Here is a 144,179-nt window from a genome sequence, read left to right on the forward strand (position 1 = left end):
ACACCGATCCGCGCAAACGTTGCAAAGTATGGCTTATATGCACTAATTGTTTTCCCTGGCTTGATTATCGCAATTTATGACACAATCAAAAGGGGATCGTTTGACAATGAGTTATTCATTCATGTGTAAACTCTAGAAAAACTGTTTTGGTTAAGATCTAGTCATTTTGTCCAGAAAATTTGTCCGGTAAAACTCCTAGCGGTAAAAAATACTTTCTTTCAATCATCCTTATCATCTATCTATCTATCTATCTTTCTTCTTTGTCTTTATTTCTATTTATCTATCTATCTATCTCTCAACCTATCTATCTCTCTTTCTACCCCCATCGAGCCCCAGATGGTCTGTGGTTAAGCATGTACAATATACACGTGACAATGACCTCTGCGTGGGTGTATGGTGATTATAATAGTTCAGTACAAAAGGGATTTAACAGTTTTTTTTCTAGAATATCCGCCCTTGAAGACGTAAGTGCAATTTCTTTAAAACCCACGCCCTGAGTAACAAGGGTAAAATAGATTATACGGCATAATTGATTTCATGTTTCGTGGTCACCTTTTCCGACTTTGAGAAGGCACATATGCTTGTAGATAAGCCCCACCCCTAAACACAGGAATTACGGTTTTAAGACTTGTCCGATAAATTTGCATATAAGGATCAATGTTTTCCACAGGTTAAAAATTCATCGATTAGGTTTCTAACACGAGACCCCGGGCACCGAACCACTGGTCTACCACTGGGCCATCAAGCCTCCTGGTTCCAAACTACGTTTGAGTTTGAATTTTAGATTGGATTAAAATTGTCAACATGCCTACGATACTTTTTTTTTAAAGAATCTCATTAAATTACACCATTTAATATTTTGACATTGAACTCTTTCCATGACATTTGCCGGTGTGATAAAGCACATTTCGCTTCTTTACACTGATATTATCAGATGAACAGTGAATATGAGCTACACGATATAATTTTACTGATTAAAGTGGCATTTTCTTATCCTAAATGTGAAATGAAACAAGTCACTTTACCCGTCCACTCTGAAAAGGATTTCTTTGTGAATAAATTGGACTGAATTATAATTGTACTTGATCCTCTTAATCTGATTTAAAATCCAAACCAAAATGTACATTTTCATGATCAAAGAAAATGTTCTTAATGACTTGATGAATACCGATTTGCCATATAATTGGACATTTCAACCACACTTTTAACTTTAGGGTATTATCTAAATGCTATCATTTTAAAAATATAATTTCAGGTTGTCCTACTCGATAAAGAGGGCATGAACATTGACCCCTTGAGGAAGTGTAATACACAGAGCCTGTACAACACATTACTAATAATATTGTTGTCCTTCTTATGATTATACCTCATTCATTCACACGATTTTACTGTTTTATATTACATTTGTACAGTCAAACTTGCTTGAGTGACCACTTGTATAGAAAGACCACCTGTCTACAAAGACCACATTTTTTGTTTCACTAGAAAATGTTTTCTCATTGAAACATGTACTAAAGGAACCTGTACATAAAGACCACCTGCCTATAAAGACCACTTTTCTTGTCTCCCTTGGGTGGTCTTTATAGACAGGTTTCACTGTATAATAGTACATTTTGTTCTAGATTAGTTGATTCATCTAAAGGCGTTGTTTGGAACAGAAGTTGTAAATGAAATTACAGATGAGAACATTCATCGTCATCATCATTTCGGGTCATCACGCAACTACTTCCCAATATCTAGCAAAAGTAAGAACCACGTCGCTGGTCTCTGCCAGGTTCCTCCCAGTGTATGTGTCAGCCAGCATGTGACAGCACAGTAGATGGTCCATGTTCTGAGGGCCCTGCCTGCACTCACAGTCTACCGAATTAGTGTCGATAAAACATAAAAAGTGATCCTTCTAACAAAAACACCAATCTAATAAAAGGAGAGAAAAGAAAAAAGAAAGAGAGAGACTTGTTAAAACATATCAAAATATATTTATCCTCCAAAACTATAAAAAAAAAAAAAATTATTCAATAAGGATGTCTTTTATCGCTGTTATATCGCTACCTATACAGAAGTACGGGTGATAAATCCAGGATTATCCTATAAAAATGCAGTCTAATATTTCCACATTATACCCTTCACCTACATCTTGCCATTATGTTGTTTATGCATGCCATACACTCCATTGCTACTATGTTGCAGTCCTCTTCTTTTCTGTTTCTCCAAGCTCTCTATCCTCTTCTCATCCATGTCTATCCCTTTCTTCCTTTCTTCTATTTATATTATTATGTATTTGTGTATTCGGGCCTACCCATTACTGCTTATCGGGATTCGCACCGTCTACCTTGTAATACAAGTTCTTAAATTATTTTTACGTTCCTGCGTATACATTGTATTGTTTGAACAGATGTCAAATATGTCAAAAATTGAATGGGAGAAATACATGTTCATCGAATTGAATTGAAAGTGCGAGACATAGCTGATTTAAAGGCTAGGGTTAATCCCCTGTATCTTCAATTTCAATATACCCTGAACTATGCTGTGCTTCTTGAACGGACAGCACACAGATTAAATTTGTCAAAATGCATTACCAAAATCAACTTCAGACCTTTGACATGTAAACATGCCGTTTTATGAGGCATCTCGAGAAAATAATAAATACTTCAATTGCTTAATTCCCCTATATATTCTGTCTGAAATAAGTGCAAACTTTGTAACGACCATAATGATTATGGCTGTATTTGAGTAACCGGTCAATGATGGAATAAAACGAGTTACTATAATAAAAATGGTTTTGGAACTTGCAGAATATAAACTTTTCGATAAATCTTGTATCAAGTCAATAACTTTTAACAGGATCGTGAAGACTTTCGAGAACTCAACCATAGGCAATTATTAAGTAGGCGTGTGCGTCACCTATTGAAATGTGCGACAATTGCATTGACTTACTATGTAATCGTAACATAATTTCTATGGGGTATAACTATATTGCAATTCAACTTGAGTTTAATTTTCGAAAGTCTCTGCGACCGCGTTTTGTGTGATTTCGAACCAAAGTGCTTTGGTAAAGATGAGCTGAACTAACTCCGTCATGATATTACTTATTAGGCCTATACAAATCCTATCTAAAAATATGTCTTGTTACTGAAGTAACTAAAGACGTCTGTGAATTTTGAGGTAATTATGAATTAAGCTGATCAGGGCAGCATCACGTGCCAATATTACAAAAGGAAGAAATCCATCTAAAGGTGAGTAGGCCTGTATAAACTACACAGTAATGAACAAAGTACAAGTGATTTGAACCACGAGTAGGCCGATAAACATGGGCTTGGCTAACTTAATTCTCATTCATATGCTAAATTTCAAGTTTCAAAATGGGGCCAAGATATCCACTAAATAAGCTGTTTGTTGTTGCCAGTTCTCTAAATGGTACTTCATACAATGGTTGCAGTTTGCAACCACTGATTTCTAAACTTGTGAATCGCTTTTTGTCCGGCTTTAAGTCGGCGACAGTCACACCCGGGGTGGGGGCGGGTGGGGGGGGGGGGAGGGGCGGGGGTTGTTCATATTTGAACACCCCTACCCATTTTCAAGGATCTTTTTTTTGAGGGGGGGGGGGGGTTCTCGACAATTTTCAACAATTTTGAAAATTCGGACCCATGTTTAGGGATATTTTTGTGAAAAAGTTACCCATTACCCGTCGAACACAATATATTTGTCTTTGCAGCCAGCCGTCTCGTTTAGTGCCAGTCTATTTTCCTTCTACGCACCACAGTCCCACCCCATCCCCCCCCCCCCCCCCGCCCGTGGTGTAGCTAGGAATTTTCACTACGGGCAACAACCAGTAAACAACATAATTTCTTTTTGTTTATATACGGGGAAGGGGTGGGGGGGGGGGGATAGGTTATCAAATCTTTTTGATATTGATGGTAAATATTATTTCTAATTCCAAATTTAAAAAAAGGTACAGTTCCATTCGGCCCTCTTAATTAGCTAATACTGTCTTTGATTATATACGTTTCATCTTTTAGACACAGAATCAGCATTTGGTTTATATTTTTCTCGTTCTTGCAAATGCAAAGACTTTTTCAGTCGATTCCTTTGGTTTTATGTAAATTTAGCGATAGTCAAGTAAAAATTATTTAATGAGTAGAGGTGATAGATGTGAAAGCTTGAGAAGAGAGAGAGAGAGAGATAAAGGGAGAGAGAGAAAGAGAGAGAGAGAGATAGAGAGAGGGAGAGAGAAAAGGATGAGAGAGAGAGAGAGAGAGAGAGAAGGAGAAGGAGAAAGAAAGAGAGCTAGGTAGATGAAGAGAGAGAGATAGCGGGAGAGAGAGAGAGAGAAAGAGAGAGATGGAAAGAAAGGGAGGTAGGTAGATGAAGAGAGAGAGAGCGAGAGAGAGAAAGAGAGAGAGAGAGAGAGAGAGAGAGAGAGAGAGATGAAGTCATATTATAAATGGCGGAAAGCGGGTGGGAGATTTGGGGGATGTTTAAACGGGATAGACTAGGAAAGAAAGGAAGCATCGGGGAAAGAGGGAGGCGAAGAATATGACGAAATAATACAGAAAACGAAGAAAGAGAAATAATGAGTGGAAAGGTAAATAAAAGGAATCAACCTGCAGTTGCCAGATGATAATGGACACAATCGATTATGGTTGAATTGTAGGTCATGTGTACATTGCTTTCCAGTTTTAATGAGTTCAATGGGGAAGAAGAAGATTTAAAGTCAATATTTGAAATCATTCTTAAGATGCTTTGCGCAGTCAGCAAAGATTACAGTCCAATAACAGCGTCGCATGGTTATGATTCAGATAATCACAGTGTGGAAAAATTGTCTTGAATATTATTTTGTTATACACTAATATCGTGTTCATTCCTTTTATATTTAGTGATGTTGATTATTGTCCACTTCTCTCTCTCTCTCTCTCTCTCTCTCTCTCTCTCTCTCTCTCTCTCTCTCTCTCTCTCTCTCTCTCTCCCTCCCGCTGTTCTTATCGCCTTCCTCTTCCTCCTTTCCTCTTCCACCTTTACTCTTCATACACCATCTCATGCACACTCTCATTTTGTTTCTCTCTATCTATTCGTCAGGTTTAATCACGTTATCCCTGAAGACAAAGTATTATTGAGTGACTGTACAAAGAATAAATATATCAATTTCTCTTATCTCTCCCTGCATCGGCGTCACGTGGGAGAAGCGACTCAGTGGAGGAAAAAGCTTTGGTTGGTTGGTTGCTTTGTGGAAGTCACGTGATCCCTTCGATGTGATTAACACGTGATCCCTGAAGGATTACGTCATTCTCAAGACGTATACGAGAATGCTTGCCTCTCATCTCTCCTCGATTTGTTCCGTCTTTCCACTTTTTGGATTCTGCCTTTCTCTTGGATATTAAACGTCTTTTCAAATGTTCTGCTACTTCTTCTGTCATTCCGTCTTCATAATACTCCCTCCGTCTTTCTCTCTCTCTACCACTCACCTACCTCCTTCCTTCTCCTTCTCCCTCATTCTTCACCATTTTGTTTTTCAAATAAGTTTCAGTTTCTTCTCGTCTTCTTCTAGTCTGTTGTCTTACTATTTTTTAATTGTTATCGTCCCCTACTAACTTAAGACCTATTTTTTAAAACACCTATATTCAGTCCCAAAATCGTCATCAAACTCACTATATTTACAACTCCCTTTATTTTATAAAACACTTTTTATCGAATTGTAAAAGTAGTTGCTTGAAATGATCTTTCATGTTGGATTTTTTAAATTTATTTTGTTGCAGGGAAGTGACAAATTAAGTTCAATTAGATGAAATAAGTTTGTTTAAAATGTTGATATCATAATTCCCATCGCAACCACTTGTAACTTAATTTCCAAATACATATAGCCTAAACCAAATACATCCCTCATTAAATTACATTCCTAAAGTCCCTTCCTTTCTAACTTTATTCACAACGTGGTATCTTACTCTTCATTGTTATTGTTTTGGTTGTAATTGTGTTCATCTGGTTGTCAAAGTGGCCCCTTTCTGCTGACTCTCCCTGAATCATGTGCTTTAAATTGGCATTTGGATGAACCCTTCTTGTTTGTGTGTAATTCGATCATTTGAAGGTCTTCTGAGAACCCCACGGATCGAACTCTCCTCCAAACTCTTTTATTTCTGTCCAAACAAGCTCAAATTCAGCGTCGTCATGCGGGTTTAGCGCTTCGTTCCCGGGCCAGGAGTATCACTAATATGGACAATAATAATTTCTTAGAGAATTAAACAAGTTTTCCTCGTCATTTCTCGTTCTCAGGTTTCATATCCGTTCACTGCCGAGACTTTAATACAAGTTGTAGACGATAGGGGCTTAACTGAGAATCGTTTCGACAGTGTTTCCAATTAGGAGCTGTTTATTTGAGTGGTTGATCGGCGCGAAATGCTATTAACTGCTGAAGATTCATTTCACATTTGTAATCTATATTTTTGTGATTATTAATTTGTATAGCTTTATCTCCTCCGTGGATTTGAACTTTTATTCCTCAAACCATTCACTCTTTATCCTCAAAGATTCCCTCCTCTCCCATTACACTTTCCTTACATCGCGGTCTCTGTATCTATTACTTTAAGAAATTTCTCTCTCTTATATTTTCTCCTTTATCTTTTTCCATAAATTGACTTTCCTTTTTCATTCATCGTGAACATTCTCAACGTTATCTGTCTTCATGGGCGTATCCATGTGTGGGGGGGGGGGGGCTAAAAAAGAGAGAACAGATGAGGAGAGGGGCGTAAAAGAAGATGATAAGACCCCTTCCCACACCCTACCTCTAATCAATAGACTTCCTAAGTCGCATTTTATTAAATGGTGCCCCTCCCCCTTCCTCATGATGTCAGGGCCCCTCAATATTTGGCTGGACCCTCGCTAAGCCGCTTTTAGTCTTCTTGATTTTCAATATTTTCCACACGATAAAAGTACCTACTTTAGAAATGTCGCATTATTAAGATCTTTCTACCAAGTAACTGAAAAAGCATTCAGAATAAAATCATACGAGATCAAGTTAAAAACACATCTTTAGTCATTTAAGTTTACTCTATTTTTGGCACTTGCTCTAGATCGAACTGACCTTTTCCAATCATGCCTCATACCCCTCCCCTTCAGCTTCTGTTCCTGCTTTCAAGTACACGTATGAGTCCTTCAGCGGTTTCTCAAGCCCACCGTGTTTCCCGTTAAAAAGATTCGAATAATTTTTGCCATCGTTATTTCCCGCCCTTTATCCCTTTCCTTGTGAAGCGTAGTAAGCTATTTTTGCGAAGAATCTATCTTGAGTACTAAATGCGTTTGCTTGGGAAGAATAATTGTCCACGCTGCCGAAACTCCACTTAACCAAGACTTTTATTTAATGGTTGCCTGCAAGAAGGACATTACTGCCATTATCAATACATAACTATTAGTCTTACGACGTTTTTGCGAACAAGTGACGTTATGGTCTTTACTCCCATGAAATCACATCATTTAATTACGAGAGAGGTTTATGCCTTAGTAAGAGAATTTTTGAGAAGTGACCACTTGATTTGTTTAGTGTATATAACCGCCTTGTTTCAGTTCCATAAATAGCGTGACTAATCTCAGTGGCGAATAGAATTGGCAGATGTCTGATGGGGGTGGGGGGGGCGGGGCATTGGACCTGTACACCTTTGGAAACCTAAACATGGTATAACTTTTAAGTACATACAAACAAATGCCCACACAACTGTGTAAGTTTCTGGACCCCCTATCATTTCCTGGATCGGCCAAATCGGTCAAATCCCAAACTCTTCAATTCTTTTCGTAGAGATATTAAATTTATATCGTGGTCTCAGCGGGAGAAATCGGAGAGATGGGGGGGGGGGGGGGGGGGGTGTCAGTTCATCGAGAAGTGGAATCATTAAATATAGACATTCTGTAAAAGTATCTGCGACAAGTTGGACAGTGAGAGAGCATCTTTTAAAGCATGAAAGTGACTCACGACACGTGACCTGTTATTGGCTTTGTCACTCCACCGACATTTTTTGTCAATTTCCCGTTTTACACGTGACCTTTCGCTGACACTATTATGCGATCAGGAAAAAGAGAAAAAAAGCGCGGTTTTTTATCGCCTTTTTTTTTTAGGAATCTTTATTTATATCTCCTGATCCCACTCCGCACTTAGCATCCGACTGTGTTTCTCTGGGAATGGCTTATTTTAAAGGATATGCTCTTTTCCATACTATAGCCAAATTTTGTATCATTCTTTTTGGAATACATTTGTCCTTACTATTCGATTTAAAGTTTTGCATTGTACCTGCAAGCTAAGGTCACTCTGACGCTGATACCTTTCATATTTCTTCCAGAATTATAGGCCCCCTGTAAAGTTTTGTCTTTCAAACGTAGAAAATAACGATAGACCTTGACCGTGGCCTTAAATAATGACAGTATTTTCAAGATTGTGAATTCTTTTCCGAACGTATTCGCTCACAGGCATTTCCTTTGCAGCTGTCTCTCTGCACCCAGGTGTATGCGACTTGTTCACTAACTTGATGAAGCCGGCTGTGATGAGCTAAATTTATGGAAGTGAGGTTGTGTCACAAGTGGTGTAGCGAGGGTCCAGCTATTGAAGGGACATTGGTGAAATTTTAGAGGGAGGGGGGGGGGGGGGCTGGTTGTCGTACTAGATTGATAGAATGCGAAAACAATACTATGCAAGAGGGAGGGTTCGGGAAGGGGTTGTATCAATCTTTTTTTCTTCATGTTCCCTTCCCTTTCTGTTTCCTTTTCTGAAGTTCCCCTTTCCCACTTTCGGGGCACCATCAGATGGGGGAGGGGAGCACGTACCCCTCCGTGCAGATGGATAGAATGCGAGAGAGCAAGGCAATCGAATAATAGGTGAGGGTATGGAAGGGGTCATATCGTTTTCTTTTCATGTTCCCCCTCTCTCTTTTTAATTTTTTCAACCCCAACCCCCACCCCACTCCCTTAGTAACCACCCAATAGGGGAGGGCGTTTACTCCTCCCTGTTCCATGCAGTTACGCCACTGTCACAGTCTATAACATCCCTTTATCATCAAGTCGTTAGCGTGTCGTGTAATTTTTGACTCGTTACAAAGTTAGTTTATCATCAGCAATGATTCATAATCTAAGCCAAGGTATAACCCCCCCCCCCCCCCCCCCCCCCCCCCCCCTCCCCACCCCGGTCCTCTCGTGTTTGTTCCGATTAATGATGAATTTTATTGATGAAACCTGATAAAAAAAAACGCAAGTCACGAGTAAACAATGTTTATTTTTATTTTCATTCCATGTGCACATGTCTACTTAGGTTGATGTATGTCTTTCCAAACAAGGCCGATAATCTCGTCAAATGTTTGATGATTCTCACGATGAAATATGAACTGCACGTATTTACAAAATAATGAATAAATATTTATTTATCACGCGAGGGTCCCATCGCGATCAGAGAACTTTGCAAAGCTTTACGTCAGCTAATAATGCCACAGTCGCTACAAAATCTTTGGAAATAACCCAGCCCTGTTTTACCTTTTGAGATAACAGTAATAAATAAATAAATAGACAGATGGATAGATAATAAATACAAAAATACCTCAATGAACACAATAACAAAGAAGAACATGAATATATAAACTAATACATAAATAAATAAATACATATTTAAAATGAAAACTTGATTAAAGATTGATGAACCAACTCATTAATACAACTGGTGTAAATAAATAAATGACAAGTAAGTAAGAAATATAAAACAAAGAAATAAATATAGATATTTCGGCTACATACCTATTGATTCTACAAGATGTTTTCCTAGCTTGTGTGACGGTCCTGTTTTATAAACGAGAATAGATCAGTGTGATCTCATAGTAACATTGGAGTATGGAGACTCATAATGTTGGCCTTTTAAGGGGTATATGATTTGCACATTTATAGAAATGCATCTTTTGGATACGAACTATTTTTGAATTTGTGGCAGTCTAATCTGCCATCCCAGTCCTTTTTATAATGATGGTATAACAATCCACTTCTTTAAGGGTTAGCTGTTCTTTTTAGAGTTTTCCAGCTGTTGATTGGCTTAATATGATCATGTGATCTACAATGAATCATCTTTAATTAACGACATGTCCTTGCAGCCATGTGTTCATCGCAACAAAAAGTTCAATTTGAATTACAAGGCTTCTGGCTAGCCCGTTTTAAACCATCACATGAACGACATACACCTCATATTTATAGAGAGAAGAATGAATTCACCTACGGTATCAACCTTTCTACGTCACTTTCTCTCTCTCTCTCTGTCTCTCTCTCTGTCTATCTCTGTCTAGGTTTGTCTGTCTGTCCGTCTCTCTCTCTCCCTCTATCTATCTCCCTCTCTGTATATCTGTCTCTCTCTGTCTCGCTGTCTCTCTCTCCCTCTCTCCCTCTCTCTCTATCTCTCTCTCTCTCTGTATCTCTATCTCTCTTTCTTTACCTTTCACCTTTAACTCTCTTTATCTTATTCTCTCTTTCTCTCTTCTTCTTCCCCCTTTTCTCCGCCATATCCTCTTTCTTGGTTTTCCAGCTCATTTCTTGCCAATGACCTCATCCACCTTTCTCGGATATCACGTGTCCTTAGCCTTCAATTCACTCTCCTCCCATCGGTCATTCAGAGGGGACACAGGGGCGAGGAGAAGGGAAAGGGGAGGCGGAGCTTCTAGGAGAAACATGGATGACATCACGCTCCAAAATAACGCAACGTGAGTAGATAATGCAATGGTTTAAGGTAGGGCTCCCGAACTGTTAGCATTTCCCCCCTACATATTAAACAAAACATATATAAAATGTATTATGTCCATCTTTTGGACGCACATTTTACACAGGTACGTCGGTAGAGAGGTTACCTTTACTGGACTGTGGATCACAAGGTCCGCGGTGCGAGTCTCAGCCACGGCGCCTATATCCTTTGGCTAGATAATGATCTACGCTTGTCACTCTCAACCAATTGAGGTGTAGTAAATAGTTACCTGGTAGGAAGTAATTCGTTGAACACTTGCAGTGCCATAGACCAGCTTGGCTAAAGGCAAACATAAAGGTGACGGTAGATCTATATGCGCCTTTAGCATCTTTTTCATATGGAAAATATAACTTTGTGTTCTAAATGTAGCCATTATCATTTATGCTTGTGTTTTTTATATCATAATTTTGTTACACTTGCTTTGTGTATTTCGTCTATTGGGAGGGGGTGCCAGTCGCTTTTGCACGTATACCCGCGGTCTATATTTACATACAACTGCTTGTATGTATTTTCTACTGATCTTCTATACTCTGTTCGCTGTTGGGAGGGTTGAATAGTTCATTCTCTTCTGAACATTAAAATCTTCGACATTCATGCTCCATATCCCGATGAATCAGAACCTTACTCACTTAATAACTAGCCTGCTCACAAGCTTTACAACAAACCTTTTCTTCTTCAGTTTATTTTTCTTCTACCTCTGCATCACCCTCGGCCATACTCCAACATTTAGTGATGGGTGCTAGGATCACGTGATCAGGAGCGATTCTGGCTCCAAATATTATTGTTGGATTGATTTATACGTGTATATATTTAAGGTAGTTTATTTGCTTTCTTTGCTTTATCGTTATGTCTGTTATCGTTGTATATGAAATATATATTTACATTTGTTTGTGATTAACATCGATTTAGAAATAAGACCAAATTGAATCGAATTAAAATTGAATTTATGCGCTTGTATAAACAGCGCAATCACCAAGACGTGAGGAAAATCACCACAAGGGCAATTTTAATACCCTGTTCTATTTCCCATAAAAATCATTTTCTGATTACTTAATAATTTAATAATGTCATGTTCAAACATATCAATACAGTCACAATGGACATGGCTTTTGAAACTGCCTCAAATTGGTTTTTCGAAAGTGTTTGCGAACATGTTTAACATTTCGTAACGCTTTTCATCAATTAATGTGTTCTCCAAAAACCAACACATTCATAAAACATTAATTTGAATCATTAGCCTTATACAGGACGTGGAGTACCCAAATTGGTCAATGAGAATATTTTGTTTTATTGGATATTAAAAAATTGGAATGAAACTGCTGTTCTCGCTTGGGATAATCTTCACTCATCTGCTACAAGTTAGCTTAGAGTTCCGATTGCTCCTGACAATTCAAATCTTAACGTGGTCGAACACAAAAAAGCACGAGGTAAAATTATCCGGCTAGCTGAATCGAGACTAAAAAAGGGAAAGCTTGCCAAGCCCCTGTCTGCGGAAGTTATTGTGATATCCACGAAATTTGCTACATATGACTTCTAAATTTGGTAGCATGGAAATCGAAAAGTTAGAGAGGATGTTGTTCTCTCCCACGGGGTTCGAGAGGTGTTTTCCCCCCTGCAGGGAACATTCAGGGAACATTAATGATGAACATAATTATTATATGCTATGATATCATTAAAGATATATAACGCGATCCAGCGGCATATCCAGAAATTGGCCCCAGGGACAAAACATTTCAACTTACTGTGGTGATGATTTGTATCGTTGGCGTTATTATGAACCGACGAATCCGCCATATATTATTACTTCTACGGATTTGTCGGTTTATAATAATGCCGCCATTACACTTTCAGTGAGGGGGGGGGGAGGGGCACTGGTTTGCGTTGCAGGAGGTGGGGGGGGGGGGGGAATCGATCGCTCCAAATGACTGGTTTGAGAAAGAAAAGTAAAGCTCAAAAATGTGTTCCATGATTTACTGTGCTTCCCAACCTGCTTGCTATTAGTGAAGCTGCATTTCTCTTTCTTGGTTGGACATCTGTCAGGGGGGAGGGGGGGGGGGACAAATCCCTCACCCAATTGTCCCTCCTTTAATTACGCCAGTGACACCATCGCAATGACTTTGAGGAAATCAACTTAATGGCAATTTAATGCCATATTGTAATTGCCTATAAGAATCGTGTTCAGCTGTTCGCACATTTTAATAGTTGAAGCACAATTCTATTGAAACTGGGGTATAGTTGATTTTTCGAAACTCCTTGCGATTGTGTAAGTATTGGGTTGTTTGTGTCACATACGTTACCCAAGTAATGTAATTATAAACATTTAAACGATAAATGTCATTGATATTTGGTCTAATCTCAGCTATATTAAAGTTATTAAATATTAAACTTCATGCACTCATAATGTATACTAACATTTTGATGTGGTTGGCAATGTATATTGGACAACATTTTTTTTCTCTTTGCCTCTTAGAGGTGTTTATTCAATATTCAATATTCAAACAATAACATAATTTTGCTTACAATTTAGCAAATCAATGGAACATCAATAATACGCAAATTATTTATTCAAATATAACTAAGCAAATTCGCAGGAAATTTCATATGTTGTACTTTCAAATGTTCGTTTATTTCTATTCTGTTAGTCATTTCTCTCTTAAATAAATAAATCAAACTCAAATCTCTGTTATCATACCCATACTTATTACGAAAAATAATCATTTTATAAATCGACCAAAAAGCAATCGTCATTATCAAATCGATTTCGGTTTGCGAATTCATTTTGAGTAATAAAACAATATCTATCTCTATTTTAAGATTAAAGCGCGTAAAAGTAAGTCCTTTAAATATTCAAAGAAGGTTTCATTTGCCTTACATGAAATGAAAGCATGAAGCACATCTTCAGTCTTTTTGCATTTTAAACAAAGGTCATCGTATGAGAGACCCCACTTGAACATATTTTTACGAACTGGTAGCATATTATATAAGAGCTTGAAATTAAATTCACGTAGACGAAATTCTTTAATCCCAATCAAATTCCTATTAAAAACAGAGGACCATTTAACGTCCTTCTGCAAGACATCTTCCCAATACAAACAACATTTATTTATTTTAATTTGTTCAAAACTTATCATATTATACCACTGTTTACTACTCAAAAGACTAACAGGCTTAACTGATTTTCCAAATACAAAGTGAGGGATAGAGAAATTATGGTCTTTGAAACCCAAAGGTACCCTATGCTTATCATTTATCCCAATTTTTGGAATTGATTTTTTGTAGCTTTGTCTAGTCAAAAATCAAAAATTGTTTACCTCTTCTAGTTTTAAGGCGGATAAATAATTCATTTACTGAAACAAAAGTACCATTTTTAAAGATATCATTTAAGTATATAATACCAGTCTTCATAAAATAACATTTTCTTTTCAAAAACAATATCTTGATTATACCATAAAATATTTTCGTCGACATGTTTCTGTGTCTGACATTCAGCTGATGTGTATTTTTTTTTAGGTACCACGCATGTAATATTTCTATGTAAAAATTAGGGACATTTCTAATTTTTAAGGGATTTAAAGTATAATCAGTATAATTGCAATTCAGCAGTAGATGCAGCCCTCCCAAACAGTCAAACCAATGTTTACACATAATTTTCCAATTTCCTGTTGTATTATCTAAAAACATCCCAAGCCACTTCAGCCTAAAACTAAACACTATTGCCTTTTCACATCGATCATTCGTATTCCTCCTTCACAATAATCCTCAGTAACAATACAACGTTTTATCTTTTCAATTTTACTTTTCCAAAGAAATTTAAATATCAGGATATTAAGTTTTATCAAAAAAGTAGACGGTATTGTATCAACAATCATTAAATGTATAACTTGACTTATTGCAAGTGATTTAATAATAGTCAGTTTTCCAAACAAAGTCAGGTTTCTTTTTCTCCAGTTATCTAGCAGTTTTTGCATTTTTTCTAATTTATTTTGCCAATCTATCTTTAAAGCACACTGCAGACTAGGTGCGATATGATGTCCTATGTATTTTACTGGCTCATCTGTCCAATGTAATCCAAAACAAGATAACGACCTTAGTTGACAGGCTGTTCCAATCCAAATCAAGACAGTCTTTTCTCTATTTATTTATTTTATTCGGTCCTGCAACATCGCCAAAAACCTCTAATTCGATTAAAATATTTTCAAAAGAATTTATATCAGATACATAAAATAAGGTGTCATCTGCATATTGCAGCAATTTCAGATCAATAACTTTATCATCAATATCTAGACCTTTGATTTCCTTATTTTCTCTTACTTTATTCGCCATTAATTCTGCGGCCATTACAAACAATAAGGCCGAGAGGGGACACCCTTGGCTTTTCCTCTCAAAATACTAAAAGTTTCAGATAACCAACCATTTAGAATTACAGAACTTGCAATATTTGTGTATAAAATTGTTACCCACTTCTGGAAAACAGGCCCAAAATTAAATTTTACTCAGACACTTTTTGATAAAAGTTACATCAATTACATCAAAGGCTTTAGAAAAATCTACCATCATAAGAGCACCGTTCCTTGTCATGTATTCGATAATATCTTTAGTAAGTCTTACATTGCAAGCCGCCAGACGACCTCTTATGTAACCGGACTGGTTTTCATGAATAATTTTACCAATTACTTTTTGAAAACGTTTCGCAAGCATCGGTCGCCCTAAATGACTGGTTTGATTAAGAAAATTAAACCTCAAAAATGTGTTCCATGATTTACTGTGCTTCCCAACCTGCTGACTATAGGTGAAGCGGCATTTCTCTTTCTTGGTTGGAAATCTGACGGGAGGGGAAATCCCCACCCCAGTCCCTTATCCCTCCTTCAAATACGCTATTTTAGTGCCCCGATCGCAATGACTTTGAGGAAATCAACTTGATGACATTTTTAATGCCATATTGCAATTGCCTATAAGAATCGTGTTCGGCTGTTCGCACGTTTTAATAGGTGAAACACAATTCTATTGAAACTGGGGTATAGGTTGATTTTTCGAAACTCCTTGCGATTGTGTAAGTCTTGGATTGTTTGTGTCACATACGTTACCCAAGTAATGTAATTATAAACATTTATAAACGATAAATGTCTTTGATATTGGGTCTAATCTCAGCTATATTAAAGTTATCAACTTCATGCACTCATAATGTATACTAACATTTTGATGTGGTTGGCAATGTATATTGGACAACATAATTTGGACTTGCCTACAGGTTTACGAGAAAATGAATGAAAACTCGAGAAGGATTGTTTCTAGATAATTAATTGTATTGTTCTTACAGCCTTGCACTCACGAAATCTATCTAGGAATCTCAAAAACGTTGTAAATGAAATGCGATAATTCTTGATATTATTAGTATTGTTGCTGTTTTTATCATTGTAGGTTTTGATGATGTAGTTATTAACATTGCTGCTGCTGCTGTTGTTGTTTTTGTTTGTATCACTATTAATGTAATGGCCATTTCTATTACTACCATTATTCATCATTATTTCGTCATCATCTTCAACATTTTGTATCATAACAAATGTATGTTATTTAGGTTGATCAAATATGATAACCGGGGAAACACTGAGTACAATACATACCAATAAACAAACATGAAAAGTGTTACAAACCTTTTAACTGACACACTACTCTTGTCCCCCCCCCCCCATGACAACCAGCACAAACTAACCAACCAATCAGATCGCTAGTCTATTTTGTATAAACTCGTCGAACCAACCAATCGCAAGCGAGCTTTTATGGCTATAAAGTGTTTCGCCCCAGCGTTGAACCGAATGAACCACAATTTTCCATGTTATCACTTTATTTCCTTCATTTGCTTGCCAAAGTAGACATGTCTGATCTTCTCTCATGAATTATCATTATTATTATGTGGGTGGCGCAAAGTGCGACGTGGTTTATTGTGCCAATTCACAATTATCACGTAGAAAGAGGATCGTAATTTTGGCTTGTATAAGATTAGGTTCAGCAAACGGTCAGACGATTATGCTATTGATCGTGATCGTTAGATGTTCGTTTTGGGTATAGTCTGCTCTCTTTTAGGATTCAGCTTTAGAAAGGAGCGGATAAAGATATTTGATAGTTTGATGACAATTCGCGATAGAATTGATTCATGGCGAGTTTGAATGTTCAGGAGGGAAATCGTGCTCTCATTATAATGCAATTCTCATCACGTTTTCACGCCATCGCGTTAGCATTCTAAACATTCATGCAGTGTGAAGTCGCACTTGTCATGCTGAATTTCTTCCCGATTATTTTTTAATTTTAGAAGTTATTAATGAATTCTTTAGGAAAAAACGTAAATTGCCGACATCAAAGAAAATTAAATATTTCTTAAAACTTAATCTCTGTTTGTTCTCCTATTTGAGGCGTGACTTTTATATTATGTACCCTGCATAAACCCTCGTAATGCAAATACAAACACAAACCACCCATATGTAAAAATAAACGTATTTCTCTCGTATTTCTTGACCCTAACTATTATACCCGATTATGACGTTTCTTTTATGATGGTCTTATGAGCCAATCAACCAGATATTCCTGTATTTGCTTGATCTCAATTCATTTTATATTTATTTGTTTGCAATTAAATAGGTCTTTCGCCCATTTTCTCCAACTGACACCCGTTTATACTCATACTTATGTCTTGTTCTTTCGGTTACATGTTTTCGAAGGTTTTTAATTCCGAAAATTACATAGAACTTGTATCGTTTTTCGGAATTACGAACCGTTGGGATAATAAACTCTATATTGAAATTATGAACATACGGATAAACGAACCTTCGGAATAACGCAACGAATTTTTTTTTCGGAAAATAATTTATGATCCTCCTAGTAGTAGTATGGGAATTTGTGTTCGTAATTATGAACCTTAAAAAAGGGAACCTTAGAAGGAGAAAAAAAAGAGTGTCTCTCGTTTTTTCTAGGGTGCAACCGTTTAAGGATTCTTTTTTTTACAACCAATTTCAAATGAAAATACGGGTAACGTAGCAATTGCAAAATAATGCCAATCGCAGTCAACGGATACAGTATACTTTCTCGACGGAGTACATTATGTTTTCTCCTTTTTTAACATTAATTAATCATATTGACGAATGTTCGAATAAGTATACATCAAGGCACATCCTCTTCGCAACTCTTTTTCGTCTATAGCCATGCACTCTAATTATTAACCTACTGTAATTTCTCGATTTTCTCTCATTTGTGTCACTTTCTTGCTTCAATAAATTCTTTCAGCGGGTATTGCAATTCGATTTCTCATTTAGTTATATCATGTATCTAGAGGTGTTATGGTCTAGTGGACAGGCACGTAGCCACAGGGGGGGGGGGGGGGACACGGGAGCACGTGCCCCCAATTTTTTTCCAAGATCGGTTGAACTTTTTTTGACCCCTTTTTTCGACCTCGATCGATTACACGTACACTGTCGCTCATATAGTTGGAATATTTTAGTTTTACCCCAATTAATTTATTGCATTTTACCCCGGTTCCCGAACATAAAAAATTCCTCTGTGTGCCCATGCCTTGAGCCATAATGCTTGACCGTCCAGAGGATTTTTTTATGTTGGGGACCGGGGTAAAATGCAATAAATTATTGAAAATTTATTGCATTTTCTGTTTTTTTTAATTTCATTTATGGAAACTGCCCTCTACCCTAGCCCCCGCTGCGTACAGTCATGGTTCAGTGACAAAGCAATGGCCTCGTATCTGTGAGGCCCCAGGATCAAAACCGTGTCGATGCGCTATATTAGTGCCCTTTTGTGGAGCATTAATCCTCATTACTGTCATCATGACTTAAGGGCGTAGGTCCCCTAGTTGATAAGCATAGTAGCATACGCATGTTTTAGCAGTCACGCAAAACACACATTGGCAAATTATTATTCAATAAAATCTGAGAATGTATACTATTATCTAGATCTATTATTTTTAAATTATTTATTAAAATAATTCCATAAATTGGGGTAAAACAAAAATATTCCAACTTTATGAGCGACAGTGTATGTCCCCCCCCCCCCCCCCCCCCACAGGAAAAAAACCCATCAAACTCTGGCTACGTGCCTGCTAGTGAATAAGTCACCCGACTGCAGATCATAAGGACGGAGTTCGAATCCCAGCCCGACACTAACCGTCTTTGGCAAGACGTTAATCTACATTTGCCACTCTCCACCCAGGTGCTAAATGGGTACCCGGTAGGATGCGAAAGTTAATGTAGTTTGCTCATCATTGTGAGCATCTGTAAAGTGACGCCTGAATGGAATGCTCCCCAGGGAGTGGAGAATGTGCATACAATGTGTGCGGGCAGGCCTAAATCCGATGACCGGGATAATTACATATCTGTAAAGCACTTAGAGACATCGTTGATGTATTAAGCGCTATATAAAAGCGAATATATTATTAAATATTATTATTATAATCTACAATAATTCCTTAGCTAAGCTTCAACGTCAAAACATTAAAAATTAAGCTGCATGTATAATATTATAATCTTGAGCTTAACCCAGATTGTATTTTCACCGTCAAAAAAGCCATTGGAAGCAAAAAAAATAGGTTATGTTTGCATGCATGGACCAATAAAATAATCTTGAATCTTGATAAACACAATAGACCTATATATATAACTCCTTATCCAAATTGTCTTCAAGTCAATATTAACTTTGAATGATGACTATTAAAACATTAACAAACAGAACTCTCATTTTACCAAGAGCTCTTTAGTATATATATATATATATATATATATATATATATATATACAGACATCAAACAACATGAAGTTCAATATTATGTTCTAATATGCTATTTACTTATATGAGCATCATCAAATTAACCCAACACATCAGCGTGCGATATGACCATGACCCCCCCCCCCCCGACATCTAACATCACAGCAAGAGAGTGACAAAAGCTCATAATGACATTGAATCATTAATCATCATCATTATCGGGAGGTGATAATGCGATCTTGGGTGGAATTTAGTTTCAGACATGCAACGCTAACGCCTCATATTCTAGCCGACCAGTCCAATAAATGTATTTGCACAAGTCATCATTACATCTTGAACATGATAATTAACCCAGAAAACACGAGTTACTTTGAACTTCTAGTGAGTTAGGCTGAAGTCTCGCGCTACTAAGCATGCATTGTCTGTGTTTTTTCCGGAGGGGGTGTGGCCTGGGTGCTGTCTCAAAAGGAACACTTTTTTTTTCTTTCTGGTTTTATTGTTATTTCTGAAAAATTAACAGAGTAAAAGCAACAATATAATATATTCAAAAGGAACACTTAATTGATACCGGCGCTTTGTTCATTGTTATTTTGTTTATTGGATATTTTTATTCAATAAAAGAGATGCGAAGACACGTTTGATATCATCATATTATTACATGCACAATAATTGGTTCCCCGATTTCATTTTCAATACTGTGCTTGTGTATTTATAATAGTTCCTACCACACAATAAGCAGGTCCATACTCCAAGTATCAATTGAATTTGAACTAGAAATGCAATCGTGTCAGAACGATGTGCGTGCAATGACGCCGTGTGTCTACGTGTCAAACGAAAGAGCTTCTCTCGGACTATCCAGAGCAATTTGCATGAAGTCTGTAGCTTCTGTGATATTGGAGATAGGTAGGGCGAAAGAAAGGCATCAACAGTGACCTTGATGGGATGGTACTATGCCTACGAAGTTTGAAAGAAATTGGGATAGGGGAAAGAACCTAGAAAGGGCTCGCAAGCACTGCGTGCACAAACCAATGGGATTTGGTGCATGTTTGACATTGCAATCAAGTTCGTTGTGGGGGCCAAAAGCGTGAACCCGATATGCCCCATAGACAATGCGTGTAATGAATGGGCGGAAAACGTGCAGGATCTGTATTATGGCCGGAGTTAAATTGTTTTTTCTCTCTCTCTTTACGTCTCTTTATGGGCCGTATTTGGTATCATTAGAAAGAGAATTTCATGGTTGTTATTGTAAACCACTCTCTTTTTTTCTATGATAATCCTATCGAAACACGTGATGTAAAATAGATGTATAGGACAAAATGGCGTCTTAAATGGCCCCCTTGACCAATTTCAAAAATCCGGCCAAGAGGTGCCCTGCGTATTGGAACTCGGCATGTCACTGCAAATTTTCAAGGAAAAAAAAGGACGTTTAAGGGGCGAAAAGCAGTCTGAAAAAATGACGTCATAGCCGAAACGTGTTAGGTTCGGGCGGAATTCGTGTAGTGATCTTTGTTCAAATGCGATTTACTCACAATTTTCTGTGTGAACATATATAATACTTGGTATCATCCGAAAGGGCTCTTCATTGCGGTCAGTTTGACACCATTGTTAACTGCGCGCAATGTATTGCGCGCATTGAACGCGCTATTACGTAATCCATAGTAAATACATCATTTTTGGCGATAACTTTGCGCTGACATATTTGAATTTTACCAAACTTGGTAAACAGTTGTCACGTATATGGATACATATATCTGCCAAGTTTCATTGATGTAGGTATAAAGATCGCCATTTTAAAGCAAGTTGAAGTTATTTTGGAATTTTTCTCGAAAATGGCAAATTTGGAGGGCATTTTTCTCAAATTTGGTCAGTGTAAGGGTATATAATTTTGTATAAGGCTGGAAAGGGCATATCTTCAAGTATCTAAATCCAAAAAAGGGTACGGGTTTGCCAAGCCATTATGGAGATACGGCCACAGAAAGAAAGCCAATTCCCAGAACTTTAGAGGGCGCTATTTATGTTTTGCATAGTCATTGGAGCATGAAATTTGGCATGGCTATGTGCAATTATAAGATAAGGATAATGTGAGATTTAAACACAAAACGGAATTTATATGAGAAAGTTATGGCAGTTTTAGATTTTTAGGGGTCCATTTTTCAAGAATTTGAGAGATTTTTGACGGAGTCAGTTTCAGATTTGAATTTTGAGTACGAAGATGGCATTTTGAAGGTCAGGTCATACGTCGCAGATGAAAGAACATCTATTAGACTATCTAGAGGAATTTGTTAGAAGTTTGTAGAATCTAGGATAGTGGAGATAGGAAGGAAGACAGAAAGGCCTTAAAATGGACCAAAAAGGGACAAAATGGCGCCTGGACGGTTATGCATGAGTGATTTCGAAAATCAAAGAATGTAGTGACCTTGATGAGATGTTAGAGACCATGCCTATGAAATTTGAAAGGAAAAGGACATGATGAAAGCACCGAACCAGGAATAACAAACACTACGTGCAAAACGAATGCGATTTCCTGACGATAAGGAACAGGAAAAGGAGGAAAAGGAGAATATTAATGGGGCAGAATGTGAACGAAAACAAGGCAATGACGAAGGTTCGTCATTGCAATTAGTTTAACATCTTCGTTGAGTGTATGTTTTGTATTTTGTAGTATAGCCAAGTCAATCGCTAATGAAAAAAGTAAATTTACGAATACAATAATATAAACAAAATCAAATTGGCTACTTGACAATGAAATCTTCGCAGATTCTGGTATTAAAACACTAAAATGATATACCGTGCAATTATTATATTGTGAATTTAGTGGCAGCATAGAATGGGAATACCAGTGGAAGGACTTATAGTGTATTGGGATAATGAAAATAAAAATCGTTTTCACTTATTTATGATGATTTTATGATTTTGGGAGGTTTACTTATGGCATTCATGAAACTGAACTATATGGCGTTTGAATATTAGATTTGAATTAATGATTACCTCTATAGTGACTTGATTATCCTTATGGACACAGTGAGATCACAAAAAACGATAGAATACAGTTGAATTTAATCTCATCCTCCACGATATCGATATTTATTCTCCTTAGATTCGACATAAACATACGCTTTATGAGTACATCCATATCACAACAAAGGAATGATTTACACATAATCCCTTTTTCAGCATTGGTATTCAGAAAAATAAAATGCCATTTCAATCAAAAATTTCAAACTCAAAATCACTATGTTACTAGCGCATATTTCAATAAAATTGCGATTCTCTATTTCACAAAAGAAATCATCACATCTCCGATTTCACTAAAAGTGTAGACATTGTTGACTGAAAAATACATTTTTAGCATATCCACTATTCAGACAACATAAATAGGCGAAAGAGAACTTAAGACTAAGTCTTCTACTTAAATCACAATATTTGTCATAGTTTCCATAAAGGAAAGAGAACACTCTTTGGTCTCTAATAATCTTTAGCTTTAACAGCACAAAGCAAAAGATGCACACAAAAAATAAAAGGAAATGTTTTTAAAAAGACGCTCTACACATCTACAATTACATGTTAATCTACATATGAAATCAGCAGAAGCTGTTGTCACACTGTCTTACTGGAAAATACTTATAAAAATGAAGTTAAAACTATTTTCTGTCTTTTAAAATGACTTTACAGGATAAAAAGCACTTGCTTATGATCTATATAGAGCCATAAGGGCAATAATTAATATACTTTAACAAGCAGTTAATGCCCTTTTGGCTCTTAACAGATGTTACTTTTTTTATAAAATAACAAAATATATCTAAAAGAGACAAAAAGAAGAACTTGAAATATGAAACAGGACTATTATGTCCACATATTTTCATGAACTTGAATAATGGTATGTTGGGGATTAGGGCAGAAGAATTGATAAAGTAATGTTTAACAAATCTTAGTGGGGTTTAATAATCTGCCACCAGGATTTTAAGAGAAATACACAAGGAAAAGATATGGAAACTTTTTCCTCCTAGTTTCTACAATATTCACTATAATCCTACAAGTTAATGAAAAGAGAATCAAAACTCTTTTCAGATAGATAAGAATAAAGCGTTCAAGCACCCATACATTTTATATACTTCCAAGTGAAGTAATAATGAAGATAGAAATAAAAACAAACTTTATACCAAAGCTGATAAAGGAGAATTGATCATCAATACAGATACAAGATTAAGAATGACACAACATGTGCGATGATAGAACTAAAAAGCTCAGAAAACTCTCCTTTTCCAAGAGAGGAAAAAACAACACTGCAAGGAAAAAGTACGAAGACAGATACAAGGCATTTTTTTATTTCCTTTTAGAGGAAAACTCATAGTTAATCAACAGTTATGAAATAATACTCAGTGTAGTAGTATTTGAAGATGTTATACAAATCTTGATGTAAGAGACAATGAAAATTAGAAGGGGAAAGAGAGAGAGAGAGAGAGAGAGAGAGAGAGAAAGAGAGAGCAATGAGGGAGAGAGAGAGAGAGAGAGAGAGAGGAATTGTTCAAAGGCCAACACAATATGAAAGATACTTCCCTAAAAGTAACGAGTAGCATGAATTCAGGACATATTTTCATGAACCATCAATTACAAGCTGGTGCATAGAATAACCATTACATCAAACATCAAGAAAAAAAAGGGGAGGGAGAGTGAGAGATAGAGAGAGAGAGAGGCAGAGGGAGAGAGACAGAGAGAGGGAGGATGAAAACAGAATGTTATAGGATAAACACACTTCATGTCTTAATGATACAAATATTGCTAATCTTTCTCATTACAATCAATAGAAGTATTTTTTACAAGCACTCCATCAAGAAATCGATATCTTTTAGATAATATACAAGAGAGTCCACTGGCCTCTTTCTAGCCTGTATCACCCATACCAATAATTTAAATAATACAGTGCATTGTATTGATGAATAATTAAACCTACATAATAATAGTTCATATTACAGGTACTCTCATCGTATGGTTTTTTAAATAGTGTCAATTTGAGGGGGCATCAAAATGGATACAAATACCCAACATGATGCATTTTTAAAATAAATTGATCCTCCAAAAAACTTTTTACCCCGAGTGAGAAAGTAAAGTGAGATTCTACAGCCATAATTCGAGTAACCCTGCCTATTAAAACAAGATTGCAAGTTTGATTGTTGTTTGGAAAGTTGAAAATAAGAACTGGAATTTTCCCGAAACGTGGAAGTTTCATGGGAATGAAAATCTCGTAAATTTTAAATCTTTAGTTGTCCGTGATAAATAATAAATAAAAGGAGGAAACCCCCAAAATACATTGCCTTTGGCTAACTAATACTGTAATGTTAAATGCATTGTAATTTAATATGTTTGCAAGTCACTGTGTAATGAGATACATTACCTTTAATTTAATTTCCCTTTGAGAAGAAAAAAAATCAAACAAGTATTTCATTTCAAAATAGTTTTGTTTTTTTGTTTTTTAAAGTTTTCCAAACATCAACTTGCAGTTTTTATGGTAACATAATGGTGAAGACTACATGTATCTTCCAAAAATGTTTTGACATTAATGCATCATTTTGATGTCGAGCATCTCTCAATTATCTCAATATATTTCTGCTCGAATTAAAATGTATAATTGTTTTTTTCTTCTCAAGAATTCATCTAGCATTATACTCCGCTTCCACGACTCTAAACCACACACTTCATTGGTACTTACATGTAATTTGGTACTTCTTAATGTAATATACAAACAAAGAAAATCCACAACAATAGATAAACATACATGTAGTAAAGAGCATTGTAATCATCACTGTCAAACATGCTTCAAATTAAACTTTCCACTTTTCGAGTATTTTAAGTATATTTTTGCTGAAATAATATTTGAGGGGCAGTTCATTTCAATTGATAATTCTCACCGCATGATATAGATATGTTGGTCTCTATGTACATAAGGACCTGTAAGGTAACACAAAGCATGTCTTGTACTAAACAAAAAAAATACAGTTACCCCAAATCAAAGCAATTTGTTAATTTCAACCAATACTAGTATCATGAAAAATAAGTAACCATATTGAGTAAATATCACTTTGGCAACACATGACGCAGTATTGGTAAGTGTGACTATCGAGTATAAACAGTTAAACATGTCTCTGTGGCACAACCTTTATATAGTGGCCCCCTACACGTATACTGTCTTCCTCTAGAAGGAATTGTTTCATTCAACCTGTTTAGAAAGGCCACCTGTCAACAGTCATTGTACTACTGTATATCTTTCCATGCCATGGCCTGTATAAACAGGTTTGACCATATACACCTTCAAACAGTGAAACCGATATATACAGGATGCATAATAGACAAGAAAATGAGTCTTTATAGGTAGGTGGTCTTTATGAACAGGTTCCTTTAGTACAAGTTTCAATGAGAGATGAATTTTGAAGGGATATGCTAATAGTGGTCTTTCTATAGAGATGGTTATCAAAACTCGTTTCACGCTATGTACCACAAGACAGACCTATTCAATTTACAAAATCGTGTGGAAAGTACAGACTACAATCCATTCACATTAAATGCTATATGTAATGCCAGTATTATGGATACGGTGCTTTACAAATAGTCATTATTAAACACAGGGATCATTCACATTAGTCTAATAGGAGGCCAGGAGGTAGCTAGAGGATCTGTTCACACTATGCGATATTTACTGCAATAGATCTACAATATAAATCTCTCATTTTAAACAACAGTACGTATGTATGATATTTGTACATAAAATGCTGCAAATATGATAACATTTTTATTTAATGATGAAGTGAAGCAGGAGCTGTAAAATGCAAAAGGGCATTTCCCAATTCAAACTTCCAACGCACTTAATTTATCTCTCTCTTTGATTATGTACCATTAACATGTAGTACAGGTAATAAACGGTGAAACCTGTATTAGTGGCCACCTCTCTAGAACGGCCGTCTGTCCAATGAGGCCGTGCATTTCGTCTCCCATGAGAGTAGATTAAAATTCATACATTCACTTACTAAAGTAGAGTTTTGAAAAAAGAAAAAGCATATATCCAGCTTGGACGCAAACTAGATCATTCATCCACACATTCCTGATCATATATTATTACTTGTTTAGTTTTTAAAATCAAAATTTATTTACAATTTTGGAGCAAATGACTACTACTTCACATCAAATGCATCAATATTTTGCTAGCAAGGTGTCATCGTAAGATCATATATGTTTCACATATGCTTACAGTTTTTACACAAACACGAATACGTAGTCTACTTTTACAACTTAATACCACTACAAATGATCACTATGAGTTGTATTAGGGATTTGTGCACATAACACTTAAGTAAATAGAAGAATGAAGTCCTATATTATTTATGACGGGTGTACTCTATTTCATCAAATGTTTATTTGTATACATGTATATACTAGTTAGCAAATACACACTCAAACGTATTTATAAAATGTACATCCTCTGTATGACGACAAGACCAAAATCTCCTTTAATCATGATTAATAGAGGAATGTCCAATCGCAATCGCTTTGGGTTTATTACTTCTTCACCGGTATCCCATATTGATTACAATCCAAAGTTGGCAGTTTTAGAAATCAAATAAATGAAATGAATCAATTTAAATATCTGATATTTAACAACAATAAATCATTATCATAATCATGATAAGTCTTTATTGCAAATACTATAACAATCCAGCTAGAAATATACTCTCGTATACATTATCTTTTGCTGATTGCATGAGGTCCCTTGAACATTTTCAGACTTCATAGACATTACACATCATAATGTTCTTTTTTTAAAGGTCTACGGTACTATGAAACAAAATGGCTACCGATATCAATTTACACCCAAGACCTATCAAATGTCACTAAAACAAAGACAAGCACATTCAAAGATTCAAAGTGGTAGAAAGTTGCATAATATAAGGTGAACAAAATATATCTCTTTACAATCTTCACATGGTTTTGGAAGTGCTCTTAAATACATGTAGTTTACAAGAATCTTACCCTTCTCCTTCCTCAATCTTCCTCAAATCATTATTACAATATTAATATTTTTACAAACATCACTTGAAATCTCATGAAATATACTTTTAGACAAGGAAAAAAGACAAAAAGAGAAATATCGTCTACTCTACTAGAGTCTAAAAACAAGGTCATAATTTATCCTACTTATCCCATCAAAACATATTCTTTGAAGGGCTTTACTTTTACACAAAAATGCGACTGAAATGGAGGTAATATACTTATTATTGCCAGTCTAAAAGATAGAGCTTGCCTTGTTTCTAGCATATTTACAAATCACGAGCTTTGTGCATGATTTTTCTTCCCAATCCTGGACATTTTACATTTCATTTTGGTTAATAATACCAAGGATTGTCTTGATATTGGCAAGAGTTTAATCAGTTTTTTAAAATCTACAAACACTTTGCTTCTACCTTTCACCCAATATGATTTATGTTCTGATACAGTAAGATTAATGATGCTTTTTCACTTGGTCTGATGTGAACTGGCCACTGCACTGTTTCAATAGAGGGCACTTCACATATTGTGACACGTGTCTCTGTCAATAGTAACCTAGAAATGCCACTGACATAGACCTCTTTACATAACCCCTCTGTGCCTATTCTTTCTGTCTAGATAAACATGTTGGCTTATATGCCTGGGAAGTTAGAGAGTAAAGATGAGGATACAGAAAGTTTTTAAAAAGAAAGTGATATTCAAATATCCTTATCAAAAAGAGACAAGTGAGTATAACACAGTGGTATTTGTGATTATATGCAATCACGTATCACCAATTTACATATACGTTAAGTCAGATTACTAACGAATCATTAAAGCCATGATTTTCTTTGTACAAAGTCTCTCAGTATCTACCAATAATCTGTCTGCATGAAAAAAAGAGGACAAAAAAAAAGAATCTCCTACAGACAAATAACTTGATATCATTCTCTTTGATATAATCCCTGTCTGATAAAATCTCTTTGAATTATAGAGCTAGATACCACTCTCCAGTTTATGTACAAGCCTATGGAATGGAGGGAGTCAATATATAGTAATTGGGTTTCTCCTTAAAGCTATAAATCACCCATTTAACTGTAACACACTCATTGTAGATTTCTAGTCTACTTTCTCGCAGTCACATTATCACCCCCACATAGTTAATTTTCACATTCTCACTGTGAGAAGTTTGTACACATCGCAACGAGAACATATCCTTTGGATAGGATGTTAAGTGGTAAATCCAAGACAGGCACCGTCCGATGCAATGTGTACAAATCTCTTTCCTAATGTAACATTTTCTCATCGGATAAACACACGCACAGAATAAATACCATGCAGCAGGCTCGCACACACAATCTTTAATAAATGGCATCAAATACAATTTCAAATTAAACATCACTGATGTTTGTGTATAAGTTAAAACAGATGTCCTCCTGCGGCATTAAGTCCTGTTAAGCTCCTCATCTTTCAAAGTCCTGTAGCTTTTGACAGCAATCAAGTAGGCTGCTAGCATTAGGTAATACAGGTTATATCAGCATTTTTTCAATCAATAAAAAATATACACGTATGTATGTTTGAACGCACCTCTCTCTACAAATTAAAAATAACACAAAAATGATGACAAAGTAAGTTTTTTCTAAAACTCATGATCACACATCTTTCTTCCCTGCCATAATACGGTCATCTTGATGAATATTCATTCCACTTCATGAATATTCATGTCACTACAAGAAAATAAAGTACAATAATATTTGTTTACCAGTCAGTCAAAATCATATAGACTGCAGTTGAAGCCTTCTGCTTGCGCACTCTCCTGACACTGCTGCGTCGGTCGGCATCGCACCGATGGAGTTGAGACGTTCTTGTACTTACACAGAGGTTTCGTTATCAGTACCGATGTGGGTTGGGGGTGGAGACGGGGTGCGTCGGAACTGCTCAGGGACCTCGATGCGCACCTCCTGGATGCTCCCTCGTTGGGTCTCGAGATACGACGATTCCCGAGGGCTGCCAGGGATTGTGGGTAGGTCCAGATTAGGACGTCCTCCGCTACTGGATTTCCTGTAGGTAGCAGGAGGAGAAAGTGCCACTTAAGTCTTTAAATGTAACACTAAACAGAGGTCAAGTACCTCATGGCAAATGCAGAGTTCTATGTTTTTTTCTCTTTTTTGTGTGTAAATGTATGCTTCACAGATTAAACACTCTGTTGCAATTTACTGTACACTTCCAAATTCAAGTCTGCATTGACAACATATAGATTTTGTTGATATTAGCAGAGATGTATCAAATACAATACCCAATCATCCAATTATACACTAATTAGGTTGAAAATACAACATGCTTATTAACTAGATCCTGTAATGTGTAATATTCAGTTTAAAAAAATATTTATATTCATCATTCATGATTACTTGCATTTAATTGAAACTTGAAGCCTATCTGCACTAGTTTGGCCAGGAGGGATTAGACCTCCCTGCGTGGTCAGTGACAGGTGGTTATCTTATCAAATCAGCTCTCAATTAACATAAGAAAAAGGGGACCGCAATAGCCATTGTTTGCTATATAGAGGGCGCAAGTAGCTACACGTAGTGCAGTCCTGCTTTAAAGTGAAAGAGTTCAAACCCTTCCATTTTTTCAATTTCTCAATAGAGATCAAACAAAAGATGTGTGTCCCACTTACTCTTTTCCATGTGGCTTTCTGTGGACGACTTGACCGCCCTCAGCATTCTTAGCCAGTGCTTTCCAGACACCGGTCTTGGCCATGTCCTCAGGAATGTTGATGCATGCAACCTCTGGATGGAACTCTACCTTATCAACGGGGATACTCAGCATGTTACCATCTGAGAGGGGTACTTGGACGCGGCCTGGAATGTTCTTGATCTACAAATAAAAGAAAGAGAATGACCTAGTATGAGAATGTGTTCATATTGTGGGACAATGACTGCAAAGCGATTGTTGCTGTGGTATGCATCGTTCAACTGGTGATGAGCTTCAAAGAGAGACACGTGGACGTGGCCTGGAATGTTCTTGATCTCAAAACAATAATACAAAAAGAATGATCCAGGATGAGAATGTGTTTATATTGTGGGACAATAGGTATGTCTTCATCAGCTCGAGATTGCTAAATAGCCCGCTATTTCTGATTTGTGTAATAAGCCTGAAGTTTCAAATCGCTTTTTCATCAGCTCGAGACTCAACCTCAAAACTCGAAACTGGAGCTCAAGAAATTTTGCTCAGCATTCCCGCGTTGTGCGCATCTTCAGGCTGGTAAAGACGCACCGGAAAAATAGCGGGATATTTTGCAAGCTGGCCCAAGTCATATTGGAATGATTATCTCGACCAAATATCCCGCTAATTGCGACTGCGGGCTGATGAAGACGCAAATTAACTGGATAATTTGCGATCGGGATAGTTAAAATAGCGGGTCATTTGGCAATCTCGAGCTGATCAAGACAGGCCTATTGACGGCAAAGCGATTGTTGCTGTAGCATGCATCGTTCAACTGATGATGAGCTTCAGAGAGAGGCATTTGGGCATCGCCTGGAACTTTCTTCAAGAAAGAAAAAATAAGATAAAGATAATTGTTAGGTTAAAACCATTCTTTGCATGGGTAATGGAACAGATTCTTAATTCAGTTGAGGGTCAGATCAGCTCCAGAGAGAGACACCTAGACTTGGCCTGGAAGATTTACAATCTGCAAAATAATGAAACAATGATTAGCTTATTGCCATGATTTGGGTGGCTACCACACTGGGTTAGTTCAGCAGAGGATAAGTTGGAAGGCCACTCCAAGATGGACAACAATCTTGAATGATCTAGAAGGTATGGAGGAATGACATAATCAGTAATAGCAAAAGACCAGTGTTCCAATGAAAACACTTTAAACACACATCTTTGCCAAAATGTGAAAATATTTGACTACCTCTGTAACTTGCTCTTGAAAATATGGCCCCATCTGACAAGTATGCTATCAAAACCAGGCTTATAAGCTAATGTTTAATTTACTGCTTTTGAAATCGAAGAGTTCATCACTTCTGAAGGAAATCTTTGTCTCCATTTCAGTCATGCGAAGACTTTAAGTACAAATACAAATTATTGTAAGGCTCTGTAATTTTGTTTTCCCAAAAATAAGGGGAAAAGTATCAAATAGTTTTATTCCAAAGAGTAATTTATCACCATGCTACTTTAAAAAAAAAATAATCAAGAATTCTGTGCATGCTCATATCACTCAAACTGGAGATCTACATGTATGCATGCACCCAGCTCGAGAAGTGGTCCAAGCCACTTGACAAGTTTCTAAACTTTGTGGTCATATGGGAAAAACTTTCAGGAATCAAATTTCCCACATTTTAATGTGATTAAAAGTAAACCCTTTGCTGTCAAAGTGGTATAATTAACGCAATCAAAGTTCAAAGGGTATTCTACAATTACGATTGCATGAGTGGTTTTATTTGGTGACTTCAAACATGCAAATACTTCATTCCCTTTTATGAGGATTCTATCTCTTTTCTTATTATTTCATTCTTTCCTTTGATACCTCTGAGTCCCGGTATTCTTCATAACCATAACTCTAGAGAAATTAAAACGAGACAATGCTCCTATTAAATAGCTAAGCCTGAGTCACATCACTCTGGTAAGTGAAATCAGATGGGAGGGGGGGGGGGGGGGGGGGGGTGAAAGAATATTTGCACATTCTCTCCATGCTCATGCCCTCATTCATTACAGCCATATTGAAAGAGATCTTGCCTAAGTCGGCCATTCCTTTCTCATTTCACATGTCCAAGACTATTTCTGATTCATGCAACGTTCTATTTCATCCTGCTCTGAGACATGTAGATGTTTACACATTCTCATCTAAAATGAAATTCAAAAACTACTACATGTACTATCAATGAATTTCCTTTTGAATCTTTTGCTTTCATTGACAATTGCACCGAGACGGACGTGGCAGAGGCCAACGGCATGGCTCTTACTGTTGTTCAATATTGGGAAGCTGCTGTGCGATTCCTCAAAATGATAATGTATTATTTTCATTCATCTTTTTCTTTTGTGTGAACTATAGTGCATGCCACTTATTCTTTGAAGAGAAGTACTACCACATCCTTGTTCATTCAAATCATTCTTGCATAGCAAACAGCATCCTAATTGTGTGTAGTCCCATTCATATCAATTCATGCTGGTCTTGCTTTTACCCCCTACCCTTTTCTTTCCCATGCATTACTAGCACCATTCCATTCCAAGCAGTACCGATTCAGTTTCTTCTAGATTTTCTGTAGGTTTAGGCGATGACGGTGGCGGCGAATAAGCTGGTTCTTCATCTTTCAGTTTCTCTTTCATTGCTGAACCATTTTTAGCCTGTTTGCATACAATAGCAAAAAAAATGCACACTTGGAATGAATTGCAGTCTCTAAACATCCCAAGTCATTTTAAATATCTAGATCAAATTCCAGCAGTAGTAGCATGCATTAGAGAAGAAAGATTTGTGTATGGACAGACAATTACTGTACAGCTCATGCATGTAGTATTCTCTCTAGCTCCCTCTTGTGGTGAATGACTGACAGTCCACTTACTACTCTACTTAATAGGAAACCTCTTGATATGTGGAATATTTGTCACCCATGCATGCAATATTTTCTTTAACCCCCTCTGGTGATACAATGCTTACTACCATTCACTTTACCTAACACTATGAAACTTGGAAGCTTGATTAATATTCAGGTTCGCCACTAGAAGTAGCTTCACTGACCATTACACAGTCATATTAAGCAATCATGAAAGTAAGGATATGCTCCAGTATTCAATTAAAAAAATAAAAATAAAGCCTTTTATTTTTAATGGTGATGTAAAGTGTTATGAGGATTGAGGTGTACTACCCTCAAACCCAAAATGAATAAATTAATTCTTAAATCTCTTTACTTGTTAAAATGTTAGAATATTTTGTGTAAATCATTATCATGCATATAAATTTAAAAAAATGATAGCACATAACATCCTATATTGATGACTTGTCCAAAATTTGTTGAATTTTCTTCTACATGTTTATTATAACCTGATCAATGCTCGCGTAAGCTGGAAAAAATCAGGTAATTTCTAACTACGGTAATCAAAAGGTTAAGAAAAGAAAAATGAATTATTTGTATTATCATGACATAGCATTCCAATTAATCATCTATGGTATGGGAGATTAATCTTATACTTTAAAATAAATTGGATTTTACAAAAACTTCTTTCTTGTGGGTTGTTTCTTCTAACAAACAGTTTGTAAGTGGAATGGAAAAGCAGAACACTGGACAAAAAAAAAAGGTTTGGGGTCATAAAAAGTTTAGTCATCCTAATTAATCCGTGCTACCTTATAATTCACATCAAATACCATTTTAGGTTGTTCCTGAGATGCCATGGCCGATGCACGCTGTAAAAGTTGAAATGTGTCCGAACGTTTTCTTCCCTGTTAATAAACAAAATTACTTTGGTTTTTACCTACAATATCAAAAATTTAAGAGCAAAGAAAGGCTCTCATCGTCAGCTAACCCTCCTGGTCTGCAAATTTTCAAAGGGAACACCTATCTTTTTCATATTTCTTTCTTTTTTGGATTTTATTTTGTGATTTCTCCTGAACATCGTGCATCGTACTCTTTTAAAAAAACATTACAAATGTCCTTTAGAATTAAATATTTTCTAATTTGGCTTCTATGTTTGTTCTCCCAATAATTAGTGAGTGGTTAATAGATGTGCAAACGATGGTCAATGAGTAAGTCTTTTTAAAAGTGAATTTGAGAGATCAGTTTTTTGTGTGCAAACCTGAGGGGTTAGAGATGTGACATTGTCAGTTGAGTGCCAGAAAGACACGAGGGTCTTTCTGACTCTCAAGTAGACCATACAAAAAGGTTGTTAGACCTTCCTCATGCTATGCATGCACAATATACATGCTTGAGACCATCATTTGTGTAAGGTCTAAAAATCGTTGTTTGGGGCTCCATGTCTTTATTTATTCTTAACCCCGTAATGCCACTTTGGAAACTGCGCAGAGGTACTGAAAATACCATTTTTTGTGACGGTCTAAATTTCTGGATGTTGAAGAAATCAACCAACTATAAAAATAAATCGACACATACATCCTCAATAAACAACCCTAGACAAAGAAGATTTCTGTATTAAAGCCATCTCTTTTCTTCATTACAAAAAAAAATAAAAAAATAGCTCCAATCCAGTGACTACTGATTTTCTCGTTACCACAGGCTTATTAGCAAACAAAACAGCCTGGTTCATTTAATAGTCTAAGTAAACTCTCTTTTTCAATCATGCCAATAATTCAATACTTTAATTCAATAATGTTTTTGTTTATCAGGACTGACCAATTCAATTTAAGAATGAATTAAAAGACCATTGTAGTTTACTGTCAGACATCATTAAAACTATACAAGGTCTTAAAGCAATATTGCTAGCTATCTTCTTGAAAATTGAAGTAAATTCCTTATTGTCTTTTGATACTGTTTTGAGGGTTCACTAAATCTCAGGCAGGGAACATGCACTATACTGTCACCTTTTTATACTTCCACTTTATACCGCAACCCAATCTTTTTAATTTGGCGAGGAATTGAAACTGTTACGGGAGGAAAAAAATATTTATTTATTTATTTATTTATTTCTGATATTTATACAGGGTGGCACATATCACCAATTCGGTGGTCTTCCATGACGCCCTGCTTGGTAAGAATAAAACAAATAACAGCAAAAACATAATAGATAAATACATCATTCTTTCAGTCTCAAATCTGATGACTCCATGATAATTTAAGATGGACAATTATGCGAAATGAAATTAAGCAGTGTTATCATTACACATTGATCAGTACTACTCTACAAAAGCAATGATTAATGTTTGTCTAGTTAAAACAAACAAACAAACAAAGCAAAATTCATTAACACAATATAACATAAACATGTATTACTATTATGTATTATGTTTACTAATATCACTGCACAAACATGCACACAAACTTTCAAGACGGGTGTAATATAGAGTAGAGAGAAGTAAATAAAGACTCTTGTAAAATCATTTGGAAATAACCAGCTCTCAATGGTAGAGAAACCAAATGATACAAGGGGCACACATTTCCAGATAAAATGAAGTCACATATAAAAAAAAAAACCCTCTAAATAAAATGATGTGGTATTTGAAGTAACTTCTCCATACCTAATGTAACAAAGTAAGTGGGAAGGAATTCAATCATTTTGAAAGTCTCTATATGATAGCGCCCTCTATAAGATACAGCCTACACTCATATTACAGCAGACTGGATAGGCAATGCATTTTATGGCTCTCTGTATCTCTCTCTCTCTCTCTCTCTCTCTCTCTCTCTCTCTCTCTCTCTCAAGTCAACTTGTGTCAAGAGATGGCCGCTTGAAATACTGAGGATTATTGGGTATCAGGCTTATGCTCAGGTAATAGTTTACTCAGGGTGATGAAAATAGATTGTTATTTATATAATCATGAACAATAAACCCCAACATATACAAGCCTCACTAAAGGACCACACAGCAGAAAATTTGACAGGGGTAATAAGCACTGCGCATTATGGTTTAGTTGATAAGACATTGTATTACCGACCATTTTGCAAAGGATTTGAATCCCTGCCATAGCACCAACATTTTTGGCAAGACATTAATCAACAATTGCCACTCTCCATCCTCATGAAGTAAACAGGTACCTGGTAGAAAGAAATTCCTTGAATGCTTGAGCACCTGAGGGTACTGTACCTCGCAAACAGCCAGGGAAATAAAATTATTTAGTGCTTTGTATTCTCAGGGGGATAAGGGTTTTATACATCCAACTGCTATTATCATTCTTATGATAGGAACTTGGCAAACATAATCATCTCCATTACCATTAGGCCTTTTAAAAAAAGATGTTGTATTGCCCTTTAGGTGCCAAAACATGGGTCGGTCGATCAGAAATCTTTTATATTTAAAAACTTTTTTTCTTCTTTTTCCTCCCTCTTTGGGCTGATATTTCTCAGTTTTGAATGCTTTTATACATATTTTTGTATTCATTAAACATTTTTGTTTGAAAAACTGTAAAAATAAAAACATAAACTTTTTTAAAAAGCGCCAGTAGATTTTAAGTTTTTTGGGGTCGGTCGCAAAGGGCAATACAACATTTTTTTTGTTAACGCCTTATCATCACCGTCTTCATCTTCATCATCGATACAATTTCCACCACCCCATTATCATTGTTATAATTTCTTTTGTTTCTCACCTGTTCACAGGCTGCTACCTCTTCCTCTTGCTTCTTCTTGCGGTCATGCTTGGCTCTCTTGGTCATCTCAGGCATGACATCATCCAGCATCATCACCTCTTGTTTGGTGAACACGTAGTCCATTAGCTTCCTCACCACTACCATACCCAACACCTGCCATAGGTCAAAGGTCAAACAGAAGGTCAAAGGTGTTAGTCATAGTCATTTATTTATTTCATTTGGTCATTTCAGGCATGACATCATCCAACATCATCACCTCTTGTTTGGTGAACACGTAGTCCATTAGCTTCCTCACCACTACCATACCCAACACCTGACATAGGTCAAAAGTCAAACAGAAGGTCAAAGGTGTTAGTCATAGTCATTTATTTATTTCATTTGGTCATTTCAGGCATGACATCATCCAACATCATCACCTCTTGCTTGGTGAACACGTAGTCCATTAGCTTCCTCCCCACTACCATACCCAACACCTGACATAGGTCAAAAGTCAAAGGTCAAACATGAATTGAACGGTAATACAGTGCTACTCATAGTCGTTCATTTATTTTATTATATTAATTATTTCATTTATTATTTCAAAGGTGGTCTAGGACCAAACCGACCAATTATGTTCTCTTCTGTTCAGATATTCCCAGCATATATGTAATTCAAGTCATTTTTATTAGTCTACTGGAACATTTGAGTATGGCGGGAATCCATCAATCGAGATAACGGGATCACGAGAACAGGAAGCACGGTCAGACGTACAACCTGAAAACATTATACATTCGGCTACTTTGTTGCGAAGGCATAAAAATGTTCCCATGTCTGCTCAAAAGAATCGAACCTTATACCAAAATAAATAATTCTCATTTATAATTAATCTGGAGACATTATTGTCTAGTGGATAAGTCCTCAGACTATGAAGTACAAGGTACTTAGTTTGGATCCCTGTCACGTACTAGTATCCTTTTACAAGACTTGCCACTCTTCACTCAGGTGAAGAAAATGGGTACCCAGTAGGACTTTGTCATTTGAAATGCTGGAATTCTGTAATAGCAGCCATGCTAAAGCTGCGGTATCAACATTGGAGCACCAGGGGGGTCTTTCACAAAGCCTTTTATCAATGACAAATGACAAAAATCAGTGACAAATCTGCCGATAACCAATCAGAAGCAAGGATTTTAGTAGCGCATAACAAAAACTGTGATTTGTCACTGATGAAATGGGGCCCTTGACTGTCAAGTTTGACAGACACGAGCGTTATATGAGAACCTTCTATTATAATTATTATCATTATCAAATGAGTGTACAGGAATAAGTCCCACATTTCTTTAAAAAAAAAGGAGTATTATCATCAGAGATGCCAACCTCCAGAACAGAAAATCAGTAATCATAAGGCTCGAAATCAGTAATTTGGGGAATAAATCAGTAATTTCCTATGCGGCGTCATGAATCTAAAAAGAATGGCAGGCGGACGCACGCGCGCATGATTATCTGAAATTTTTTGTGATTTTACTCCCACAAAGTTGCTAAATATTGACTTTCAGTTCATCACAACACATAAGTTTTCAATGAAAAATTGGCTTCTATTAAGAGAATACTTGATACTTTTCCATCTTTCTCATGGATGGCCACCATAATGCACAGCACTTGCTACGATAGATCCCTATGCGCCAAAAAAAAAAAAAAAAAAAAAAAAAAAAAAAAAAAAAAAAAAAAAAAAAAAAAAAAAAAAAATTTAATCCGTAACTTTTAGACAACATTCCGTACTGCCGTAATGGTCGTTAATTTCCGTACCAATTACGGGAAATCCGTACTGGTTGGCATCTCTGTATCATCCATCTCACACACACATTTCCCTAAAGCTCTGAATGGCCATGACTTACCATGATTGGGAAGACGATAGCGGCATCGGTTGACTTAATAACCCATAGCACAACCAAACACATGAGCTGTATGAAGGTAAAGAGATACACCTTCTTGATGCCGACATGACGCAGATAGATGTAGTCTGGTTGGTACTTGAGAGGCATGAAGAACAGCGATAGACGGTCTACAAACTGCAGGGGTGAATGAAGGAGATGGGAGAGGTGTAATGTTAAGGAAATTAAAGCATGGGCGCGAAAGTGTTACAATGAACAAGAAGCCGATACCACTTTCACCTTCCAAGTTATATATGCTTTTTCTCGTAATGCAGATGACTTCAGGAGTACAATATAATCCAAATATTTTTGTTCCATTTACAAGATAAGCATATGATAATGGGAAGGGGTACATGTAAGTCTCCGAACTGTGAACCACAAGGTACGGGGTACAATTCCCTGCCACAACACTAACGTCCTTTGGCAAGACGTTAATCTACATTTGCCACACTCCACCAAGGTGAGGTAAATGGGTATTGGTAGGATTATTCCTTGAAATGCACTGTGCGCCGATAATGGCTGCCAGAGGCAAGGCTAGGGTAATCATTTCCAAAGCTCTTTGGAAGCGTGTAGGGACTTTATATCATGTGTTATGTGCTATACAAGAATAAATTGTCATTATTATTACCTGAACACCTTTCAGTGATGCGATACCCATGAAGAGAAACACTCCATACAGAACAGGCATTGGTACATACTGAGAGAGGAGAGAATATAAGAAATAGATTGTAAAATGTACAGCATAATGGAGCTAAAAACCCAGCGAAAAGTGTAATACTTGATAGGTCCAAATGGTAATGGAATTTTGTTTTCTTATATAAACATTAATATTTGAGGACTTTCGTTGTTTAAATAAATTGATCTGTGAGCATTGTTTGCAAAAATTAAAGAAGCTGATAACATGTTTGATTTGATAACTTGTTTTTTTTTATAACCAAACATTTATGTGAGGGTTCACTTGCCTATGAGTAACAGAACTATTTTTTTTGTTAATACCCTGACTTTATTCTCTTTTTATCTTTTTTTGGGGTATATTTCTGTACAATTTTTAAGCAAAAACATCTTATTAGCCTTTTTTTAATGTGATATTATTTGGGACTAGCACACTATTGTAAAATTACTATAATAACTATTGTTGGTAAATTTGTTAATATTATGGTAAGCCAGATTACCAACTCAAGCTGGGCAAGGGGGAGGGGGGGGGGGGGGGGGGGTGTTACATTGTAGCATACTTACAGATAAAATCTTAGTCATGAGAGTAGCCAAGCCTATCATGACGAAGACCATAACACCCGTCACTCTCTGCTCTCTGTTAAAACAAAATAAAACATATATTGAATTAGAAGGGATGAAGACTAACAAGTCTTTGCTAGGGTGTCTGATACATTTACATCTGTGTCTTTGAAAAGGAGCATAAATTAAATTACAAAGCAAAACATTGCTCTTACAAAAAAAATTCTACACAAAACATTTCTTCAAACTATCAAAGTTTAGGTAACATTAAGCCTTATCAAGGTAGGACATGCATTTACAAGCTTGGTTTCCTAATGACATGGTTCTACTTCCGACAAAAATTAAGACTTTTTTCTTCAACAATCACACATTTGTGTTCCAGACATGTCGTTATAGACGTGCTAACATATTGCCCTAAGTTTTCCTTCTGTACAAGTCCTTTCTTTTTTAAAGAAACAAAATCCAGTCATTTCGATCCAACCGCTGCCACCAGTTGTAAGACTCACACGAGACAAAACTAGTCTGACATGATTGTTGACTTGAGCTGCTCTGCTTTATTTTACTACATCTTCAAAATGGCTGCCAAGATGGCTGACATTGTACATGAAGTAAGTAACCAATAGAGAGCCTGAGGAAAGTTTGCACTACATTATCTAGATACCATACAGTTTGTCACAACAACTGACCTGCAACCAACAATCTTGGGTCTCTCCCCCGGTGCTTTACATTCCGACTCGACCCTCAGGCTGTTGACGTGGTTGATGGAGAGAACAGTGGCAGCAACAAACCATGGCAACCCCATGATAGAACAGATACCCAACATGACGGCAACAACCAACAGGTCCAGATGGTAACCAAGTCCTTTCTGCATCGTTGGAACGGTTAAAAGAACGAGAACAGCTGTTAAGAAAGTAACATTTAACTGGTTGGCTAAGAGAATCAGGGTACGTACGTACAGACGGACAACCCGAAAACATAATGCCTCCGGCTACTTCGTAACGGAGGCGTCAAAATAGAATCAGTCTTGCTAAAAATTATAAAAAGTATAAAGCAATCCATGTGTACTTCTATAATGGACTGCAAACACATGTCACTTTGAAACAGTGTCTAAAGTTTTGAAATATTTCTAGTTGTGTTTCAAACATGCTACTAGGATATTCTTCCACCTCTCCAACAAAAGAATAAGAAAGCTCACAAAATATTTCCCCTTTATCAAAACTGAACCTCCTCTTTAAAGATAAAGTTGAGTTCTGGTCATGCGATTACATTGTGAATGAAAGTTGTGGAATTGATCAGAAAAGTTGATCATATAAGTATTGGTGTGTACTGCAAGGTTCTGGAATCATCAAAATTATAAGAAATTTAGCAGTCTTGGTAAGGTAAAAGCACTGTACACAGAAAGATGTATATGGGACTACACAAACATATGGCATAAAAATCAGGCCTCATTTTAAGCTGTTACTTGTTAGAGTATGAAGGCATCTGAAGAGCCATGCTTTTCAGGGAACATTTTTGCTCTGTTCTTCCTCGCTTGCATAATACAATGAAAACGCTCGCAAATTATTTTGCATCTCTACCCAGAACTCACACTTTTTTTTAACCAGTACTCAATATTCTCTTTTAATCTTGATGACTGACCTTGAACTTGTTTTCTTTCCTGTTGACGATGACAGCAGTGATCTGTTGATCCATGAAGACGAGGATGGTTGCTAAGAGAGCCGGGATGATGGCAGCCAGCACCGTCCACCAACCGTTACCATTGAAAGGATGGATGAACCAGCCCTTACGCAAGTCAGACGTGGGCTAGAAGAGGAGGGAATGAAATCATCAATTTATATATCCATTAATTATCATGAGAAGAAAGTTATAGAAGGGAAAGTCCCAAGATATTTTGCAGACCACATCCCATATTTCCTTATATTTGCTCACTGTATAATTTGCAAGCCTAACTATAGTATGGATCAGGTCAAATATCAATTAAAACAAAACGCTTGGTGTCAACATCAAATGAAAACATAACATCACGGCTGATAGTGAGCACTAAAAAATGTCATCTAACAACATCCCCCCCTTTAGAGTAAGAAAATTGGGGTAAAATCGGGGGGGGGGGGGGGGGGGGAATTGGGGAAGAAACAAATCGGGAAACCAATTGAAATTGTGTAATTATCAGGCCTTTACCATGGAGTTGTCCAGTGATTAATTCACTTATATCTCTACCAGTAATGATAATTCTGAGGACAATGACAAACACATCTAGTCCTACATAAGAAAGCAATGGTAAAAAAACAAACCATTTCAGAAACATGAAACTTTAGTGAATGATTATTAACAGTTGTTTGCACATTAATAATCATATGCTGATGCATGTATTTCATCACCACCAGGGACCCGTTTCACAAAGCCTTTTTTCAATGACACACAACAAAAAATCAGTGACAAATCCACTGATACCCAATCAGAAGCAAAGATTTCACTAGCTTATAACAAAAACCGCAATTTGTCAGGAATCAACATAAAGATTGTGGTCTTACAGCAATATACTATTATGTGATGTCAAAGTCTCTTGAGGCTATACGTAAAGCATCAACTAACCTTGAATTCTGATGGGACAAGTAGTTTAGGCGTATCAACACCAAACAGTCTATCCACTCCAACCATGATCACTACAGCAATGAGAACAGCAAAGTCACTCACCGTCGTTCTTATCTATCAAGCCAAAGAAAAGAGAGGAACAGAATACAAGTGAGAAGGTTAGGGTGGCTGTACGAACGTTCATCAATATACATTATTCATACTCAATAGGCCATTTTAGTAGTGTAATCAAATTTAATGCACAAATCTTTGTTAAAAAGAAGGTTGAGTTCTGGGTAGAGGTGAAAAATAATTTGTGAGCGTTATCATTGTATTATGCAAGTGTAGAAGAACATCATATAAAAAATGGCCCCTGAAAAACATGGCTCTTCAAATACCTTATTATTCTAAATATGGCATGTAACATCATAAAAATCGGGACGGATTTTTATGCCACATGTTCGTGTAGTCCCGTATACATCTTTCTGTGTAAAGTGCTTGTAACTTTACCGAGACTGGGCCAACTTTCTGATCATTTTGATGATTCCAGAACCTTGCAGTACACACCAACACGTATATGCTAGATGACCAACCTATTCTGATCGATTCCACAACGTTTGTTTCACAATGCAATCGCATAACCAGAACTCAACTTCATCTTTAAGTGCCTTGTTACAAATTATTTTACAGACAATTGTATTTTAATAGTCAGAATGCAAATTGCATATATTACGTGTTGTCAGGTAGGACACACCATGTTTGTCCTACCTACAATAACAACTTGTGAGCATCGCCCGGCACAGTGCCAGGTGGAGGGGCATAAATCAACAGTAAACAAAACATATTTAAACAAATTAAATTAAATTGTTTAACTTTTTTTTTCTTTCTCGGCCGTGTCTGCAAAAAGGGGTGCGTCTTATATACAGGTGGGTCTTATACAGGGAGATGTTCGGTAGTAAGATTGAATGAATACAAGCCAAGGGCCCTGTTACACAAAAATTACCATTGACGGTAACTTTGCCATCAATGGTAACTACCATGGAAACCTTGATTTTGATTGGCTGTTGAGCCATCTTACCATGGCCATTGATGCCAAAGCCCGGCCCCCCCACTCCGAGAACGGACGGACCCCATGCGTGTTGCCAAAATGTCCTTTTCGTAACAAAAGAAAAAGGTCGACCCGTATTGACTTTACACACTGGACTTTTGCTGAAAAGGGGGGGGGTGCCGAAAAAGGCTTGTATACAAAAGAACTAGATGGAATTCGACTGCGCGCAGTCGAAAATGATGCCTCCGTCATAGAGCAATTTTACAAACCAAAACAGAAGAAATTTTTCAAATTCAAGTTCAATTGTAATCCATTAACAGGTTCTCAGAATATCGTGATTACAAACAATTTCTCATATACATATATGACCCTTTGAACTTTGACCTCATGATCCTAATATCTACTCAGCTCATTGGCTCTGCAAGATATCCAGAGTTAAATAGTAATCCATCTGTCAGTTCTAATGAGAATGCGTTCACAAGCTATTTTTGCATACATAATGAGCCCATGACCTTGGACCTTATGAACCAAGAATCTACACAGTTCATTGGCTCTGCAAGATACATAAATGATCTAAGTTTGGCAGGAATCCATCAATCTGTTCTAATGATAACGCGATCACAAGCTGTTTTTGCATACATAATGGGCGCTGTGACCTTTGACCTTTGACCTCGTTAACCAAAATCTAATAAGTTCATCGGCTCTGCAAGTAACATACATGACCTAAGTTTGGCAGGAATCCATCAATCGGTTCTTGAGATAACGCGATCACAAGCTGTTTTTGCATACATAATGAGCCCTGTGACCTTTGACCTTTGACCTCGTGACCCCAAAATCTAATCAGTTCATTGGCTCTGCAAGATACATACATGACCAAAGTTTGGCAGGAATCCATCTATCGGTTCTTCAGATAACGCGATCACGAGCCGTTTTGCATACATAATGAGCCCTGTGACCTTTGACCTTTGACCTCGTGACCCCAAAATCTAATCAGTTCATCGACTCTACAAGATACATACATGACCAAAGTTTGGCAGGAATCCATCCATCGGTTCTTCAGATAACGCGATCACGAGCTGTTTTTGCATACATAATGAGCCCTGTGACCTTTGACCTTTGACCTCGTGACCCCAAAATCTAATCAGTTCATCGACTTTGCTAGATACATATATGACCAAAGTTTGGTAGGAATCCATTGATCCGTTCTTCAGATAACGTGATCACGAGAACGGGACGTACGTACAGACGTACGTACAGACGTACGGACGGACGGACGGACGGACGGACGGACGGACAACCCGAAAACATAATGCCTCCGGCTACTTCGTAACGGAGGCATAAAAAGGTCGAGCCGTATTGACTTTACACACCGGACTTTTGCTGAAAAGGGGGGGGGGGGGGGGGGGTCGGTTGGAACACGCATATGCGTACCCTAAATAACACTGAGTGGGGGGGCCGGGTGCCAAAGTTACCACCAATGGTAAGTTTTGTGCAATGGGGCCCAGATCTCTCATTGGATGTTGATACTCACAATGGTCGGGAAGTACCCTGTGGTTTTGAATTCCTTGAGGCTATATGCGATGGTGAACGTTCCCAGCATGAGGATGAGTGACATAAAGAAGATATCAGACTGCGGGACATGCTTCCCGCACCAGTTACCCACCAGCGTACCGTTCAGGCTATCGCAGTCTATTTTCGATTCCGTGTAGAAGTCTTTTTCGTCGTACTCAAACAGGCCTGTTGCGGTCTGGCACATGCATTCATACGTCGTGTTATCGTTTGCATACCTAGGATATCGTGAACAGATTGAAACAATAATGTAGAGGGTTGGATTATTTCATTTATTTGTCATATCATGCATAAACAGGAATTGGGTTAAATTGTTTGGGTGTTCTTTTAAATACTTCGCATTGATATTGAAAATAATAAAAGATGTTTTTATCTTTTTCTTTTATGTTTGCTATGACAAAAAGTCACATTTAACTGTGTAAGACAACATGAGCATACAAAACCCTTATATGCTTTTCACACTTGGAAAATTTTGATTAGCCCCGGACTACAGGTGGGGCTATAGGGGGTCTCAGCCCCACCTACAGTGCGGGTTAAGCCTAGCCAACTTTCTGTTCAGACACAAATTTACCAAAGTGGGCTAGCCCCACCTATAGTACGGGGTTAGTTGGCCCTGAAAAAATGCAATGAAGCATATCAGAGCTGGCCAGAGACAAAGCAAGAAACCCACTGTCCAATCAGACACAACGTATTTATGAATACGCATTTCCCAAAAAGCACTACCGGTGCGAAGGTCATGTTAAGCTCATTGTTTACTATACTATGCAGACTTTTCACTGAAAATTGTTTTTACTACCGGTATTCTTTTCCGAGGCAACTTTCATTAACAGAGTAATATTACTCAAGCGACAAAGAATTGAAAAGTTAGAAATAAGCGGCTTAACTTTAGAATACCCCACCAAAATGCACCATCAACCATTTATTACAGTCCCGTCCGTCAGTACTCTTGACCAGTTTCTGAATTTGCCAATGCATCAACCAGAGTTCCTAATAAGCAATTATACCTTTTTTTTAATTATTAAATATATTTTGAAGTTATATTACCTTGCTACTGGATATTCTTTGTAGATCTTCATCAGTTTATGAACAGACTCATAGATAAAGATGAAGGAGATGAGACTCGAGAAGCTCTCCTCTATGAAGCGGGTGAAGTACTTCACAAAAGAACTGGCATCCGTAGCAACCAGGATTACACAAAATACCATCGTCCACAGACCGATCCAGAAACGAAACGATAAGTAGTCCAATTCTTGAGTCCTGAAAGAAAACAAAAATTAGAGGTCTTAACCCGTTGGCTAAGGTAAACAGATGGCTCCTGTAATTAAGTATATAGGAATATCAGTAGTGAATGAGGCCATTTGGAAATCAGCTTGATACATGTAAATCATGCATTCTTCCAGTGATATTAAGAATAACAGTTTAAATTTTTATTGAGTAAATTTGAAGAACATATTTTTATTGTTACTAAATGACAAATTCATTTTATCAATGTTCTAAGGTGTAATGTCTATTTTAAATTGAAAAAATTGTATTCTCAGTCCTTGGAGTACCACAGATTTATATTTTATACAAGTAAACTAAAATTGAGTTTAATTGAAATAGAATTCCCCCTGCAACAGGTAGCAAATCCTATTAAAGAAATAGACTTTCTATCTGGACCAAGAGAAGGTAGTTTCACCTTTTTTTTCGAGAAAAAAACATACCTGTGAAGCTTGTTAGTGAATCTCTTTAATTGGTATCAAGTCTAGATCATAATATACATTATTGACCTAGAAGAGATGAGAGAAAACTTACTTGCAGAAGCCGAACAAAATCTTCTCATAGACTAGAATCGGACCCGTTGAACCCAGGATGGTGAGAGGTTGGCCCGAGAACAGATGAAATGCCACACCACAGATGGAAGCCCCAAGTAGACCCTCTAACGCACTCTGTTCACAAGATACAAGGAAGAAGATAATAATAATAATAATAATCCTACCCATTTACCTCACCTGGGTTGAGTGTGGCAAATTTAGAGTAATGTCTTGCCAAAGGACATTAGAACGTTTGAAGAATGGGGGATTAGGGTGGGGAGAAAGATTGGGTTTGAGTTATATTATACAGTCAAACCTGCTTTAGTGACCACCTGTATAGAAAGACCACCTGTCTACAAAGACCACAATTTATGTTTCCCTTGAAAATGTTTTCTCATTGAAACATGTACTTAAGGAACCTATACAAAAAGACCACCTGCCTATAAAGACCACTTTTCTTGTCTCCCTTGGTGGTCTTTATAGACAGGTTTCACTGTATCACATACAATGCACATGTGGATCGTACCCTTTTATTTGGGTTCTCTCTCAAACTGTGATGTCATAGTACATTTACATCTGGAAAGATATTTCTGACAGAAAACAACCATTAACGAAGATCGCATTCAACAATTAACATTACTTGAAGAACTACACTGTCTTGACTAGATTTTTCAACGAAAATCGAACACAATGAAAGGTTTTACGAATACCATCACTTATGTCACTCCTAGTGACTTCAGGTTTTTAAGTCCCTCTGCACTAGTTTGGCCAGGGGGATTAGACCTCTCTGCATGGTCACTGACAGGTGATTATCTCATCAAATCAGCTCTCAATTAACATAAAAAAAGAGGATCATGGGGGACCAATGGTCACCGATTAGGCATTGTTTGCTATATAGAGGGCGCAAGTAGCTATAAGTAGTGCAGTGGGGCATTAAGATTTTTGATAAAATATTTCTTTCATTTGCAGTCTTCCTTTTTTTCCTCAGTACGTACCATTCTGTTTTCTGTTGCCTCTCCTAGCAGTCCTCCAAACGTAATGACGGGGGTGATACAAGCAAAGTACATGAAGATGAACGAAGCCAGACACTGCAGGTGAAAGGCATCCTTGAAGTCACTCAAGTAGAATGGGAAGCGACGCTTGCAGTCCTGTATCAGACCACCAAATATCCTACAAACAGGAACATACAGAAGGAATATGGTGATGTCAGGGCATTTATAAATGGTGTCCCGATATCAGCTAGCAGGAACTGCCACTTGCCTCTATAAATATCGCATATCATCAGCGTGCATACAGAGTTACACATATAATGCCTAATTTACATTTGGCCTGCGATTAGTCTACAAGGGGCCTGAAAAATTGTAGACCAATTAATCGTACGGCGCCCGGGGCAAATGTAATCAAGCATTCATCTATGTTCAGTTTGTATCTGTTTGCGAAGAGCTAAACTGCTAGACAAAACTAGGCAAGTTGTCGATTCAGTCCTATATTTCATTATTTTTATTGGAGCATCGGTTTCCAAAAAACAAAACCGGGACCCAATGGCAACGGTAGAAACAGGGTTTGACCGACCGTACTGACTCAGGCTTAGTAATTACATTGTGAATGAAAATACCTATATAGAAGCTATTAGGAAGGGTTGAATGATCATGTATGTACTGCACAAGAATTAGTATACAAAGTGAGGTTTTGGAGTCATGTCAGGGCATTTATAAATGGTGTCCCGATATCAGCTAGCAGGAACTGCCACTTGCCTCTATAAATATCGCATATCATCAGCGTGCATACAGAGTTACACATATAATGCCTAATTTACATTTGGCCTGCGATTAGTCTACAAGGGGCCTGAAAAATTGTAGACCAATTAATCGTACGGCGCCCGGGGCAAATGTAAACCAAGCATTCATCTATGTTCAGTTTGTATCTGTTTGCGAAGAGCTAAACTGCTAGACAAAACTAGGCAAGTTGTCGATTCAGTCCTATATTTCATTATTTTTATTGGAGCATCGGTTTCCAAAAAACAAAACCGGGACCCAATGGCAACGGTAGAAACAGGGTTTGACCGACCGTACTGACTCAGGCTTAGTAATTACATTGTGAATGAAAATACCTATATAGAAGCTATTAGGAAGGGTTGAATGATCATGTATGTACTGCACAAGAATTAGTATACAAAGTGAGGTTTTGGAGTCATGTCAGGGCATTTATAAATGGTGTCCCGATATCAGCTAGCAGAAACTGCCACTTGCCTCTATAAATATCGCATATCATCAGCGTGCATACAGAGTTACACATATAATGCCTAATTTACATTTGGCCTGCGATTAGTCTACCAGGGGCCCGAAAAATTGTAGACCAATTAATCGTACGGTGCCTGGGGCAAATGTAAACCAAGCATTCATCTATGTTCAGTTTGTATCTGTTTGCGGAGAGCTAAACTGCTCGACAAAACTAGGCAAGTTGTCGATTCAGTCCTATATTTCATTATGTTTATTGGAGCATTGGTTCCCAAAAAACGAAACCGGGACCAGATGGCGACGGTCGGGATACGGTGTGACCGACTGGACTGACTCGGGCTTAGTAATTACAGTGTACCTTGTGAATGAAACTGCCTAGAAGTTATTGGGAAGGTTGATTGATCATGGATGTACTGCACGAGAACTAGTATACAGAGTGAGGTTTTGGAATCATCAAAATGATTTGTAAAAAGCAACTTGGTAACTATGTAATTGTTTCCAAAACTTACTTTCCAGTTCTCTCTAGTCCTTCATGCTCTCCATTATGCCCTCCTCCTCCTCCTCCGTCTTCTTCATCTATCCCTTCTGCGTGTCCGTTGGGAGTCTGGAAGTGGGATAATCTCTTGGCCTGATCGGGCACTACCTTGGGGGGCTCGATTCTGATGTTGGGATCCCATGCACCTATTAATGAAAGGGAGTTTATGATGGAGTTGGAAATTTTAAAAGTTGCAAAAAAGCATGAAAGGAATATATACAGAGCTTGATAGAGATTGGTGGTAGACCGACATATGCTCAAGCAATGGTTGATAATTCAATTTTCTATATAAAAATCTTTTCTTTTTCTCTTTTTATGAATGTTTTTTTTTGGTACATTTTACCAATTTGACTTGGAATGTTTGCATTGTATAAGTCACGCAATTCATCATGGAAGTTGTAAAGCATACAGGGAATTACAAAATTATTATGCACTTATGTTCAAGTACCGGTATTTCTTCTCATTTCCATCATCATCATCATTAATATTACAACAAAAACAGCAATATCACCAAGGATGGAAGACCTTAAAAATTTAAGAAAATCAGAAAAAACTACTCTTCACTATCATGTTGTTGTTACTAGGATACATGAGGGCAACACCCCAAATGTGACTTTCACATGACGGTCCGTTGGCATGGCAACACTACGGCATCCATAGTCGACTTAATAATAATACATTTATAGAGCGCAGAAACTATCCAACATTAAGTATGTATTCTACTTCGCTACAAGAGCTCCTGATATGCTTAAATTTACAGTTAATTGAATAGATGTTCATTCAGTTTTGATTTAAAGATATTCAGAGATGGTAATTTCCTGACTTCCAATGGTAAGTTATTCCAGAGTTTTGGGGCTGACTTACCGGGTGGAAGAACTGTAACAGAGTCGATGAACTCATCAATGCCTGCGAGAAGATCCTTAGTACTTTTGGCCTTGTAAGCAACATCGTGGAAAACCTAGAGAGACAAGCCAAAAACAAAGGAACAATGTGTTAATGCATCATGCCATGGGGCTCCTTCACCCATTTTCAATCAAAGCCCGACATGGGTGGACCAAGGTTTTTATATCAATGTTTTATGTATGACTGTGCCATATATTGTTCCATTCACACTTTTTGTATTCAAGCACCCCCCCCCCCCAATAAAAACATAACAACAAACAAACAATATTGAAAGAAGAAAACTTGTAAATCTACAACCGGTGTCTGAAGGTGAATTTTTGTTAAAGTACAAAAAATTGGAAAAGTAAGAGCAAACTTTAACATTTCCAAAGAGAAAATATGATGAGCCATCTTCAAATGTCAAGATTGCCAGAAATAAGGAATAAAGATCTAGTAGGGATTCCTTCTTCTGCATGTTCACAATGCCACACTCTTGATCTCTGTAGCTCCAACAACATTATACATCTTGACAACACATACATGGAGTAAGGAATGGAAACGTGAATTTGATACCTTGCCTGACAAGCGTGTAGTAACACATCTCTAAATATATATATCATTAGATGATAAGGTGTGGCAATCTCTCGAGCATTAAGCTTACCGGTATATTGTCATACCTCTGTATGCTTCTGTATTATTTAAAATTGCAAATGTATAATGATCGTCATCTAGTGCTTACTACCGTGATGGTCATGATCATACTATGTAAACTGTTGAACCACGCAGAAATAAATAAATAAATAAATAAATAAATTAAAGAAAAGAAGTCTTTTTGCCTGAATTTAAGTTTACAATAAACAAATTTAATGCATTTTCAATTTCATTTGACGAGTGAAATGATACCTTATCTGACATGAGCGTTGCGACGCATCTGCCGATCTCATGGTACCGCTTGGTCTCCCCGACTGGGGGCCGAGGAGGATGAAGAGGAACCTCGTCGGGATGGGGACTTCTGTCAGGTCACCGAGGGATACTGCCGACTGGAGACGGACGAACGCGATGATTGGACGCGACAAGAAATCCACCTCGCCGATCAGGACGTTGGAGGCCTCTGCGCCTTGAGGAATCTTCCTCATGAAACTGTGCCTTGCCTGTGCGGAAAATGATGAGATTGGAAGGGAAAAACAAAACAAACAAAAGCATGAGCATTGTGCAACGACAAGACCAAGCACCTTAAGGATTACCGTTCTTTCAAGAGTGGTGACATATTGACTTGATGATGCAGGCAATCAAAAACCATGCTCTGCCATTAATTCTTCAAACAATAAAAAGGCATTGTATTTATGTATGAGCAAGCAATGTGAAGCAGCATACTTTTGCGGTTATTGATAAAAGCAGTGTTATTCATATTTTCAATGCCAAAACTCACTTTAGCAATGGATATTAATATATTAATAATCCTTCCATTGATCTTTTGAGTTAGCCATACAACTTCAAGACCAGCAGTATAATAGCTGCTTTTGACCTTGTTTACACATGCTGTGCTAAACTGCCTCCAAAATTTATGCAATGAACAAGTGCCCAGAAATATGAGTATTACCCTGGTAACGGGCGACTGATTTTGTTCAGGGTACCAAACTTTAGACTAAGCTTGTCTAGTCCAATATTCGTATATACAAGGACCGGCCTTGTTCACTTTTTGTATAGGGCATGACGTTTCCCTCAGTAACAAAGTAAAGCTTAAGGGACTACATTGCAGGGACCAACTCCCTTCACCCCATTCACCATTATTTTACACTTAAAATGTTATCATTTTGCCATGGTGTTTTATTTGAGGCAGTATACAGCATCATGTGTAAGCAAGACTTCAATATTAACCAAGAGCACATTCTATGTTAATATCCACAAGTTTCAGCATCACGTGAAAAAGTTATTTCAGCATCACATGAAAAAGTTATTTCAGCATCACATGAAAAAGTTATTTCAGCATCACATGAAAAAGTTATTTCACCATCACATGAACAATTTATTTCACCACAGGAATGCAAAGGTTATTAGTTCAAACCACATGTATGACATAACTTATTTACGTCATGGATAAATACGTAATTTGGTGCAAGCATGAAATGATTTCCAGTAAATAAATGTTAGTATTATTGATGGCACTGTTTAAATAAAAATGTGTTAGTGGCAACCAATCACCTATAGAAAAATTACAATGTATATTACAAAGAAGAAATATACACATATATGTATATACAAGCACTTAAATACAAGGATGGTATAATGTCATACTCATGAGAGAGAAATGAAGCATGACTTTATAGCTTATGAGTGCTCTGTACCAAAGCACTATTAACAATCAAGTGATTCAGAAAGCTTTTGTTAAATGAAAATATTCATGATTAACACATAACAAAGTTTCTTTTCCACCTTTTTTTCCAAGGTGAGAACAGAAATGGATGTGGGAGAATTCAAATTCAAACAATATTACACATATCTGCTGTAGATCATTGGCTATTGAAATTAATATTTTGTAAGGAATATTAATATTCCCGGAGTATTCAACAGTATCTCTGAAAAAAATACACTAATTATTAAAAACCTTATTGCACAAAGATTTCAAACAAGATTTCATAAGTTTTATATTTTATATTACTGACAATGAAAATATATATATACCAGAAGGCATTATATATATATATGTTTGTTCTTCTTTAATTTAAATGAACATTTGCTACTTTACATGGTAATTGCTATCAATAAATCTACGCAGCTCACTGAAATCAAAATGGACATATCTAATTACGTGAATATGTAAATTTTTGTAATGATGATTTAACATCTGTTACATGATGATTAAATTGTTAGTTTTCTACTACCAATAATCTAAAACCTACAATACTTATAAAACAGCCTTTGCAAAACACAAACACAAAAAGAGTGCAGACTTTACACATAGAAATTAAGTACTGTATTTCAGAAGATACATATATTTAGTATTACCTCATATAACAATAAACTCTTTGTGAAAGATGAATAACGTGATGGATGTACATACATGAATCCTCTGTTGAGAGCCAGAAGGGCATTAACTCATATATAATACATAAAGATTAAACATTTTTCTTGTCAGTTACAGAGGATGATACATGATATCATGTTGGATGTTTATACTTGATCATCTTGGCAAAGATTATCTTCAAAGGATAAGAGGTTTATCAAAACATAATGAAGAAAGAAAACAGGTGTTATGTTGAAAATTGAACGAAGAATGGTTAGACCATGTCATCAAATCGTTAACAATGGAAAAGAGAAGGGGGAGAAAAAGACATAATATTAAAGGTGAGGAAATATTAATGTAGAGAAACAAGATAATGAATTGAGCAACACTGAATCTTCTTACTAGTTGTTACCATATTGGTACCTGTGCCTGTAAAACAGATTTGCACACTCATTTTCACAAATATCCAACACAAAGTTTACAACGTACATGTATTCACAAGTGATTGTGTAAGTAGATTTGATGTTTGGAACCCAGGTGACAATGTTCACCTTGATTCCAGTAACATGATTTCAAGTGCTAAATAATAAATATAAACTTATGGTGTGTCATTTATTAATGACCATGCATATTAAAGGTGGCTGCATATAAAGCAGAACACATCTGTGGAGACACAGATGAACTGTTGCAATTTTAAATTTGTGAAGCCAATCAAAACATGGTCACTGAAGTCAGGATAATAACATTCTCAGGATATCACCCAAGATCTATGAGGCGTTTACTGCTACTAATAATAATAATAATATCAGATATTTATATAGCGCACATATTCACCATGCAAGGTGCTCAAGGCGCTCTGAATATGACCCGGCTCTGCTAGGCTGCCGATTTCGGCGCTCACAGCATTCAAGGAATTCCTTCCTACCAGTACCCATTAAACACCTGGGTGGAGAGTGGCAGATGTAGATTTATGTCTTTCCAAAGGACATTAGTGCCCCAGCAGGGCATTACATACGGTAAAACTTGTGTTTTTTAATATTTATAATCTTATTGAATTGTTATATACAAGTAGAAATCACAGCACACATGTATTTTCAACATTCTGATATTATTCAACACAAATGACATGTGACAGGTCAAAGGTTGACAGTCTTGAAGAAAGAAAAGTGGGTGATCTCTAAATTAGGAGTCCAGACCGTCACACAAGTGCCAAGAAGAAATGCTGTTGCTATGGTAACATACCTTTGACCTTTTGAACCTATACGAGGAATCTGATTTATTGGACCGTAGGGATTCAGATTTACTTGGGTAGGAATGGAAAGACTACAACAAAAAAATGGAAAAGCACATTAAAAATATAAATAAACAGGCATATATTAATTTACTAGTTATCATTTGAATCACAAAATGGAAATAAACGATTAGCCATATTAATTCTGTATATACATACATGTAAATACTGTACGTGATGTCAGTGTTCTGTACCTTTTTAATAAGTGGAATGATTTAATCTTTTTGCTGTGAACTTTATCATACACCATAAAATTTTATAATCATAAATGGACACAAAATATGAATATGTTTCAATAATTCATTATTGCCACCATGGGGAACAGAATAAATGATATGCAATATTCCACATAATAACAATGACATATTTTTTAACATAACTTCAAGCTAACATAGTTTGTTCTAAAATGTAAACATAATGTAAATCTATTTCTAATGATGAGCATGTCATTAACATGAACATAAAGACTTTTACAATCAGTGAATAGTGATTTTGATATGTCAAAAAATTGAATATGTGCGTTAAATCACATGTGTGCAAAAACATTAGAGGTTAATATTCAATGATAGAGTAATGGGGGGGGGGGTATTATTTGCAGGAAAATCTACAGCAAATCAAAATCTTTTCAGGTAGCACTGAACAATGACTAAAACATAATTTGTTGTCTTTTTCTCCGGACTGCTTCTCATCAGCCAGGTGGTTCCATCATGTCCATTGGAGGATAGACATAGGAGTCAAGAGGGTCTTGTTGGACATGGTATACATGTACATCAAGTTGCAACAACCTGCACAGACAATCCAACATGGCAGAAATGTCAAAGAGAGTTCCAAGAGATGCTCTGTTCAGATAGTTGTTACAGAAAACAAAGCTGACATCAATACTTTGTTTGTTTGTTTGTTTGTTTGTTTGTTTGTTTTACCTAATTGCTAAGAAAGCAAGTGTATGTCCTTGTAAGTGAGCAATCAGTGAACAGACAGCTCTAAATCCACTCCGAGGGACTTGATAATGAGGATTAATGCCTTACCAAAAGGCACTAACACATCAACTTGGTTTTATACCCGGTACCTTCCGGTTACAAGACTACTGCTCTACCACTAAGCCATTGCGCCTCCTATCAAATTAGGTTGCAGTATTTGCTGAAGTAGTTTTGAACAGTAGGTTTGTTATAAGCACAAACTTGTTTGGAGGAGTTTTTCCTCCCAATTTATTGGTGGGGGAGGGGTGGGGCATGACATGGGGGGGGGGGGGTTGGCATTAATTCAAACATTTCTGAACCCCAAATCACCATCACTGCAACATTTTCATTAAAGGACCCAGTCACCCTGTTACGTGTGTATATCATTCCCACAGTATATTCTTTAACCATTTTTATCTTCTTTTTAGAATCCTGCGCCACAACACACAATTTTCTTTTTCTTCAAATAAATATTTGAATAAATGAATCCTCATCTCACAATAGCATTGAAAGTGATGAAGGAAAGGCAGTTAGTGTTCCCCAAGTTTAGAACATCACATATTCGGCCATGCAAACAAAGCCATTGTCATGGCAACATACCTTGGACCTTTCAAACTTATTATGATGCATTCTGTGTAGCCTAGGAGAATCCACTTTACATGAGACAGAGTGGAAAGACTAAAAGTAAAACAAATATATAGATTTAAAAAAATGAATACATGAGTGAAGTGATTTGCATTCATTTAAAAATATGCTGAGTTATTACAAAATAGGGTATGGATATTCAACAATCAAATCTAACCATCTTTCAAAAGAATTTTGTAAAATAATAAGTCTACAGAAGGACTGTTTTCATCAGAAAATAAAAAGACATATATTTATATGGATAAGGGTTTTCAATTCATCTCTAAAGATGGAAAAGCTAAATAGTTTGAGTTGTGTGATTTTTCTTCTCTTTTTCTCGGAAATCACATAAACTGAAACTTTTCTGCAGTCTTTGTCAATTTATCATTAATACACACTATTAATCAATTAAACATTTATTTGACAAAAGCTACATGAGTAAGTGCATAAACTTTAATCTGTGTAAATCAATAAATTAGTTATATATTTCACAGCAAGATTTTATTTATGATTATTTGTTAATAAGGTGATAATTTATTCATTTTTCCTTATCCCCATTTCACAAGATTTATCTAAAAAAAATTGGAAGAGTTCAGACACTTCAAAACACCAAACTGCAATGAAAGTGCTCATGAATAGTAGTGATAAGATTTAAGTTGGTAGATATGTTTAAAATCATCTTCTTTTCCTATCATCAAAATATTTTTCATCTTTTATTCATGTTTTTTTGTTTCATATCAATCAATATCCAAATAATTGTGATTTCGTTAATTTATTTTTATTTTAAAGAGAGTAATACACAGAAAGCACAAATAAAGGCTAAACATAAAGCACAGGATTCAATTCAAAAGTCTAACCTATCAGTTTAAAAAAAATGTCCTCTTCTTACAACTTCAACAGTCATTTAAGTAGTTAATGTTACAAGTAATGTTGTATTTTTTCTCTTCGTAAGAACTTCTTTGTTTTCTATATGCTTCTGTTTACTCATCTTCCTCATATGATATTGTTAGTTGTTAAATTTTATATATACCAGTAATTATATTGTAAAGCGCATTGAAATGTCAACACATATGAAATGCGCTATAAAAGAACAAAGTATTATTAGTATATTATTATTACTAAGTGGCGAGTAAAATAACTTATGATAAGAAATGTGAACTTGTGTTGTAAATTTATGAAGACACACTTGTTTAGAATCCAATATATATGTAGTGAAATGTTTTTAGTTAATGGTGCAGTTATTATCTATAATCTTCAGAAGTGAATCGTGGCACTTCATAAGAAGATGGGTATAATGTGCAGTTGTGTATCTTGGTAAAGTAAAATCCAGCTTGTTGATAGGTCTTCTGGTCAGTAAAACGCCACCCTGTGCAGTAAAACTCACTCGTTACCATGGTAACACATACCTTAGACCTTCCATGTCTAAAATCCTGCTTATGTTTAATGGGTTCTGGTTTACTTCTTTGATACGATTCGAGAGACTAAAACAAATAATAAGAAAACAAAACTTTTGATAATTTGGCCTATCACCTGTAAATACAAGCTGAATATTCCAACGTCACCCCCCCCCCCCCACACACACAAAAAAATCTTCCCCAATCGCCCTCTCTCAAATGTATTCAGTTTACATGTCAATACAAAAAGTACAGCAATCCACTAAGCCACTTCATATATATATATGTGCATGGGTACATAAGGGTCATGTATACAAAACTGTAGAGCCCAGGAAGACAAAGTTGGATATGTGTTCATGAAAGTTATGTAATCCATTTTTCATTCATGCATTTAGAGAGTACATTATGTGAAACACAGGTGGAAGTATTCTATTTCAGAGAGGAAACAAGATATTCATGAAGTACCACCATCACTTTGGCAGAGATTATTCTAAAATACACAAAGTGGGACTTCTCCATCTTTCAATGATCCGTTGATATTTGAGGGGTCATTTGTACAGGTACCATCTCTGAACTCTTGCATTTTCACATTAGATTGTACAGCTGACGTGCAAAGTATTATAAGGCGTTAACAAACGGCTGTTCCAGTTCATCACAAATGTGAGCATGTGAAATACAATCCAAAGTAGTTTTTTTTGTTGGTCATGTGTCATTGACAGGCTTTGTGAAACGAGTCCCTGATGGCACGTACAATGACCCATTAGAGACAATATCATTTTCAAATCAGGTGGAAGTACTCTATTTCAGAGAGTAAACAAAAGTTATTCATAAAGTACCACCATTACTTCGGCAGTGATTATTCTAAAGTGCACAAAGTGGGACTTCTCCATCTTTCAATGATCTGTTGATATTTGGCCGGTCATTTGTACATGCACCTGTTGTATTTTCACATTAGTTTGTTACATTTGAAGTGTAAAGTATTCTACGGTGTTCACAAACAGCTGTTTCAGTTCATGACGCATGTGAGCATGTAAAGTATAATCTAAAGTAGAACATGAAAGCCTGAAGGGCATCTTCTCTCAGCAGATGACTGTAGATCTGGGCCCCATTCCACAAAACTTGTCATCAGTGACAAATGACACTTGTTGATATAAGCTAGTGAAATCCTTGCTTCTGATTGGTTATCAGCAGATTTGTCACTGATTTTAGTCATTTGTCATTGCTAAAAAAGCTTTGTGAAATGGGTCCCTAATGGCAAGTACATTGACCCATTAGAGACAATATCATTTCAAATCAAATACAAGACAGTCCAATAGGTGATCTCAATCTTAGCATGAAACAAGTTAATATTCAATGAAGTCAGCATTACCGGTATCCATTTACATAATGGTATCCATCTATATTAATTTCCGATGCAAAATATACATGTATCCATTTCATACAATTGTTGAAATATTCTTAGAAAATTGATAATGGTCCCCTTAAAGTGGGATCTCACACAATTAACACATATGTCATGGATTTTACCTCTACGGCATTGTAGCACAAGTATTATATATTGCTAATGAGTTTATTTTCTGAAAAAAAATTATGATTGCAGTACCTGCTGTGTTCTTTGTGCGGATATAATATAATTTTTGTTATTTTACCATAGCATGCCTTTAATATGTAAGCATTGCATGAAAGCAGCAAGTATACATGCATGTGTATTTAAATATATATATATGATACTGGTATGTGAAAACAAAAGTTTGGGCCCTGTTTCATGAAAATCTTATTAATAACAACTAACGATAACAGATACAGCTTCATGTACACTGATATCGTTGCATTTGATTGGCTGAGAGAACATCTTGTTCTCGAATCAAGGCTTTTGATATTGATAAAATTTTTCATGAAACAGGGCCTGGGTGAAGATTTAGAAATTAAAAGAAAATTTGCAGCAGTAAAACAAAATATTTGAGATTTAAAGAATACATATATATATATATATATATAAGCCGATCCTAAACCTTTCCAAATGGACTATAGACACATGAAGGAATGGGCATCATACAGAAGAAAAGGGGAAAAAGAAAACACAGGAAAAGAATGTTTGAAGATGAACAGTGCTTGGTCGATTTACATGTATTACACACAGCATAGTAAAATGTGTTAATTAACATGCAGCTGACATCAATCAAACATTTTTTTAAAGTTACACATCCTTTTGCAATTCATGAAAGACAATTCATGACATACATGATTTGATACAGACATTTACATTAGAAAGCATAAGAAGTTTAAAATGCAGTTCAACATTTAGGAATACAAACAGCAATCATTTCAACAAAAACATGTAGTAACCAAGGCCTGCCCACACCACACACAAATGTCTGCTTAGAACAAAACAGGCATTAAGTTTATAAATCAACGTCCTTTTGGCTCTTGATGTCGGTAAAAACAATAAAGACACTAGTAGCAGGACAATACACATCGCTGTGCAGACGAACAAGCAAGACCACAAGAATACATACATACATTCAAGAAACATTTAGAATGCAATGCAATGATATTTACATGAGATATACGGAGGGGTGGGGATAAGGATAAAGAAAATCATGAAGAAATTTCCCCCCTTTTTCAATTACCATGGGGGATATGCTGAAATCAATCAATGTACCAGATTATGGAAAATAAAAAGAAAAAGAAATTCTGAACAAATTTGTGCAGTGCATGAAGTGAAAAAAAGAAAAATATGTTTTTGTTCTGAAACTACACAAATTGGATTGATTTCTACTGTGATACAGAGATTTCAAGATCCATGACATCATATCATCCGCTGAGAGTTAGAAGAGCATTAATTCTGTTAAAGGGATACAAACTAACGCCTTTTTGCCTCTAAACGGATGATATTCACTATTGCTGTACTCTGCATTGTTTTGACTTTGGTACTTGATTGATCCAACATTTTGATCATATCCCCCATGGTAAATGATATTGCATTACGATACAAGCACGTCAAGAGAAAAGTATCCCACTTTCACAAAAGGACCACAACCCGTGCCAATTTTTTATATCCATACAAATTTAGGAGCAAAGAAAGCTGTTTTTTCATAGGAAAGTTACGATTGCAAATCTTTGATCAATTTTCTTTGCCATAGATTCAGAATGAAATCTTACATACATGTAGAAGATGAAAAAGATGCCTCATTTATATATTTTAGAATGCAAAATGACTTTCAAAGCTAGTACAAACTGTCTGCCTATGTATAATCTGGAAACTATTCAAAATATTTGTTGAATTTTAAAGGTAAAGACCAGTAATGGTCATGCGATTGCATTGTGAAAGAAACGTTGTGGAATCGATCAGAAAAGGTTGATCATCTAGCATCTAGCATCTGCAAGGTTCTGGAATCATCAAAATGATAAGAAATTTGGCCCATTCTTCGTAAAGTTACAAGCACTATACACAGAAAGATGTATATGGGACTACCCTATCTCTCTCACACGACCATGAGAGAAATAAATTTACCAAATATATGAATTAGTAGGCGGTTTCCCGGCAAATTTTTTATCATCATGTATTAGTCAAAACATATTCTTTCACATGATTGGTAATGAGAGCTTCCATTTCATTTTTTGAAATTGGGGCGTTACCAATACTGGTCTTTACCTTTAAATGTACTCATTTCAAATTTCTCAACACTCATTTGCACAGATATAAATTGCCTTTGTGTGATTAATCATTTCTCAAGACTTACAGGTCAATGATGGGGGGTTGAAGGTATGATGAGGAAAAAAATAGGATGAGGAATTGCATGATGTCAAATTTTAGAGCAGTTGTTATTATCCATGAGAATAAAAAGAAGAAAAAAATAAAAGATAAATAAAAGATGTCGAACCGTCATACTAAGACCCTGCAGATTTTGCGGCAGCGACATGCGAGCTTCACTCAGTCTTTTCTGTGAAAATAAAATGGACGCCACGAGAGCAGCAATGGAAGAAGAAACACCTTGTCACATCAAACATAAATATAAAAGAACTGTATTTAAAACCAAACCATGCAAAAGAGAATATATATAACGATGTTAGAATTGGAAGTCCGCTATATACCAAAGAGTATATTGCCAGTATACCACAAGTGTCTCCCATTTCAATATAATACTAAATAGATGACTTTAATAGGGAGAAAAGATAATCATGATTTGTTTTCTAACCATTAGAGGAGTGCAGGTCATTGTGGGTCAAAGTAATTCCAAGCAATAAACTCATTACATAGGTTTAATGAAGGCAACTATTTGGGAGTTTCTTCCTTTTCTTTCTGAAATTTTAGTGAAAGTTAAGTGTAAAATAAGCTATTGAAGGCTACCTATGTGCTGCAATGCATCTACATATCTGCAAAGATAATGTGCATGTTGCGATGAGCAGCAGTGGAATTTGCTTACTATTTTATCTTTTTTGTAATTGTGGGGAGCAACACTTCAGTGATCTCATAAAAAGTAATTTGAAATAATGCTGAGCAATATTTTTTTTAAAAGAAAAATTTCATCATGAGTAAATTTGATGGACATTTCTTCATGAAAAGTACTTTCTCTTTTCAGCGATTTCATGTTGTTTTTTTTTTAATCATTTTTGCATGACTGCTTCATTAAATGTTTGCATTGGTTACCAACATTTTGAAAAAACTCTCTCAATACAATCAACAACTGGGTATTAATTTCACTGATCACCAATTCAATATGATTACTAAATTACAGTAAACTTTTATGCTATTTCACCAACTACAAAGTTTCTTTATAATGAAATGGAGTTAGGAAAACTTCATGAGAAAATACAAATTCAACAACAACAAAAATCAAATCATTATTAAATGCAAGGTAAAGACAAAATCAAATATTTGAATTCATTTCAAAACACCATAGCTGGATTGGGAACTCTTGCCAAAGCAGGACATGATTTATTTGTTCATGTAATTTGTTAGCAAAAGTGACATGATGAAACAAAGAATGGTGATGATATTGTTAGTACCAATGATGACAAGAACAGTACGGTATGTAGATTTATGATGATGACGACGTTGATGATGGTGGTGGTGGTTATGATGAAGATGATGTAGATGATGATGATGGGTAATGATAGTGGTTGTGATGATAATGACAATGATGGTGATGACAATGATAGTGATAGTGATGATGATGATGATGATGATGATGATGATGATAATGACAACAGATCAATTCTTCTAGTGATGGCAGATAGAATTGCTCAAAGTGATATCAAGAATTTGATGAGGATGAGGATGGAGATGGTGATGATGATGATGATGATGATGATGGTGATGGTGATGATGATGGTGATGATGATAATGTTGATGGTAATGATGATGATGATAATGATGATGATGATGATGATGATGATGATGATGACGATGATGATGATGGTGATGACGATAATGATCATAATCATTTCAACAATGATGAAGACGGCTATAATGCTGCTAAATGTACTTTACATAGTTATCGATGCCCGGTTTTCCACCATGTTCATGGTACCTCTTTGTACGATGACAATTACAGAATTTGATGTTATTGTGCAATGTTGCTTTGAATGTGAAATTCTGGTAATGGGTTATTTATGTGATAGAAGACAGTCAGGACAATGTAAAACAAAGATGACTGGATGAAATGAGAAGTTACCATGACAACGATGGTGAGATACAAATGATATTAGAAAAAGAGAGATGAAATGAGGGGGGGGGGGGAGACAGGGAAGAATGAAGGAGTTAAGCACTTGGTTATCAATTCTCTATTTATTCAACCAATGATGACAAACCCCTCTAAATGCTAACAGTAAATGGACAGACCGATTTTGAATGTTTGCTCCTCAGTGAATGAGCACGTCATGACCTTCAAAAAGTCCCCAATGAACACAGCCTAAAGTCCCCAATGAACACAGCCTTTACAAATAATTTTGTTTAAAGATGAGCCGGTATAAAATTTCTAAAAGATTCTTGGTTAGATTTGAAATAGGAGCAGCCCTAATTAACAAGCATTAATATTATGCTGAATGCTTTTATAATAATATTGGCTAGAACAGGGGAAATGTGATTGTTAATGATTGCTGGGAGGTGGCTACGTGAGTAGAAAGGACAGGAAATGATAAGTGAGAAAGAAAAAGGCGATTCCGTTCAATGTGTCCCATATCACATATGAAAGTTTTTAATATATTTCATCCAAACAATGAAAATCTCTTCATATGACCATCGGCCTATGGTTCTTCCTGGCCCCACTAACACCGTTAAATGGTTATACCAAGATATTTTTCACTTTTGGATGAGATAAATAGAAAAGGGACATATGTTGTATGTGACACATTGCACAAAATGAATTGCATAAATATGTTTACAGATAAAACACAAGATGAAAAGATGATTACACTGTTGCATATGGAATTGATGGCGGAACCAAATTAGCACCGTTGAAGAAAAAAAAGACAGAGAGACATGGAAGACTTTGAAGAAACAGCAGCTTGGTGATTTTTGTAATGACTGCGACACTGAATGAACAAAGATGATGATCATGTCTAAGACCAGAGGAAAACTCAATTCAACTTGCAAAAAGCTAGAACAGAATTCACCAATGAAACCATCAAAACATCATTAAAACATTAAAAACTCATCAAAATTAAAAAACCAACATAAACAGACCCCAAAAAGAGATTTCACCTTCAAAAAATAGAATTAAAAAAGAGCATAGTGAGATGGATGGATGGAAACAGTCAGATGCTTGCAGGATGCACTTTGGGGTCAGGGGTCATTGAAAGCAAAGCAAACACCTATATGGATGTAAAAAACAAAACTACAAAATAACAAATAAAGGAGTAATATGAAATTGGAGGCCAACCGAGAGACTATGTCCGGCGAGGTTGTGCGGGATGGAGAGACGAGCTTCACTCAATCTTTTCTGTGGGAATACAAAGAAGAAAGCCAAAGATACATAGAGGGAGGGTGTATCACACTACTACACATCTATCTGCACATCATTTACATCAAGGGTACTACTACAAATAACACTTGCCTGCCCTAGGCAACCAATGGTGCTGACAGCTACGTAAGCACATGGATATCAGACTTGCCTAAAAACCCAGCTGATAAAAGATGTTGTAACAAGATTTTCTTGTATTTGTTAAAGGCCTATTTACAGCTGTATTCAAATTTTTCTCAATATTTCTGTCCCAGAATCCCTGAAAAAAACTATCGTTTCATTCAGTTGCTGTGTATGACAAAAATCTTACACGTTTGAACTGTTGCTTTGTCAGGCAATACAGAACAATTGGTCTTTAGTGGACAAGTAAGTCTGATTTAAAGGCAAGTGCTACATTTGTATATTCATTCAGTGGCATAGTTGGGCAAGTGTACATGGGTAATTCCATAAAAGAAAACTTGTAAAAGTTGTAAGAATGTCAGTTTTTCTGATACAGAATCACCCAAACTCATATTTTTCACAACCCAAACATTTATCAAGTTTTACAGGGGGACTTTATAACTACTAAACTACAAACAGGTGATATTTGATGGGGACATTGACAAACGTAAAATGGGTGTAAAACATCAGAGTTCACTAGAAATCATACTCTACCAATGGTACAGTTGAGAATGACATTACATTACATTACAACAATAATGAAAGTCACCACTAGGGGGCAGTATATCCTCTGCATTTTAAACAGTTTTGTGCAAAGCCATGAGATTGAACAGTGTAAGAACAGTGCTTTACACATAGAACAAAATTTGACTATGCACAAATCTACTTGGTTCAGAATGAAAATACAAATCTATTTAATATTACTATTAAACAACATTGATAAACTAAAATACAACACCAGTAAGCAGTTTTATGGTGGGAATTTTTACAAAAGTTCTGCACATGTACACATAGACTTACTTGGTATATATATATATAATGTTCATATAATAATTTTCTATTGCACATATTACCAACCCTAAATGTCACTACTCTAACAATCTAAAGCAACCAAAATTAAAGGACCACTTCAAACACAATTCTAAAAGTTTAGTCAAATGCGTATCGCATATACATGTACATTTATCATGCATTAAATGTTGACACTAGTTGCTATGTCTACGGCAGAATCCACTTCACTACGATAGCACATTTTGGGGTTATATACCAAAATATATGTTCTAAAAATAAGCATTAAGACATAAGACCAATCTCACTCTAATCCTTTCAACTATCTATACATTTCTACTCACGCGTTATTATTGCTGAATATGTTTTACGGTTTCTAACGAAATGTTGCTTTATTCTACTTTCTAATTATAACATGCCACTTACTGCATGTTTATAACTCAGCTGTTAATTAGCTTTAAACTGCACCAGACCACTTTAATGACTATTTACTTAAGCAAGAAAATAAAATTCTATACTGTAAGCAAGAAATAAAATTCAATACTGCAAGCAAGAAAATAGTATTTTATACTATTTACATGTAAACACGATGTATCAAATTCCCTTCCCCAAACAGATGACATTCAAATATGTGTATTAAGCATTTTCAGTAGCACAAATCTTGGGATAATATACAAATTGTATGACTTCACGTTAAACAGGTTACAAAGAGAGCTTATCAGTGGCAACAGACACAAAGTGGATTCTAAAGCGAGCAAATCAGAAGTCACCTATCAAACAAGTCTGTTCCTGTACATGTTGCACATTAAGAAAGACTAGGGTGATTCTTGGAATGTCCTCCCAGTTAGGAAATATGTCATATCCTTTATCCATTAATTTCTAGGATATTTGGAAAATCTTTGACATGACGGTTTTATGACTACTGACAAAGTAATGATAGCTTATGTCATACAGAGCACACTGAACGGTTTAGCCCACTTGTTTGTTTTCTTTCCATGAATAAGGGCTCACCATTCCATTTGATTTCAACTCTTTATCCTTGAAAATTATGACATACACCTATAGAAATGATGATCTTGCATAACTATAAAGATTTGAGTCATAAATGTGTCCTTAAGAAATTATATAAAAAACTTTTAATTTCCTCTTGCACTCAATTCATGTTACCTTTGCCTTTAAAAAAAACATAACGGAAGCCCTGAAGGAAGTTGGCACACAGTCAACTTAATGAGTTTGAATGAGGAGGTTTCCTGGTTACTCTGAACATTGAGAAGAGCATCAAGAAAGAGGGCGACAAACTTATGATAGAGCATTAAACTCCTTTTTCATTAAATGACATGATTTGCCTTAAGCTTACAACCCGTCGCTTCTTTTGAGATGTGACTCATAACCACTAATGAAATTTCAGAACAAACGAGTAACTCATTTTGGACCATGGCCAAAGACATTAAAGTACATGTATCTGCAGAAACATGGCATGATTTCTGTTGTTTGTACTTCTCAAAAGGACTTCTCGAAATGAAAATAGATCAAGTATTTGTTTTAACGCATCCAAGATATTTATAAGGTCATAAATGTCCTATACATTACACATATATACATTACACTATTATAAATTCAAATTGACTCAAATTTGTTTATTGTACTCGATAGATGGCCTGATCTAAGCTCCAATAGGTCTGGCAAACATATGGGACAAAATACTTGGACTTGCTCATTTACTTCCACGTTTTCTTTGCTTTCTTTTTTTTCCTCCTTTTTTTGTGTGGATATTCAACTTCAGTTTTATGTTGTAAGAAACATTACATTCTACTTGTTTTCATCAAGCAACCATTCATTAACGCCCCCTCTCCTCCCCCAGTCCCTCCCCACTCCTTTTGTTCCCACTTTGTTACATGGTTTTCAATGACCCGCTTTCCAATGACTTGCTTATTATGTCACAAGATCTTTTGGCTTTCCCACTCGATATCCTGGCAGTGCTCATTGTTTCATTGTTTTATCAAACAATGCTTTGCTTTATGTTGATAGGTACCAATGACAAAGGGGTTCAAATTTACTGATCGTACATGAATGTGCAAATTCTTTTTCTTTTGAAATACCTTTTTCTTCATCTTCTTCCATTTTTATCAACTGAAATTACAGTTAAATGTGAATTCCCAGTTCACATAAGATTTACCTATTTGAGTGATTAAAATATTTGTGACTATTTGATTCTTTCTTCTTCACAATACATTCCTGTGGAACAGATTAGTGATACAGTAGTATCAATGCTATTCCGAAGATACTTATACTCCTTTCAAGAATTCACTTGCATACCTTTCACCTAGAGTTGTGACATATATACCTCTTAATTTCTTTTCTTTTTTCAAAGAAAGTTTGCAAAATGAAAACCTGAATGGATGAAGGGGCTAACTTATTCAAAATAATTAAATGAGTTATTGATAGAAGAAAAAAAGACAGAATGATTTCATTTTCAAGAAAATTTCAATACCCTTGAATCAGTCATCAAGATTCCCTAAGGTGAAATTATTCTGTCTCTTCAACTTGTCAAAAAATCAAGTTTTTATCTTAATGACTAAACAAATTATTTTGAAATATGATGGAGTTAGGCCCTTTTTCCTCTCATGTACATGTATTCCGTCACTTAAATTGTAAAAAGTGTAACACCAAAAAATACCATCATCCAATGCCTTTAAGGAGCAAAAGCCACTAAGCAACCATTTTCGTTATCAATTCAATAAAAGAGATTTGCCACATCTTATGGCTTGATTATCTTGGGAGTGGTAACCAAGGCATTACTCTAAAAAACTTAAGAACTTAATTTTCCTGTTTACATCACAAAGGTAAGATATGGTTTCCAATCTTCTGCTTGATCCAAGTGGGTATTCAAGCAAAATGAGTAAAGAAATACACACACACTTTGATGTCCTCTGGGAACACTTAGTCCAGTTTCATATGAAGCATCAATTACTCATTACCTCACATTATACAAGTATAATAGCAATAACATTAATTGCACAAGGCAACAACATCTATTGCCATAGCAACCTAACAGAGCACTTATAGTGGCGAGAACCTCCAGGCATGATGTCATTATCCTTGGTAGAAGAAGAAAAAAGAACACCTCCAGCAAACATCGTAACCTGAAAACAAAAGTCAGAAATGGAAGAAGCATTGCTAGAAGTGGTTAGTATTCATCGATCTCCATGACAACCTACCTTGAGACTGTGATGACTAGAGACCTTGGGAAGACTGCCCGAGGTTTCTGACTTGCCAAGGTCACCGGAGTTACCCTTCACCATGAGTGAGCTAGGAGAGGTTTGGCTGTTCTGAATGTTGGGGGACGACCCGTGGGAGGTCTGGATTCCACTTTGCGCAGCTGCTTCATGTACAAGAAGAGAACAAGATAAAAAAAACTGTTACATTTCACAGTTTTGTGCTTTTCTTGTCTGGGTTTCCTTAAAATAATAAAAGTTGACAAACAAATTTGATGATATGTAACTTTGTAGTCTGAATAATTTGTCAATTACTATTCATTTTTTAAAACTATGAAACAATATGTCTTTTATGTATATTTTGTCATCTGTATTGTATCTTCATGTGAAATGTGAAACCAATAAACTCAAACTCAAACTCAAGGGATGTCAAGGAAGATTGTCAAACAGAATTGTTTTATAAAGAGAGTTGTCCCAGATAGAATCTTTCTATGTATTCCACTAGTCTTCATATGTACATGTAAAATAAATATCATCGGTCATCGAGACAACCATGGGCAACTATTATTAAACATAAATGGAACAAGCCAAAACTGTCACTCAGAGTTGTTCCAAACTGGTTCTAAGAATTTAGTACAAGAGAAAGTTGTTCAACAAAGATTCTCCTAGGTTGTTTCAGACTTAGTATTCAGTATACTCCTTTATCTCTCTCTCTCTCTCTCATTCTCTCTCTCTCTCATTCTCTTTCTCTCTCTCTCTCCCCCCTCCCTCTCTCCCCCCCCCCCCTTTCTCTCTCTCCCTCTCTCTCCCTCTCTCCATTTCTACTATTTTTCTTCTCTTTCACACACATCTCAAACTTCCTACAATTCAAGTTGTCACAGTAATCAAACCTTGCTGTTCCATGCTTGTATTATGTGCGCCGCCTTGCGAGAGGCTACGCCCGATGTCCGTCAGAGATCTGATCATGGGAAGGAGACTGCTCCCTCTCTTGTCCCGATGCTTCTTATGACTCTGATGATGATGCTTGCGCAGGAGCGCCTCCCGGACCTGCTCTCTCTTGCTCTCATCCAACTGCTCCGACATGATCAACTTGTCCAGGACAAGGTCTGAAAGAGGGTAATTATTAACATTATCACTAATCGTTTTCAATTAAAAATGATTTTACTTCCAAACCTTTAAAAAAAAATCAATCCCCCTTCCCCCCCCCCCCCCCCCCCATCCCCCCAAAATTCAGAAAAAGTAATGTACAATAATCATGATTAATTATTGATTACCTAACCTAATGCCCACATGAACCAGGTGGTTTCTGTATTAGGCTTACAGGATATCAGATCAGCCACATATGGTCCTATGACAGCTGGAGCTGGTCTGGCTTTTTCTGCGCAAAACAGCTTCCTAATTTCAACCCCGGACCAAACTCTATACTCCACCTCAACCCTAACCCTACATTTAAGTTACAACAACCCAACTGCAACCCTGATCCCAACACTTAACTTTTTATGAAATAAAAAAACTATGAGTAATTTTTGCCGGGGCACATGTCAATTTACCCACATGAACTGTGCATAATTTGGCTATTTCTAAAACTGAAACGCTTGAAATACATAGCAATTTCATATGATCATTCTGGAGGCGGCAAGATGCCTACAAGGGCCTGTATCAAGGATTTAGGCACAGGCGCAGGAGATGACAAACATCCTAGCTGCAGTTGCGCACCCAAAACATGCTAAAAGAAAAAGGACCAGGGGGGTATTTCGCAAATAACCTAAGTCGAACTTATCTCTAAGTTGGACTAACAATTATGGAAAGCCGCTAATAGCATCCTTGAAAATATTTTGTAAAAGTTATTTTAAAATGCATAAAATGTTGATTCAAATCATTCATATTTTCTATTATCACAGAGATTTCATGTTCTTGATGTGGAATTTATAGAAAGTCTAAAATACTTGAATTTTCGCTTTTGAATATATTTTATTTGACGGCTACAAATAGCTTTCCATCATATATAAATCGAACTTAAGGTTAAGTTTGACTTAGGATCTTTGTGAAACACCCCAAGGGCATAAGACACGGAAGATTCCCTCACCTGCAATCTGGACAATGTTGTCTGCTTCCATGTCAAGACACACTGTGCCATTAATCAGGCAAGTCCTCAGTTCAAACAGACTGTGAAGAGGCAGTGTCGCTACGTGAGGTTTACTCCATCGGTCTGCATCCACGTCCACATCCTCCTCATACTTTATCCACCTGTTCACAAAGGACGATTTAAAGATAAAGTTGAGTTCTGGTCATGCGATTGCATTGTGAAAGAAATGTTGTGGAAATCGATCAGAAAAGGTTGATCGTCTAGCATATAAGTATTGGTGTGTACTGCAAGGTTCAGGAATCATCAAAATGATAAGAAATTCGGCCCAGTCTTGGTAAAGTTACAAGCACTGACCACAGAACGATGTATATGGGACTACACAAAGATGTTGCATACAAATGAGTCCCAATTTTTATGATTAAACATACCATGTTTAGAAAATTAAGGCATTTGAAGAGCCATGCTTTTCAGGGTACATTTTTTCTCTGATGTTCTTCCACACTTGCATAATACAATGATAACACTCAAAAATTATTAGTCATGTCTTCCTAGAACTCAACCTTCTTTTTAAGAATATCATCAATGAATTGTATACTCAGAACCAGAAGGGTTGAAACTCTGGACAGTTACCCTTCTGGGCATTGCTTCACAAAACCATCATGATGTATGCTTGGAGCAATAAGTGCAATAACTCATATACTTTAACACAGAGTTAACGCCCTTCTGGCTTCCAACAGACGATAAGGACCAGTTTGCCCCTTATCCCATTGAAAAACAGTTTAATTTTTTATACATACATGCGTTTCAATAGGATGTCGGCAAACTTTGACTTGCCCTGTCTCTCAGCCAGAAAGAAAAAAAAAAAAATATTTGTTCTTTATTTTTATTGTTGAAAGATGTACTCTCATCTTGATTGCTGAGACCTAGAGTAAACTAAATTCTTGCCTCCCTTTGTGTATCTTTCCTTTCCACCTCCCCCACTGACCCTAATCCTGACCCTATCTAGAAGACCTTATCCTCAGCATGCTCAAATACTGCCTACCTCGCCATCTCTTTCCATTCCAGCTCCTCTCCATCTGACCCATAGCACAGCTCCTCCATCTCTGTGAAGATCTCATGAGATTCATGACCGTCATCGGCTTCATCACCCAGGATGAATTTCACTCTCTGGGAAGCATCTCCTGCAAGTAGAGAGGATGGGGAGGATCAGGGGGGGAGTTTCACAAAACTTTTCATCAGTGACAAATTACACTTTTTGTTATAAGCTACTGAAATCCTTGCTTCTGATTGGTTATCAGCAGATTTGTCACTGACTTTTATTATTTGTCATTGAAAAAAAGCTTTGTGAAACGCTTCCCAGATGATGGTTCAGTGCAGAAAATACTCAAAGATAAAAACTCTTCTGCAGCACACTAATTAAATGCCTGTTCAGATATATCAATATGATCACACTGGATGGATGCAGTGATATGTCTAGCAAAATAATAAATATTGTGTGTTTCAAGAATGAAAGAAAGGATTTTCCAAATTGTAAAGAACACACAGACAATTATTTTTTGGAGGGATGTGGGTAGATTCGTGAAAGGAAATTTCTGTGCTGTCTTGTTATTGCTGCTGTAAAACATTTGTTACTTCTTTCATGTACACTGTTTTTTTAATTTCTTGCAATTTTTTTTTTCAACAGCACCTCTCTGGGTAAGGAGAATCATGAAGTTGGCATTCTATCAAATTCCAGAAACCTAGGGGGAAAAAATCAAGTCATTTATAAACTGAATCTAATATTTCGGGATTCTATTGCTGCTGATAAGAAGCACATATTGTTGCAATTACATCAATTGGAAAACCCTCAGGCCTTGGAGATATTGCTTAACTGTTTGAGTGCCTTGGCAGCTTGGTAAAAAGACACTGCCAGCAATAATCGTAATTTGTATGTGCCTTGAGAATCCCCTGGAATAGATATGACAATGACTTCAGAGATAGATAAGTAGTCTCATGACCAGGAGGTACCGGATTCAAACAAAGTTGATGTCATAATTGGGGCTCAATAACCAAGTCCCGTAGGTCCACTGGTTGTTTTTCTACAAGCAAGAACTTAGAACTTGCTTTCTTATCAGTCAATTAAAGCCACACTGTCCTACTTGTAGCTACTTGCTCCCTCTATTTAGAAAACAATGCCTAATCGGTGACCATTGGTCCCCCATGATCCTCTTTTTCTTATGTTAATTGAGAGCTGATTTGATGAGATAACCCCCTGTCCTTGCAGTGTGGTCTAATCCCTCTAAAAACTAGTACAGATAAGCTTTAAAAGAAATTTCAACATGGTTTTGATTCATTACCGGTACCGTTTTTATCCAGAAGTAGGGCATCTGGTCTTGCATCTGGGTCGCTGTTTGGAAAGAATGCATCTGCAGTGGAACTACTGTTGTTGGCACTGCTGTGGGAGCTGCCGTTCTTTTTACTCTTGCCTTTGTGGCGGTGCTTGTGATGGTGGTGATGGTGATTTTTCTGCTGCTGCTCCTCATTGTGTGGAACGTGGACACCAACGTAGATGGCATGATGACCTACAAGTAAAAGAGGAGATTAAAAAAATGTTCCTGGTTAAATCATTTGTTTTTTTAATCATATATTGGTTATTGAGTAGAAAATAAAAAGGAGAAAGACATTCTGTAGACATTTTGTGTACATGGATATAAATACAGTACATAAACCCTCAAACAAAAAGCGATACGGTACATGTCAGTGATAAATATTCAAGAGATATGTCTTATTCAACAGCATATCAAAACAGCCCATCATATTGTTACTCTGATACAAAGAAAATAAATTTTGTGGTGGTTATCCTTGGCTTTTCTATCAAAGATGGTAGTGTTACACAACTTTTAAAAACCTTTTATCACCATTCATCAAAAAAAAATTTTTTAAAAGACAGCATAAGCTTCTGCTATCAAGAGAAAAGCAAACATATCCTATTAAAATTCTACCACTAAAGACAACAGTGTTACACAATACGTAAAATACAAGTTAACATCATCCATCAATTTTGTTTAAAGATGGCATAAGAAGAGTTCAGCTTATCAAGAGGGAAGCAAACAGATCCCATTCAAATTTCACCACATCAAAAGTTGGTGTCTGTTTAAGGGTCTCGACCTATCCAAAAGACTTCTTTCAAAACTTGGTCTGTTTTTTCTTCTTTCCTGAATGTTTGAATATAATGAATTCACTTCCTACGAGCCCTTTTCTCTCATTCTATATTCTCTTAATCATTGTATTCACTCTTGTACTCCTCTCTATATGTCCCACTCATCAGAATCCTACCCCTCCTGTTATATCATTATTTTCGTATCACCCATTCTCCAAATTGTTTATAATGCCGTCACATCACCTGTTCTCCATAGGTAATTTTTCTTCAACTCTGGGTAAAATCTAATCATGTTTTTATTTTGAAATGAACACCCCCATTCCTTTTCCTTCCGTGTCCCTATACCAACTCACACAATATGATATCATCTTCTCTCTCCCTACATTTCAATTGGCTTATTTCTTTCCCTGGTAGGGCTGCTTTACAAGCTTTACAAGGCTGGGAAACACTAAATTAATTGCTTCTATATATACCCAGACAATGCCTGTGGCACTTCAGAAGCTTTTATATCACTCTGTACATGGTGTAGAAACATTTGTCTCAATTTCAGTCAGATAGACAAGAAAGGAAACAGCAATCCATTCAAAATACTGACTATACTACTATTTAAAGGGCAAGGCCAAGGTTTTTTTTGTCCAATATGCTAATGCTGACTTCATCAAAGAAAGTTGTCCTTTGTGTACCTGACTGATGACTGTATTCAGTTGATAGCTTTAATGTAGTTTTGGATCAGATATATCATACCAAAAATCATGGTCCATCTAATACTAATCATGTACACAATTAAAGATAAAGTGAGTTATGGTCATGAGATTGCATTATGAATAAATTGGTGTATACTGTCAGGTTTTGGAAGCATCAAAATAAGAAACTATATGCACTGAACACAGAAATATGTGTCCGGGACTACACAAACATGTAGCATGAATGTTTCATCCAAACACTCTAATCATTGCTTGTCATATTTTGAATAAGATGGCATTTCAAGAGACATCTTTTTAGGGGACATTTTTTTCTATGATATTCTTTCAATCGAATACAAAGAGAATAAAAAAACAAATAATTTTTCGCCTTTCCCAGAACTAAACCTTCTTTAATTTACATACATTGGACTCGCCCCAAAGAAATCTTCGGGTAGATGTGTACCAGAGCCAGTCATGTATTTCTCCACACTTTTGCACTATTTACTTGTATGGATATAAATTGCTCAACATTTGGCAGACGGGATGCTGAGAAAGGTCAAAGGATCAAGTGCACGGCAACGGCCTAGGCCTAGCCAGTCGGTTTAATGATATTATGGATGCGGGGAAGATGGGGCGGAGAGAAGAATGTTCATCTTAAGTGGCCATGTTACTCATGACCAAGAAGAAAGCATGTTTCAGAGCGAGTCTATGTCTTACTTATTGGGGTACATGAAGAGGATAAACATAGACGTATGTGGTCTCCTTGGCAAGCACATATGTCGCTTTGAAGAGTTTGATTATCTAGACCAACAAACAGATGCTTAAATTCTGTTTCGTAGCTTCTCCAGAATAAATCAATCACCTTCAGATTTAATTTGAGGAATCATGTCTTTTGGTGTGAAAGAAAACAAGATTAGGCCTGTACTTTTGAGACAAGACTCCTATAAATTCTATTAGACTTCATACAAGAAAGCATGTATATTTGCTTTCAACATAAAGGTACAAGTTAGCTAATGTGTAACAGGTAGCTACTGTGACAATGAAGAAATGACATCTTCTATTCCTTCACATTTCAAAACATAATCCTGCTAAAATGAGATGCCATGACCCTGTTAACAATGCAGGTTACTAGATTAAATAAAAATAGCTTGGCTGATCAATAGTCTTTCATTCTCTCTCAAAATGGTAATCAGAAGTAGAGGTAGAGCGAGACAAGTCATGAGAAAATGCAACCACCCACACAGGAAGGCGGATGATTGATAACTTGCCTTTACAATGCTGTAAAAATGCATCTAAAGTAGGATTGAAAAAGCAATGCCAATCTAAAGTCTTTTATTTCCTCAATCTATCAATAGTAGATGTAGAACTAGTCGAACATGATATTCAACTTCAACAGAATGAAGAGGCATAATACATGGAGGAGGGGGGGGGGGGGTTAAGGATTGTTACCAAAGTGAGATTAAAAATCGCAACTCTAATCTGGAATCTTTTGTTTCCTCAAAATATCAGTAGTAGATGTAGAACTAGGCAAACATGAAATTTAACTTCAACATAATGTGGATGTTTAATAGATGGGGATGGGAAAGAGAAGCAAAGGATCGTTACTAAAGTGAGATAAAAAATCACAACTCTAATCTGGAATCTTTAGTTTCCTCAAAATATCAGTAGTAGATGTAGAACTAGGCAAACATGAAATTTAACTTCAACATAATGTAGATGTATAATAGATTAGGAGGGGGGAGCAAAGGATTGTTATAAAAAGTGAAATTAAAAACTAACTCTAATCTGGAGTCTTTTATTTCCTCAATCTATCAGTAGTACATGTAGAACTAGTCAAACATGATATTCAACCTCAACAGAATGTAGAGTCATGATAGATGGAGATGGGGAGAAGGAAAGGATTGTTGCTAAGGTGAGACTAAAAATTGCAACTCTAATCTAGATTTGTTTCTTCAATCTATCAAAAGTAGATGTAGAACTAGTCAGCTGAGATGTATTCTAGCTATTTAAAAGAGAGAGGCATGATTGCTTAGATGCATTGCATATAACCTGTAAAATATGTAATAGCTTAAGTGAAATAGAAAGACAGTATCCCATTTTTGTTTCTTTCTTCCATTCATCAGTAGGTTCATCTATAGTAGATGTAGAATTAGTCTAACACAGGTATCACTGCTTTCCCTTTGCATGAATAAATATGGGCACTTATTATGTACAAAATAGCGTTTATTAACAGGAGTTCTCTATTTGGTGCAAAATATGTGAGATTTCCTTGCAGTGATTTTTAATTTATTGTAATCTTCTCCTTTTTTTTAACAAGAGCAATATTTCAGTTTTCTTCAGCTTGTTTTTCAGTTTTTCAGAGCTAACCATTCTCCTCTATCATTTTTTTTTCTTCACCCAGTACAAAGGCACATATAACTACCTGCATTTACCTGCATAGACACAGTCTGTCGAGTGTAGACAATTCAATAGAACATGAAATGTCATGGTCAATGCAACGACTCATTTACTCCTAAATGTATCAGACCTCCCAGTAGTTAGACCAATTATTGAATCGATGTCAGGCAGGAAAGAAAGAGAGCGCTACTAATCTCTGAAGTGGAAAATGGGGTCAAGGGAAGGCATCTAAGCCATGCATGTCCCGCCTCTAAGCAGGTATTCAAACGGCCTCTGAGCAGGTATTAAAACAAGTCAGATTTTCTCCTTTTTTCCCCTGCATATATGCCCCCCCCCCCCAAACATGGTAAAAGATGATGGATAGAGTGGGCCAATTCGATGTATGACCTGCAAAAAAGCCTGAGCACAAATTCTGTCAATATTTTTTTTTCCAGTTCATCAGTTTTGCAATGGAAGGATAGAAAAATACTAAAGAAAAGCTATAACGCTTCACCGCTCACACGTTCAAAAATAAACGTCTACAGAAATGTGTTGTAAATACATGTAATTAAAGAGGGGTCAAGCTAGAAATAGAAAGTACATCTGTTGCTGGCCAGCGAGGAAGCACCTGTTTGCACCCTCTACAATTGCTTTGGGGGGACAACACATTACCTTAGATTTTGTTAATCCCCATCTCAAATTTCATTTCTCCTGGCTTGAGGAAACAGAATTATAACTGCATTACAATTTCGATGATTGGAAACCTTAATGGAAGTAATTTCATACCCACCATGGTGACAAGAATTAAAAGACACTAATTTGCATCTGATATACAATGTTTTTTCTCTGAGAAAACTTGGTGTATTTGGTGTTATGTTGTTGTCAAAAGAGGCTCTTACACTGTTTAACAGGTGCGCTGGATTTAATCCCATGCATCTCATATTATGTGTATCAGAAAATCCTGAACCAGTAGGGCATATACATACTATTACATTATGGCATTTAATATGCTCCCATTTCCCTGTACACGTATGTGATTGTGTCTATTGCATGTATATTGCATAGTATTAAAAAAGGATAGCCTTGGCCTTATAGATGTCGATACTTCGTTCAGAATTAATCTTTGTCTGCCTGTAGAATGTGATTGACCGAGAACTTTACCACTGCTTGGATACGAAGAAGGCATGGAACAGACACATTGACACAGGATAAGAATGCTACAGACTGCTAATATGTTTACTATGCCCCCAAAACAATCAATAATGTTAAGTTTTTTGTGTGTGTGTGTGCAATGTCTATGAAAAGTAACATGCTACCAATTTTTATTCTTTCATTTCATGATTCTGAAGATTAAATATGTGGAAACTGAGGGTAGACCATTTAATTTTAAAGGCCATTTCCTGTCTCTTACAGTGAAATACCAGCAAAAATCTTGTAAATTATATACAAAATAAATTATTGTTTGGTACTACTCAAATTAGGATAGACCATGATCTGAAACAGACCATTTCCTGCCTCGTCTATTTTATATTTTCCGAAAAAATAAAATATGGAAAGTGAATACCCGCATAATGTGCAAAATAAATTATCATTTAGCACTGCTCAATTTAGGGTAGACAAAAACATTAAAACACACAATTTCCGATTCGCACTCCCAATAACCCATGACGCATGTAGAATGCAGTGCTACATGAATCAATGAATGAATGAATATACAATTGGACATGATATGCTATGATGCACATTATTGATGGAGTTGTAATGCAAACTTGAGATGATTTACACAGTGAAATGAATGTGTGTTTGACATAATGTCTTTCTCAGACTGATGCTGAATCCCCCGCTGCCCGACCTACGCAGTTGCAAATTTAGATGATGATGATGGTATAGGCAGGAGGATCAGAGATTGGTATGGGAATGCTTGGTATGATATTTCTATCATCTGAGACAGGTTGTTCCATGTCGGTAGACTAAAGTGCTCTGATTAAAAACAGTGGATTTATTGTAAATCAAATGCGACTGAATATCACACCATTATTTGAATGCATTTCCATACGGTACTTTAGAACTACATTACATGTCGGGCCTATTCAACTGTTGAAAATGGTCTCCATAATATAAATGTCTATATTCTATGGACAATTATTCATAATCTAAACATTACATAAGCCTAAGCAGATGTTATGAAGAAAATTACATGGAATTGACAATGTGCCCTGAAACCAAAAGCAATGGACATTCTCAGAAATAATCAAAGGAAATGCTAAGATTTACAACAGTATATTGAAAGCAGAGTACAGTTGGCCAAAGAGAAAACTTAATTATCTTATGAATTTCAAAGCTGATAACAAAACATATTTATTTGGTCTTGGACCACTCACATACACAAAGGAAAATAGACAAAGGAAAATAGACTAAGGAAAATACACTTTCACCAATTTATGATTACCGTATTTGCCGGCGTAAAGGCCGTAGTATTTTTGGAAGAGAAAATATCAAAAAGTCGGGGTGCGGCCTTTACGGCGAAACAGTAGGGAAAAAAAAAAAAACCTAAGTCAAAACCAGCACGAATTTGCCCATATGGGACTACAAATGGTAAAATAACTATACCACTATGGTACAGGACATTTTCAAACATCTTACCGACAATTTTCTCTTGCATTGTTGACATGAAGACGAAAATAACTTCCTAAAACAACATTTGCCGATATATATCTTGACCTAAGTTTGTGCCAATGCATTGCAAAAGTAAAGGAAGGGGCCGTTTAACGGACCTGCCGCGAAGCATCCATCCGAAGTCGCTATTTTGTTTTTCCATTTCATGCCATTTCGCATTACACCGTACATTGTGGTAGGGGTATATCGGGGGACACCAAATCTGCCTGCGATCACTTTTTTAGCTAAACTTCCAGTAAATTATAAGAATATTGATGAATTTGGTATCAGTTTGTAAAAAAAAATAGTGTTTTAAGAGAAAATTACGATTATTTTGTTTTGTACGTTTGTTTTTGTTTTTGTTTTCCTTTTTTTTTCCCCCTCTATGCGGCGGTGCAGCCTTATCGCCGGCAAATACGGCATAACCAACACTGTAAATTATTTATAAACCAAAGTAGCCGATGGTAGCTTTTTATTACATTGGACTTCCTGGTAAAATTCATCAACTTGGCTTTCTGTTTTTCATTTCAGAAATTTCAGAATCATGTGTGGAGATGTATTTCAGTTGCATGCTTGAGCTTGTTGAAATTTTACTGGCAATAAGGCTCACTTTCATTCATTTTCAGTTCGGCATTACCAATTACCATAGAATTCAGACCTTTCCATTCTCAGGTACTCACACACGGCCACAGATGCACTGCTCTTTTTATCATCAGAATTCAATCACACACTCCCATCCAGATAAAAAGCAAGAGAGGGAGAGAGAGACAGATTCAGTGAATTGCAAATGAGAAGACAAAGCAAGTAGACAAGGTCTGTAAACCGATCTCTTTCTCTTCATCACCCTCCCTTTAAGAATGCCTTACCGAGAGCCTCACACTGTACAAACACATGCGATGTGTTCTGAATCAATATATCCCACCGCCGACACCAGTTCTAACATGCGCACCTACTGTATGACGCACACTTCTTAGGCTACTTGTCTTTATAGTCCTATCACTTTCTAAGCAGGGCAGAAAGAGGGGAAGAAAACAGTGATAAAAGCTTGCCTCCCATCAGTATGATAATATAATTTGTAATACAAGCTTCAAACTTTGAGGCTCTGAGTGATTTTTTTCTATAATTTTCATTCAGGCTGTGCCTTGTTTTAAGTACAGAAACATTATTCGGCAAGTAATACCAGAGTACATGTAACAGATATAAATGAAGTATTACTTGTAGTATTATTTCCTTTTTAGATATTTGTTTGCCATGTACAAATACATGAGTTTAAATGTTATGTAATAAGATGAATTGGCTTTGGGAATTAGGGATGGGTGCAAATCTTTTAAATGTTCACATCAATGATCGTAAAAAAATTAAACTTTTTTCTCATTTTCAATTTTGCAGCAAAATGGAGAAACAATACTATTAATAATTTCTCAGGGATAGTGATTATTGTCTATTATAGTGCATTTGATTGTGTAGACCCTTTAAAAACTGCTGTGCCAAAACCGTGAAATAAATACCATCTGATCTTGTGATAACATGAATTGACAAAGAAGCATGATAAACAGTTCCTTCAACTAGAAATTTATTTTGAAAAGTAATAATTGGATGCACTTTGAGGTGACATTGATGTACCTGTACTCATTTTGTATGCATAAAGCAAGACACTGCCTTAGGAGACATGGCTACATACAGCACATGGCTCATTTTCTCAACACACATGGGAAACCTACGTGTATGGATTCGTGGAAGTAAATTATATTCAGCCACGTTTTTGTCTTCATAAGCAACCCTTGATCAATAATTCAGGAGCATGAGTTTGAAGATACAAGTAAGAAACAACATTTGTTTGAAATATTTAAAGTTTGTGTCACCTTTATGGACTTACTGAGCATCATGAGATTAGTCTACTTTTATCTTATTTGGTGAGTGACGTACACAGACATCATTCATTATGGCAAAGAAGATACCTAGAGATTCTTTTTCCTGATATGGTGATCTGAAGTCTGCTCTGGACTTTATTTTGTCAGAGATATAGTATTCTGGTTAAGATTGCATTTTGGTTTGGGGTTTTGTGTGTGTGTAGGATTAGGATTCGGGTTAAGGTTAGGTATAGCGTTTGGTCTAGATTTCAAGTTAAGAATTTGTTAAGCGTTCCATATGTTACATTGTAGGAGTAATCGTTGCCAGCCAGGGAATGGATCGTTTAACCCCCGATGCATATCGACTTCATGTAGTGGAATATTTATGGGACATGATAAGGAAAAGAAAAAAGAACTCAAGTACTTTGCCAATATGAAAGGCAGGAAGGCTCAGAGCCAAGCAGTGCTTTATTAGGCCTCCTGGCACAACACAAGAAGGGCAGATACATAAAGCAAACCTGATGTAGATGGATCTAGAGAAATAGAGGGGCAGGGTATAGAGATGTATTTCTATGCCAAAATTACAAACATCACATGAGGTAGAAATAAACATGGGGACAGATACAGCGTGATAGAGAAGGCAGAAAGACGGACACAGATACATGTGAACCCAAAGAGTATTTATAACAAAGACAATAGATTTACAAAATGGCCAGAACTTGCACAAACTCTAGGCTTATTGTTTATTAGCTCTACTTAGTTCACTTTCTCTGTACTCTCTATTTCCTCTTTGTATCAAATTGAATTTCCTGATGTTATTTACAATTTACATGCTAAAACAATACCCCCAAATTCCTTTTGCTTCCACAAAATTTTCCAAGACCTGCAGGACCTTCCATACTTCATTTAAAAACATACCAAAAAGTAAGTAAAAATTACTTAAATAGAATATTATTCTCCCCCCCCCCCCCCAATCCTTCCCATCTACCAACTCTTCCAACTTTCACCCCTTCAAAAATCCTCAAATCTCTTGGGAATAGCTTTTATTCAAAGGCTGACTGATCATAGAAAATAAGAGCTCTAATCTGGACTTCATTAAGCGGGAGAGTTAAAGGCTATTTTCATTTTAGAAAAAAGAGAAACGCCTGGGCTGGGATACCAATATCTGGGTCAGGATTACGAGTGCTTATACTCACAGGAAATATCCATGGCATGCCACAAGAGGAGAAAATGATGCCTTAAATACATACATTTTTAAGTAACATTCAGACTAGCACTTCAGCAAACAAAATTAATCCGATCTTTTATTTTGATGGCTCTCAAAAAGTGAGTCTCGATTCAACGATGTCAAGAAATGTGGTTATATTACACTTAAAACGTATTTATAAAACTGCAATTAAGATAACTAAAGTCTGTTCAGCTTAAAATACTTTTCAAAGACAGGGGAAAACTTGAGATTTGACTGAACAACTTGTTGACACAGTTTCCCTACTTATTTTGTTTTCAGGAAATGAATGAATTTGTTTATGTTCTTTTTGTCTGGAATGGGCAAACCAGGACTCATCATCCATATTCTATTCCGGTACTGCATCTTACACAGTTGAAAACAATGCACCAATATAGTAACATATAATCTATCGATGGGGCTTACTCATCTAAATATACTATTTTGTTGAACCAGAGTCAAATTACTTAATTCACAGGGGATCTTTCTGGATTTTCTGTAGAAAACAATGCTTTAAACAAGGTTTGAGGGGCCATTTTAGGCTTGTCAAGAGCTACATGTATCTGTAATGTTTTGATTAATTTCCAGGCTTCCTGACAAAGAAGATCTGTACTGTATGTGAGTAACACACTCCAATTTAATTTCAATAGTTTGTTTTTAATTTGATCACTGATCTTTTGTATTCTTTAAATACTTGTTATACATTTTGACTTGAAAAATATACATATGAAGAATGAATTTCACTATCTAAATAAGTCCTTGCATGTATATTTTCATCAAGCCTTTTGCATTTCCTCAGAGTTTCAGGACTGAGTTCTTTTTTAAATTGAATGCTTCTCTGCTTCACCAATTTCCTTTTTTCATAAACAAAAGAAAGTTCATCCTCTCGTGAAACCATTTCTAAATTGCGTTCAGCAAAGATTGTGAATAAAGAGATTTATCGCAACACACGATCAATTACATTGTATCTACCCACGCTCATGTTTCCTTCAACTTGTAGGGTATAAGTTATTGATGAAGGCTCATCCATCACGCTTTCTGGGCTTTTTCCTGTTCTCTACAGGGAAAACAATGTCCATGCATCAATGCAGGAAAGAGGGAAAGTTAAGGAACAAATCACTTTCTATTCTTCTTTTTTCCGATACCCATAATCTGCTGAACCAAGGGAATATCTTGGTGGGAATGGTAGCCTATAAAAAAGCTAGGCCTAGTAATATAATATGCTGAGAGCTTAAAGGTTTATAATGCACATGGAATTCATCACTAGTTTAATGAACCAACACATTAGGCCTGTCCTTAATCAGCTTGAGTTTGCCAAATAACCCGTTATTTTAACTAGCTCGACCTCAAAATAGCCAGCTAATTTGCATCTTCACCAGCCCATAGTTGCAATTAGCAGGCCGTTTGGTTGAGAAAATATCCTGAGAAATCTTGTTCTTGTTTGCAAAATAGCCCGCTTCTTGTGGTCTGTTTTCACCAGCCGAAGACTCGCACTAATGCGCAAATACTGAGCAAATTTCTCAAGCTAATTTCTCGAGATCAAATTTCGAGCTCAAGTTTTGAGCTGATGAAGACGCGATTTGTAAGTTTGGGCTAATTTCCCAAATCACAAAATAGCGGGCTATTTGGCAAACTTGAGCTGATGAGGACAGGCCTATTGTGTTTGGGGCAAGAAGAGCATTAACTCATATACTTCAAGACAGAGTTAATGTAACAACACCCTTCTGGCTGTAAACAGGCAATAATTATCTCCTGTTATAAAGTCTCTGTGCATGCCTTGGTTGGCAAAACCAGTGACGAATTAAGGTTAGGGTCAGCGTTTGGGTTAGGGTTAGGGCTAGAGTAAGGGAAGGGATGGTAAAAGGGTAGGGTTACTTTTGTGACAGCATCTTTTCTGGTTGTCAGCAGACAATATTCAAAATTGATGCAGTATCTACTTCACATCAGCAGGTTTACAGGCTTAGATTACAGTCACTGGTAAAAAAAGTAAACTGCAAAATATTCTTGGTAGAATTGTTCCAGAAACTAAACTTTTAGCAATCGAGTCATGCTGACTATTTAATGATTAAAAGAGACATGTACATGTGTATCTTGACCGGAATCTGTTGGCTTCACTAAAAATCTGTGATCAATTTTTGAGAAGGTAGAATATATGAATACACTTTGTTGCTTCTGTTTTTTCTTCCCTACTGCCCTGCAGGTTTGTAACGTCTGTACCTTAGACCTCCTTACCCTTCTCTCTTTCTTCCATTCTTTTCTGGACCAAACTCACAATTACCATAGATAAAACACATTAAACAAATGAATCTTGAAGTCCAGCTTGCCTACGGTAATTCTGCGGCAATTTGATTGAATAAACCGTCTTATCTCATCAATAATATTCATCTCTATTCCTACTCATAGCCTGTTTAGACTGTAAGAAATTTAAACAAAACTTGCATACAGAAACATCTTATAGAATCATTGTATAATGCGAGAGGGGCATTCGGACTAGAAAACAATATCGTGTAATGAAAGGTATTATAAGATTAACAGTCTTGAAGATGTCAAGCAACAGGACAGCTGACAATCATCAGTGCACACTCTTAGTTATTCAATTTCTGCACGATCAGAGTTCAGACTACAAAGGGACCCTGATTATTTGCTGAGTTATTGTTCGAAACGACGATCAAACACACGTTTTGCTATACGATTCGTTATGCAATATTTCTTCACATGATATTATTTTATACGATGTTCAAGTCTAGGAAAATAGTAATTACTTATTGTATAATTATACAATGAATTCTGATAGTCTGAACCTGAACACAGGGCAGAGTTCCTTCCATCCCCACAGACGTTTTGCTCTACAATTCGCTATGCAATATTTCTTTACATGATATTACTTATACAACGATCAAGTCTAGGAAAATAGTAATTACTTATTGTATAATTATACAATGAATTCTGATAGTCTGAACCTGAACACAGGGCAGAGTTCCTTCCATCCCCACAAACGTTTCGCTCTACAATTCGCTATGCAATATTTCTCTACATGATATTACTTATACGACGTTCAAGTCTAGGAAAATAGTAATTACTTATTGTATAATTATACAATGAATTCTGATAGTCTGAACCTGAACACAGGGCAGAGTTCCTTCCATCCCCACAAATGTTTCGCTCTACAATTCGCTATGCAATATTTCTTTACATGATATTACTTATACGACGTTCAAGTCTAGGAAAATAGTAATTACTTATTGTATAATCATATAATGAATTCTGATAGTCTGAACCAGAACGCAGGGCAGAGTTCCTTCCATCCCCATTCTATCCTCATCCATTCAGAATTGTTAATATCCATTACTACGCTGCCCTGGGGATTTCTAATTTCTCTTTTCTGCCGTATTGTACATGCAAACGATATTCTCTTTCCCCTGGTATATATCACTTGCACAGCATATGTCTCATGACAAGGGTTAATAATCAAATTTGATAACAAAGCTATGTGCATGCAGGTAGCCATGTTGAGACGATTCCTTTCAGGCTAGACTATACAAGGCATGTCTACAATGAAAGGACATGTCTACAATGAAAGCTCATTTTACATAAGACTGTAATGTAAATATATTCTATCCACCAAAGCCAGAAGGGTATTGACTGTGGATAAAGTCCTATCAGTTAACACCCTCCTGGCACTTTGGCCCACGATTAACGGTCAATACAGAAAGGGGAAGAAAATGGGTGGAACACATAAAACTAACCACGCAATTGCTTCGTCTACATCTTTGGGTACATCTTCAGAAGTTCAGACTAAGGTACAAATGTACCTCTCCTTATTACTTACAGACCATTATTTCATAAAATTTGTGCTTTATATTCATGACAGTTTCATGCCATAACAAGCAGCCATATTAAAGATATTTGAACTTCTACTGACACTCATAACTGACACAATACTGAATATCTGTGACTTGCAAAATTTCTCGACACAAAATTTGCTGTCATTTACAATTACAATTTCTAGAAGTCTTTGGTTTTGGAGTCTTCAGAAAATAATCATACTTAATACTAATCATCAAGGCTAGAAAATTGATCAGGAAGACATCCTGGTTCATAAAATCTAGTGAAGTTTGTGTAAGGTACCTTTCACCACCATTATGCGTATTACAACTAAGCCATTGAACTAGACACACGTCTGTCTTTTTAATTTCAGTGACCTTTCCACAAAAATGAGGCCAGACCTGTCAAACACATGTCTGCAAATACAGTCTGCAGGTACATGTACAAGTGTGACTCAGCTGGATGTATAATTTCCACCTCGGCTTTATCCAGTCTAAAATGACAGCTTGTTTCATAAGAGTTTGGGAATGATCAAAATAGGAAGTTGATTGCACTCAGTCTGCAGGCAAACCGCAGGGATATGTGGTTGAGTTTCAGAGAAAATGTCTTGTTTAAAAGTGACAGGAAAACCATATAAATAAAAGCGGAGGAGGTGGAAATCAATTTAACTCTAGAAAGCTAGAAAGGGCTTTCACTAAATTACAATGTTTATTGCTTACTTGGATTTGTTTATCACTTATCAAATTACTTCTTTTTTTTAAAATTAAAAACAAAAACAAAAACAACAGAAACAAAAGTCAAATGAATTATTTTTTAAACCCAGAAACAACAGTTGTCTTCAGTGTGCTCTGTATTTCATTGTACAGCAATTAACACTCAGCATAATGCAATTAAGTGATTAATACTCTCCCTCCACGCAGAAAAAATGTACAGAAAGTGAAGAGTAGAGCAAGAAATCCCTTGAGCAAGTTGAGGAACTTTAAGGTGCAATTGCAAACTCCTCACTTGCTACAAATCTATAGGTGTCTACCTGGTGAGAGTCATCCAAAGGAGTTGCCCCATTCGCAGCATGCAAGGCCAGCTGTTTATTTCCCTTACACTCGGAGCTCTGCGCAACAGCTCAGGAAATATTAACTAACCCAGTTGGTGTTGTGTGAAATCTCTAATTTCCTGTGTAGCCATAAACTTTCACAAAATCCATGATGCAAAAAATTGGATCATAAAGCCCATTACTGACAGAAATAACCCATTTATGTCACTTTTACGAGAGCAAATTTCATTCTCATTCACATTTAATTTATGTGGCTTTTCCTTTCATACATGTACCTTCTTATCCACGCTTCCTATAAATATTTATCCATCTCTCACTCTTCTCTTCTCTCTCTCACTCACTCTATTTCCTTCTCTGTATAGCTCCCTCTATCTACATGGGGTAATAGTATATTTGTAAAGTGCTTAGAGACATTTGTGATAAGCACTATATAAAAACTAAATATTATTATTATTATTACATGTATCTATCACTCCCTCCCGCCCCTCTCCCTTTGTTTTCTCTGTTCTGCCTAAAAACTCTAAACAATTATAATTACAATTACAACCTGCACCTCCAAATATCTTGTGCTCATCCTGTACTTTGTATAACATTCATTTTAAATTAAAATAATCATAGCTAATTGATCTTATTAATATAAATGAAAACATCCTTGTCATAAATAAAGGAACTAAAGAAATATCATTGTCAAATCTGGATCATCACATTGGGTGAAAGTTCATTCACCTTCTAATCATTTCAGTAAATGCACTTGGTAATGTATTCCCCTTCCCTTCTTCCTTCCCCCTTTTCTCTGTTTTTCTGTTCTTTTTTTCTTTTCTCACCAATACAGCGTATACTTTTTAAGGGGTTGACGTTCATAACGCTAATTGCCCTTTTTGCTAACTCCACATTTCCATAAAATTTTGTTTGCTCCTTCCCTTTGTATTTTTCTTGCAATCAATCTTTTAGCTGTATATCATGTACATGTATGTCATGTTTTATGTTTTTTTTATGGAGAATGAAATAAATAAATTAAATTAAATGAGATCTAACATCACATCTTACTAATGTTACTTTTAAATCAAGAGTGAAAAGACAATACACAATCAGAACGAAAACGACATGAAAATAGCTCATGATAGGGTCCTGAGGTAACCTCTTAATAATGGATAGACAAAAATCACATGTGGGAACACACGCATGGAGGTGAGTTAATATCTTTGACCTCCAGAAACGATTCATGCTTTAAGAGTGGATTAAAATCTTGATCCTTTAAGACAATGACTGGATGAAGACAATGAGCCAAGTCTCAACCCTTGGACCTTTTAAAATGAATTTCCGCTCCTTGGACTCGGTGTCAGACTCTATGACTAACAGGAGTTCAATGATTCTTACACATTAAAGGCATCGTTTAACAATGTTAAATCTGAGATGCACAGCCCTACATGTTTATATCAGTGTCTGTGATATGGTGTAGTATTGAAGCCCTAAAAAAATTGCGCTTCAAAATGATCATGAAGTGCCTCAAAAAAGTTTTTTAAAATTGAGTGACCGGTTTTACCATACTCTATTTCCCCGATAGACTGTAGTGTTATGAAAACAGGTAGGAAAAAGCAAAATGAAATTTCTAATTTCAATCATAAATATCTTGATAATCAGACTGGCAATTGGCTTGTAAAAGTCGTGGGGTTCCTGACTGAACTAAAGATTTATAATTATCCTTGAAGCATGAGCTAAATCCAGGAGTTTGTTTCAGAATCTGACACAAAGTTACCGGATCCCTTTAAGATAATTTATTCAGTAAATCACCTTTGGTATGGAAAATTTGCAGACTTAATTCTTCCTCAAGCTTTAGTTCTCATAATGAAAAAAGTGGTATTAGCCTAAACATATTGTTAATACAAAAACATCCGGATAGAATCTTTACTTGATCTCATTTTAAGAAGTGTCTGCCAGTACATATATTTTGTTTAATCCGCTTGCTTTCCTTTCTTACATTCTTATCCTTCTTGCTCATAAACTACGCCTGAATGATCGGATAAAGGGATGAGCTGGCTTCTCTCTAAAGAATATGTTACCCACTCAAAAGGCAAATCAAAATCAGGACAAATAGTCTTCTATTCCTGTCTACTATCCTTCATTTCAATGTCATACTTTCTATTTTAATCTTATTTACCTCAATATTGGTGATCTAACTGACCATGGTCATTTTAAGGCTTCCTTTTCAATAAACAATATCCTGACAACGGCACTATCCTCATGCTCTTAATTAGGCATCATCATGGTCATCAGGCTCCCATCCACACTGATGTGGCCCTAGTTGACTTCCTATAACACTAGGCCTGTCTTTGTCAGCTCAAGATTGCCAAATAACCCGCTATTTTAACTATCCCGATCGCAAACTATCCAGCGACAAGTAATTTGCATCTCCATCAACCCACAGTTGTAATTAGCGGGATATTTGGTTGAGATAATCATCCAAAGATATCTTGGGCTAGTTTTCAAAATATCCAGCTATTTGTTCAGTGCGTCTTCACCAGCCCGAAGACTCCCACTATGTGCAAACACTGAGCAAAATAAATGTATCTCAAGCTAATTTTTTGAGCTTGAATTTCAAGTTTCCAGGTCGAGTCTCGAGCTGATGAAGACGTGATTTCTTACTTTGGGCTTATTTCCCAAATCAGAAATAGCGGGCTATTTGGCAATCTCGAGCTGAAGAAGATATACCTATTGAGTAGGGTGGGGCTCAGGGAGTAGTAACAATCATCTGTCCATTAGTGGAATGCTAGGAATTGTATCTGGCTAGCAAACAGCAAACATTTTACATTAAAACTTAACATAAACTGCCATGAAGCTTCGAGCCTAGTCTAGCCTAGTCTTGGCAGTCTCTGGTTGCACCAACGGAGTGAAGGCCATGTAGTCTTTCATTTGAGACCATCGGTTACATGCCGGTAGTTGTAACAAAAAACAACGAAACACGGGAATGTAAGAAAATTGATGATTTTTGCTCGCAGCTACTTTTGCAACTTTTAATCCCACTCCATCTTCTCCTCCATTAGCCTACAGCATCCTCCCCTAACCAAACATTAGACTATCTAATGTATCTGTCAGACGAACCATCTATCTGATAGAGCTATCCCATCACCAGACTATCTGTCTGATGAACTACATATCTAATAGAGCATGACCACCACCAGACTGTATCTGTCTGATGAACCACCTAGCTGATAGAATATGCCTACCACTGCATACACGTTAACATCACGCACAAACCCTTTCACACATGGTACTATCGAAAGCATTTCTCAAAATAGATCAAACAAGTTTGTGTGCATAATTATAGAGATCCTGTCATGATGCAATGCTTAACTTTACATGGAGCCACACCCAAATGTGATATTGATATTGAAAGATTGGCCAACGGAAATTATAGACCCGGTACCTTTCAAGAGCAAATGGGCAAGTCAAAGGTGTTTGGTCTTTTTGTTCGGGTTCTGTGGGCAGGATTTATGTCATCCTTCACTTTCTTCATACTCCTTAACCATTATCCTTTAGATTACCAAGTAAAGATTTTTCAAACGTCTTTTTGCAATGACGACCTTCGTCATTGCCTTGTTTTCGTTCACATTCTGCCCCATTAATATTCTCCTTTTCCTCCTTTTCCTTATCGTCCGAAAATCCCATTCGTTTTGCACGTAGTGCTTGTTATCACTAATTATGCCCTTTTCTCATGTCCGTTTCCTTTCAAATTTCATAGGCATAGTCTCTAATATCTCTTCAAGGTCACTACATTCTTCGATTCTCGAAATCACTCATGCATAACCGTCCAGGCGCCATTTTGTCCGTTTCCGGTCCATTTTAAGGCCTTTCTTTCTTCCTTCCTATCTCCAGTATCCTAGATCCTACAATCTTCTAACAAAGTCCTCTAGATAGTCTAAGAGATGTTCTTTAATCTGCGACGTATAACCTGCCCTTCAAAATGCCATTTTCGTACTCAAAATTTAAATCTGAAACCGACTCCGTCAAAAATATCTTAAATTCTTGAAAAATTGACCCCTAAATAATCTAAAACTGCCATAACTTTCTCATATAAATTCTGTTTTGTATTTAAATCACACAGTATCTTTATCTCATAATTGCACATAGCCATGCCAAATTTCACACTCCAATGGCTTTGCAAAACATAAATAGCGCCCTCTAAAGTTCTGGGAATTGGCTTTCTTTCTGTGGCCGTATCTCCATTATGGCTTGGCAAACCCGTACCCTTTTTTGGATTTAGATACTTGAAGACATGCCCTTTCAAGCCATATACAAAATTATATACCCTAACACTGACCGACTTTGCGAAAAAAGCCCTCCAAATTCGCCATTTTCAAGAAAATTGAGAAATAACTTCAAATTGCTCTAAATTAGCGATCTTTATACCTACATCAATGAAACTTGGCAGACATATGTATCCATATACGTGACAACTGTCCGCCAAGTTTGGTAAAATTCGAATATGTCAGCGCAAAGTTATCGCCAAAAATGATGAATTTACTATGCATTACGTAATAGTGCGTTTAATGCGTGCAATACATTGCGCGAAGATAACAATGGTGTCATACTGACCGCAATGAAGTGCCCTTTTGCATGATACCAAGTATAGTATATGTTAACACAGAAAACTGTGAATAAATCGCATTTGAACAAAGGTCACTACACAAATTCCGCCGAGTTTCCGCCCGAATCTAACACGTATCGGCTATGACGTCATTTTTTCAGACTGCTTTTCGCCCCTTAAACGTCCTTTTTTTTCCTTGAAAATTTGCAGTGACATGCCGAGTTCCAATACGCAGGGCACCTCATGGCCGGATTTTTAGAATTGGTCAATGGGGCCATTTGAGACGCCATTTTGTCCTATAAATCTATTGTACATCACGTGTTTCGATAGGATTATCATAGAAGAAAAAAGAGTGGTTTACAATAACAATTATGAAATTTTCTTTCTAATGATACCAAATACGGCCCATAAAGAGACATAAAGAGAGAGAGAAAAAACAATTTAACTCTGGTCATAATACAGATCCTGTACGTTTTCCGCTCATGCATTACACGCATTGTCTATGGGGCATATTGGGTTCACGCTTTTGACCCCCAGAACGATTTTTATTGCAATGACGAACATGCACCAAATCCCCTTGGTTTTTGCACGCAGTGCTTGCGAGCCCTTACTACGTCCTTTCCCAATTTCTTTCAAACTTCGTAGGCATAGTCACTACCATCCCATCAAGGTCACTGTTGAGGCCTTTCTTTCGCCCTACCTATCTCCAATTTCACAGAAGCTACAGACTTCGTACAAATTGCTCTGGATAGGACGAGAGAAGCTCTTTCGTTTGACACGTAGAAACATGGCGTCATTGCACGCACATCGTTGTGACACGATTGCATTTCTAGTTACCCATTCTAGTTATACACAAATTATTTCGCTGGTTATTTGCGCTCTTTAAATGCTTTGAAAGAAGCAAGCATTGATATGATTCTCACCTGATATTTCACTTTCATCAGCTTCCCTCAGACTGTGATAGTTCCCCTGATCAACCACCACATCTGATTCATCCATCTTCTGCAAAGATGGTCAAAGAAAGAGAAAGAAAATACATTTAATTTCAGAAGAAAATGTTATAAGTTTTGCTATGATGTCTGTGTAATGACTGACACAGAAAGAGAGGATATAAACAATTCAATTAGAAATTAGAAGCTCTGCTGAACCACCTCCCCCACCCCCTCCCCATACATTACAATTGTCAAGAGATGATTTCCATTTCCTATCATAAGTACATCCCAAAAGGCAAAAGAGCTCCTGTGAATGAAGAAGTCTCTTTACAATGATTGTAGTTACTATTATCCACAACCGTTGGGGACAAGACATAAAAATAGAGCAGTGGAAAAAAAATACATGGGAAATGTGAGCACTTTCTTTTGCATTGGTAGGCTCTGAAAAAGCTCTGGTTGCAATAAATGTATCAAATCAAAACCAAAACCCTGTCTAAAATAAAGCTATTATTCACAACAGCAAATCTCAAAAGATCTCCTGCAAACAAAGAAGTGTATTTCAGAACTACTGTTGCAATAATGCCTTTGACCGTCTAAAATTAATTACACTACTTTTTAAGTTTTCCCTGCGTTGCCTGGTTGACAATATAAAGTATCTTTTTAAAGAGAAGAACAAAATCTCATGATAAAAATGGTTACTATAATTATGTAAATTGGCAACCCAAGCTCTCGGTTGCCAAACTGGTGCTTGATCAAGAACACCCTGGATTACACGTCATGTGATGAGTCAACGAAGAGGTGTATGTCTGTAATTTTTCTGTCCTTACATAACTTGTCATGCTTCCTCATCAGTTATTGCATATTAAAAAAGTTAAAGTACTATGCGTCTGCTGTTAGTGACATGTGTCGCTGTGTCATGCCCTTAATAAGGAGTAGGAGAAACAAAAGAAGTTCTTTGTGTCTGGCTATAAATAAAAGACCTTCCATTTGTTGATGTACTCAATGAAATAAACGACACTGGTAGCTCTATTACAGCATGAATAATGCTAGAAAAACAACCTTTTTCTACTAATGAGTTCTGGGGCAAAAGAGTTGGCTTCGTTTAGATCGTGACAGAGTAACTGACAATTCAGAGTGCAAGCTGATCCCTTTCTCTCACTGTCCACTTTCATGAACACCGAATTGATGCCAGGGTGTATCTCCCCTTTAAAAAAAAAAATCCTTTCTTTAAATCTAGCGTTTGCTTCAGTCTCAACACCATATTCTTAAATGAATGATGCCCTGATTCTTTGAGGGGGTGCAGAAGCAAAGTGCAGGAGTGGAGTGCAATTTGGTTCTGGAAAGCTCCAAAAGCGCTCTGATAAACTCTTTAAAGCCCACTGCACTACTTATAGCTACTTGTGCCCTCTATATAGCAAACAATGCCTAACTGGTGACCATTGGTCCCCCATGATCCTCTTTTTCTTATGTTAATGTAGAGCTGATTGAATGAGATAACCACCTGTCAGTGACCATGCAGGGAGGTCTAAGCCCTCCTGGCCAAACTAGTGCAATGTGGCTTTAAAGAACTGTTCAAGAACTGTTAAAAAAAAAAATCACTGAGAAAATCTAACATTTAGTATACATATAGCTATTCGAAAAAGAGCTCCTGTGAACAAGTTTTTAATTATTTTACACTAGAGTATCCTTGGCCACGGCTTTGACAAAGATCTTTGTACAGTGCATGCATACAGCTAATGCAAGAAGACTGAGATGCTATTCCTCAGACACGATCAATACTAATACCCTTGCCACAGCGCACTATGATACCATTCAATCTAGCTTGGACCGAGATGATCTTAGATGTAATTACCAAAGAAACTGGATCCCAACAAATAACCGCCAGTTGCTGGCGACTGGCTGCAGATGGATAAATACAAAAAATGCTGGATTTGCAGCAAGAAACGTAACACCAGGGAGGACGATTTAATTTGTTTGCTTCAGTGCTCTCATGTGAGTGAGATGGAAAACAAAATCTTGCGGTGAAAGCCGATTATACCATTGCTAATACCAAGTACACGTACATAATAGTTCTACGATGCGATGGATATTGAATTTCCATAATTATCTTTTGTCATGACATTAATGTTTCATGACTGGGGACACATACTGTAAAATACATGTGAATTTAGTTTTTTTTTTTTTTTTTAATGAGTCACTTGAAAAGAAAGAAATTAGTTGAAAAATGCAGGAAGTCATTTGTAAATTAAGTGGAGTAATATTATAGATGTGGTTTTCTTGAATGCCTGTGATGTATTGGCTACACTTAAAGGTAATACAAAGTTTTTGGGAAATTTTGAAAATTGGGTGGATAGTGAATCTTTACAATTTTGATATATTTGGATGCCCCTGTGGATGTATTATAAGCACTAAAAAAATTAGCCCCTAAAACACTTCTGTTTTCGAGAAAAATTTAATATAAAAATTTACCGGTGCTCCCGGTAAATTTTGATAAAGTTAAAATAGCGCCTATGGCCGTGCAATGGGAGCTGCGACCATAAAAATCTCAGAATATGTAATTGTGATATATAATTTCCAAATGGGATTAGCTAATCGGTCGATTTTAGTCAAGAAACATTGTTTCATAGCTAAATTAAAATCTTGACCTTGAGATGGAGCTATACAACATAAAGAGTTTATTATTTATAATTTCATAACTTTAGACTCGATTTCAACCGCGACAACGATCAATGAATATTGTAGGAACGCATATGCTTCCAATATGTTAATTTGAACCAAATTCATGATCCCGTACCAAAACTTTGTAATACCTTTAAGAAACACTGACATATTAATGGCGGTTAAGTGTTAAAGTGCACCCACAGAGACTCATTTTCTGTTCAATGACCACTTCTCAATAATTACCATAAAACCTGGCATGCATCCAGTAGCATGAACAACTGTGAATAAATATTATACATGCCAAAATGACGCACACCAGTAATGTTTAGCCAGCACTAGTAAAGTGCTTAGCGAGGATGGTTTAAAGTAATGACAGGGATATAAACACCTGCTCTTTTCAATGGTCTCCTTGTATTCTACCAAACTTGAACATCACAGGCTAGAAAACAAGAAATCCATCAATATCAGATCATCAGACAATGTGGACGTTACCATTTTCACTGTCAGCTTACAAAAATGTATAAAACAGTGTAGATCTTCTTATTAAGTACATTTAATCGGCACTACTGTCCTAAAAGCATTTATCAAATTATCAATATCCTATATCAAATTTGTCGCTCTTCGCAACGATTCCATCAAGTCAAATTTAAATCTCATATAAAAAGGAGAGGTAACTTTATAAGTAATTGTCCCTTGAAGCGCTGTCATGCGTGTGAAAAGCTGATAATCTACAGTCCACATTGGGTAGAGGTTTAAGGCACTTTTTCATTAAACTCAAACGTTCAATATAGCCCACTTATTTTGATGCTGGGAAATTATCCCCGATCACAAGTAACTCGAGCTAATTTTTGCAGAGAAGATGCAAATAGCAGGCTTTTTCATTGGTGTGCTACGAATTGTTAATCTAGAGCTGTTTTCCAAAGCATATTCCAGCTTGTCCGTGAAAATGTGCACTATTTGGCCCCAAACAGCAGGCTTACAGACGTGGTGTGGATATGCTCATCCTGTAGATCAAGCTAATATCTATTGCGAGCTCTAGTCACTCGACTCGGTAAAGAGACAGAGGACTCAAATTCTGGACTCTTTGTTCTCCAGAAGCACCATTAAGTCTGGTGCCGCGTTCAGACTACTGAAAGTTATTGTATACATGTAGCTGTACTAGAAGTAATTCAAATTGTCATATAAAGAAATATATAATGAAACGCATGAAACGCATGTTTCAGCATCCTTTCAAATGAAAACACATCAAAGAATCAGGTACCCACTATAGTCTGCACGTCATGTCATACAAAAAGCGTATGATTAGCCAGCTGTCATAACCACTGACCTCTTTAGTTTCTTTATGCAACGTTTCCTCACAAAATATTATTGCCCAGTCTGTACACCCCTTTCGCTGAACAACAATGCTTTATACAACGTTTCTATACCGGTTTTGTATCAATTTCCTACAGTCTGAACAGGCCATTATCCCCCAAACGTGAGCTTCTTAGGGCTAATGGGAACGCATCTTCAAAGAAGCAAACCTGTCTCTTTCTACCTCGGGGGCATGTTGAAGACGTGATACACAATATTGGCCATGGACAGGAAACATGAAATATTGATTGGGACGTTAATAACCATGTCATGGAATCGATGAAAGATAAACATAAATGTGAACAGTGCTCATAGTCCACTCAAAAGCTACAAAAACATGTTTGACTGAAATGGGTTTATACACAAGCTATCAATCTTCACAGGGAAAAAATTAATATTTATTTTTTCGGGGGCTACTTTTCAAGCTTGCCTGCATAAAAATAACACTCTAAAATTTGTTTTGCATTGAACTCTATGCAAATTTATGGGGGCTCTTTTCTGATCTTCGAGGGCTCTTTGGGCATTTCGGGGGCTATTTCGCCCTGAGCCCCCGTGTATTTTTTTCACTGAATCTTGAGTTCTATACATAATGTTAATTTTGACCAATGATGGAATTGTTAGGGAATGATCATCACACGGCAATGATATTTTTAATTATGTTTGCCACCAAAGATAAGCTGTTGTGAAAATTTAACACATAATTTTGAATGGCAATTTACACCCACTCACTATGGAGAAGAAACAATATGTGAGTACTAAGGCCCACTTTCCAAAAATGATTGTTAAAATGAAGAAAGAAAAGTGTTAAATTGAAGGGAAAACAGTTCTTAATTTCATTGTTACTTGTTTTAAAATAAAAGGAGGACAAAAAGGGGCAAGTGCTTTCTAAGCACTTTTGTTATGTAAAAGAGCATCAAATGGAAAATTAGTGCTGCTATTTGTATAAGAGATAGATTGTTAATGACATAACTAGATTTTGATACTCTGTTAAAATTAAATTAAATAATGTCAGAGAGACATGATGTTTATCACAGACTACATTGTGGCACATGAAGTCTATTCCAAGTAGAACGTCAACTCTCATTATAAACCTCTTAGCTCAGCTGCCGAAATGTCAAATCTATAAATGTTGCTAATTACAATAATAGATTATAAATAATCCCAGAGAGACATAGCAAGAACAGAAAAAAGCATGATACATCACAGCAAATGACGTCTATTCCACCATGTAGAATGCCACATCGCATTATAAACCACCTCAGCTCAGCTGCTGAAGTGTCAAATCTCCAAATGTTGCTAATTACAATAATAGATTATAAATAATCCCAGAGAGACACAACAAGAAAAAAGCAAGATACATCACAGCAAATGACGTCTATTCCACCATGTAGAATGCCTCATCGCATTATAAACCACCTCAGCTCAGCTCGGCTGCTGAGAATCACATCAAAGCAGGCTCTGTAGACATTCAACACTCTGAATAATTTGTAGTTTAGGAAGGAGCAGGTGCATTCTCTCATTGAACAGGGCTCACCTCTTCCTCCTTCAATAGCCTTCTATAGCCTCCGTGAAGAAACATCTTTGCGCCTTCTGGCAGTTTAGCACGGAGAGAGAGAGAGATTTGACCACCAAAAAAAGAAGAGAGAATCCCTTGCACACCTCTAAAGTTTGATCACATCGCAAATAATATGTGACGCGATCGTGAACTGTAAATGTATTTATACCCAATCATATCTGTATGTTAATAATAAGTCATGTTAATAAGTCATTACATCCCAATCAATAATTCATATCTTATTTACATTAAATTAAATATAAATCAAATACACTTGATTATATTTCAAGGCACAAATATAAAATCTTTTAATATTCATGTATGCTTATCTGATCTACTTGATTAATTATGCACTACCAGGTACACACTGTTTGGAGAGTATGAAGTAGACAAAACAGATGATAATTTTATCTACACGTACATGTGATAAGGTTGCTCCAATAAACTGCTATCTACAGTCTGCTAATAAATTATTTCAATGTGATGTAGCCCACTGTCTAAACCATTGCCCAATTACCTTGGCTTTAGCCTTATAGTATATACTCAATCATCACAAATTGGCATATTCTAAGTTTCAAAATGTAAGCAAATTGAACAAAGAGTGTTCCTGATTGCAGAACAACTGAGTTCAGGTTACCTACTGTAAACATTGTTCAATTTTAGAAAATAAGCTTGTTAACAAAATTTTCATAGATAATACACATCATATTTTTCATTCATAAATCTTTTTAATTTTAATCATGTTAGAACCTAACAGTTTAGAATAAAACTGAACAAGTACTGCTTATATGCATGTGCAAATGTACACGGTAATTGGGAAATTTAGTGTACAAGACTATTACTGCTACACCTACCATCATTATCCCCTCTGCACTTCAAACGGGTGACAATCACAGATTAATTTCATACATGAATGTTTTTCAATCTTCTTCATGGTCTTGCCTTCCAATCTGTAAATTTTCCTTTAGTGTAGCCCTTTAGTTTGTTTGTTCTCACACCAAGTAATTATTACTTCTTAACTTAGAACTTCCTGTTTCATTTTCATCTGTTGTGTCTCTCGCTCTATTTATGCCTACTCCTCTCCTTTTAGAAAAAACCTCCGAAGGCAAATTTTTGTGACAGTAAATTCAACATTTTTATAGGCAGTCTGCAAATCTCACAAGATCACCCATTCAAAATGGTCTGGCGAAGACCCTGAGCCTAAATGATGCACAGAATATGAACGAAAATGCCCATAAATCATCTATTTTCCATAGAGAATAACAAAGTTAAACCCTGAATGGGCTGGGATTAGTTGTAAGGCCGATATGCAGTCAAGCAAAGGCCATTCACAAATACATCACAATCTTAAAGTCTTAGCTAGCTCCCCTTCCTTAATGAAATTGATTCGCATACTAGTTCATCAGCTCGCCTTTACCAAATAGACATGCTTGTAAAGATACTTTCAAAATTCTGTCTGGTTGATGATTGGGTCGTTCCTTAGAATTGAATTAAAACATAAGAATTAAAACTATAGCAACTAGAAATCTATATTTTTTCTTATAGATATGAAGCACTTTACAGACATAGCTATATGATTACAAAATGTTTCACCCAATGCCTTTGCAATAAATGCATGTTTATTCCAATGTTGTGTACAATACTTACAAAGATTCATTCTTTTTTTTTAAAGCTAGATTTTAAAAAGCATGTCTATGACAAATGCTCTAACCTGCAACATTACAATAGGAAACATACACAATAATATATATGCCCTTGTTTAAAATGCTTTGCACCATTCCCCTAAGACACTGCACTCCAGTCTCGTGCAATACACATTGGAAACAGAATATTCTGCTTTATACGTTGACATGGTTTGATTAGAGTCTGCATACATGTAGCAGCACCGCATGCATGGCAAAGGCAGATTGTCGCCTGCTGAGTCACAAAAGTGCAGCACAGTCCCACCTAATCTTAGCCACGCTGGGATTACACCAAATACTACATCAACATCTGGGGCAGATAGCTAGTCGGCACTTGTTTTTAGTGCACCACGTATTCACGCTCTCCTATACACACTCCCACTCACTCTTCCTCTCTCTCTCTCTATCTTCCTTTCTTCATCTTTCTCTCTGTCTCTGTCTTCCTGTCTGTCTCTGTCTCTGTCTCTCTCTCTCTCTCTGTGTCTGTCTCTCTGTCGCTCTCTCTCTCCATCTTCCACTCTTCATCTTGCTCTCTGTCTCTGTCTTCCTGTATGTCTGTCTCTCTCTCCATCTTCCTCTCTCCATATTTCTCTCTGTCTCTGTCTCCCTCTCGCTGTGTGTGTGTGTGTCTCTCTCCATCTTCCTCTCTTCATCTTTCTCACTGTCTCCGTCTCCATGTCTGTCTCCCTGTCTCTGTCCCTCTCCCCAAGTCTATACTTCTCTCTTCATATTCCATCTCTCTTGATGTAAATTCATAGGGCTTCACATCCCTAGTGAATCAACTCAATTAAGAGAAGAATATTTCAACATCTGGTACCAGTAATAAATCAGTCAGAAGAAAACTGGTCTCCTTTTCAGGTGGGCTGTATATAATACAGACCACCTTATATTTTTGTTAAAATCGCCTTTATTTATTTATCAGGTGGGCTGTATCTAATACAGACCACCTTATATTTTTGTTAAAATCGCCTTTATTTATTTATTAGGTGGGCTGTATCTAATACAGACCACCTTATAATTTTGTTAAAATTGCCTTTATTATTATTATTATTCTTTATTATTTATTTTTCTTATTTCGACCCACTTTTTTGTGTGCAAGATAATTTGAAAATGGCTCAATCAAATATCTTAAAATTTGGTACACATATGTATAGGCATATGAACAAGGCACAGCAAAGTTTTCAACCTTGACCTTGATTGATGACGTCATCTAGGCGCCATTTTGTGAAATTTTCTGAAAATTTACTCATGATCATATTTTCATAACGGTAATTCATTTCGCATTCATATTTATCACGATCAAGGTCAATATGTGTCCGGTCAATTTCAGGTCAAAAAACGCGCGCGTCCGCGTACGTCCGCGCGTCAGTGCGCGCGCAAAATTTTTAAATGCTCAAAATCGTCTCAAATTTGTTTTGCATACGTTTCAGGTCATTTAAAGCATTTTATAACAAATCGCGCGTAAGCGCATGCGCGTGCGTTTTCGCGCGTAACACCATTAAAAAACATAAAATCGCCATTTGTTTTTCTTCATGATATTTATTATATTTTTTCAAGGAATTTGATACCATGTTTATCTCTTATGACCATTAATAACAAGATGAGCGTCAATTCAAGATAAATGTCAGTGCGCGCGAGCTCTTTTAATACATAGCATATATGGGCAAAAACATGCCTATACAAAATTCATTATAGCTCTATGGAATGAACCGTGATCTTCAATTTTTTTTCATATTTAGATAGAGTATGAGTGGGAGATATGATTCCATGTCTCATTTGGCCATTAGGTGTATCGTGACATCATCATAATGGCCTTGGAACTCAAAATACGAATTTGCATATTATGACGTCAGCATATTTATGGAAAATTGATTGTATCTCTGTAAATATTGATCGATTTTCTTCAAAATTTCGATATGTTGTAGCTAAGACAATTTTCCATCAGCTCAGTAATAACCATTTTTCATTTTGATGACGTCATCATAGTGAAAATCTCGATTAAAGGCCTCATGTCAAAAGGCCTTCATAATTTGCCTTATCCCTATAGAAGGTGAATTTCGTTCACGTCATGAAACTACATGATACTGTTTTTTAAGAATTTTAAAGCAGTTTCTCGCTTATTTTTGCTCTATTTTGTCTCAAATTTAAGTTGACCAGCCCACCTATACTTGTTCCAAACAAGTATTATATGTCTAGTTTATTTATTTATTTTTCTTATTTCGACCCACTTTTTTGTGTGCAAGATAATTTGAAAATGGCTCGATCAAATATCTTAAAATTTGGTACAAATATGTATAGGCATATGAACAAGGCACAACAAAGTTTTCAACCTTGACCTTGATTGATGACGTCATCTAGGCGCCATTTTGTGAAATTTTCTGAAAATTTACTCATGATCATATTTTCATAACGGTAATTCATTTCTCATTCATATTTATCATGATCAAGTTCAATATGTGTCCGGTCAATTTCAGGTCAAAAAACGCGCGCGTCCGCGTACGTCCGCGCGTCAGTGCGCGCGCAAAAATTTTAAATGCTCAAAATCGTCTCAAATTTGTTTTGGATACGTTTTAGGTCATTTTAAGCATTTTATAAAAAATCGCGCGTACGTGCATGCGCGCGCGTTTTCGCGCGTAACACCATTACAAAACATAGAATCGCCATTTTTTTTTCTTTGATGATATTTCTTATATTTTTTCAAGGAATTTGATTACATGTTTATCTCTTTATGACCATTAATAACAAGATGAGCGTCAATTCAAGATAAATGTCAGTGCGCGCGAGCTCTTTTAATACATAGCATATATAGGCAAAAAAATGCCTATACAAAATCCATTAAAGCTCTTTGGAATGAACCGTGACCTTCATTTTTTTTCATATTTAGATAGAGTATGAGTCGGAGATATGATTCCATGTCTCATTTGGCCATTAGGTGTATCGTGACATCATCATAATGGCCTTGGAACTCAAAATACGAATTTGCATATTATGACGTCAGCATATTTATGGAAAATCGATTGTATCTCTGTAAATATTGACCGATTTTCTTCCAAATTTCGATATGATGTAGCTAAAATAATTCTCTACAAGCTCAATAATCACCATTTTTCATTTTGACAAAGGCATCATGCCGTATTTTAGCGATTAAAGGAGGCATGTCAATTTTTCACATTTTGCGTGTATTCTCTATGGGACATGACTTTTTCTCAAAACTGGATTCTACATTCCCGTCTTTTACGAGTAATATCTCCGTCGTTTTATTTTCGTTTTTCCTGAGCTTTTAGTATGTTGTAGCTGAGACAATAAGCTATCGTTAATGTGCCATTTATTTTTCGATCAGATGCCGGGATCATGCTCATATTTTACTTGCAAAGTGGGATTTGAAAATTCCATTTTTTGTTTACGTGTAATCGCTATGGGAAATGTTTTGGTATATCGGTAACGCATTTGACTTCCTACCTCGAGATCCCTGGCTCGAGTCCGGGCGTCTCCAAGAATTTTTGTCTTCCCTTTTTTTTTCTTTTTGGCCTTTCACTGTACCATCTCCTTTGACTATTAAAACACGTAGAATCGCAAATGTAATAAACACCCCTCTTTACATTATTATTACACTATTTTCACTTGATCAATTACTTTTTGCGTGTAATCCCTATGGGAGATGACTTTTTCTCAAATCTGGATTCTATACACTCATGTCTTTTGCGAGCAATAACGCCGTTATTTCTGCTTGAATTTTGTTGATTTTTGAATATGTCGTAGCTAAGACTATATGCTATCTTAATCATCCCTCATTTTGTTAATAAGATGTCAAGATCACGCTCATGATCATCGACAATATCATCATGATCATCATGATCATAATGATGATAATCATCATCGAATCATCGACATCATCATGATCATCATTATTATCATCATCATCATCATCATGACCATCATCATCATCATCATCAATTTCGTTCACATCATGAATCTACATGACCTTGTCTTTTTAGCAGTATCTCGCTTATTTTTGCTCTATTTTGTCTCAAATTTTAGTTGACCAGCCCACCTATACTTGTTCCAAACAAGTATTATGTCTAGTTTATTTATTTATTTTTCTTAATTCGACCCACTTTTTTGTGTGCAAGATAATTTAAAAATGGCTCAAGCAAATGTCTTTAAATTTAGCACACGTATTTATAGGCATATGAACAAAGCACAACAACGTTTTAAACCTTGACCTTGACTGATGACGTCATCTAGGCGCCATTTTGTGAATTTTTTTGAAAATTTACTCATGATCATATTTTCATAACGGTAAATCATTTTTCATTCATATTCAACATGATCAAGGTCAATATCCGTCCGGTCAATTTCGGGTCAAAAAACGCGCGCCTGCGCGTACGTCCGCGCGTCAGTGCGCGCGCAAAATTTTTAAATGCTCAAAATCGTCAATTTATTTTGCATACGTTTTAGGTCATTTTAAGCATTTTATAAAAATTTGCGCGTTTTCGCGCGTAACACCATTACAAAACATAGAATCGCCATTTTTTTTTCTTTCATGATATTTCTCATATTTTTTCAAGGAATTTGATACCATGTTTTTCTCTTTATGACCATTATTAACAAGATGAGCGTAAATTCAAGATAAATGTCAGTGCGCGCGAGCTCTTGTAATACATAACATACATGGGCAAAAAAATGCCTATACACAATCCATTATAGCTCATTGGGATGCACCTGGACCCCAATTCTGTTTTAATATTTGAAAAGAGTATGAGTCAGAAATATGATTTCATGTCTCATTTGGCCATTAAGTGTATCGTGACATCATCTTAAAGGCCTTGGAACTCAAAATACGAATTTGCATATTATGACGTCAGCATATTTATGGAAAATTGATTGTATCTCTGTATATATTGATTGATTTTCTTCAAAATTTCAATATGTTGTAGCTAAGATAATTCTCTACACGTTAAAAAAAAACTTTTTCATTTTGATGACGTCATCAGAGTGAAAATTTTGATTAAAGGCCTCATGTCAGAAATTTCATAATTTGCGTGTTATGACTATAGAAGGTGAATTTCGTTCACGTAATGAATCTACATGATAGTGTTTTTTAAGAATTTTCAAGCAGTATCTCGCTTATTTTTGCTCTATTTTGTTTTCAAATTTAATTTATTTATTTATTTCTTTATTTTTCTTATTTCGACCCACTTTTTTGTGTGCAAGATAATTTGAAAATGGCTGAATCAAATGTCTTAAAATTTAAGACACGTATGTATAGGCATATGAACAAAGCACAGCAAGTTTTCAACCTTGACCTTGACTGATGCCGTCATCTAGGCGCCATTTTGTGAAATTTTCTGAAAATTTACTCATGATCATATTTTCATAACGGTAATCAGGTGGGCTGTATCTAATACAGACCACCTTATAATGTTGTTAAAATTGCCTTTATTTATTTTTCTTATTTCGACCCACTTTTTTGTGTGCAAGATAACTTGAAAATGGTTCAATCAAATACCTTGAAATTTAGCACACATATGTATAGGCATTAGAACAAAGCACAGAAATTTTTTCAACCATGACCTTGACTGAAGACGTCATCTAGGCGCCATTTTGTGAAATTTTCTGAAAATCAACTCATGGTCATATCTTCATAACAAAAGGCCATTTCTCATTCATATTTATCATGATCAAGGTCAATATCAGTCCGGACAATTTCAGGACAAAAAACGCGCGCGTGCGCAAAATTTTAAAATGCTCAAAATCGTCTTAAATTTATTTTGCATACGTTTCAGGTCATTTTAAGCATTTTATAAAAAAATCGCGCACACGCGCATGCGTGCGCGTTTTCGCGCGTAACACCATTACACAACGCAGAATCGCCATTTTTTTTCTTTCATGATAAATCCCATATTGGTTTAAACAATTTGATACTATGTTTATCTCTTTATGACTATGAATATTAAGATGAGCGTCCATTCAAGATAAATGTCCGTGCGCGCGAGCTCTTATAATACATAGCATATATGGGCAAAAACATGCCTATACAAAATCCATTATAGCTCTTTGAAATGCACCGAGACCCTCAATTTGTTTTCCATATTCTGATAGAGTATGAGTTGGAGATATGATTTCATGTCTCATTTGGCCATTAAGTGTATCGTGACATCATCACAATGGCCTTGGAACTCAAAATACGAATTTGCATATTATGACGTCAGCATATTTATGGAAAATTGATTGTATCTCTGTAAATATTGATCAATTTTCTTCAAAATTTCAATATGTTGTAGCTAAGACAATTCTCTACATGCTTGACAATAACCATTTTTCATTTTGATGACGTCATCATAGTGAAAATCTCGATTAAAGGCCTCATGTCAAACATTTCATAATTTGCGTTATCCCTATAGTAGGTGAATTTCGTTCACGTCATGAAACTACATGATATTGTTTTTTAAGAATTTTTAAGCAGTATCTCGCTTATTTTTGCTCTATTTTGTCTCAAATTTAAGTTGACCAGCCCACCTATACTTGTTCCAAACAAGTATTATATGTCTAGTTATCTATGTTTCATCATCAAACAGCATCTCCCCTCTATTCTCTTTATTAATGGTAACAATTGAGATAAATTACATCTTTCCATCCCTATAAATACCACTTTCATACAGACATGTTCAAATAAATAAAGTGGTCTCCTTTTATCAATGTTTCATCATTAAAACATCACCCCCTCTCTATTCTCTTAATTACTGGTAACTATAGAGATAACATCTTCCCATCTCTACAAATTGTCCATTTTCATACAGACATGTTCAAATAAATAAAGTGGTTTCCTTTTTATCAAAGTTTCATCATCAAATGTCACCTCCCCTCTATTCTCTTTATTAATGGTAACCATAGAGATAACATCTTCCCATCTCTATAAAATATCCATTTTCATACAGACATGTTCAAATAAATAAACTGGTTTCCTTTTTATCAAGGTTTCATCATCAAACGTCACCTCTCTATTCTCTTAATTACTGTTAACTATGGAGATAACATCTTCCCATCCCTATAAATTGTCCATTTTCATACAGACATGTTCAAAAAAATAAGCAGGCCTCATAATAATATCATTTCTTTCTTTCTTTTAAGCCATGTGTTACACAAGTTTTAATAGTGAATTAAAAAGGAAAATACTAAAAAGGTGATTTAAATTTCAGAGACAACCTCATTTCTTAAAAGTCATTATTACAATGATTGATATCATTAGCCATATCCTTCAGACACAGCACTTCAACACATTGCCTTCAACATGTTGCATGGTTTCATAAACATGTTTTTCTACCTCCAGAGACAATTAAAAGTATAAAGATCTATGGATAGAAATCAATTATATATATTCATAGGTCAAAGAAAACTTAGAATATAAATGCAGACAAGCTTCAAGAGCTGTATGTTCATCTTTTAGGTACCCCAAAGTGCTTTGTCTGTACATGCCAAAGGGGGAGGATAGAGAAATATACATCTTGACACAAATCATAGCGAAAGGTGTGGTGAAAAGAATAAATATTAACTGATTGCACATGAAACCAAATAACAAAGCAAACTACAATGTATATGTACAGTGTACTGTACAAACTACAATGCCTGGTGAAGCCTGGTACCAACTAATACAAAAAGAAAAAATGCACACTCATAGCTAGTTTTCCATGAACTTTACCAACTCATGCACGAAATGTAAACAAGACTCACGTCACAGTCACATCTAACCCTTGCACAAGAGCCCTACAATATATTTTAAATATATATATATATATATATATATATATATATATATATATCTTTAAAAGATATGTATATTCCAGTGCATATACTCTCATGTTGCCACATGAAATACATCATCCCACTTTGCAAACTGGATTCTAGCCAAATTCCTTTTGTCAATATAGTGCCTTCTCCTTGGGTCAAAGTATAATTCAATCATGATTAAATATAACTGGGGCATCACACCACTGCGTGTGCAAGCTTGCACAGATCGTTGCCCTTCTAATCCGGGTTATAAAAAGTAATCAAAATACCAACTCCATTACTGATACATGAACCCACTATAATGGCTTCTTTTTGATGTGAATAAACATCCTGTTCCTCCTACATTAGATGCAATAGAGCATGACGCTGCTGGAAAATTACATTGAAAGACAGTCTAGAGTAAACAAGACGTATTTCACAGAAAAAGGACATCTGCAATCTCTTGTAAATGTATATTTTTAGGCATCTATACTACTCATGCACGCCTTCTGTTTGTTAAAAGTTCATTATGTAAATTCTACTTTTCAATTTCAGTTTCTTATGAACTAAGATAGGAAGTAGGATTTAGATGAAGTCATTGCTATAAATATTTTAGGTTTTTTTGATTTTGTAGGTCTTTTTTTTTTGGGGGGGGGGGCAATAGAATATCCTTTATCCAACTGAAAGTATAATACCAAGCTGGAACAGATTTGATGGGTAACATATCACTATACGTCGATTCACAATAAGAAAAAGACAATTGTTATATAAAACTGCTGGTACATATAGAATGTCTAGGTACGATGTTAAAACTGAAGCGATATATGAACCCAATATGATGCATTCTATACATGTACATTCTACCTCTATACTCCCTACCATGTATTTTCCATTGAAATGCTTTGCTTGCTCACCGAGCACAGAAAGAATGCAAGCAAACAGCCCAATACAAAACACAACAATCACTTGCTATTTTGGCTAGCCGTTTAGGTATCTTAATATCCGTCATTATATCGCTCCTGGCTAGCGGCCCATCGATGCGGGGTAAATGCCATTACCAATGCCAACCAACCTAATGAGCACTGGGGCACACACGAGCTCAGAATGGAATAACTACGAAAGATACAAACGAGGCCTGCATGAGAGGCGTAAACTCACTGATATTATGTATCTCCACTTGTAAGATATCTCAAGCACATATAAATCCTGTGCACATGTATACGTCCAAGTGACTTGGCATGCACCACTAGCTGCCGACGCAGGTATCTATATATTTATCCTCTCTGCACTGGTGGTATATTAATATCTGCTCCTCGCATCGAGCTGCTATCCTGTATTGCGCGGCTCGCTCTGCTCTACTGCTGGTAGATCTGCCTTTATTCAAAACCCCAACTCCCGGTGTCGTCAACAAACGCAGTCGGCTAACTGACTGGCAGTCTTGTCACGCTCAGCTCAATGCCAGATTGTCTACTTGCCAGCATATACTTATTGGTCTTCTCTGGCTTTTCTGAAAGACAGTTAGCTCTTAATGGCATTGTTTATCATTTTCAGGTTTGCAGTGTGCATGAGACCGGGGAGAAATAAACAATTTTATTGTTACTTTGTGAATGACAAGTTTTGGTTGAATGGATACACAAGCCATCAAAAAAAAACTGTTTGCTTTTTATCTCTCTGTGAGGGCCGTAACTGTATAACTTTCACTCTATTTACTATTATAGGCCTACTTTCTACGGTAGACTCAATTGACCTGCCATTGGCAGGATTTTGTTTCTGTGTATGTATGTAGATACATAGGCTTAACAGTATCAAATATCAAGTGCTTTTTAAACTCATTTCAAACATGTATATTGGGCTCATATTGGGCTCATATATCACTTCAGCATTAAAATAAATTTTCTTTAGTTTTATTATTTGTATTATCATTGGTATTGTTGTTGTTGCAGTTGTTGTAGTTGCGGTTATGGCCGTTTGTTTACATTTTCATCATAATTTATTTTTTACCTCTCACTTGTCCAATATTGATGTAAATCTCCACTGCATAGCTAAGAATTATTAGTATCTTGTGATCTATCAACTATTTATTGATGATAGTAGGATAATTGCAACAGGAGATAGGAAATACTATGAAAACAGCAAAAAGGCTATTCACTGTTTCTCTTTGTAATTCCTCTACACCGAAAGTCTTAAATAATTGTGATTACAATCCGATAAGTCCCTGGGTAGGATCTGGGCGAATAGCTGAAGCTGGGGGAAAGGTTGATGCACTTATTATGAGATTAAAAACCAGCAGTGCTCGGTAATAATATTGATTTGTGTGTTCTTTTGAGGTATTAACTGAGGTAGTAAGGGTTGGGGGCATATATAGAGATTAACATGCACTGGCACATTCTACCACAAGACCTACCATAAGATCTAATTACGATAACGCTATAGCTATCAGAGAGTTAGTTCGAGTGAAATGTCCTATACTTCAGAAGACAGACATTGCTCCAGGCCTTTTTTTCATTTCGTCAAAGGTTTAGGTTAGTGTCAGGGTTGCAAATGTGTTTTTAGGTTAGGATTAATAGTTGGATTAGGCCGAATAAAAAAAAAAAAACATGTTTAGCGTCCTGTTTTTTTGAAAAATAGGAAGGAGGAGGCCCTTTTTTTTTTTTTTCTTTCTTTCAAAATGGCCGTTCGGTACATTTTCCCTGACAGGCGGGCTATTTTTCAAGATGGCCGCGGACATTTATTTTTATTTTGTTTAAATCAGAAATAAATCAATTTTAGCAGTGTTTTTCATGTTTTTTTTCTTTAAAAAAAAAAAAAAAAAAAAAAAAAAAATTACAACATTTTAAAAAAAAAAAAATTTAAAAAAAGGCGGCCCCCCAAAAAGAAGCGGGCGGGGACGCTAAACATGTATATTTTTTTATTGGCCTTAGGGTTACAGTTGCATTAGTGGGTTTGTAGGCTAGGACTAAGATTAAGGTTAGGGTAAGGGTTCTGCAAATTAACTGTCAGAAGAGCAAAATGTGTCACACAACCAAAGCCAGAATACATTTTTTGTATTTAAAAGGGAGGTGAATATAGACTAGCCTTCATTCACTTTGTGTTTGTCTGCCAGGTGTTTTCAGGTTACATGCATCGATCTACGTCACAGTATGTATTCAAACTGTTCTAGTTTAAAAATAGTCTTTGCAGGTGGTAACAGACTATAAGCTAACAATTCTTCTCTCGTCCAAATCATCCAGTATTATCCGGCAAGTGCTTTACTTACCGATCATTTACTCTGAGTTACCGCATCATAAGTACAATTAAAGGTTGCATTTGTATCATTCGCCTCGAGGCTCGATGTACCTCATTTAGATGCTACTTGCACTATGTGTACATTCAGATAAACAGCAGACTTTAAAATGCTTTCAGGTTTGTTACCTGTGATCAATATGTCACCATGTTTGTAAACATGCAGTGTTATTCTACATCTATTACTAACTGGTTTGTGTGATGGATTGCAAGACAACTGTCAATTGGCAAAGGGCAAGGGCAAGATCAAGATCACATATAACAGCGCCCTCTACAGAGCATTGATGTCTCTGTTATGGCAGGCATGTTTTTATAGCACCATGGTGTAATTGGCCCTCATTAGCTCCGACATTTCTCCCCAATTCCTTGGACAAATTACTGCCTCATGCATGTGTCCCTCCACAACATTTGGCGTACGTGTGCTTGCCATGCGTGCGTTAGGCATGTTTTCCAGGTTTGGCCAGGGACCCTTTTAAGATCATACTTTGAACACAGTCATTAATTGGAATCAGCACATCCATTCATCTGGTAGTGTAAATTGATACACAACACCTCCATGTAGTATTAAAGATAAACTTGAGTTCTGGTAAAAAAAAGAAAATGAATTCTCACAGAATCTAACGAAACTTACACTGAATGTCATGTGCCAAACAATTTTGGAAGAAAATGTATACTGGCTGAGTAATGAGCATAGAAAGATAAGGAAATCAGGGTAGTACTAGCCCTGACACCATGTGTGTTGTCCCATATACATCTTTCTGTGTAAGTGATTGTTACTTTACCAAGACTCTGCCAAATTTATGATGATTTTGATGACTCCAGAACCTTTCATTACACACCATTACTTACATGCTATATGATCAACTTTTCTGATCCATTCCACACCTTTTCTTTCACAATGCAATCGCATTACCAGAACTCAAGTTTATCTCTAATCCTGTCACAACGCAATTGGATCATACATGTAGGCCAACAACTCTGTTTTAATGGGACTAAAATCCACGACTTGGGCTACAAAAAAAATATGGAGAATAAATCAAAGCTCTTTCTTGATATAGCATTCATCATCCCCCCAAATTTTGTATTTGGTTCTGTGAAAATTGTTTTCCCAGGACAGAACTCAAGGCTGCCTTTAACGAGCATCACATGACATGACTAGTCTGCATGCCTGTATCACATGCTCCAACTACATGAACACATAGCATAACCGCATTATAAGTGTGAGCTGTAATGACAATATCCAGGGCAGACTACATGTACAAGAAAAGTATGTACCATATACATGTAGGTCACTCAGGGTCATGCTGAAGGTGTAAGATGTTATCGGGCATTTCACAAATGACCTTCCATCCATGCAATAAGATGCTACTTCTCATAGGTGATCTCACATTTGCACCAGCAACAGTTTCTCCAGCGACATTGGCACTAGTGAAATTTGCTCTGGTGACAATGACTCTGGGCTGAATTTTGTCAAAAGTATTCAGGTAGAGTTGCAATAGGATCTATGGTTAGGTTTGGAATTTTGGTCCACGGTTGAAGAGAGAAATTTGGTTATTAATTATAGGAAATTTGGTTATTAATTATAGGAAATTTGGTTATTAATTATAGGAAATTTAGCCATGGAGAACGTAGAATCTTCTTATCATCATGGTTGTGGTGGGCAACAAGCTTTAATTCAGGATTTAACAATGCCTTGTCTCCAGGACACATACATGTACAGTACATGTAGGTGCCAAAAATATAAGTCTGACCCCCCCCCCCCCCCTTAAAAAAATATATAACAAGAGGGTCAAATACGAAGACCCTAAAACGTCATTCCGCAACCCCTACAACCAAAAGTTACGGCAGAGCTCTACTTTAATGTATCAATTATTGCATAGACGTGAACAAGGCTCCATAACTAATGAGACAATCCAATGACCATCCATTGATTTAAGATCTTTCATGATTGTACGGAGACGAGGTCAATTACTTGGAGTTTGCTATCAATCAGCTCATGTTATTTGTCATAATTGATAAGATAAACATGTTCCACTAACAGTGAGCTCACCATTTGCTCACCAGTCACCAGTCTGTAATATACTGTATACATGTATGATGTTTAACATTGAATTACATGAGAACATGAATCAACAATCTCACCCATTGGATAGGCCTTCTAAGCCCAAGACAACTTGCGCTGGGGTCCGTGGAATTGTATTCGACAACTTTGACATTTGAAGTGTTAGGCCCCCCCCCCCCCCTCCTAATTCAATAAAAGTGAATAACTTGCAAAAATAATAATTTGTTTAAAAATATCCATTGGCACCAGCAAACTCTAATTACATTCCATTACCTTGAATACTAATGAATTACTCCCTGCAATTGTGTACATTCAGCCATGAAAGAAAAGGTTCTTATGGAATGAGCACCTAGCTACATGTACATGCAATGAGTGGGAGTAAGGACCAGTCTGCTTCACACGTACGTGTCTACGCTTTGTCTATGCTATGTTAGATACCGTCATAATTTCTAGTAAAGGGCACAGAAGAAACTAACACTAGTAACACTACCCATCCCATCCTGCTCTTTCAGGTCTGCAATTTGTCTTGTACCCTGTTCATACTTGCGCCCTCATCCTAGTATGAAGTGGAAATGCCCAGGTTGAGAGAAAATCCTGGTCATAACAAGTGAAGCTTTCGAAAGTTAGCATAATTGTTTTCAGACTCAGTTTGTCCCACACTGAGATGGGACCAACTTAAGACATGGTATTAGTATGAAAGAGGTGTACACTACTACCCATTGCAGAACACACAAGACCATGCAGATGACTGGTGTATATGAGCCAGTAACATTCCAAGGTCCTGCAAAGGAAACCTGAAAGATCTGCCAAAGGTAGTGGTAAAATCAAGTGCAAAGTTTGTCCTGCAAAGAGCATGGACTGACTTCAGACATGGCATGTGAAAGAGGGCATTTATGATAAGTTTCAGAGCACTGGGGACCATGTAGAGAGCTGGTGTATATGAGCCAACAATATTCCTAGGTCCTTCAAAGGAAACTGGATAGATCTGCCAAAGGTAGTGCTGATATGTACGTTTGTTTGTTTGTCCCGCACCAAGTGGAAACCAACTTCAGACATGGCTTCAGTGCAGTATGAATGAAACATTTCTGATGAGTTTTAGAGCACTGTTGTTTTGGAGCCAGCAACATTCCTAGGTCCTCCTGAGGGAACCTGAAGCATGTTGATCTGCCAAAGGAAATGGTAAATTCAAGTGCGCATTTTTTTCCTGCACAGAGCGAGGACTGAGAACCAATGTGAAAGATGCATTTCTGATGAGCTGCAGAATGCTGGGGACCATGTAGAGAGCTGGTGTCTATGACCTAGCAACATTCCCAGGTCCTCCGAAGTAAACCTGATAGATCTGCCAAAGGTAGTGCCAATGTGTACATTTTGTTGTTGTCCCCCACCAAGTGGGAACCAATTTCAGACATGGCTTTAAAAGTATGAATGGAGCATTTCTGATGAGTTTTAGAGCACTGGTGTTTTGTAACCAGCAACATTCCTAGGTCCTCCAAAGGAAACCTGAGGCATGTTGATCTGCCAAAGGTAATGGTAAATTCAAATGTGAGGAAAGCAAGGACTGACGTCATACTTGCTGAGTGGAAGATGCATTTCTGATGAGTTTCAGAGCACCGGGGACCATGTAGAGAGCTGGTGTTTATGAAACAGCAGCATTCCTAGGTCCTCCTAAGGAAACCCGATACATTTGCTAAAGGTAACAGTGAAATTGAGACTAATAAATGCCTGCACTTGGGAACAACAGACCTTGAAAATGCTGCTTTCGAATTCCAAAATTTACATATATGCGAGGACATTGGCCCGCCATTCCAACCATGGTCAGGCATGCCAAGTGCAACTATTAGATATGTGTAGGGCCTACAGTATAGCTGGAAAGCAAATGTCAATGTCTACAGAGCTATCTCAAATTGCGTAAGATTTCAAAGTTATCTTCTAAATATCTAAATATACTTGTAGAATATCATTTAATATTGGACAAGTAGAGATGCAAGTCACAACCAACAGGGGTGGATTCTGTACTTGTATTAAAAAAAGGGGGGGGTCATTATTGCTATGCACTATAACGCCTATTGGGTTTTGAGGGGGGCGCACAGGCCAGTTCTGCCCCTCCCCCATACTACAAATCCTGCTTTCATAAAATACTGCTGCTGGACTCGGATTAGCTAGTATGACATCAGATCCAAATTGAGCTAATGTTTTTCACTGATCAATAAACCCAGACATTTGTTCATAACATGTCAAGTCCATAGTACACAGTGGCAGAATAGTGGCTGAAGTGTACAGACTGAGCATACAATAATACAGCAAAGCTTTACAACAATAGCAATAAATGATCAGTCATCCTCAACCAAAAAAAAACAAATGGTTTCAATTGCTTAAAGGTAAAGACCAGTTATGGTCATGCGATTGCATTGTGAAAGAAATGTTGTGGAATCGATCAGAAAAGGTTGATCCTCTAGCATTTAGCATCTGCAAGGTTCTGGAATCATCAAAATCATAAGAAATTTGGCCCATTCTTCGTAAAGTTACAAGCAATATACATAGAAAGATGTATATGGGACTACCCTATATCTCTCACAGACCATGAGAGAAACAAATTTACCAAATATATGAATTAGTAGGCGGTTTCCTGGCAAATTTTTTATCATCATAATTAGTTAAAACACATTCTTTCACATGATTGGTAATGAGAGCTTCCATTTCATTTTTTTTGAAATTGGGGCGTTTCCAATACTGGTCTTTACCTTTAATCAAAAATAAGAAAATCCAACAAATACACTGAAATATTTGCACTGGTGGAAAGTCAGATCCAAATTGAGCTAATGTTTTTCACTGATCAATAAACCCAGACATTTGTTCATAACATGTCAAGTCCATAGTACACAGTGGCAGAATAGTGGCTGAAGTGTACAGACTGAGCATACAATAATACAGCAAAGCTATACAACAATAGCAATAAATGATCAGTCATCCTCAACCAAAAAAACAAACAAATGGTTTCAAATGCTTAATAAAAAATAAGAAAATCCAACAAATACACTGAAATATTTGCACTGGTGGAAAGTGAAACTGCAAAAAAACTATGAAAATAGAATTGTTTTTCCACACACAGAATCCAATGCCATTCATTCAGTTATTGTACTGACCTGAAAAAATTCAATTGGTTTGGGTTCTCTAGTGCGGAAAGGAATAAAAGGAATAAATAATTATTGTCAGTTTTGAGTACGACTGTCCACTATATCACAGGCTAAAAAGGGTGGAAACTGCTAATAAAAACTCTTCTTGTATGAATGGTCAAAAACTTGAAGGGAAGCAAGAATCCATGTTTTAATGATGACAAAAGTATATGTACATTTTCAGTATTAACCTAATCATAATTTTTGTGATTACTACAGGGTTATTCACAAAGTATTACAAATAGAAATCATATAAAAATTTCCCTCCTAAACAAATTCCTTTATGCAATCATTCATTAAAACAATATGTGTCAAGTGTGTAGATACTTGTACAGTATGTCCCTTTTTCTGAACATTCATTGCGTTACTTTCTTTCCAAAATGTCCGTTTCATTTCGGAGCGTGGCAGTATATTGGTGAAGGCCTGCTCTAGTCTATCACACGAGAGGTCCTCGGTTCAATTATTGCTGAGTGTACATCCCTGGACAAGGTGTCCTTCCTGACCCCCAGGTGTATAAATGGGTACCTGGCAGTGCTGATGTATTAATAATTACCCACAGGGCCCACAAGAAGAGCAGTATCAACTTATGAGGCTACCCTGGGAAAATATGACTATGTTATTACTGTTATTATCTCATATGAAATGGCCATGAGAATTAAGAAACCCTCAATTTCCAATCAAAAGTAATTACTTCAATTCCCCATCTTCATCTCTTGCAGTCGTGACTAAAATCCATCACCAACTTTCTAGCGCTAGACCCAACGGGTTCACTCCATGTACACATCTAGAGGACTCGCCTCAGTTGAGAATAATTTCCTCTTGTCTATTCACTAAATCCTCTATTTAGCAGGGTATTTGCAGTTACTATGCATGTGGCATGATCGTTTTACGCCCTTTTCATTTACTCGCTGGCAGAATGCTTGTAAACAAACGTCATGGACGTCACTTGCCCGGTGTGAGAGTTCCTGCTATCAGTTGCGAAATGGCATATCACATGTCCATTTCCTAGTGAGTTATTGGCCATCCTATATCTTGCAGACCACCCCCCCCCCCCCAAAAAAAAAGATGATATGTGATTGTTCATGCTTCTTAAAGGTATTACAAAGTTTTCGTATGGGGACATGAATTTGGTTCAAATTAACATATTGGAAGCATATGCGTTGCTACAATATACATTAAACGTTGTCGCTGTTGAAATCGAGTCTAAAGTTATGAAATTATTAATAATAAACTCTTTATGTTGTATAGCTCCCTCTTAAGGTCAAGGTATTGATTTAGCTATGAAACCATGTTTCTTGACTAAAATCGACCGATTAGCTACTCCCGTTTGGAAATTATATATCACAACTACATATTCTGAGATTTTCATGGTCGCAGCTACCATTGCATGTACCTGCCAACCTGAGACAAGAGAAATTAGGAGTAAATTTTTCTGGATGGACTACGAGGTCGCGAACTACCGAAGGATTGGGGTAGTAGCCCGTAGATTGGGGGGGGGGGGGGTACACAGGACTTTAGGGTCTATTTTTTTTCCATGTCGCTGTGTATATCTTCTATGAGCGCGAGCGCGGATGTCGGCGTGATCTGGTTATCAGTGCTGTGTTATGCTTTAGTCTTATACATACATACATACATATTGGTATTTATTGAGCGCCTTTACATAATAGTTATATACTCTCCAAGTGCATTACACTCTAAAAAAAAAAAAATTAAAAAAAATCAGAGTTTTGAGGCATGCATTCGGAATTCGGAGTTGGTATGAAAAATGCGGAGAAACTCCGCCTAAATCGGGGTGGTTGGCAGGTATGCCATTGTACGGCCATAGGCGCTATTTGAAATTTAACAAAAATTTACCGGTTTTATATTCAATTTTTCTCGAAAGGAAAAGTGTTTTAGGGGCTAATTTTTTTAGTGCTTATAATACATCCGCAGGGGCATACAAATATATCAAAATTGTAAAGATTCACTATCCACCCAATTTTCAAAATTTGCCAAAACTTTGTATTACCTTTAACCCTGTCAATAGTATATCATTAATGTTAATTTTAATGCAATGGGAATACATTAACAAGGCCATTAATGGTTCCACCACATCGAGATCAAGATCAAGATTGCATTTCAATACTTAATGAATTTCCAATGTGAAATGAAATGATTTCCTGTTCTCGTAATTCCATTGATGAATTAATCATTCGTTAATGATAGTCTTTAGTTCTAGTAGCAAACAGGAAATTGGAATAAAACTAATTAAATATAGATGTATACTCGTATTGTTACACTTCCACCACGAGATTCATACGCCTAATATTTTGATGTTTCATCCATGATTTCCCGATAACTTTGAATGAAAGTGACTGAAATGAACTGCAAATCAAGGCCATCTGTCATCTCTGTGTATGGATATATGTCTGCAATCTCTCAGAGGTAGCGTAACCATGGAAGGACATCTTTCTACATCTATTTCATGCTAATCACACATGGGAATTTACATCATGGCCAGGAGGATGTATCACTCCACATCATCGTAGAATTGTTAGCATCTTGCTTGAAATTGACTCAACTATAAGGAAAAGGGTCTGATTGATATATATCTTTTTAATTGGGGAAGCATTGAGAGAGAGAGAGAGAGAGAGAGAGAGAGAGAGAGAGAGAGAGAGATAGAGAGGAGGGGGGGTGGTAACCGGTCTGTTAAAAAATAAATAATTTATTCATATTTTTTTAAGAGACATCTTATACCTGACGGAAAGACCTTGAAATAAATATAAGTGTCAGCTATTGCTTTTTTTTAAATCACAAACTATCAAATAGTCATTGGGCAAACGGCTTTCCTTTAATTAAAAAAAAATACTCCTTCGACTGGATGCAGTCAAGTCATCTAAACAACATCTATACAACAATATAATTCATGTTATCATCATTTGTGTAGGGCTATTATTTCATTAATTAAAACTACAGGTAGCAAAAATACTGTATTGACCTCAGATTATAGTTCACCCTTGGATTAGGGTTCCCCAGTCAAACACTCCCTCCCCCCCCCCCCCCCTCAAAAGACAAAAAAACACCCACACCACCCCCTCCAACAAGCGCCTGCTTACGTGTATATCTATACATTATTACTACTGTGATTCAATCACTGGCATAAAAGATTTTCAGGTCAATAGCATTCTTTGCCTAGGGTAAATTCACCTTGTGATTTAAGGGGCTTATGAAAGATCACAATCCTTTGGGCGATATCTCCTCATAAGTCAATCACAGCTTTCCTTATTTCCGCCATCCATGGTGTGCGACTCATCTCTGTTCACACTTCATTTTGTTCCCAAACTTTTTCTATTTGAATTTAAATCAAATTGAATGAATTAATATTACATGTAGCTATATTCATTGTCCAAAATGTGTTTAGTCTACTCTTAAAATGTATTAATGGAAAAGATTAATTAACAGTTAGATGGTAAAATTGACAAAATTAAGTATGGACAACAGAGACTTACAAGTACATTTAAACTAAAGATATGACACCCCCCCCCCCCCCCCTCATAATAAAAAAGACTCTTGTCACTAAAATTTCTGTCAATAGGACATGAGGCATACAAATATTTAATGTTGCTTTAATTAATAAACAGGGGCTACTGGTAGGGCAATTTTCCTATCGAAATCTTAATAAAAGCGTCTGGTGATGACGCAATTCCGAGCTTTGGCAGAATATCCGGAGCCTGAAAATGAGGGGTTATTTAGCAAACTTGAGCTGATGAAAACAGGCCTAATGACGCTTTAGAGGGAATCATCAGTTTAGGACAATCAACAATCTTTCCAAAGGACTATTAGGTGCAAGGTAGAGTATTGTTTGAGATAAAATAATACGATTGCAGGGCCCTCAGGGAGAACAGTATGAATACTGATAAGGCTACCCTGGGTAAACAAGATTATTATTATTATTATTATTATTATTATTATAAAATAGACACTCTGACACTGTGTCACATGTGACTGCATGTATTTTTCCATAGAATTTGGTGTTAGCAGGGAGGTGCCTGGTGTTCGGGTGTCTCCTATATTTCAAGCAATACTGTAGACCCACATAGATGTACAGTGACCTAATCATATAATTTCCTTTATATGTTATATGTAATAGTATTGTTACTTTATTAATTAATCTAATATTTTTATAGCAGTTGATGTGCAAACAGGTCATTCTTTTTCCACTTGCATCCAAGATATAAGTAGAATTGCATCCTTTAGCTTCATTATGATGCAAATATTGTACTTAATTCTAACATTGTGCAGGTGCATGTACAGGTGCTAGCAACAATTTCTTTAAAATAATTATCTTAAAGCAGTTACAATTTGTCACAGTAGATTACACTTTAATTTATGCAATATTCTTCCAAACAAATATGCTCTTTGATATCGTAAACTCATTAAAGTTTAAGCTCCCTCCCAGTGTGAGCTCCAAATGGCAAATGTGAGCCTCATGATGAGCCTCATGATGACTCCGCACATCTAATCAGCTCGAGCAATCAGAATAAATCATCATTTCTGTATCGCTCTACCACGCTTGAATTGTGGTAGAATTTGTCCTCGCAGATCTGCATATATCAATACTGATAGAGCTATAAATATAGGCTTTTATCTACATACATGTACGTGATAACATCTTTCCATAATAAACTTGATCAAAGGTTAACAAAATTCGATATCGTCATTTGAACTGTCATCTTTCGGAAATGATGAGAGAGCAAAAGATTGAGGAATCACAATAGTATTCTTGACACTCATGCACAACACACTGTCTCTACAGGTGTACATGAACATGTGGACATATTATGTAATCAAATTTCAATGATTGTCTTTACAGCAAGTTTTTATTTACATGTAGTCAACATTTAGTACCATGCTTTTGAGTCCCTTACATCTCATGTCTAAGCTTGACTCCTAGAAAAGTATTAAAGATGATTATTATCATCAAACCAAGTTCAATTAAACTGTAGAAATGATGTTACAAAGGCACAAAAAAAAATTGTGATTTGAAACACAATTTAATAATGGTCTCAACAACTCCACTTCTCTCTTCCCCCCGCCCCCCCCCCAAAAAAAAAACCACAACAACAACATTAAAATGAAAAATGTAACTGCAGCGTAACAGTAAGCCGAGAAAGTACATTTACAAGACTAAAGACATCATTAGTCATTCCAATATCTACCTGACAAAGAATGGAAACTTTCACTATCAATTTTGAAAGCTTTCAGACATCAACAACATGTACCTGCACGTATCTATATCATATTCAAATTCCAAACAAGATGCATGTTTCCAATTTACGATGGCGCTAGCGCAAAAGAAAATGGAAACAATTCATAATACATGTACCTCTTCATCTTGCTGTTCCTCCTCCTTCTTATTTTTCTTCTTCTTTGGGCTACCATTAGTTCCCGGCATCTTGCTAGAGCTGGAGAGGTTTTTAATAATCCACAGAAGAGAGAAAAATATCCTCAAGCGGGCTTCCCGCTTAAACGTCTATTCCAATCACTGATTCTCTGATCAGAGAGATACTGACTAAGTGTGAAATGTAATGCTTTGCCTCAAAGAGATAATAAGGCTTTCCAAGTTGTTGGTGAAATTCTAGATAATGGATGAATAATAAGTACTGGTAGTTGAAAAGAGGATGACTTTGTCCTCTTTATCTGCAATCACAGAGAATGCAAGAGTAAGCAATGAAATTATTCATGTCTGCAAATTCAGTTGCTTTCAGTGACGTTCATGACATGTCGCACGCACTGAACGTTCTTGGATCTAGTCAATGTTGTCAAGTGCGGAGATATATTTGAAGATGGATGTTGCTGCGAGCATCATGCTGATTCAGCTTCTGATAGTCCAACAATAAAACAAATCTGGCGCGTCGAGACGTGATTTTTTTTTTTAAACACGAGCAAAACCAATGAAAGGTTATACGTTGACACGCTTTCTTTTCACTGGCTCTAATTGAACGAACCGAATGAAAGAGATGCTAAAAGCTTCCTGACAGCTTTGAGATTGAGTGAGGGGAGGAGAATCAATCTATTGCCTCGGCTCGCATTGTAACCTCAATGTGGCTCACACACCTAGACTGATGATAAACTTGTTGATTGAAACAGCAGCTCAGAGATGGCCGCATCCCAACAAACAAAACCTCAATATGGTCGGTTAAACATCACCCTCGTACATCTGACAACCTCGCGAGGAGGAGATGCAAGCCTCGATCGTAACCGGATCAATAGCGAGGGATGTGCTCCTCTCGGTCCAAGGATGCGGGCACGTAGCAACCGCAGTTGAAAGGTAAGACGCAGAGATCCTCACCACCAGGCACAGCTAGCTCTTGATTACCACCAAGAAAGTCATCAACAGAAATCTGACTAGCTAGAGAGCGACAGTAAACAGTGATTGTCACTTGACTTCCAAGCTTTCAACCTTTGGGTACCTACTGTGCACGTAGGTGTGTGCACTGAACTGAACAGATATGTAATAATGCCTGGACTTGACAATGTACGACTGGTCTGGTATATCAGACTCATAACTTTCAATGAGTTGATATTTATCACGGATATGATATTCGCTTGGTTACATGTGTAACATGTGTAACATGTGTCTGGCTTAACACCACATGTAAACAATACATCATGTATGTTTCACACATAAATATTCAACAGCCTTTATCGATTCCTCCCTACATCTAAACAATTGCTTCTGCATGTAAATCATATACTAAAGGAAAAAAATTAATCACTTTTAAAGCAAAAACAATCTTTTGTACTGAATACATGCAACTAGTGACGGCCATTTTATCAGCCGACTTTCAGACATACACTGTAGTTTGCAATTTCAGACTTGTTTTGATAATTTTCATACACTGTTCACTGGAACAATGTACAATGCCACAATCCATTTATTTAGTCTTGCTTCCCCTCCCTTTTCAACAGATTTTTTCATCATGTTTTTCAAATAAAATATGCTTGCTTGAGATGAATTTTGATAATTAAATACAATTGCAGGTTATTCTTATGGATAGCAACCCCAAAGTATGTCTGATATTGTAGACTACTAACCATGATCAGGCATCAATTAGGTTTATAAATGATAGAGCACTTAGTGTGTCATTGATATCAGAGACCTGGGTGAAAAGCTCTAATGAGAAACTTAAGGATGCAAAGTATAAGTGGGTGCTTTCTGCTCCAGTAACAACAGGCTGTTTTCGTAATGTTATTAAATTTAATGGACAAGTCTTTGTTAAGTGCCACTTACAAATTATTTTAATCACCCGTTGCAAATAAATGTATTACAATAGTCAGAATGCAAAATGAAAACATTAGATGTTGCTAGGTAGAACAATCATCATGGCTTGCCTTGCCTAACTACACATACTGTATGCAATTGGCATTCTGACTTTTGAAACAAAGATTTATGCATTAAATTTTGAATTGAAATGAAAATTACTTTACGAAAATAGCCTATTGTTCTTTGTTCTAAGATCACGTACATGTACACTTGCGTAAGTATAAGGGTAGTGGGCAGTTCTACTTCATTTGCTGCTGTCCGTGACAAGTGCCTCATGGATCATGTCCTAAGACACAGGTGGTCAAGTCTATGGTAGTGGGTGGTTCTACTTCACATGCTCCACAGCTAATTTATTTCTTTCACTAAATTTATAATTTGGATCCTAGATCAAACAATACCCAACCCTAAACCTAAACCTAACCTGAAACCCAGTTTCAACCCTTCCTGTAACCCTATTAAAGCCTACGCTATTTTTGAAGAAATAAAGCCAAATACGAATGTTGAGTCACCTTGTGAGTGGACTGTTCATACAGCAAAAAGAGAATTCAAATTAACGTAATTGAGGCCCTACTGACTATTTTCAGTCATACATGTATCTTTGAGTGACCATAACTTAAGAAAAGTTTTCAACCAACAATGATGTTGATGTACAGTATGTAGAAATGTTCTCAACGAAACATAAAAGATATATACATAGCATCATGTCTTTCGCACACCGCACAACATTTGGACTTGATGGTTCATGTCGTTTCCCAGGCCTATGAATATCGCCTGTTACTTGCATGCGTTACTTGCATGCCATCTCTAGTTGTCTTGTTGGAGCATCCTCAACGTCAGCATGGTCGTTAGCATGCTGACGAATGCTAATGCAAGGTACAACCATGTACGCACGTACACGCTGCATATATATGCTAAACAAAAAAACAATACTGTCAGGAGAGATGAACGACATCATAGCCTACCATCCAGGCAGAGCTGGATTTCTTCCATGACAATTTCCCAAAGGAGGTTCTGAACCAAAGACGTAATTCAAATAGCACAATGGACGCCACTTGAACATGAGTTAATGCATTTGTTGCGTAACCAGAGATTCCTTTATAAATTTTGTATAACTAATCAAGAAATTATAAATTTGTTCAAATTAGCAAATAATACCACTGAATCCTATTCAACATTGGTGGAACCTAATTCTGTAGAGAACACAGCTGGGTCTCCAACTTGTACATGAACACCTGATATGAAGTCTAGGGTACAGCTGCAACAAGAAAACCAAGATACTTAAATAAAAAACATCTGCTTTTCTTGCCATTATCATGGTACATGTAGCAGCGGCCACTGTCAAGCCCTCAACAATGTAGATGAAACTCGACACATATTTTCAAGTCATTTGACAATTGATATATTGTATTAAGTCTATCATCTCTCTGGCTTTAGATTTGTAGAACCCAGTTGTATTCGAAACCAGTCTACAATATAGTGTAAGATTAATTGGGGGCGGTGAGCTCAACAGCTCCTAAAGATCTCTTGAAACCTAAATATAGAGCTCAGGTAAAACAAAGCAAATAACTAAATGAAATCTACACAAGGAAATACTCAAGAAAATACAAAAATACCTCTTGTCAACATCACTTTCATTTTTCATTCACTGTTTCCTGGATTTTTCTCTTTGCCGAATAATAATAAAAGTACATTTTACACTAGCTACATGTACCTGTAAATATCCATGCCAAAAATATACATTAAGAACCTCCTTGAGAGGAGGCTAATGTTAGGTCAGTGACATTCACAGGAGGGTTTGGATACCCGCTCTTGACACACATCTCTCAGTATCATTTCAACAGCCTGCAGATCATAATTATTTCTTGTATACTCACATAACACCACCCTTTCAGCGTGTTTCTATTAGTTATGCTGAATTTGTTTTCCTGAAAATTGCGTATAATACCAGGGAATGGACAGTTTCTATCTATACATATTATCCAGACAAATACACTGTTCCGACTTAGCGGGTTTAAAAGGCCGTGAATATAAGTTCAAAATATTGCGATCACGTGATCACTCCGATTTCCGGTTTCTCTCTGTAATGTGCACTCTATCAGAACGGCGTGAGTTTCTACTTCCATTATCCGGATAGCTTCCCCTGAATTATCCTTCTAAAAGCAGGATAATTTTGTCCGTAAACGCATCACAGCTCTCACGGCCATTATCCGGATAATAGCGGAGAAGGTCTGTTTCTATTAGTTAGGCAAAATTTATCCCTTATCGGTTATTAACCAGATAATGGCTTCTAATAGAAACACGCTGATAGAATAATCTACATTAACGTCTTGCACCTCAGTCATACCACCGAGAATGACACAATACTGACAACAGACCGCAATTCAAATAGTTACGTTACCCCGATTGGCCAAGAATCGGTTGGTTAAGGCTCGTTCAGGTATGGCACTGTAAACCACCGCCCACCCCCCCCCAAAAAAAATAAAAAACAACCTAAAAATCGAATTACCATCCTTAAGGGCCTTGCTGTTTGCGACATATTTGTGAATCTGATCTTTCATATGTTTATCATAAAATTCAATTCATGACTGTCTGACAAACATCTTTTGAGGTACATCGCACACATGCTACTGCAGAAATACACTGATACAGATGTACATGTATACATGTACAAAAACGTGCCAAGTAGCACAAGATGCTAAAGGGGGCAATTTTACCGCTTCGGTGGATTGCCTGCCTTTGTTGGAACAAACAAACATACATTTCACATACATGAATTGCCGCCTTGTGCAAATTAACAGACACTGTCATGACAAGTTATTCCCACACAATACAAGGTTTGCCTTGGTTCCTATGGATACGAAGCAACAGACAATGAAATCTGACTATGGTTTCACACTAACAAGTGAGACACTTGCTGAAGTTTTTTATTTTTTTTTATTGTCTGTTTGTTTTTTGTTTTCTTTCTTTAGAGCTAAAAAGGGGCCATTGTTGGTAAGTAGCCTCTCTAGACAGGTTCTACAAAATATATTTCCATCTTGAGGGAGACAACATACAATGGCCACTATTCACAGGTGGCCCTCATAGAGAGGTATCCACCTTTAAAGGCAGGTTTGACTGTACAAGTGCAATGTCTGTGGATCACTTGGTATACCAGTTTGGGGTCAATAGACCAAGCTACATGTAGAGTGTTTGATAACCTATCCTTTTACAAAATGGACACAGCGTGCTTGAGTTACATGTAACCCTGGCTGAATTGCATTAATTATTAAATATTCCATTAATATTCTATTTCACAATGAAGACTATAATAAGTGCTGTAATTGCTTCTGCTATGTATTGGTTTTGCCCAATGTTTTACCAAAATGTGTTCTAATGAGACAGTATGTAAAGTGTAGACTCATTAATTCAGAAGAACTATTTTTCTAAAGGGGAAAAGGTTATTCCCCTACATTTAAGAGCAATCAAAATACAAATTGTCTGCACCCCCCCCCCAAAAAAAAAGGGAAACTGAATGGTATATGGGGCTTTAAGATATTTTCATGTTGTGAAATCATAAGTTTCCAATAATGTGCCTTCTAAAAAAAAGAGCCTTTAAAAATCCAGTTCATATCCGGTTTCACACATTACCAAGAACATTAATTATCTTCAAATCACTTTTTCTTTATTTAGCAAGCCTACACATGTCATTTATTACATGTACTTGAACAATTTATTTTTAAATCATTATAATGAGATAAGATACATAGGCTAAAGAGGGAAATTAAATCAAGAATGGTCCCTTGACCTGTCAGTATATTGATTAAGCTCTTTATGTCCTGATCTGGTCAGTTAGATTGCTATCCTAATTGCCATTACATGAATGAGACTTAAAATAATCGTTGATCGGATGGCAAGATCTTACTCATCGAAAAATGTGATACAACTGCGTCTACCCGTTTTGTGTGAAAATAGCTCAGATTTGTCCCCTCCCATCATCTAATAATCATTACCAATATACAAAAATGGTGTAACTGCAGAATACCTCGCCACACATATTGAGATTGGGGTTAGGGTTGGGTCTAGGGTCATGGTTAGGCACAAGGTCAAGGGTTAATTTCAGGGTTAGGTTTAGGTCTAGGGTTACTTGTGTGGTGGTGGGGGGGGGGGGGGGGGGGTATTTTGCAGTTATTCACAAAATAATGGGATCTATCATTCATTAAGATTATGCTGATAAAATTGTAAAGCAAGGACCACCATTATTTGCCCATCATAACAAAACAAAAATAATGGATATCAGATCACAAAAACAGTTTGAAAATAATTTATACTTGATAACTAATTACTATCTTTTCAGGAATAACAAATCTGAAAATTTAGCAATTCACATCTTTCTTTCTTTTTAATCAATCAACAGTTATAAAACAATGCCCAGACATCCTCGTGGTTATGGCTTTACATTTAATTAATGTCTTACATGTACGTGTCTCTTTTTGGCAAAGCATCTTATCCTTTACTGAGTCACAATGTAAGGCCTCTCGGCCACTGTTTTTCTCTCTCTCTCTCTCTTTTCACACCTCCACAATCTATCTGTCCATCGCTTGATTTAATCAAGATGTTCCCTTCTTCTATTGCAGGTCATGTATTCAAATTTCCAAATAAAGCAAAAGTTGGTCACATTGTTAATAAATCTCTCTCATTTAAACATCACAGATGAGGCAAAGCTTTCATTCATCTGGTAACTGTAAACTAAGAAACTCTAGCAAAGTGTAAATAAACGATGGCTGTTCAAGCTAAAAGATTGTTTTCAAACTGCAAAAGTCAGTAAATGTGATTTGTTGTTTATGCAATGAAACTTTTGTGGTTTGGACCACTAAAACATACAAAATTGTGAAAGTTTCTTGAAAGTAAAAGTTCTTGGTTTATAGAAACGATCAGAACTTCATATGAACTTGCAGACTTGTAAAAAGTTTTGCATGAACTTTTACTACATCATTAAAGACCTTGATTAGTAAAATTATATAAAAAGTATCTTCTACACAAATTCAACCACACCGCGTGAGAAGTATTTAATTCTTATCTTTAAAACCTGTCTAATTTCTTCACTTCCTCACCGACCTGGCAAAGTCTTGAAGCAATCACAATGTGACCAACACAAATATCAATGAATGAATGAATCCCAATTTAATTCAATTCCTAGCTACAGCTGTTTCTATGATTCTTTTATCACTTAGCACTGGGAGATAATACAATCTGGATTTTATCCAAAAGTCATCAAGGTTTTTTAGACATTTATTTGACTGTAACTTTCTGATTTCTTGTCTTCATAAGTAATTAAGTTAATTATCAGAACTGAATTGAGCTATCCTAATGATGCTAACCCTTTCAACTATCTGTTTTTTTGGCGGCATGTATTTAGAACCTATATAAAGAATTAAGTAAATTGTTGGTATTTCTAAATGACAACTCAAAAGGACTGTCAGAATTCATGATTGAACATAGAAAAAGAAAGAAAAAAGAGAGAGAGAGAGAGAGAGAGAGAGAGAATCAGACAGGCCTGAAAGTGTTTTGAAGATCTTGGTTTCCATTATTATTCAGAACCTAATTTTACCACTGTAGCATCTCAACAATTTGAAAATTGAGAGTTTGATATAACACATCTACTCCTAATCCATGAAATCTGTGGATACAAACTATTTTGTTTCCTTTTTTTTAGAGCAATCATTCATGATTCTTTTACTGTTCCCCTAGCTAAATAAAATTTTCCCCTGCAAAGAATACTTTCTTGAATTTCCTTGCCCCTCACTGGTCAATTTACTTATAGTTATTTTCCTCATTTTGTTTTCATGAACATATGAACGAAAAAGAAATTATAACAGGCCCAAATTTCAAATCATTTACAATGGTCATTCCTGCTAATGTCGTTGACAAGGCAAATTAAGTGATAAAACAATTTACAGAACAACAAGACTAAGAAAAGTCCCTAGAAATGACATGGTCAAGCAAACCCACGCTAGTTACTTACCACAATGCCATTGCGGGGACGATAATATGAAGGTAAACGGGAGCCGAAAGTCCGTGACGGGAAGGCCGAGATGGCCTGCTGGGGGAGACGGGGCTCGTACATCCTCATTTCAAAGCCCAACGACAAGTGCAATAATCCGTGATCCTGCGACGGCTTCACAACCCCGCATTGATAGCGACCAAGCCCAACACTTTTCCTAAGTTCCCTAAACTTTGGTTTGCATCCCCAGCCAAATCCTGCAAGCTCTACGGACGTAATTTGCAGGGATTATGTCACAGCTGTTGCCGGCTAGCTCGAGGTTCCTCCTACTAGACGAACAATCACGATGATGTCATCCCCTGATCCTCTAAAACTATGAAACATGCGCCGCCACTGATGGACACTCTCTAAGCAAAGTCCTGCCCTAATCTAAGGGGAAAATTCAGTGTGCAAAAATCGCCACGTTTCACAAACCCCACAGGATCTCTTAGTGTATTTTTGAAATGATTGGGTTCATGTGAAAAGAGAACAAATGGAAGACATTCCCTGCCAATTGCGGAAGAAAAAAACAGTGTTTGAAGTCTATAATTCTTAAGACAAGAAACAGTTCAGGAGATTGGCATCCAAGACAATTGATAACTCTTCATCAATTAACAAGAAAAATAATCACCAATCCTCATCCTTTTTACGAGCAAATATTCCTTGATACAAATCAGCAAATCATCAGGCTGCAGAATGAATGTGCATGTACATCGGCGGCAATCAGATTGTGTCTCAGAGATTGTTGAAGAACAACTGTGACATCATTAGACAACTCAAACGAGGTAAAAGAGATTAGCGATTCAAAGATGTGAGGGGGAACTAGTTATACAGTCCTATGTTCATTCAAAAAGTTTTGGCAAGAGATTTGCTATTGTATTAAACCTCACATGATCAATGAATACATATGCCCCCTCACAAAAACATTGACTCACGAACATTGTAAGTGAGGAACTTGGCTGAAGTCATAGAATTATTTGATGAAGACATTCAGTAATGTTTACACAGCCTTAGCCTAAAATTTTCTTCTCAAGTCCCCACAGCTCAAGTCCTTTATCTCTTTATTACAAATTTTCAACCAAGAGTTGGTCTGAAAATAAATTGTAGGATAGAAAAGTCACATTGCAAAGCTGGATAAGGGATGAGCACAACACTGATCTCGGCCGGCTCCTCCAACATGAAGTTCACCAAGATATGGGGAGTGTGATAACTTGGCAAGTAAAGGGTTAATAAAATTGGGCTTCTTTACTAAAACTGTCCCATTGAAGCAAGCACCTACCGGTAATCTCAGAGATTTGCCCCGCATTAATGTTCCTAACGCAGGAAGTTGCATAAGACTCTACAGCCCCCTCCCTCTATGTCATGCAGTGCATCCGAAATTAGGGCATGTCCCCATTATTAGAATCATCTGCGGACTTCCAAAGTACCTGGATCAAAAACTATAATTGTCACCTAATGCAGCATACAATTTTAATTCATTGTCAGAATGCAAGTTACACAATGTACTGTATTTCATAACCAGCCACAGTTGTTTATCTATTTATTTTTCATGCAAAGTGAATTCAAAACATGTATACTTGATACTTGATGAGGTTATCCCTGAAGCAGCTTTTCCAAGCTATACAATATATATGTATGTACTTCATTCTAAACGCATTTGTTTTATTTTTCTTAGGCCCCTTCAAGGACAACATTTGCCAGAAGCATTCTCCGAGAAAACTGAGCAAAATCAGAGGTTTGTATTTTTTACTCTACCACTTCACCTCCACTTGATCAAATAGCAAGGATGATACAATGCACTTACATAAAGTTTGGAATTATATAATTGTTGACATACAGAAGTAAGAATTATTCTACTACAGAGGAAAAAAATATATTTCTGTGATTCATAACTAAAGTGTATATGTTTGAACTTACTAAAAAATCTTTTTCTTTGACCTAGTATCAAGATATATTAATAATTTCTGAATGCTTTGAAATTATTTCATACACCTTCATCACATTATATGATATCATCATGGCTTAACATGTGATAAAAATAGCATTATTTAATCTTCTTCATACAATGCAATTTATTGTTTGGCATGTATCATGCAACCTAAATCTATTAATATTCATCTTTCCAGAGCAAATGGCAGCAAATTTATGGCATCCATTTGAATATTTTGTGGGAGAGATTATCATATGAAAGGTTACTTTGTGTAACCTAATTAATACTGATTACACATATTTCTACATGCTTTTTTAAAATTTCCCTTCTAAATAAGTTTTATCGCATAGATTGATTTGAGCCACAAGAATACCACTGGAAATTTCTTTCTAACTTTGTTTGTAAACGTATGACGTAAGTACATCTCAAGTTGAAAGTTGTGTTAGAATACAGAGCCAAACCTTGTAATTTTTCTCTCCATATATGGGAGCTCATCAAAGCATTTTCCATTTTACAAAGAAAGGTGAAAATTCGTAATGAGAGAGAGGAGGATGAGGCATCAAAAAGTGAAGCAGGCAGGAATAAGAAACTGGGAATCCATTTGTTTCTTTTCTTTTATTGGCCTAAATCATCCTCAGTGTGATGAAACTGGGCTTTTTTCATCATGCAGCCATCTGTCGCGATGTGAAGGTTGCAAACTCCAATATCTTATGAAATCATCTACAATAAACGGGCTGATCCCCCCAGTACCAATACAGGAAGTTATTCATTACAGAGTCATGGGGAATGCCAAGTTTACCGCCCCATGTCAGCCACGATGCTCTGTCTTAAGTCAAAGACTACACTTTGATTAAACAGGCCTGTACGATGTAACTACATGTAGTTTTAATTAAGGGATCAGCCCTTGTCAGTCATAGTGCGTAACGCAGAGTCTGAATTGCGAGGCTATGCCCTGTTTCGACAAAGCTACAATGTAGAAACAGACAGAGTTAGGCTCAGCTCAAGAATTTATGGCACATTGTTTAAAGAGAATGTTGAGTTCTGGGGAGAGGTAAAACATTATTTGTTAGCACTTTCATTGTTATTACTGTATGCAAGTGTGGAAGAACATCAGAGAGAAAATGTTCCCTGAAAACATGGCTCTTTAAAGGCCTTTATATTCGGAATATGACAGCTTAAAAATGTGGCCCTTATTATTATTCCACATGTTTGTGTAGTCCTATATACATCTTTCTGTGTACAGTGCTTGTTACTTTTACCAACACTGGGACTGGGCCACATTTCTTATCATTTTGATGATTCCAGAAGATGCAATACACACAAATACGTATATATGCTACATGTACATGATCAACTTTTTCTGATTGATTCCACACCATTTCTTTCTCAATGCAATCGCACAACGAAAACTCGACTTTATCTTCCAAGTGTCAAATTAAGGTCTGTGCTAGCCTGCAACTTGTCAAAATAATTGATAAACGCCTTTGCTTACATACTAAAATGATACCATCAATATTCTTAACACTCCTTTGGCCCTTTCATCAACAACGGAATATGTTATGAGCAATCTCCAAATCAATTTTAACACCGGTAACCAGAGTGAGTATTTTTTTGTAAATTCATGTACAATCAATCACTATTGATTTTTAAACACATAAATCTTTTGTAGAGGTACCACAACTTAAAATAGCCGACAATGACAGCGTGACTAATCAGCATCACTCAATTAAGTAACAATTACAGTGGCTCTATTCCACATATTTCAATAGTTTGGGCCCATTTAAATCCTTAACTGAAGGAAAAAATCCGCACAAATCTCTTTGATTACTGGTGATTTGGAAACAAACAAAATTTATAAATATCACACATTCAAAATGGATCTTCAGGGGGAATTTGACATCTCAAGTATAAAGCTTTTTTTTGCCTGAATGCTAAACAAAAAAAATAAATATTCCCTTTTTTCTGATTGAGAAGAAAAATATAATTCTCTATGAATTCTATTTAAAACCACTTGAATGTTCAAGCCCAAACTATGATTACATCATCAATCAAGTATCAAAATCACAGAGAAATGGCCAGGATAATGGCTACACTATAAGGAAAGTGACCAAACTCATAGCAATACTGTAGATGCCTCGGTCTTGCAACAAGATCTGAACCCTGCGCACCCCCCCCCCCCCCCCCGCCCTATTCTGTGTGAACTGGTACGTTCAAATGTTTAAAAATGTATTCAGATCATTATTCAGATTTCAATGGATAATCAATTTTTTCAATTATTTCTCTTGGCCTTGGTTGCGTTGCAATAGTGCTCCACTTAACCTTTGTTATGACACAGAGCGCATAGCAAATAACAACAATAATACATATCGCGATAGTGAGATCTAAATCACTTTCAGAATCTTACTAATTTGAGTCATTTTTCTCTCTTTACAGAGGAAACTGTTGAGATTCTGATCATAGTTGACGAAACACATTAATCACATATACCAGAATAACAGTCTGAGGCCCTCTATAAGCTTGCTGAGTAAACAGTCTACCTACGTGCAAGCTATATGTATGTTGTGGCTCTGGCAGGCTCCTGTCACATGGTAAGCTGAACCCGATATAATTGGAAAAAGGTCATCTAAGGCAACTCCAGGTACCAAACAAAGTAGATGTAGGTACCCCAGATGTAATGAGACTCAGATCATCTCCAGAACTAGTCTGAGGGTGCCCCCCCCCCCCCATATCATTAAATTTTTCATTAAAGAGCCCTCTAATGGTTAAAACAGACAATGATCATACTCCTTAAATGTTGTGTTGCAAATCTACATGTACATGTAAGCACAACATCATATCATAAAGTACAAAATAAATTTACTCTGGGAGCAAATTTTACTCAATAAACTAAAGTAGTTCACTAAATTTATAAAAAAATGATTTGTGACTGTAACGAGAAGCTCCTTTATTACGTCACTTTCTATAAAAATTAAAATTAAAAAAAGAATCACCAGTACACTGTTGTTAATAACAAACTCTTATGTACATTTTTTTCCACAAATTTCTCAAATTATTCAAAATGCACACAAATTCCAGCTTGCATATAATTTACAATATGCATGGATGCAACACAGCAATTAAGCATGTCATGTTCGCACAAGTCACTTTCTCTGAAAAAATGAGTACTGTTTGATAATTATGTGTGCAAGCAAGCATGCAGCAAATAATGAAGATGTACACTGTACATGATAGCAGTGGGCTCTTACTTACCTTCCATATTTGCAATTCATGAGCATACCGTGGCAATACCACTTTCCTGATACTGGTTACTGATAACACTATTTGGCTCATTACGGAGTCATTGCACCCAGACTACATGTACATATAGCTAGAGCTGGGTTGATCAAGTTTTCAAACATTATCCAGATAGTTGCAGATACCACTAGAATGGCTATATGATAGATCTTTGATACAAATGTACCTTTAGAAGGACAATATTGTGACAATAAACTCCCCATATCAAAATAATAAAGAATAACATGTAAGTTCTGTACTGTCAATTGGCCTACTTGTAGCTTCGGATTGTTGATATTAAAAAGAATATGACATATAGCTCAAGTGTCGATAATGTTTGTTCAACAAAATAACTGAACAAAATTTATCACATCATAATCGATTCATCACAATTGAACATAATTCAATTGTCACATATATGACAAAATGTTGACTGAGACTCCAATGGTCTTTAGAATGTTATCCCAGCAAGCTACACATAAACTGTACGTGTAATTAAACAACATCAATACAGATTTCATTTCATTTCTCAAATAAGATTTGCAAAGAAATTAAATTTGTACCCAAAACATAGCATCTTTAAGTGCAATTAATCATGTTAGTATGTTAATAATTGGTTAAATGAAGAGACCTTTTAAGAGCTTAGACATTAAGAAATACAAATGTTTCCTGCAAGAACAATATTACATTGGTGTACTCTACTAGAAAATACACTCATTTAATAATTATTGTCATATATCCATTGTCATCTCACATTCATATTCAGCTTTGTTATACACTGTACATGCCATTCAAAATACATGCTATTCAGAACAATATCGATTGATCTAGAGCCTCAGGTAGTAAACCCTCTACTACCAGATAACATGCATACCTTTATATTTATACAAATCACACTAGCTTCACAACATGTTAGTACCAAACACACAAAACAAGACAACATTTCATGCAACTATCTAATAGTTTAATTAGTGTTTGATTTCTATACAAACTCAGGATAAGAATGGAATTTAAACATTTTGATAGAAAAGTGACTGACGTGTAGATGCATGTCCATATTTTATCATTATCAACAGTTATTCAAGATAACAATTGTCAAAAAAGACACAACTGGCCCCAAGCAAAGTAATTAAAATATTGCTGCTACAATAGGCCATTTTCGTAATGTAACCAAATTTAATGCATACGTCTTTGTGAAGTGCCTCAATACAAATTATTTCATTCACCTGATAAGAATAATAGTATTTCAATAGACAGAATCCAAACTGCTTACATTATTTGTTGTCAGGTTGGACAAGCATTATGGCTTGACCTACCTAGCAACACTTAATATATGCAGTTGCATTCTGACTATTGAAATACTATTATTCCTATCAGGTGAATGAAATAATTTGTATTGAGGCACTTCACAAAGACTTATGCATTAAATTTGGTTATATTACGAAAATGGCCTATTCATGGGAAATAATCATTAATTAACCTCCCTTGCAATGACTAATGAAATTTCATTTCCTCTAGCTCACGTTTAGGAATTGTTCTTTACATAATACATTTCATATGACAATACAAGCAGGTGTAGGTTATTAACTTTTACTTATTTGAACTAGAAACATTCATTGCACTAAGAAGAAAATGCGGAAGTTGGTCTGCTGGTCAATGTATTTTTTCCACATGAAAAAGAAAAGGCTACTATCATTTGCAAGCTACTGAGTTTAATATGTTAGTAGAGAAATTCAGTTTCCAAGAAGTTGCATGAACACTAAATTATCACAAATATGTTAGGATCCTATACATCTACATTACGTATATCTGCTAAGAGCCTGATAGGCGTCAACTCTATGCAACATGATAAACAATGCCATCGCCCAAGCTGTCAACAGGAAATGTATCAAACATTTCACGGAAATCATGCTTCATTCAAAGCGAGTTAATACTGTTTATAAGAAAACATGCAAACACATCAGAACAAGACATAAACAATTATATTTAGTCAGTCATGCATTCCAAAAATAATTTTCTTCACATGCTTTGATGTTAAACTGAATTAGATATTTCTCACAGCTGCATGCACTGTACATGCTATACATGTACATTATACACAGGCTCTGTTGAGAAACAGTGTGATATTTTGCACATAGAAGGCGAGGTAGTGGATTAAAATGGAAAAGGAAAAGGAGAGGCCAAAAGTAATTGGGATTGGGATTAAGACAAATAAATAATGGGGCTAAGTCACAATTGTCTTGTGCTTATTCCATGTATGACAGGGTACTCACCGATAGACTTCTCCTACAATTTTGCATTTTGCCTGAGTTTAATGGGGGGACGATGCGGGCGAAGGAAGGGGCATGAGAGGTTTCTGAACTAGTTTTTGCTATCTACTGTATTTCTGCTGCATGGTTGTAGAGTCTGTGAAAGGTAGTGAAACAAAAAATCAACAAACGAAAGGATGTCAACAAACATGGAAATGTGGAGGGAATAAAAAAAAAAAGGTGCGTAAAAAAAGAACATGGTTGATTTCAAAACATGAAAACATCCTTGCACAAACAAAACAAAACTTCTAAGGTAGAATTCAACTTTACTGAAGAGAACTGAAATCAAGATGGACACATTTTCTATGATCCAAATCAGAGTTTTGCAACAGAACATAGTAAACATTGAGAGTCAGAAAGGCAACAACTCTTTGTAAAAGTATATGAGCTAATGCCCTTTTGGCTCTAAGCAGCCACTGCATGTACAAATGTATATAGTTTGAAATATGTTTGCCCGCTCTGGACCACAACATTACAACGTAAAATTTACAAACAAAATTTTCAATAATTTTTTTTTCTTCTTTTTTGCTGTCCATACAGTATCAGATATTCAGCCAAACTACAACTATGGAAGCCAACTGTTGGGACACTTTTACAACAACATTCCATTCTATTTTCGCAATTTGAGCACAAGAAAAAGTGTCCATAAGCTGTAGTATAGAGAGAAATGTATTTCAAAAAGCATGAGTATTTGAAATGGGCTAACAGTGATTATTCAATTCATGAAGCAACAAGCATTCAGAAATCAACAACTTACACATCAGGGTGCTGCAAACACTCTACATCTTGATCAGAAAAACAAAAATGGTCTGACCAACAAAGAAAAACAATATCATTATGGTCACTTTTGCCAAAAGACAAAGAAACAAACGACCAAACAAATAAACAAACATAAACAATCAAAGAAAAAACTCAATAGACACTTAGTACAGTAAATGTAATTTTCATTTGTTTTTGTAGCAACTGTGACCCCTAGAGTAAATCAAAACGGGTATCAAAGAAAGCATTGCAACTTTTACATTTATTATTGGTAAATTAAATCTATTTCATAACATTGTACTTACCTCCACAAAGGCGTTGTCATTCATTATACTATCTGAGCTTTACTGAAAAATGCACTTCCTATACGACTATACGTGTATTTCCTCTCTTCCTTTTTCTTTTATTAACTTCCTGACCTTTCCTGTTTATTTCAATGCTTCTACCCCACCCCCCCCCATCTCTCTCCCTCTCATTTTCTCTCTCTCTCTCTCTCTTTCTTTCTTTCTTTCTTTCTTTCTTTCTTTCTTTCTTTCTTTCTTTCTTTCTTTCTTTCTTTCTTTCTTTCTTTCTTTCTTTTCTTTCTTTCTTTCTTTCTTTCTTTCTTTCTTTCTTTCTTTCTTTCTTTCTTTCTCTCTCTCTCTCTCTCTCTGCTCTGCATCATCTTTTTAATAAAATTTAAAAAAATATTTGAATGTTGTGCAACAGGCCCATAAAAAACAACCTGTTTTTTTACTCTTGGAAGAGCAGCTTTGATTTGTTTTCTATATAATCATTCCATATGAATTTAGAATATATTTTTTTCACTACAAAACTCAATAAAGAGGGTAATAATGGAAAGATGATTTTTTATATTTTTTAATTGCACACATGGAGTGACCATTTTGTCTCTGTGTTTTGGGATGCAAAAATGTATATATTGTTACAAGGGTACAAGTGACATTTCTGCTTGGATGAAAGAAAAGCTTGTTGCTCTTCAACAGTGGCCATTTTCACTTCTTCTTTTTTTCCACAGCTCTTGTGCAAGCGTTAATGGAAAATGACACAACAAACACATCACTTACACATTTCTTATTCATTTAATCCTTCATGTGGGCCAATCAATATATCCAGTTTCAAGGCATGACTAGACCAGCAAATTTGTGTGAAAAAGTACATTAGAGTTGCATTTTCTACACTATAATTTTGAGCAGGTGTACTGTACAGGTAGCATACTCAGTACAGTATACGGTTCACAAGCAAAGATATCATTTGAATCCACCATTGAACAGCAGATTTTAACAGGTGTACATGATGCTGCAAAATGAGTGAAAAGGAGCACTAACATCAATAGCCAAGAATAAGATCTGAATTTCTGTACAAATTTCTGTACATAATCCTATATTATAGAAAATATATTTATTTTGCTTTATTGTGGAATGTGGGTGACATTGTACATAAGTAAATATTGGTAGAATGATGATGTCTTTACTTAAGTAAATGTTGATAACTTAATAGATAAATGGTGCAATGACTAAAACATAATAGATGCAGCAGGCAAATGTACAGTACATGTATAGGCTTTATCATATGAAGTGAGTGCGCAAATACATTTTAACCAATTTCATGGCTGTCAGCAAGCTACAATTACAATGTATTACCTGTACTCTCCAAGACATTACTAAATCTAGGAATTAAAATTTAGAATTTTTTTAATCAAAATAATTTTTTAATGAAAAAAGAACTTGCAGCCAAACTTGATACTTTTCTTTCACAAGAATGCAGATATAACTAATGTAATGTTCCCCCTCCCATTCTGTTCTGATACCAAGTAACCATGTACTCAATTTTTTCCCTCAAAGATCTCTCTTCCAATCTTCCTCCTGGGGGGGGGGGGGGCTGTTTTGACATATATCTGCCTATATGCAGAATCCATGTGAGAGCTCTAGTACCCTATCCCTACCCCACACCTCCAGCTTGTCTGAGAATTGCTGCTCTAAAAATGTAACCTTTTTGTTTGTAGTAGTGCCAACCCCTTACCCCTCCCCTAGTAAATTCTTTTGATCCATCACTGACAATGCACACCCCAAAAACTTGATTTATTCATTTCCTTGTCTCAAGATACTATATTATCTCATGCATTGCCTTTCTACACACATACGGTGAGGATTCATCATCAGTGTTGATTATGATAGTTGATACAGCACCAATGTACAAAATTCACCAATAGATGGCAGCACTTCAAACTGACTGCAGGCCACAATGAAGCAAGTTCAATAACAATGGTGCTGCTAAGGGTTCATGAACTTCATGCATTGTGCAACATGACGTCTATTGTATGACACTTTTCCTCACTGAATTGTGCACACTTACTAAGAACATTTGAATGTAAAATTGTGAGTATTTAAATATATAGTGTAAAAGGAAAGGTCAAAGAAAGAGAATAGCTTGGGAATGCATTAAATGTGTATAAAACCTTAGCTCTTTCCTCTTCCTCAAAACATGTACACTGTAGGCCCATGCTCTTTGTTCATTTAAAAAAACTTCTTGATTAAAACATCAAGCTTTTTCATTGTACAATTTTAATAGGGGGAAGACACACAATTTACTCATGGAGCAATTTGTTTAAAAAACAAAATTACCTTACAATAATTGTTCAAATTACACACAAATATTTGTCCCATCTGACAATGTTTGTGATTTGTGATCAATACGAATAAGAATTGTTCCCCCAAATTACTTTTTGCACACCATTTTTATACTGTAATTGGAGAATGATTCCATTTTTTAATATGTAGATTTCTACATCTCAGCAAAATTCTACTGGTAACAGATGCAAACGATTCTGATTGTGAATTACAGGACTCTTGTCTCTTTTATTGACTTCAATAGTGTACCAAGTCTATTGACACATTCAGTAATACAGGGATTAACACGAACCCGTGACCGGGACAAATGGGCGCTCAAGATCCAAGTCCCAAATATTATAATTTCTATATTGGGCTCAGTGCGCATACATGTATAATTTAGGCACAACCCCCCCCCCCCCCCCCACCAACAACCAACAAAATTAGTGTGGAGCCTAGAGGCCGAGTAATGTAACAAGTCAATTAAATTCTTATGATATCATCAACATCAACCACATCACATTGTCACATAGACTAGGCCTATATGCAAACTAGCAACTTTTGCGATTAAATTTATTCATCATTCCTACTTCACACTCCTTCCCCAACTGACATTTATTTATAGGCCTAGTCTATCTATTTTTTATTTTATTGACATTCGAATTGACATTCACAATAACAATTAAAACATGCCTGAAACTGAAAGTGAAAAAAGGGCTTGAAGTTTGCATCAGAATATAACATCAACAATAACGACAGTGCTACTGTTAGCGTTACACTTACACATTTTATTGCTAAATAAGTAGTCTAGATCTAGACCTCTAGATCTAGAGTCTAATTACTTAAATTAGTGTTAGATATAGAATCTACAGCTACACCAACAAGCTAGTTTGAGAGAGAGTCTAACCCTAAAAAATTTAATGAATCACTGGCGTAGAAAATGCTTAGATAACGACGTCATTGCATGAGCACCGCATGATTAACAGCTGACGGGAAGAAAGGGAATTCGTACACGCTTTTCGTCCCATGTTGATCAAGTGTACATGCTGCATGCAGAGAAACTATACTGCACTGCATATTATGTACCGGTGTTCGTCCAGTACCAGTGCCAGTGGCGCAGTGGTTTTATCCATCTCACTTCGAAATCAAAATGCATTACATATTCATAATAACTTATATTAAACCATGATATCTACTTACGACAGAGTTATGAGAGATAAGAACGGTAGTCAATTTTCCTTTGGTTTTGAAAACTTGGTAAATGACGTCTTTTGTGTTATTGAATTCAGTCAACCGGCCGGCGATCTATATCTACGTTAATGTGTATCACGTACGCGCACGTGTATTATGCAGTACGTGTGTGCGCAAAACCTAGCTGATATGGCTAGTGCAGTAGTGCATGCTATATAAGGGAGAGTGCATGCGGAGTTCGATGAGTTTGCGCTAGTATATCCGTGTATAATTGCCAACAAGTCACCAAAATCTCATTATTCACACTGTGTCAGGAAAGGTCTTTTGAAAACAGGGCACATGGGGAAAATACCCTCTAGGCTCTACCCCAATATTTTTAATCAACTTTAGCCCCCATGGGCCTCTTCACAAGTTGAATAAAAGAAAGGGAACATGCACTATAAATATACACTGTAGATCTATATATTTAATATAAACACACACGCAGGGGCTCCATCCCACACTCAACAAAATAGAAAGAATTAATCCATCCCACCTCCCTGATTGTACACTCTTTAATGTTCAAAATTGTCAAACAAACCGTCAATGAAATACAGGCACGTATAGCCAGAGGGGCGGTGGCCGGCGGTCCTCACCACCCCCCCCCCCCCTCCCCAAGTCCAAAAGAGAGCGAGAGAGAGAAAGAGAGAGAGAGAGAGAGAGAGAGAGAGAGAGAGAGAGAGAGATAGGGAGAGAGAGAGACAGAGACAGAAAAGGAGAGAGAGATGGAGAGACAGAGAGAGAGACAGAGAGACAGAGAGAGAGAGAGAGAGAGAGAAGAGAAAAACGTAAGAGGACGTAGGAAGGAAAAGGGGCAGTCAAAGAAACATTTTTGATAATTCAGACAAGGATTAAGAGTCAAAACGGTACAACGAATCGTTTTCTTTCTCTAATAATTTAATGAAATGTCAAAGCTTCTGCGCTTTGCGCGGGATGGGGGGAACTTGAATTCAGACAAAGATTAAGAGTCGAGAACGGTAAAAACGAATTGTCTTCTTTCTCTAATAATTCAATTAAACCTCAACTTAGCCTCCGCGCTTCGCGCGGGAGGGGGAAAACTGAATTCAGTCAAGGATTAAGAGTCGAGAACGGTTAACAAATCGTCTTCTTTCTTTAATAATTTAAGAAACGTCGCTCGCTTTGCGCGGGAGGGGGACAACAGTTACTGAAGAGTTGAGAACGGTATAAATAATGGAAACAACAAAGTTTCCGTGCTTCGCCTAGGAGGGGGAACCCCCCCCCCCTCCCCCCTCCTTTCACCCACCCCGGGGAGCGCGTTTTGCGCGCTCTGTAAGTGATTCGCACGCTTTGCGTGCTCACTACCGCCCCCCCCCCCCCTGACATAAAATCCGAGGTACGCGCTTGATGAAATATGGTTATATGAAAATTTTATAAGCTACCAAAAAAGATTATGAAACGTTCGCGTTATGATGTGCATATTCATGTAACCGTTCAAAGATCTGGGCCCCGTCTTATAAAGAGTTATTGATCCAATTCAATCGCAAGTCCTCCAATCAATCGCAAGTTTGCAGCAGTATCCTGTATCTCAGTTATAGGGATAATTGAGTTCTTGTTTCAGAACGCAAATGTCTTCAAAGTGCATGGTCATTGCTTTTATTCTTATTTATGACATTTTCTAGTGCCCTTTTAAGATCTAAAATTGCTATGAAGGTAATTTTAGAATTCAAAATGTGTAAAATTTAGCCAATACGATCATACCAATTCAGCCCCTCTTTTAAAAATTATGGTGACTGTAATGAATAAATTAATTAATAATAACAATACACGGACCGCCTGGTTTTCTGCGACATAAGGCGCTATTTCGTTTTTCAACGGCTAGTTCAAATTATCGAATATTAATTT

The 144,179-nt window shown here is 36.4% G+C and overlaps 1 protein-coding gene across 1 annotated transcript; it reads right to left on the bottom strand.

Annotated features, from left to right (window-relative positions):
- Nucleotides 1-28,535: 28,535 nt before the first annotated feature.
- On the bottom strand, nucleotides 28,536-110,152 carry LOC581039 (electrogenic sodium bicarbonate cotransporter 1). The gene is given in 33 exon segments (XM_030974554.1): nucleotides 28,536-29,575; nucleotides 30,195-30,394; nucleotides 32,762-32,869; nucleotides 33,885-33,959; nucleotides 35,055-35,114; nucleotides 36,771-36,866; nucleotides 37,187-37,243; nucleotides 38,642-38,815; nucleotides 39,306-39,374; nucleotides 39,914-39,986; nucleotides 40,597-40,775; nucleotides 41,549-41,713; nucleotides 42,503-42,616; nucleotides 45,061-45,316; nucleotides 46,143-46,355; nucleotides 46,893-47,026; nucleotides 47,887-48,061; nucleotides 49,638-49,809; nucleotides 50,528-50,621; nucleotides 51,449-51,514; nucleotides 51,517-51,696; nucleotides 54,792-54,872; nucleotides 56,397-56,474; nucleotides 57,827-57,901; nucleotides 61,699-61,758; nucleotides 64,699-64,758; nucleotides 68,946-69,109; nucleotides 69,833-70,048; nucleotides 71,029-71,189; nucleotides 72,071-72,209; nucleotides 73,365-73,589; nucleotides 93,341-93,419; nucleotides 109,526-110,152. Coding segments are annotated over 32 exon segments (4,185 nt in total). The 5' UTR covers nucleotides 93,417-93,419; nucleotides 109,526-110,152; the 3' UTR covers nucleotides 28,536-29,385.
- Between the last annotated feature and the right edge of the window lie 34,027 nt (nucleotides 110,153-144,179).

This window comes from Strongylocentrotus purpuratus, unplaced genomic scaffold (genome assembly GCF_000002235.5).
Source record: "Strongylocentrotus purpuratus isolate Spur 01 unplaced genomic scaffold, Spur_5.0 spur5_scaffold_7, whole genome shotgun sequence".
NCBI classification, from domain to species: domain Eukaryota; kingdom Metazoa; phylum Echinodermata; class Echinoidea; order Camarodonta; family Strongylocentrotidae; genus Strongylocentrotus; species Strongylocentrotus purpuratus.